A 144,179-nucleotide genomic window follows, 5' to 3' on the forward strand; every position below is an offset into this window, starting at 1 on the left:
GAAACTAACTTGAAATCAAGAGTTAAAAAGAAGTTGGGAAATTTTGAAGTGTCCTCACAAAAGTCTTAATTAGTCTCGTAATAAAGGTTGCTACTTTTTGAATGATTCTGAGACAGACGAGCAAAATATGGAATTTGACAGATGGTATTTATGACTGTGACTCTGGCTGCCTGCTCATTGCATTGTGATATTTCTCTTACACAATAAAAGACAAAGCCAGATCAGCCAGGAACTGAGTGAGATGCATTGTGAGATGGCTCATCTGTCTTCATACAGTTCAAATATTTATAACTACCTCCTGAACTAAGATTTACCAGCCGTTGGTGAATCAGAATTCTCAAAAATTTCCTTTACATGGCCAAACTGTACCTTTGTGAAACCTAAGAGGGGATTGTCATTCAGATCCCAATGACTGCCATGTTACTGTCTCTGTCTCAGCAACACAAGCTTCAGTCGTTGAAGAAGGATAGATACACTCAGTGAGATATGTATTTTTTTTGTTGTTTGAAATTTGTTTCAGCATCAGCACACCAATGAATAAATAAATCAGCGCACGCGCACACACACACACACACAGAGTTACATAGACCCCAATATTTGTGGGAGCTGATGCAGTTATCCCCAGTGATGATGAGGAGCTGAAAACGAGCAGAACAGTTGGAGGGCTAATGAGGATGAGGATGGGAAGAGATTCAGTGGCATGATACGGTACAAATGCAATGTTCATCACAAAGTGTCAGTGATAAATGGTCTCCATTTGTGATTATCTCTTATTTTTATAAGTGGAGCTGTTTGTATTCCGAGTATGTTCAGGGTTTACTGGTTTGATGACAGACTCATGTCTTAATAAAATTAACATGGTTGTGATGCTTTACTTCCAATTAATATGAAACTTTTAACTTGACTACAAAGCTTGTTGACAGCATTCAACAGGGGGATTGCTTTACAAATAAATTCAAATTATCTCACTATTGTTTTTGTGGTTTGTTTGTTTTGTGTGTGTGTGTGTGTTTTAAGTTTTACTGGTTAACTTATGCTATTCCCATGGCATCATATTAGCCTCTACTTTTCTTTTATGTAATGAGAACAACAAGATACTTAATAAATCAAATTTTCTAATTTTCATCACATCTATACCCCAGATTAATGAAAGTCAAATTCATTTTAAGTGATATCTAATTGTGACCACAAGTTAATACTTAATTAATTACTACAGTCTTGTTCTTGATCTCTATAGATCTCACATGGCATATCAGAACAGTTTTTCTCCGAGTCTCTATAACCCAGTTGTGTGTGTGTGTGAGTGTGTGTGTGTGATGTGTGTGGTTCTTGTTTGGGAAATGAAGTTTGATAACCAAAATTAATGCTTTGTCTGCCAGTCCTTAATTCAGAGTTTATTATAAGCACATGCAGAAAGCAAAGATTCTCCAGTTCAGGGACAATAGAAAAAAAATGTTAGTCAGTGATCTTTGAACAGCTTTGTTTGTCCTTGGGCTGTGCCTGACCAAGGACACTGGCAGATATCCCCACGGTCAAACAGCCGGCAATGTTTCATAGCCAAGGCAGACATCGAACTTCTTTCTCATGGGAGCTGTGTTCAGAGCTGAGGGCAGGTTCTTATTTTTAACATAATCCGTGCACTGTTCTTTGCAGTATTTACACTGGTATCTGTGGAGCATCTCTAAAGCGATTGTAATCAATAGGGTATGTTCACATTTTGAAATGCAGAGATTTGAAAGTGCTCCTACATAGAAACCACTATGGTCTCTATGGCTTTCTCAATTTTCTTTTAATTGTTGATAATTCATACCATCAAGTGAGGAGATAATTAAGAGGTATTCATGACTCTGTCCAATGCCTGAAATTTACTATTATTATTAGTTTATCTCAGTTGATGACTTTAAGGATTAATTTCCCATTTACACACAATTATACACACACATACACACAAGTAATATCCATCCATGTGGGATGACTCATCCCTAGCTGGCTTGAGGCCCAGCCAAGTAAAAAAGATACTTTCTGAGAGCCAACCTGGCTCTGCTTAAGAGTCTTAGCAACAGCAGCTGAAACATGAACTGGAGATGATCTGGACCAATGAGAGGCAGCCATGTCACACCAGCAGATGCATATTCATCAGACCTCACCCCAGGGTCGGGTGGAGGGTATATAAGGCTTGCCTCTAACTGAATAAACTGAGCTTGTTGTTTCAACATTCTCCTGGAGTCTGTGTGCCATTGATTCTGTGCCTACTTGCCCCCACCCCCAAATGGAACAACAGCAAGGACCCTGCTATATACATCCACATATATAAATATGTATGCACTATACATACATTTAAGCATACTACACACACATAAATACATACCACACAAATACGAATATAAAGCCAATGGCCTCCTGCATGTTAGGCAAAACTGCCTCTGAGCAGCCCTGTACACATACATAAATCTTGGGTATAGAGTGCTGCTCTATATTACATATTTTTATGGAACTTATGATTCTCCTGTTCCATTCTCTTCATGCTGAGATTATAGATATTCACCACCACACTATGCAGCAGTTATACAAAGGTAAACCAAAGATGGGAAACAAGTACTCAAAATGTTTTAGAGAGAGAATTCTGGGAAGTAGGAAAACTAAAAAGAGGTAAGTATCTGTTTTCTCTGTAGATGTAACCAACCGTCTTATTAAATAAGAAACACAGAACCAATGCAAAGAAGAAAGCCAAGAGGTCAGAGCTAAGAGCTAAAAACCTTACCCTTCCTCTCACGGTGGTCCTACCTCTCCGAAAGAGACCTACTTCCTGTGTGTCTGTCTTTATAAAGATTTTCTGTTCTGCCTTCTCATTGGTTGTAAACCCAACCACATGACCGCCTTGTCACTGCCTGTCTGTACAGACCTCCAGTTCTTCTATGGTTGGTATTGAGATTAAAGGCATGTGTCTCCAAAGCTGGCTATATCCTTGAACACACAGAGATCTACCTAGTTATGCCTACCAAGTGCTGGGATTAAAGGTGTGCACCACCACCACCCAGCTTTCCTATGTCTTGCTAATAGCTCTGACCCCCAGGCAACCTTATTTATTAACATACAAATAATATTTTAGTACAAATAAAATATCACCATACTTCTCACCTAACATTTGCATAGGAGACTCAGTTCCATGAAACTATTCTGGAATATAGGTTTCTATTGAAGGCAGGTGACAATGCATGGAAAGATCCCATTAAATGGCAGCTCATTTAAATCAACTTCAGCACTTAGGCTCCAAACCTGTGACAGGCAGCTCCACATGTGATCCTGGAATTTCTTTGCACACACCTTGCAGAAACCTCAGAGGGCATTAAGGACCTTGCCTTCCAAGTATCTGGAGGATTGTGTTCTGATTGCTAACTGCTACTTCTGCTCAAAGAGGTGTACACAAATGGTCTTGGCCATTTCTGTATATCTTCCGCAGTACTGAAAGGTCTTTTCCCTCCCATTAAAATAGTCATGCTGATTCCCTGGAACAAAATTGGAGACAATGAAAGGCCATTCTTAACATACCATATTTTCTGCAAATACTTTTTTCCAGAAGAAATACCTTCAATCTCACCAGGTTCTAAATTATATATAACATACTTTGATAGCTAAAATGAAAATGTCTTGGTCTATTAGTATTTTCAAGGTTGTAACATCAACACTTATCCACTGCTATGAGGTTTACAAAATTGAACAACTACTAGGCAGTTGACTTTCCACTTCCCAAAACAAAAGCTATTCCACACATTCACAGAAGAGGAATGGTAACCCATAACTCTGTGATCTGGTAAAATACATTAGCTATATTTGTAAGACTGAAAACTGGAGACCAATCACATTCCCATCAAGATATGAATGGATATATAAGCTACAATAGAGCCTGATAAAAGAATATAATTTAGTGAATGATAAAAAGAATGGGTTGATAATATATGTAGTAATGTGGCTAAATTTGAAAACCATCGTGTCTGGTGTCTGGTGGTTTGAAAAAGAATGGCCACCATAGACTCATATATTTGAATACTTAGGCATCAGAGAGTAGCACTCCTTGAGAAGGATTAGGAGGTGTGGCCTTGTTGAGCTAGTTGTGGCCTTGTTAGAAGAAATGTGTTACTGAGGATGGGCTTTGAGATTTCAAAAGCCCAAGCCAAGCCATGTGGCTTTCTTTTCCTGCTGTTTGTGGATCTGGATGTAGAACTCTCACATACTTCTCCAGTACCATGTCTTCATGCATGTTGCCATGTTTCTTTCCCCCTATGATCACAATATACTAAACCTCTGAAACTGTAAGTCAACTCCAATGAAATGTTTTCCTTAACAAGAGGTACCCTGGTCATGTCTCTTCACATTAATAGAACACAGATTAAGACAGTAACATACATGTTTAAAGTCAGATGAAACATGTTGTTCTGGCAGCAGAAAGAAAAATAGCTTCTGACACTGTGTTAGTTAGGGCTACTATTGCTGTGATAAAAACAACATGACCAAAACCAAGTTGGGAATAAAACATAAACTGATGCAGATGCTATGGCAGGCTGCTCCTTACTGGCTTGTTCCTCATACCTTGTTCAGACTGATTTCTTATAGAATCCAGAACCACAACCCCAGGGACAGCACCACCCACAATGGGCTGGGCCCTGTCCTATCATTTTCTAATTAAGTAAATGCCTTACAGTCTTACCTACAGCCCAGCAATTTGGAGGCATTTTCCTTCTTCAGGTGCTCTTGTCTCTGATGGCTTTAGCTTGTGTCAACATGACATAAAACTGTCCATCACAGACACCATTCATAAAGGATGCTTTGAATGGATTTATCTATCAATATTAACCCAACTCCATTACTCTGCAAGAAAGCTTTGATCTTTTTCATATGTCTGCGTAGCTGCATGAACAGGAGAACAATGAATTACATGCCTTCCTCATGTCACCAATCTGCCATATTGCCATTGTAGAAATGGTAAGCAAAGATCTGAAGGGTGCTTAAGGTACAATGGGTCTGACTTGCTCTAGAGCAAGATGCCTGCCATCCTACAATTCACAGCTTCTGAAAAATCTGGCAAGAATGTTCTCATGTCCACTCTCTGTTTGTAGTTTGCTAAAATGGGCTGTTATGCAAATTCTTCTCAGCTGTGAGAAGTAAACAGAAACATCACTGCACTTAACTCTTCCTGTGTTGTGGACACTCACCAGCACTTGGAAGGTAGAAGGGTGAGAGCTGAAATATGGGATTATAGACACTTAAACATTCTTTTCCCGAAAGTGTTGAAGTACATGATATGTATCTCAAAACTTGGTATAGAATAAACCAAATGCACCAATACTCTGAGCACTTCAGAGTTTGTTCAGAGGTTTTTTTTTTTTTTTTTTTTTTTTTTTTTTTTTTTTTTTTTTTTTTTTTTTTTTTTTTTGTGTGTGTGTGTGTGTGTGTATGTACACGCTGCTTTGTTTTTAAAAAGGATATCAAAAGTTGTATGGGAGAGGTATTGATAGCAGAAAGATACAGGGGCTAGAGATGGGGCAGCAGTTCAGAGTCCTTTCAGGCCTCCAGAGAAGTAAAGTTTGCTTCTCAGAACCCATTTCTTGGCAGCTGACAACTGCTTGTAACTCTAGCTCCAGAGAACCAGACGTCCTATGTGAGCATATGCACACATGTGGCATATACCCACACAGATAGATACATATGCACATTAATATAAACAACTGTAAGGAAAAAAAATAAGAATAAATTAAAACGAAAGCATACCACCAAAGCCTGTCACAGGGCAAAATCACACCAGCTCTACAGACTTTTCCAGACATGTACCCCCTTTCAAGATATCTGCCTCTCTTGTTTAAACTTTCAAAAGTATGACTTATTTATTTTGTTTTTTTCTTGTTGTTGCTATTCTTTATTTTTTTTGTTACCTATAAAGAATGTTTCAGAAATACTAACCTAAGAAGTAAATTTAAAAATCAAATTTTCTTAAATAATCCAACCCTTTTAGTCATGAGTGAGAAGCTCCACCCCTAACTGTCATGGCATCATTGCCCTTTGCCAGCAAACAACAGTAAACAATTTATGTGATGTTACTCCCGGTGCATGAATATAGCAGTTCCCAGTATTTCAGTGAACTGAAACCCTGAAGAGAGTGTGCATGCAAAGTGATTTGGATAATTTTTCTTGTTTCTTATGTCATGGAAGAGGAAGCAGCCATGTTTGTGAAAGTCCAGAGATGACAATTTGTTTAAACCTAACTGTAATGCTTCTTAGAACCCTATAGCCGTTATTTGTTCAAGCATAGGTGGACATTATGCAACCCATGTTGACCATAGAAGCAGGGAGGGGGGATCAGTGACATTATACAGCAAAAGGAACAACTGTATAGACCATTCCTTTTCCAGTCTCAGCTACTGCCCTTTACCCTTACTCTCTCTCCTATGTGTTTGCTTCATGTTCTAGATGTTTCCATTGCAGGCAGACTTCTCTACCACTTAATTTAAGTTACATTTCCTTTAGCAATAAATTGTGCAACATTTATCTTTCCAAAATCTGGAAATCCATTTTCCACTGCAGGCTTGCCTATCCCTGTTATTTATAGATTTATTTTCTCTTTTTTATTACCATTTTAATGACATTTTAGGAAGGAAGGTGAACGGTTCATGTGTTAGATGCAATGCCTTTGAACGTAAGCTCCAGCAAATGTTTGTGAAATGAGATATGCTTTAACACAACTAGCTACAACTGTGAAATGGAATAATATTAAAATCGTACAGAATACATTTAATGTTGTTACATTTTATTATAAAGTTGTACATTCCAGTTTACTTGTAAACAAGTAAAGAATTTTCATGCAAAATGGATAAGAAGAAGATGCTGCATTTTCTCATTCCATTTTTATCTATTAAAATATTTCATATATCATGTCCATGAAAATTTCTATGATTAATAAAAGATAATATCACCCTTTCACAAATGAATCCAGTATTCTGACTAAAATGTTTTGTGGTTAGAGTGAGTTGGAAAGAAGAAAATAATAAAGGCAACCTTTGAGCTGAAACAAACAGCAATATTTTCTGGCTCCTAAAATATAATCCTTTTAAAAAATGTATGTTGCTAGTATAATTTAAAATACAACTATAAGGAACTAACTACTGGGGTAAAATAATTTAGAATCCCACAATGCATATAATTTTTATAAATTTCAGAGTCTTTACAAAAAAGACACCCCAGCATTATTTGTTTAATTTGTTGAATTTAGAATACTCATTCTCTAATCTATAATGTTTCAAGAATGAAATCATTTTTTACATACTTTTATGTGCACTAAGCATTTTAAAGCACCTCACAGTTGAGAATCTTCTATTATTATGAGAAACAGGAAGGGAAACCCACTAGAGATGCTCCTGTGTAGTACCAATTTTGAGAATACAGCAAGGAAGTAAATGTAGCCTTCCTGAGGCTATTATTTTGTAGATAACAAGTGCCTTCCAGTCCCAACATGTTTTTCATAATAGTTTAGAATTTTAAAAGCACGAGAGTGGGATGTTTGAAGACTGAAGATTTATCTGCTCTCTTCTGAGTGCATATGGGATTTGGCATTTAGTTTTCATTCAGTCTCTTTAACCTGTTCTTGTTTACTGAGAGTCTATCATTATGTTCTGCTTTGAGATTTTTCTTTTATGAATGGCTTTTATGTGTTGCGTGGCATGTTATTCAGTCCCACTAAATAATAAAAGCTCATTAAAGAAGGCATTAAATATAGAAAGACAAAGAATTGTTATTCCAAAACTCCATTCTGCCAGCAACCATTATGTCTGCATACCTGGAACTACTTTTTCAAAGCTCATACCTAACAGGCTCACTGCTCGTTCACAGAATTACTTTATTTATAGTTGCATAATACATCAACTCCCTTTTTCCATTTTCTTTTTCATTTCCAATTTAGCAAGCAAAAGGAAAACTAGCTATAGTCCAGGATAATGGCTTTTTAAAATTAACACCTAACTTTCCAGTCTCTGCTCATTCTCCTATACACACAGAAGCACAACAACAAAACACAGAGGTCCTTCTGTACAGGGGTAGTGAAATAATTATAGATATGTACTAGCTATATTTTCTTTCTCTGAGATAAAGTATTCAGATAAAAGGATCTTAAAGGGAGAATGATTCCCAGTAGCTCCCAGTTCAAGGGTATAGTTCATCATGGCAGAGAAATCAAGGCATACAGAGCTATCATGAGCTGGTCACACTGTGCCTGTAGTCATGAAGAAGAGAAGAATGAATGTTTATGCTCATAAAGATTTGTCATAGGACCTCAGCCCATGTCATTTTCCTTTTCATGTTTAGGGTGGGTTTTCCTATTAGGTAGCTAGTGAGATATTTTCAGGCTTGGATGCCATTAAAGATAGACCTTCCCTACTTACTGTTTCTCTGGTAACATTAGAAAGGGGAGTGTCCCATTTCAGATTTAAATAGCTATGATATTTCCATGAAAATGTGGAATTATGTGGGCTTTATTGAAGCCTATTAAGACAAAGCTACTTGGTAAAAAGAATGGTATTTATGGCTCTACCTCTAGCCCTGGGTGAAGAACTATCATCCCAAGCTACTCTAAATATTAGACACAATAGTCTCAATCTTTTAAGCATTAATTCAGGTAGGCTACTCAATCACAGTTCTAATTTTCCCACCTCCACCCAAGGCAAGCTGATTCACCTGTAGACATGCTAAGGAGAGGGAATTACTTGTCCCCTTATGAGATAATATGCTTATACTCCATGGAATGTATACTGCATACCACAATGATACTGGTAGTTGTCAAGGGGTTGTCAAGTTCCTTCCCCGGCTGGAACAAAGCACTGAACATCCAGCAAAGACAGACCGAACCACAGAATAAGGGAAAGTAACAGCTTTTACATCTTTTCAGTATGGGAGAGTCCTAAGACTGGAAGTGCTCTCCATGAACTCTGACTTGGGCATTTTATAGAGTCCTAGCATCCTTGCTTTCCCCTCTGTTTGTCCTGTTTAGGTACTTGGGTCTGGGTCTTCTTGACTTTTTTAATGTCTTCTAGGAACAAGAAGCTGCCTTCCAGGGTCCCCACTTTCAATTTCATGGTGTACATATGTTCCTCTCATTATCCTTTACAGAGGCTCTTCCATGATGCAGTCACTTTCTGTCAGAGAGCACTGTGACTGATGATTGTTTTTCCAGAGTTAACTCAGAAAAGCACTTCTCCATTTTCTTCTTTCTATCTTTTCTCCTTTGGAATGTTGACTGAAATCTGGGCATGCTTTTTCTGACCCTCTGACATACTTACTCTCTGAAGTCCCCAGCCCCTCTCAGCATGCTACTGAATTCTGACCTCTTTTACTGAACCTGAATCTGAACTCGCCAACTTTCTAGGATCCCAACGTAAAATTCAGTCTTCGCTTTTCCTCTTCTCCATCCTTTTTCTTCTGCGCAGCTCCTGAGACTTACAGCATCCATGCCCTGTTGACATTCTATAAAATTGTTCTAGAGTTTTCTTCTGGAAATGGAACCTTTGGTTCTATCTATAAATTCTTTTATTAATGTGACTAAGAATCGCCCCCCCCCCCACACAAAAAAAAACAACTCTGATTTCCATGGAAACATGTGGCAAACTAAAAGGATCCCAGATTTCACTGGTAACATGCCCACCTCAATGAAGCTAACCAAGATACTCCCTTTATAGGCATTCCCAGAGCCTGGTCTAATATAAATAACCCTCAAGAATGTACCTGGGGGCTTGTCTCCTAAGCGATTCTAGATACTCTAAAGATGACTGCCAACACTGACCAACCTAAGGTGAGTGATGTTAGATGTAAGACTGTTTACTGATCTCTGTCACCACCCAGACAAAGGCAACTGTAATTCAAGTCTCCCACAAGAAAACTACGAAGGAAGAACATGGGAGTATACTGGAGTATAAAGAGCCGTGAAGACTTCCTGCTTTTAAAGAGTAATTGTTTTTGTTAAAGCCTGAAAAGTAAAAAGAAAAACACAAAGTTTCAGCATGAACAAATCAACTAGCTTAGAAAAAGAGACAGAGTCAAAAAATGCCACATTGGGTGAAAAAACTCTCTACAAGGTCCAAAGGTCCCCTCATGGTCATATAAACAGCAAGAATTACCATGGAAAAGGGACTCCATTCTGGCCAGGCTATATATAGGAGAAGAGGGAACTACACCGAGACAACTTTTGTGTGTTTTCATTCTTGCCAGCTGTGATGGCCATTCTTGGTTGTAAACCTGACTGCATCTGAAATTAAATAAACACCTGTAAGAGAATTTTCTTAAATCATTTGAAGTGGGAAGATGACTTTAAATCAGGATCTTTTGAGGTTTGGAAGAACCACCTTCAATCTGCACCACACCTTTTTGATGGCAGCCTGCATAAAGGACATGCAAGAAGGAAATTTGCTTTCTTTTCTTGATTGTTTTAATTCTTGCTGGCAAGTTCGTTCCTTCACTGGCATTGGACCTACTTCTTTTGTATTTCATTGTACAGTGGAGATTCACTGCAACATCTAGTCTCCTGACCTAAACAGCTCCTAAATTCATGGGTCTTCTATTGGTAGACAGCCATTGTAGACTAAGAAGACCACAGCCTGTAAGGCATTCTAATAATTCCCATATAAATATTCATTCTATATGAATTCTGGTAGTTCTTTTCCTCTAAAGAACGCTGACTAATATACTAGGCTTGGTATTCTGGTGGTACAGTATCCCTTGAATATTCTGTACTCCTCTAAGAAAGCCCCTCACACATGCTCCATAAGTAACAGCAGTGAAGTCACTGATTTATTAAGAATAACTTACGCTGAATTGTTTCTTTCAGATGTCACTTGTGTTGTTTTTGGGGTGAAGAGATGTCTGCTCACGTCTCCCTAGGAAATGCTATGCAGTATACAGGGAAGTATCACTTTCGGGTTTTAATATTTAAGTTGTAGTATTAACATTATTTCAAAAATTGACTAACTAAAAATGAAAAATAAAGCAAAGGTGTGTGAAAACAAAATATGTGAAATTATTAGTATTGTAATTCAGTGACCTATTGATCTATTGCAGAAGTGTTTCCAAAACAACACAACACTTAAATGTCTTATCATGAATAAAAATTATAATTTTTTTTTTACAAAAACTGTAAGCCAATACAATAAGAGATGATTTGATGAACCTGGAAAAGTATTGTCATGATTAATATTGTTAATAATATTCGGTATAAGCTACACAAATCCCATCTACTATCAGATGATGTGAGTACTAAATATTTGTTGTAAACAAACAGAGGAGGATGAACTTGCTGGTGGCTAGAACCTCCCTAGATCTCACTAGATCTTGACAAGGCTGAGACATCATAACAACAGAAATATTGCCTGTTGAGAGTGACAGAGAAAGATAAGGGATAGAAATAAGTAACTATGATGCTGAGGGGAGATCATGAATGCAAATGCTGGGATATTAGCATGTCCTTGAATTAAGGACAAATTTACCACAAGAAGTACAGAGGATAGTCAGATTGTTCCTGCCCAGAATGTACCTAAATTTCACTATTCAGACTTAGGTAAAGGAAAAGAATCTTTCACTAGTAAGATCGTCCAAAAGAATTTGATAATGGTTTTCCTGTGGATAGCAGGAGCTTTAGTCTTCAAAGCCATCATGAAATATAATACAGCCTTAGCCAGGAGGGGTGGTGTGCAAGCGCTTGATAGCAGCACTCTTGGGGCAGAGGCAGGTGGACCTCTAAGGTCAAGGCCAGCCTGGTTTATGGAATGAGTTCCAAGAGAGTCAGCCACACAGAAAACCCTGTCTTGGGGAAAAATCCACCATTATGTATATGTATATGTATATGTGTATGTGTATGTGTATGTGTATGTGTATGTGTATGTGTATGTGTATGTATAAAACTATAATATTTTTCTTTAAAAAGTAAGATAGTATATGATGCATATTATCTATAATATGATAAAATATAAATTGAACATTAATTTTTTAATGTTTATTTTTCTTTGTTTCAGTTTCATTTGTTAGAATAAAATTATTTTCATTGTTCATTGAGTAAAATACGTTTTTTTCATAAAGGATATGTTACTATTGGATGCATCTTCTGTGTGTAGAGAAGGTCCATTAGAGTATTAGTGTGGAGAAAGCAGTGACCTTATACAAAATACCTAATTTCTGGATTTATTGCTGCCTCTTCAATACTTGGACCTCAGACAATCTGCTTACCCTCTCTCAGGCTATATCCTATTCTACATTCTTCACCGTATAGTTTTAAAACTGAAATTAGGTTATTTGGGGAAGGTTCCATAATGTTCAGTAAAAATTCAGGATTCATTGTTGCATGAACATTTTCTTTTAGTCTCTGTATACAAATAATATGAATTTTAATTAAATGGGTGTTTCGTAGTTTAAAAACTATTACCTCTGTATAAAATATATTTATATTGGGTGATAACACAGTGGCTCATTTATGGATCACTCTGTGAAACATGCAACTGCCTATTAATATTTGCGGGTAAATGAACCCATGTATTATAAAGTCTTTCAATACTTTATTTTAATATAACAAATAGATTGCTGAAAAGATTGGAAGAAAAATGCTGTTACGTTTTAATCAAATTAATTGTTCAAGTTTCTTTCTTTGCTGTTTATGTGCAACTGTAAAGATACATTTTATAGTGTTGGTTTTTCGATTACAGACTTGCATTTTTGAAAAGGACATTTCACAATCATCTTGTACCATGTGAAGAATAAGTTTTCATAGCTGTAACAAAGACAATTTCAAGCATCCTGTATCAAAGGTTCCTGCAGACTCATAGTGAAGAAGATGGAGGGGATTCCAGATTCTTTGATATCTATGTGAACTTACTGTCTCTCCATCATGATCTGTATACACAGACCTACAGACACATTTTCTGCTCAGAATTTGTGTTCAGCATGTGTATTCGTCATTCAGAGATACTAGATAAATTCTGGAAAAAATATTATGGCATCTATGAAGGTAAAAACTGGAAGCACAAACTCTTGTGTGTAAATGTACATAGGTGGGACTATACATGTAAATGTTCACGTGTATGTGCAGGTACACATACATGTGTGTGTCCTGTGGAGGCCAGAGGTGAACACTGGTTACTTTTTAGATCATTTTCTAATTTAGCTATTTGAGGCAGTATTGCTCACTGAACTTGGAAATCCCTGATTGGCTAGATTGGTTGGCTAATGAGGCCCAGGAGTCCTCTTGGCCGCTGTCTACCAGGAAGTGAGATTACAGGCTTGTGAAATCCAACAATTGTTTTTAAATATTTATTTTATTCTGTGTGTATCTATATTTTGCCTAAATGTATGCATGTATACCACATGGGTGCCTGGTGCTCAGTGAGGCTTGAATGGGGCCTCATATCCCCAAGAACTAGAGTTATAGTGGCTGTGAGCATCCATGAGTGTGCTGAGAATTGAACCCATAATTTCTGGGAAGAGCAGTCAGTACTCAACTACTGAGGCCTCTTTTCACCTCCACTTCCCATCACATACTTTTTTTTTGTTCTTATCCTGTTCTGTTCAGTAGTCTGTCCTGAATTCTTATTAAAAACAACCTTTGCCACATTTTCAAAATTCTGAAACAAGACTATAGTAACACCATCTTGAAATTTGTGCAGTTTGAATTTTCTTCAAATATGCCAAAAATCACATAAAATACAAAGTAATTAAATTTAAAATGAGTTACTGTCAAAGTGATGAACAATTACATTTGTCCTCAACAAATCATGCTGAAATATTCTAGCCTATAGAATTGTTTTTATGTGACTTATGATATTGCGTGGATTTAAAATAAGTAATTCAAATTTGTAAAGAGAAGGTTTCTTGTTGCTAAATTTTGTTGATGAAATGATTGAAAAAAATGCTCCTGACTATAACTGCATTTCTATTATTTTTCTGTTTAATTATAAAACTACATGGGTTGAAAGAAATCTTTCTTGTTTTCCACATTTGTGTCACAGTTCAGTTTTCTTTCATAAAAAACATCTGTATAACAATACATCCTCTCTACATTGTTTAAAAACCCAATGACCTTGCACATATCTTTCCTCCCCAAAAGTAATGTTTTTACATATGCTTTGTGGAAATGGATATTCTTCATTACTAAAATCAATCACAAAAGTGCATTAATACAATAACAAACTTGACCTGATTTTTTAGAAATATGAGATACCTCAGCAAATGTCCCAAGAAATGGGAGTCAATTGGACATGTTCACCTTCTTGGCAGTATTTTAATAAGACAATTTTCTCCTTTTTCCATTCAAAGCTCTACTTCTCGTGCTATTAAATTATACTTGGATCACTGAAGTGTTTATGAATCAGCATTACTTTAAGTGGGTCTATCCTCACTAGCATTACTTTTTAATATAGGAGAGTTTCAGTGTGGAGAAAGATAATAGCTGAATTTGAGTCAAACGCTGCAGCTCTGAGTGATTAACCCTGTTTCTTTTACACTCTACTGCCCCTCCTCTTCAGTTCCTTATGGCTTCACTCATGATAAAGTACTTGCATATCTAAGTGTACTAGCTTAGAATAAGTGCTACATTTCTTTGGGTTTTCTTAATGTATAATGGATTAAGACCGAACACATAATTCTTGATTTTTGGGTGTTCAAATGTGGAGTGACTAGTTTTGAAGAGGGACACACATTTTCAAAGTAAGGAGAAATGTAGCCGTGTCTAAATAACAACTGGACATGTATGTGTTGATACTATAAGCGAATACAAATATTATCTTCTACTTTGAGAAAATGTAGTATTTTATCACAATTTTACAGGAAGGGAATTGAATTCCTAGATTAATTAAATATTAGGACAGTAAAGATTATTAAACATTTCACTAGTCTTATAGAATGCTGATAAGCCAGTCAAGTGATTTAAGCTGATAATAATAGATAATAATTGTGTATTTCAAAAGAGCTAAGGGATTAAACAATTAAAGTCTCCTTATTAAAACAATGACAATTAACTAGATTAAAGAATAAGTGACATTCCTTTTAATACTCAGGCCACAGTTTGAGCACCTATAATAAAGAAATCTTATTGTACCTCATAAGTACAGAAATTATAATTTATCATATGTAATGTTATCTATAAAAATATTTTGCTTTTTAAAACTTCCTTATTATAATCTTGATAATGTATGCTCTAATTAACTAGTCTTTTGGACATAATAATGCCAGTAAATAGAATAGGAGCTGCGAGGGTAGATTAGTGGTAGTATGCTTACCTAGCATGAAGAAAGAATTGGGCTTAAGTTTTTGAACCCCCTCAACAAAATAAAACAGCTTGGTACAACAAATAAAGTTGAGGCCAGCAAGATGGTTCAGTGGTAAAGCTGACATGAGTCTGACAACATGTGGTCAATCCCCCAAACCAACATGGTCACCGGAAAGAATTGACTCTGTCAAGTTATATTATGTACATTGTGGCACACCCACACCTACATGTTGGGCCCCATAAGGCCCTGGTGTGAGGCCCAGTGTAACTTCCCCAGCCTAGCTCGAGTTTCAAAACCTATCCTTGGACATGACTTCCAAATATGAGTGACTCAGCACTACCTGACCGCATCTGCCTAGTAACTGCTGAGATAGCATCAATTCATTGGCCCACTGTCCTCACCCCATCCTCCCCATTACCCCAGCCTATATAAGTCCACTCCTGATGCAATAAAGCGAGTTCCTGCTTTGATAAGGCTCCTGTGGAATGTGAAAGGCAGGGGGTCTGGGCTGTCTACACTCACCATCCCGCTCAGCCCCAGGGAGAGACCAGCTGGACCCGTCCTGCCTCCACCCTACCTGTCAGTAAGACTGACACCTACAAACAAATAAATAAATGTGATAAAAAAATTAAAATTCTGGTAGAGTAATGGAGATACAGTATTCATATATGAACTCCTGGGGGAGGACTATTTAAAACAAAACATACAAACAAAATCCAGAAAATGAAGTTGTATTGATATTCTGCTTCTTCAGAAGAGAATTTCTTTTGAAATGATTTAAGTTCCATTAGCACAAAACCACACTGTTATGTTCAATGATTGAATTATATCCAGGATAATTTATTAAAACTGTATCATACTCACAGTGATAGTGGTAAGCTTCCCAACTGTAACATAATGTCCCATTTCAGTTCTTTATGTGAGTGAGAATAAGGAGCAGAAAAGCACAAAAGGCTCAATGATATATCTATTATTAATTTTATTCTTTATTTAATTCAATTTCCCTTCACCTTTTGCTATTGACTTTTTTTCATTTTAGTTCCTGCTAATTTATTCTTTTTGTCATGAACTGGTTTTTTATTTTATATTCCCTGTTAATTACATGTTGACCTGTTTATTGATATTTTATGGACTGTTTCTTACATCCTCTATTGTTTCCAAAGATTTCTGTTTTTCTTATTGAATAGATTTAATAAATATTTAGTGATAATCTCTAGAGACAATACTGTATTAGTCTTACATTCAGATATAAATTTATTTTCATTTTAGATTGTCAATAGAAATCTATAGAGAAAGTACTATTTGCTCAGGAAATACAATACTCTCCTGAATTATGTTTGTGCTTAGAAGAAATTTGTCGCTAATCTAATTGTTATTCCAAGGCATCTGGTGAATTTCCCCCTCTTGCCACCATTGAAATTGCATTCTTTGCATTTCTGTAGTCTGACATTTGATTCTGAGCAGTCTGAAAGTGGAACCAGTTTTTTTTTTTTTTTTTCTCATTCAATGTTTGTGCTTTCAATATAAGAACTTACTTGTTTTCTGTATCATTTTCCCCCTTTGTCTTTTTCTGTAGGTTTTCTTTCCTTTGCAGTCCTCCATGTACCCATATTTTCTTCCTTACAATACTGGACATTGAGCTGAAATCCTCACAAATGTTAGGCAAGTCATATATTGCTGAGCTACATTCCAGACCTCATTTTTTATCTTTTTTTCCTGTTCTTGCTGAAGTTACCAATTTTTTAAACTCAGATTAACTGTTCTATTTCCCCTTTCCCAAGGAGATCCATGTATCATGGGACACTTGAGTCCTTCTTGTTACTTAGTCTTTCTTGGTCTGTGGCATGATTATCTTTTACTTAATAGCTGATGTCCACTTATAAATGAGTACATATATTTTTGTCTTCCTAGATCTGGGTGGCCTCATTCAGGGTAATCGTTCCTAGTCCCATCAATTTGCCTGCAAATTTCATGATGGCATTGTTTTTAACAGCTAAGTAATACTCCACTGTATAAATTTACCACATTTCCTTTATCTTTTCTTTGGTTGAGGGACATCTAGGTTGTTTCCAGTTTCTGAATATTATGGATAAAGCTGCAATGAACATGGTTGAACTAGTATACCTGTGATATGATTGAACATCCTTTGGATATATGTCCAAGTGTTGTATAGCTGTGTCTTGAGGTAGCTCTATTCCCAATTTTCTGAGAAACTGCCACACTGATTTGTGCAGTGGCTGTATAAATTTTCAGTCCCACCAGCAACGGAGGAGTGTTCCCCTTGCTTCACATTCTCGTCAGCATGAGCTGTCATATGTGTTTTTGATCTTATCCCTTCTGAAAAGTGTAAGATGGAATCTCAAAATGTTTTCATTTATATTTTCCTAGTGGCCAAGGATGTTGATCATTTCTTTAAGTGTTTCTCAGCCATTTGAGATTCTTGGGGGAAAGTGGGGATGGGAACAGGAGAGATCAGAAGGGAGGTGAGAGGCACTGAGGGAGAGAGTACTCAGGGAGGTGAACAGAATTGGGATGCAATGTAGAAACCTAGTGCAGTGGAAATTCCCTGGAATCTATGAAAGTGACCCTAGCAAAGTCTCCTAGTAATGGGAAGGAAACAGAGCCTGAACTGACTATCTTCTGTAATCAGTCAAGTCTCCTAGGACATCATCCCAGCCACAATACCTTCAACTTACAATTGGTCCTGCATGCTGGATGTGCTGAAGCAATGGTGGTGAAGAACTTGAGGGAGTAGAAAGTCCAGGACTGGTCCAAATTAAGGCTGATGCCACAAAGAGGGAGCCCATGACTCACACTGCCTGGATGCCCAGGAACCTGAGCCAGGGCAGTCTAGACACCCAGGATAGAATCAAATTCCACTGGCAAAATTTCAAAAAAATGAAAGTCAACAAAATGACTCATAATGATATTTTGCTATACTCATTTATCAGTACCTAGGCCAATTGTCATAAGAGGAGTGTCATCCAGCAACTGATGGGAGCAGATGCAGAGACCCACAAGGAAACATTAAGCAGAGCCAGGGGAATCCCACAGAAGAGGAAAGATTGTAGGACCCAGAGGGGTCAGGGACACCACACACACACACACAAAAAAAAGCTATAGAACCAACCAATCTTGTCTCATAGAGCCTCATAGAGACTGAAGTGGCAAATATGGACCTTCATGAGTCTGAGATACATCTTCTGTATATACTTTATGACTGTGTAGCTTAGAGTTATTGGGGGAAGTCCAACAATGGAAGTAGGAGTGTATCTGACTCCATTGCCTGTGCTTGGGACCCCTTTCTTCCTACTAGGTTGCCTAGTCCAGCCTTGATATGAGGGCTTGTGTCCACTCTTATTGTGCCTTGTTAGGCCATGTTTGGTGGACATCCCTGGGAGGCCTGCTCATTTATTTTTTTAAGGGAGAAGGAATTTGAGTTGATCTGAGGGAGAGGGGAGAGGAGGGGAGGGACTGGGAGTGGAGGGAGGGGAAACTAATCAGGATGTAATGTATGACAGAAAAATAAAAGTTAAAACAAATATCATTTTGACTGTAATAGTTTGCAAGTGGACTTAAATTCTAAACTCACTGATGTATTTTTCTGTTTAGATAATTAAATTATTATTTACATAATTCATTGTTTTCAGTGATGGTTAGTGTGCATATTAGAAATGAATAAATAATTGTTCATATATAAAAATATTCTTAATATAAATGGCTAGGTATGACATCTGATTTTTTAAAAAAAATAATATTTTTAAGCTTAATTAGGTAATATGTCCATTGATATTGTCGTCTGGTCTTTTTTTCTGCAGCCATTTCTAGGTGAGATTTCCACCATAAACTTCTTGGTATTCTGACCCGTAGAATCTTTCTCCTTCTCCCAGCAGGATTCTGTGCCTAGACAAAACACTATAGGCAATTAATAATTTCTGGGAGAAGGAGAATTAGGCTCTTCCAGAGATGCTCCACATTATTGGTTGTCCAACATAGAGTGGTCACTCTTGAAACTATATACACAAAGGCAACAACAACAACAAAAATTCAGCAGATTGTATCCACAGATTTGTGCACATATATACATGAATGTTTATGTGTATACCATTCAAAGAAAAATAGTCAAAGAAAAGCCATCAGCTTGAAATTGGAATGGGGGCATGGGAATGGTTTGGAAGAGGATAGAGATAAGAAAGAGAAGGGATAAAATCATGGAATTCTAATTCATTTAAAATATATTGAAAAGTTATTGTTATCTAATACTATTGAGGCTCATCTCTCTTTCATCTATACTGTCATTAAAACCATCAGAATTAAATAAATTCATTAATTTTTGGTTGGTTTATGGTTTGACTCTATGCATTATCATGATATTTAGTTTTGCAAGAATTTTTTTTGTTTGTTTTAAAAATGAATAATTCACCGGGCGGTGGTGGCGCATGCCTTTAATCCCAGCACTCGCACTCGGGAGGCAGAGGCCGGCAGATCTCTGTGAGTTCGAGGCCAGCCTGGGCTACCAAGTGAGTTCCAGGAGAGGCGCAAAGCTACACAGAGAAACCCTGTCTTGAAAAACCAAAAAAAAGAAAAAAAGAAAAATTCATTTTGAGTAAAACATTTTGTTTCTATGATATTCAATAACTTATTTCACACTGTGTTTAGTTGTACTTAATTCCTACAATTTTACATACAATATTTATATATTTTTTATGATATCATTGGTCTAGTGGAAGATCTACCGGAACTCCCCTCCCCCATCTCTTTCCCCAAACCTGCCCCTTCAAAACCTGCCAAACACAGCTCCTCCCCCAGAAGGGCTCAAGACCTCTCCCACAGGGTATATAAGCTTCATCCCAGAAAACAGACATGGGGTTTTCTGGTCTCTCATCCCCAACTCCTTTCGGAGTAGCTTGAGAATCACCGATGAATGCTTTACCCATTGGATCGGGACCTTTACTAATTTGGTCTGATTTGGACTGCTGCATCGGCAATGAAGTTTATCAGTGTGCAAAAAAACTTATCAGTCATTACCTATTTTTGTCACTGTAGTTTAATTTTTGTTAACTCTGGATTTTTTTTTGTTCTCACAGTTTTTCTTACTTTTTACAAATACAGGTAATTTGTTACTAACGTTGTATCAGAGATCACTTTGTAAAATAACAAGGATGATACAAAATGAAAGAACTAGTAAGTACAGAATAAATATTATTGTGTAAACTAATATGCCCTTGTGAATTAAAAATTACAGCAATAATTATGTAAGAGAGATTTTCTTGCTTATTTGTGTTTTATTCACAGTTCCATGGTCAGTTAACTGTGCAGAAAATTAGAGGAAATCTTATCACTGGTGAGCATGGAGTTCATTAATTCAACTACATATGATATGTATGTGATCTCACTAGAATGTGATATGGACTAGTGCTGCTCTCACAGAAGTAGAAATGACAGTTACTGCAGACAGGGAAAGCAGGACTGGGAAGATGCTTGTCAACTGATACAAGCATCATTTTAGCCGATAGAATAAGTAAGGTCAATAGAGCCATTGTATAGCATGATTAATGCTTCTTACCAAAATTTATATTTATGTGTAATGTAATGCATATACTAATTGGATGTAGCTATCCCAAAATACAAATGTATAAATATATTTCAAAACTGTATTTGCAGCTGAAAACACACACACACATTATGTCAATTAATGAATATAATTTGAAACTAAATTAATCTCGTTTCAAATTGCTACTTTCCTAAACATTAATATCCCAGATTCATCTGTGTATGTTTATACAACACAGTGATTTATTTCTATATTTTATCATTAATGCTCTTTATTAGTATATAGAAAGCATGTAATGAGATCCTAGGCACAGAAACACAAATGAGATTTCTTCTATATTTGGTCATTTCAAATTGTTTCCGTGTGTGTGTGTGTGTGTGTGTGTGTGTGTGTGTGTGTGTGTGTTATTTTTATAAACAAGCTCACACTGGATATTCTTGTGCTTGATATTTGTAGTGTATGGACAAAAAGTATCTCTTTAGTCTTTGAATATGTTAGGCACCTAATCAACTTTAACAAATCATATCACACTGTGAAAGTGTAAAAACTAATTTATACTCTCAGCAGTCAGTGTTCAAAAGTAATTGACACATAAGGCTCTTAAATTTGTATCAATTAAATGAAGGTAAAATTATTCCTCAATGTAATTTTGGATTACCCTAATAGCTAATAAAATTAGTCATCTAGAGGCTGAGAAGATGGGACAGGGAAAGTGTGAGGAATTGAGACTGGATCCTCAGCACTCCCTTTAGAAAATGGACATGATATTGCCCTTTAACCCTAGCAAAGCTGTACTCTGAGGCAAGTGAATCTTGAGGCCACATGACTGACCAGCCTGTTCAGTATAAACTGGCAAGATCGTGGTCCAGTCAGAGACCTTGTCTCTAAAAATGAGGTGAAAAAGTGAAGAAGGAAGATTCCTGACATAGATCTCAGGGATCCATAAGCTTACACAAGGGTAGGGACAGCTACAAACATATGTGAACTTACACATACACACACACCACAGAGATACACATCACACACACAAGGACATACACACTCAACAATCATCTATGTTTTAAATAGCTTCTATTATAGTTTGCTTTTTTGCTGCATTTTTCCTATTTCAAGTGTTTTGTAGCTTTATTTATGGTACATTGTATTACTATTACCTTGATTCATAAATTTTTGAGAGTTATGATAATTTTTTTTTATCTATTTGTACTAGGTCAGAAACCAATGAAAGACAAGAGAAATGACCTCATCTCAATGTAGTATGACAAACAATGACTTTCTGGGGTTACTTACAAGAGTCTCTCCCTCATGAATTTAAACTGTTTCTACTTAACCAGTGGGGGACACAGGCTTTGCACCACTTCATGAGCCCTATCACGCTTCTCTAGTGAATCTAGTAGGTAGGGTATTGTAAAGGTCTTCCTCAGCTATTCACTATGGCTCTGTTTGCAAGACACTAATGGCCATGGTTATAGTACTAAGCCATGTACTTATTTACTCTGTCTGTGGCTTTTCTTGGATTTCTTTACAAAAGAATCACTTAATAATTATAATTTTGATACAGTGAAGTATAATTATTTCTATGAATTGTTAAATACTTTCTGCATATGATGTAAGAAACATATTGGGAGCACCTGGAAACTGTGTTCTTCATGAATTTTAAGTAGATGGACATGACTAAATTATCACACACAAGAACATACATGTATTTAAAGTTCATCTTTCAAATATGATCTTTAGTCTTTTTGGAACTGATATTATATGTAGTGACATGTAGATTTAGTTTTAGAATGGCTGTTTCCTTGTTGTTGACATGGATTAAGTTAATATTAAAACTCTGCTAGCTCTTCCTAAGGCCTCTATTTTCCCTTATTTTTTCAATAACAAGTCTGAGATGATAGTTTTCTTATCTGTGTAGATCCATGGCTTTCTGCTGTTTCACTCACCAATATTGCCCAGGTTTTCAAGTCCCACACACTTAGTTATAACTTAACATTATTCTTGTCAGATTTAAAAAATTTTTTTGAGATTTTGAGTTTCTGGAATATTAATAGTCACTTTTTAAAATAAAAGATGAATGTTTATATTTCAGAGAAGAAAAAATTTTATTAGACTAATATTCTTAAATATACTGATAATCTTTAAAAGAATTAATATATTTTCTAAAGAGCTAATCTTTCCATCTATGATCTTCTTTAAAGCATTTGATCAAGGTTATAATCATATATTCTATATTATTGTATATTAAATATAAATTATAATATATAATATAATATAGAATATAATCGTATATTATAGTATGTCATATATAATTAATTATTATAATTATATTCTCATCTATTCCAAAATTAACCTGCATATTGTCTAAGTGCATTTTGAAAAACATTATTATTTCTTTGTGTTCCTTTTAGGACTTCTGCTTTTTAGGTTGCTATATACAGAATTTTGTATGAGAGGAGGATATATCTACTGAAATATAGTGCATTTTAAAAGCCCTTTCTAATCTAACTTTTTATACCTATTTAGAACTACCTTTTAATGAGAAAAATATGAATTATTTAGGGCATACCAACAGATCCTTTTTGACCCTAAGACAACATATACTTAGGGAGAATAAGAGGAAAAGATGTAATACAGTCCAGTGGATGGATGTCACCATACTCTTCTGATAGCCAGTCTGTGTGTAACAGTATTCTAGAACCTTATCAGTATTTTGGAAGGCAAAAATAATATCTCCACACAAGTAATTTTCCACCTGAGCACAGGCTAGTCTGACAACCTCATTGGTTAAAAATCACTTGGGTTTATTAGTCAAATGAAGACTTTTCTTGTTCTGAGTTCACCCAACCATAATATGCTAGTAAGATTTCCTCCAAGATGTGGCCTGTACTCTAAAATGAGGCTTATATGGGTTGTAATATTTCATCATGCTCTATGATTTTCATAGATATTTTACTAGGGAAAATCAAAAGGCAGCCCCAAAGGCTGAATTTCTACTTTTTAAATCCCTATATCTTGACATATTAAAAAACTTTCAATACTACTATGTGCTGATGCTGCCAGGCTATTCTGTGTTGAAGACTTTGTCCTTTGACTATGGGTGATTCATAAGCACTCTAAAAATAGTATGCTAAAGAGAATTGCAATTCCCCACTCAATTTATGTACATTTTAGAAATAATTTTAAATAGTAATGATTACTGTAATTTTATGATAATGATGATTATTCTAATATTTCTTTAAAATAAACCAGGCACTGCATTTTTTTTTTCTATGCAAAGTACAGACTTAGAGTAATGACAGCTGGAGAAAAACCAGATCTACCTCAAACCATATGAGTAATTTATTAAGATATAAGTGCCAACAGCTTGTTTCTCTTGAAAACACCATTGCTTGTCAGCTTGTTGGGTTATCAGTTTTATCTTTCCTGTATTCACTGCATGATTTGCCACTGGCAAATCCTCAACTAACTGCCTTTCTTCTTTCTACCTATGAGTTCTTTAACTTTTTCACTGAAAGAGTTTTGTACTAGAGGAAATAATACAATGACTATTACTACTTTTAGATGCCAAATATTAAGTTTCAATAAAATTGATTGGTAGTTTTCATCCAGATTGTGCAATGCATGAGTTACATTGGTTGGAAATCGTAGAAGTTTATGAGTGAGGTAGATACTAATTAAATATAACTCAGTGTGTAGATGGGGGTTCATGCACCAAATGGACAAAGAAACAACAGCAATCACAGATCCACAAACAGAAGTTACTGATTTCAATGTTTTTCAGTCTTTTGCAAAATGGCAAACTATGGATAAAGCAAATGAGTTAAGGGAAAATTCAGTGTCTGATTTACACTTCATTTTTTGTGAGTTATTATGTATTTTGTAGAATGTTCTTTTTTTAATGTCTCAATTTTCCTCTTTAATGAAGAAAACTTACCTTGATGATTTTAAAAACCCTTTTTGTACTTTTCTGTTGAGTCTCTGTCATAGAAATCCTCAAGAACTGGAGAATTTAATGTGAATTTCAGACTTGATTAATTTTTGTGCTAATAAATAGAAAGTTGTTTCCCTTAAGAGACTCCATAGGATTGCTTGTGAACATTCCAACTCAAATGATAAAAAGATGTGAGTAAAAAAAAATGCATTGTTTATATATAATGATATCCATTAAAAGGGGAAAAATATAGAGATTATCAAGCACATTAGTTAAAGTCTTCAATAAAGGTGGTTTTTGCTGTTTAATTCATCTACTCTAAGAAAATATATTGCCTAGATCATGGTAGATTGTCAATGGTTACTAATTGCCACCCACAATTTGAAAAGTATTTGTATATTTAAACATAATAAATGCTAAAGTATTGCAATGAAAATTTAGAGGAAAGAAGTAATAATAAACTCACAATTTAAAATTAAACATGAGGTCAGGCAGTGGTGGTGGTGCATGCCCTTAATCCCAGCACTCAGGAGGGAGAGGCAGGTGGATCTCTGTGAGTTCGAGGCCAGCCTGAAGTTCCAGGCCTACAGAGTGAGTTCCAGGAAAGGCTCCAAAGCTACACAGAGAAACCCTGTCTCAAAAAAAAAAAAAAAAAAAAAAAAAAAAAAAAAAAAAAAATTAAACATGAAAAAGCAGAGTCACATTCAAAGCCAAATGAAATAGTCAGAAGGGCACTTGCTGAGCTCATCTGGGCAGTGAGAGAAGCACGAACAGACAGAGGAAATGGCTTTCGAGACCTGCTGCTGTCTGACACAGGAGTTATCTTAGTGGTTAAAATTGCAAAGTTCCCTATGCCGAGCTGATACGAAAGTTATAGGCATTTAATTCACTGATTTAAGTTTTCACCTTTATTTTAATCAAATTCAAAAGGATATTAAAATCCCAATCCTAAGTTTCCCCATCAAAACCTGCAAATTACCCTTTCAGGTCTTTAACTGCATGGAGATAGAGGACCTAACAGGTTATGAAATGAAACATAATTATGGGCCAAGGGCATTTTTCTTTCAAAAGCTTTATAACATTAAACTTTAAAATGTTTTATGACTCTTCTAAGTAGCAATGAAACTTTTTTGAGAGCAAAGTACTTTTTACGAATTATTTTAGAATTTCTAAATTGGTAAAACTGATGATGGACTCCTTTGTATTCAAAAACCGTTATCACAGACTATTTAATCTATATTTTTTAAATTCTAACTTCACTTTTACTTCTGATTGAGATTTCCATTATTTTTCTTTATAACAGGTTTATGGATGACAGAAAATACACAGAAAAAATAGACAAATATAGATAAATATAATGATATGAAAACTTAATTTGTGCTTTTCCCTTTGTGCAATGGGAACTTTCATTGTCAGTGATTTTTATGTTTCCATATTTAATGCAGTCAGTATCTGTTAAGTTTCTAGAAGGATTAGGACACCTATAGATCAGTATGTTTGACACAAGAAATGGAATTGAGTATGGAATTAACTATGTGGAATTCCAGCAACAGGTAATATTGGGACTCATGTTTTAAGTAAGATCTCTTTAGTAGCTGGATTTGACCAAATCTTTCATTTCAGCATTAAAGAGTCAGAAGTAGATGAATCTCTAGATCTAGATCAATGTGGTCTACAAAGCGAGTTTCAGATGAGCTATGGCTACATAGTGAACCCTGCCTCCAAAAAAGAAAAAGAAAAAGAAAACTTTCTACTCAAATTTAGCTTTTATATTTTTGTAGAAATATACTAAACATGTTTCCTTCAAAGGAAACATATAGTTAGTGTATCACATTCCTGTAATCCCCAAAGTAGGCATCTTGAGACAGGGCCTGTGTCTGACCTATATGTAAGATTCCATATTATGAAATAAAACATTAAGGAAACAAATGCTGGGTAGGATATAGAAAAAAGAACCCTAGTATCCTGATGTTATGAATATAAATTAGTCCAACAACTACAAAATTTCGTATGGAGGTTTTCTATTTACCACATGATTCATTTATACATTGCTTAGCATCTATCCAAAGGACTCCAAGTCATCACATGACAGAAAAACCTGCATACAATTATTATTTAGCAGTGTTCAAAATAGTTAATTTTGAAATAATTGACCTAAAGTCAGCTTATATGTCAATCGGGAAATCATCAAATAAAGAAAACGTGATATATATTTTTCAGACATAATGAAAATAAAAAAAAAATCTGTTGATTGCAGGAAATGAATAGAACTGGAGACAATCATGTTAAGTGAATTAAGACATTAAGCTAGCCTGAGAAAAACAAATACCATGTCTTATCATACTTGTAGTTCTTACGTTTATATAGATCAATTAAATTGTGTGTGTATGCATATGGATGTGAAATTATAAAAAAAAAAAGACAATCTGGCTGGTAAGTGTACTACTTGAAGATGAAGGCAGAGTATGGGAAGGCATGGGGGTGAAATGAGCTCAGCATTCAGTATATATTCGTAAGGAAACATTGCTATTATAACACTCCGGTAAAATAAATGTGGACAATCAAAAATTTAAAAAGTAATTGTTTCAATCAGAAAAGATGTTTTGAAGGAGCACCCATAAATAAAATAAAAACCCCAAATTGTGTCCAAAATCAAAAACCTCCCAAATATCTTTGTGACATATCAGAATTAACTCTCCTTTTCTATGAAATACACTTTAATGTGTTTGTCCATGAACATGTATGTGTGTGTGTGTGCATGTGTATGAGTATGTGTGTATGCATTTGAGTGTGTATATTTATGTGGATGCATGTGTGTGTGTATGTGCATGTGTGTATGTATGTGTGTGTGTATGTACATGTGTATATGTGTGTGTGTATGTGCATGTGTGTATGTATGTGTGTGTATGTGTATGTGCATGTGTATGAGTATGTGTGTATGCATTTGAGTGTATATATTCATGTGGATGCATGTGTGTGAGTGTGTGCTTTCTTAAATATTTCGTTCATGTATACAATGTGTTTTAATAAAATCATATCTTATTTCTCAACATAAGCTGCTGTTGTAAAACCTCTTTTTCTCTCCTCTCTCCTTCTCAATTTACATTCACAAGACTTGTGAATGAATCTAGCATTATCTTCCAAATAATCACTTCTGCTTTGTTTGAGACTGAAAAGCTGCCCAAGCTCTTTAAACTTGTATCCTGTTATGCTGCTGTGACTAGGGAAAGAATCAGGAACTACCTGGGGCTGGCTTTTCCCAGGGACACAGGGAAAACACAAGGATGCTGTGCCTTTACATATTTTCTGATGCTATCTTTCTCTGCTATGTGGCGTGGTGTAAATGGGTGTGGGGGAATCTCCACTGCCTGTAATGTAATGTGTTATCATATGGAAACATCCTCTTCTACTGGATTTTACCTATGGATTATTATGAAGATGATTTCTTCCTAAACTGTGCTGTCTAATTGATAATAATAATGCTAGTTTAAATTGCGTTTTGATGATAAAAACTGCAAACAAGGAAGTGTCAAACAGCTAGAACACATGAGTTTCTATTGAGGAGCCATATAAACTATGGCGATTAAGAAAACCAATTGAGTCCCGGTAGCCCAGCTAGCTTAAATTCTTTTAACCTTAATGGTGAAAGATGCAGTCACAGGTTTCAGTGTTATCATTAGCTAAAACAAAGTCTTATACTAGCTTCAGTTCAGATCAGATATTTTGATAATGGCTTGAGATGAGAAACCTAAGAAGACAATCTAAAATTTTAGAAAGGCACATAGTTGAGTGAGGAACTCTTTAAGGTCAGGGAACAAGAACAAAGGACCCCACTTATTACTTTGCACTTTTCTTGCTATGATTGGTTGGTGACCAAAGGTGATGATTAATTCTTTATATACACTTCTGCCTTCAATCTCCTGATATAAAAACCTATTGATGAGTGTGTATGAACCCTAAAGATTTAAAGTAGAGCTGATTCTTTTTCATTTACAAAAGTTTCAGTTTGTGATTCCTTTAAGATTCCTTATAAAATTACCTTTCAAGATAAGTAATAAAGTGAGTTGTGCAGCCTGTGAGTAAAAAACCTGACTGAGAAAAATAGCTTGATTGCCTACATGTTTAATTTATAACAAGTTGCTTAGGTATGAATGTATGTGGATTCTTGGGATAATTTGTTTTTCACCTGTAATATATAAAATGTTAAATCTTGTATGGGGTATCAAAAACATGCTGATTTTTTACTTGCACTCATTCACTTGAAAAACAGAATGTAACAACATTGTAATTTTTATATTGCTGGAAATATTTCACTAGGATATATAAGCTGTAAAGGAAAGAATAGAGGTAGAATTGGAGAGAGAGAGTTAGAAAGAGTTAAAATGGGCCAAAAGAAAAACATCAAGAATACGAGAGTTAGAAGGAATTAGAAGGAAAGCATCAAGAATGAGAGAATTAGAAGAACATTGAGAGAGTTAGAAGAAGAAGGTAAACATCCAGAGAGACAGAAAAGACATTTCTGCATAGAGATAAGAAAAGAGAATATAGAACACAGAATGAAGAATACAGAAGAAGGAAACTATTATGAAAGTGTGTGTGTGTGTGTGTGTGTGTGTGTGTGTGTGTGTGTTCTCTCCTACCCCCTTCAGATAGAAAAGTCTAGTATGCATTGACTCTGTGGCTTCCCTTTGAGCCCTGTGGTCCTGGAGCATGGTTCCCCCGAGGCAGTAGTAAGCAGGTGGCTTCTGAGACATAGGGAAAAGTGAATAGTTTAAATCATCGTAAATATGTGTTTTGATATTTGTATTGCAGCATGACATAAACAGGACAAGCAATATTTAAAACACATGTTGACTGCCTGGGGTGATTATACAATATCCTGGGTACATGTGACAGGATGATGAGTGGTGTCTTCCATCTGTATGAAACAATCTTTTCTCTTCAACCATCTTCTCTACTAGTCTTGTGGCTTTAGATAAAATATGCTATTTTTAACAGCAGCTGAATTTTTTTGCTATGATATGCTCAGGAAAGAAAAGAAGGTTTCAAACCAAGTGGCTTAATCAAAGGGGTTTAGATTTATGGAAGACAGAATCTCAAGGTCTGATGTCCAGGCAGAGTATTTCTTGACTCAAATCCATGAAGAGTCCAGAAAAACATTTTCTTTATAAAGTAAAAGCAAGTACACTGCTCACTGAAGGGAAAAGCATTACTATGAAATTAATTTAATGGAAACAGAGCACAAGGGCAGAGGCAGGAGAGTGATGAGCTTTTTCACATTTGGTTTACCTCTGTGTGGAGCTGACTTGGTAAAGTTATATACTACCTCAGGGTCGTAGACCAGGTATAATCATTGAGAAGGGAAAGATTATAGAAGATAGCCAGTTGATAAGTTGCTATAGAAAATCTATTGTCTTAAGAAAAAAAGGAAGACTAAATAAATTCTATTGTTCAAATACACAGATTAGTTGGTATTCATAAAACTCAATGCAAAGAAAGTTGAAATGTTATCAATAGAAGAACATAATAAACTAGGAAAGTCCAACTCATCCAGATGCTTTCCTTCTTATATCATTGCTCAAGAGCCTCTTCAATTTTCCTCCCTCCTTCCCTTCTTCCCCCTCCCCCATTCCTCCTTCATTCTCTCCTTTCCTTCCTACCCTCCTTTCTTCTTTTCTCGTTGCTAATTCTTGCCATTTTAAAAAATGGCTTTTAAACTTGTTCCTTTAAAATCTTTTTCCAAGACTTGCATCTTGCTGCTATCTCACTGGTCACAAAGAAATCTCATGACTAGCTATAGCTGAAGAGATAGCTGGAAGCCAAATCCTCTAGGTTTTACATCCTCAGTAAGAGAGAAAGTAAGAAAATAGAAGCTGTGAATTGATTTTGTAATGCTAATGCACACTGTAGGTTAAAAGCTGACTCGATCAAAATAATCTCCTAATGGGCAAAGTTATTAATTCATCGGGAAGTAGCCCATTGGCCTGAACCACATCCTTAGGCATGGGGCTTCTATCTGTGTGTATCACTTCACTGAACTTCATGATAACTCTGTTTAGTACATATTAGTATTATTCCCTTTATAGATCAGAGAAGTAATGATAATTAACTTGCCTAAGGACATAGGCTAATAAGCATCAGAGATGGGATTTAGAACCCAGAATTGTTTTACTCTAATGGCTGTGTTATTGTCATTATATAAATATATTTTTGCAAATATAAGGATGCAGCATTCAACTGTAATAAGCATATCAATTTGACATGTTATCTATTATAAATAATATATTATCCAAAAATATGGTGATAATCAGAAAATTCCTATATTGAAATAATAAATAAAACCTTTCTAAGTATATAAATATATTTTATATAATAAAACTTGCTTAAAAACATTTATATGGAATAGTATTGAAGCACTGATTTTTCATGTATTGGATGCAATGAAATGTAATTCATGCACATATGCTTTGGTTGGCATCTGTTATCATCCAAGGACATATATTTATAATAATTTAATAGGTACATCTTGTAACTTGTAGAAAAAACTCATCTCAAACCAGGCAGCATGAACTTTTGCAATTCTCAAATGGTGTACCCTTAACTGACAATTTTAAATAACACTCTCAGTGGAATTAAGAGTTTAGTAAAATCATTTTTTCCCACCGTGCTGCAGAATTCTGTCATGTTTACATTATAAAATCTGCTGATTGAAAATTAGTGAGACCATGTTGCCTGATACTTTTCTGGGGTTGTTATGAAAACATAATTTGTCAACTTCAAAAAACAGTTAAATCAAACTCTAGTCATCTAACAGTAACAAAATATCTATTACAGGGAGTGCCTTGCAGAATTTATATTAACAGTTTACAATTCAGATTTCTGATTGCTTCACAAGTTAGGGGTCTGACCAATTCCAGTGAACTTTGGAGGTGAGTAAATAGCATGGGAATATAAACCTCCACTTATACTAGACAATAAACTAACACTAGGTGGCACGGTTACTCTCCCACTAACTGAACTTTTATTTGTTTATTTTTGTTGTGTGTCAATAGAGCTCAAAGTTGTTGGCATAAGATATAACATGAAAGACAGACAGATATCAAGACAGCAGCAAAGACAAAAACAAAACTAACAACAAAAATGTCACAAAATACTAAATTACCTCAATGATTATAATTCCTGGATGCTTTCTTAATATGGGTTCTGCAATGTTTGGATATTTCTGCAAACAACAATAGGCTCCAAAGCATAATGTGTTATGACATGAGCTATTTGCTGGTTGTACCTGTGCTTTCTGATGATCCTTTAAATGCTAAATAAAGACTATGGAAGATTAAAGACAAAGCCAACGAGTTTGTGGTCATGCCATTACAAGTAGCGCTTGAAGATCGTACTAGAGTGAGCGAATCAAGGGATGCATTGGCGTGGAAGGAAATCCGCCACATCACTGAGAAAGTTTGAGCATGCCAGCAACATGTAACAGAAGCTATATCCTTTCCCACTATTGTTGAAACATCTGAATAATATCTAATGAAAAATGCCCCCCCAAGGTGCTGTATTTCCAGAATGCTCAATAAAACATTCATATATGAAGAGTGAATTATTTCACATGTTTTATTTCTAAAATGCAATCCTGCTTTTTTTTTTTTTTTGAGCTTTTTTTGTGCATCTCCCTTGCTCTCACTAGGTGGTTCTTTAAAACATTCTTTCTAAAGGACATTATCTGGGCTCAAGTAAAGTGAGAGTGTACTTATTATCCTGGCGATGGAAGGTAGTGCTACATAGGAATGAAGAACAAGGTAGTGAGAAGCAGCTGTGGACTCAGGGTTCTGCCAACGGGAAATGGTGGCACCGCCTCAGAGCCCGGAGAGCGTCATCATTTCCAGGGACACAGAATGGAACTGTTTCAACAAAGAAGGATCTGAAACGGTGTTTTGACACTGAGTTGTGAGAAACACGTCGGTCAAATGCATAGGTAACTAATGGTGGCAGGGGTCTCCCTCTTTTAAAAAAAAAAGGTCATGAAATGGAATAAACAACTGGAATTGTCCCTGTGATGTTCAATTTGAATTAAAGGAACCGATATCAAACAGTGGGCTTGAGCAGTGGGCGCTGAGTGAAAAAATGGAAATTTCATAAACATATCAAATAGGGAGAAATGTGTTCCTCAGCCACCTTGTAAAAACCGGAGAGGCTAACAATTATAGTAAGTCTTTCACCGTGTCTTTAAGCAAGGCTTCCATTTGCATCCTAAACATCCTTAGACACTAAATTATTAGAGATCTTTGAAGAAATTACTGATTGTACCACTGAGAAAGAAAAGAGGAGCCTAGAATTTTTCACCAAACTAAGAAGTAAAGTTTTAAATACATATTATATTTGTGTTGTATCAAAAATTACGATATAGCAAACCCAATGCATGGGTGAAAGACTATTACCCTGAGTAATCTGAGCAGCAAAGAAAAGTGATATGGTAGCAATGGATTAATAATGTAGGGACCAATGGTTTTTATTAAGTGAATGAATTCTTTTCTTAAAGTAGATGTCAATGAAGAAGTAAAGAAGGAATGAGCAATTAAGTAGTCACCGCGTGGCAACCATCACAGTAATACTTCATATAAGAAGTGAAGCAGAAGAAAATGGTGAAAACTTGATGAAGACTGGAGCACTCTTGAAGGATATGTCTGCACTCTCCTTGCAAAGGGAAAAATAGTGAACAGGTATTAGGGAAACTTCACTGAGAGCCTTATAAAGTGTTATATCACATGGGTTAGGGAGACTGAAATTATATATCCACTAAACAAATGGAATCCAAATGAATGAATGTAATATCACTAATTCTTTGTAAGAATATATAATTTAAGTTCAAAAATAAGAATACATCCGGGGGGCTAGAGGGATGGCTCAGAGGTTAAGAGCACTGACTGCTCTTCCAGAGGTCCTGAGTTCAATTCCCAGCAACCACATGGTGGCTCACAGACATCTGTAATGAGGTCTGATGCCCTCTTCTGGCCTGCAGTCATACATGCTGTATATATAATAAATAAATAAACCTTAAAAAGAAAAATAAAAAAAAACCCAACTTATTAAAAAAAAGAATATATCCAGAAAATGCATTATGAGATGATATATACTCTTGTAATATTGAAGTATTTAAAGACAAGACATTTGCTCTTGAATGAAGCAAAACTAAAAGAGAACCTAAAATTTCACTGTAAAAAAAGTGAAAGCTAATATTGTTCTGGATCATTTTTACTACAGAGAGCATTCATGAGAAAGCTCATATAACCTAAATGGAGTTTTCTATGAGATGGTAAAGTATATTGGTGCTAATTATCTGACTCAATTTCTACTTCTTTGGCCGTTCAGGAAAATTTTCTTATATAATGCATCTATTCACAATTCTGGTGCAGAAGACATCATCACCAAGAGAGCTAACTTCACACCTTCCATGACAAAAGGCTCTCTGGGATGGTTTGTAATAGCAAAACATGTGGATGTTATCAAAATTAAAAGAAATTTTTTTGAGTGTTACTGTTCATAGATTGCTTGCATCAATGCTTTAATTTTCAAAAGTATATTTATTTTCCACAAAGCATCTGTCAGAAGTAAAGCAAAGCTGTACAAAAGTGATTGTGTACTTGTGTCTGGATGAAGGAAAGCATAGATTCGGGAGTTTTTGGAGGCATTTTTATTTTAAATTGTGTATCTAAATTAATATTATATCTAATGATTATTAGTACTTATTCCTTTATAGTTTCTAAAATGAATTTATTTTTCCATTATTTGTTTTCTTATCTTGTCAGAAATTCATTTTTATTTTCTCTTTGGGCTGCTTAAAGAGAAGTGTAGTTCAATAGACTCAGATTATTTCTCTGCCATCTCATGGGATAATTTTAAGAGAATAAATTTACTTATACAAATATCAGTGTGATTAGCAGTTAAGACTGTAGCAAAAATATTTAAAATGTAATGCAATCACTTGAGCTAAAATTGATGTAAGCTATACATAATTAAAAATGATTAAAAAATAATTTAAAATAGTTTATGATAAATTGTAGCCGATCTTCATATTATCATCAATCTGACCTTGAATATTCAGGATTGGATCAAAAATGCCTTAGATCTCTTGGTAGAAACATGTTAAATGTCTTCCTACTACAGTTGGGTTGCTTTAAAATGTGTTTTTGAAGTGGAGTGCTGTTTTGTGCAAATTGAAAATTAAAATATTTTACCTTGCCATCAATCATGCCTGCCTCCTGAGAAGTGTATGACTAACGTATTGTAAACTCCTTTGGAGTGAACTAACAGCTAGCAGTTTGCTCGATTGTATCAAATGACTTATTTTGTGTGCACCATGACAAACACATGATTAATTCTCTTTCTGTATAAAAACTTTGCTGCTTGTGTAGCTGTGATGGGAAAGGTGCCTTTGAGGATGAATGAGGAGAATTCCATGGAGACAAATAGTCTTGAGGGCAACAGGTTAACCCACTCAATCTGGACTGAGTGGAGCTTCCCTGGAGATGGTCCAGGAATCAAAGAATCAGAAATAGAGAAGGTTTTAATTTTATGCTCAAACCGAGAAAAGGCCAGTGTTAACTTTTTGTCATAGTTTCAGATGTTAGTGACCTGAAAAAGGAATCACATTCTTAATGCATCATGTAATGCATCATGTGCACATTATAAATTTAACATGAAAATTTTACAACCACTTAGGGATACTGTTTTCTCACACTCACTTAAAATAATGCTGTACCTCACAGTTTGCCTTCTGAGTGTTAGAGCATGATTATAGGGGGAAAAACTCCATAGCTCCATTAGCTAAACTTCGTCAAGGTCTTTTCCAATAAGCCATATCTATCACAGAATTTACTAGTAAAACACGAAGATGATACTAGTTAAATACATTATCATTATTATTTATGCAATATGCTTCTTGTGTCAAAATTTAAAAGCTAGCCTGGGATTTCCATTGGGAAGGTACTTAACTGTTAAAAAAAAAGAAAAAGACAGTGAAGATTTTATAACTGAAGGACCTGGATTCACTGTGTGTAGTCAGAATGTACATTTTGAAAGCAGATGCATCCTCGTTGCTAAATAATGTTACCTATGGCAATAAACCTGAAGTTTCTTGATTCTAAGCCAGTAAGTCCCAGAAATACAATATCAGCATTCTACAGGAGGAAATGTATGCTGTATCTCAAGTTCTTGTTTAGAATTATACATGTTTCTCTTTCTCTATGTGATTGATATTTCAGTACCAAATGAAAGAAGAGCTGCCTTGGAAAGGGTCCATACTTTCCATCATCTCACTTCTCCAATGGGAAGAACACTGCTCTTATGCCTTAGCTCTTTTAGAAAAGACATTCTATATTTTTTGACAACTTACTTAATTTCAGTTTGATCAGTTCTAAAATGGGAAGGTTTGTGTTAGAATTTTAAATTAGATAAAAACAAACATTTTTCATTTTGAAAATTCTAACAGTTAATTTATAGTTACAGTTCTTTTAGTCTGCAATCATGTGTATGTGTGGGGGGTATGTATATTTGTGTGTAAGTGCCAGGCCTGTCAGAAAAGGGTACCCTGGAGCTAGAGTTATAGGCAATTATAAACCACCCAATGTGATTTATAAACCAAACCCAAGCCCTGTGCAAGACCAATATGTGCTCGTAAACACTGTGCTCCGATCCCTACATACTCTATTTTTATGTTTTAGTTGAAAGCTTCACTGTGAATTTTACTAAATAGTACTATAATCTGTGTCCCTGCTTAAACTAAGTGTCTTAGTTAGAGTTTTTATTGCTGTGAAGAGACACCATAAACATGGAAACTTTTATAAAGAAAACGTTTAATTGGCTAGCTCACTTACAGTTTCGGGGGTCCAGGCCATTACCAGAAGAGGGAGTATGTCAGCATGCAGGCAGATTGGTGCTGCGTGAGTGTCCTACATCTTGACCAGAAGGCAGCAGAAAGTCAACTGATTCAAATCCTGATTATAGGAAATCGTGAAGCTCCCACAGTGACACGCTTCTTCCAACAAGCCCATACCCACTCCATCAAAGCCAAGCCTCCTAGTACCACTGCATAAGAGATTATGGGGACCAACTACATTCAAACTAAAACAGTAAGCATATCTTTTGGGTTGGAGGCAAGGAAAACTCTCTAAAATGCATTTTTCAAACATTTGTGATTAAGTTGGAAGAATTAGCTCTCCTTAAAATTTGGATTGAGAATGTCTCTTTTCTATGCCTGTAATTAACATGTTCTCTATGAAAACAACACTTTTCTCCATGCATAATTAGAGTACATTCTGCCATCGTTGAAAAATGTTTTAATTTTTCCTTCCATTTACCCTAGATTTTCTAAATGTCTTTTACCTCTTGGGACAGGCCAACTTCTCCAAATTATGATGACATTCCAGACACACATAATGAAGAATTCTAAGAGCCAACATTATTTAAAGTGAAGTAAGCTAGAGATAGAAAACAAACACTGCATGTTCTCAATCTTGTATGCAAAAAGTGATTTCACAAAGCAGGAAGAACACTGTTCTCAAGTTCATGAAGAATAGATGGGAAAGGCTGCAATCCCTGGAGTTCAGTATTATTTCCTATTATAAGGAAATGATAAGTGTTTAAAGAGATTGGAAATTAATTTACCCTTATCTTGTCATTGTACAATGTCTAAGTGTACTGATTCATCATAATGCATGTATAATCATTATTATTCATCAATTTAAATAATGGAAATAGTTGTGTAATAGTTAATAATTCAAACAATGATCCCTGATAATGAAATTTACTATAAATTACATACTTCTTATTACTAGAGAATTATTTTGCCATCAGTTATCCCTTTTGTACAATGTAAAATACAGTGTCACATACCTTGGGAAATAATCTGGCAAGTTCCTGCAGACATCCAAAGATCTTAGAGTTTCCTCCTTTCATCTCTTAGACTCTTGCAACTATGACACTATGCAATACTATTCTATCATGCAGGTATGTGAGGACCACTACAGAATTGTAAGTGCCTAAGCTCACCCAGTTCTGCTTACTCTCCAAAGGTAGGTGATATCTTTTAAATTATAAAATGTTAATATAACATCTATTTACAGTCATTTGACTAAGACACAAGACTAAGTCTGAGGAGATAAGCCAAATTCCACCCTGCAAACCCATAGAGTCATGAGAGAACATATGTACCTAACCTTAGTATACAGTTCTTATGGTGTGGTTTTTATTAGTAATGGATAGAAGCAAACAGTTTTTGAAAAATGGAACAGGAGAAGAGTTATTAATTTTTGCTCTCATCCACTATGTGAGTCTTGGCACTTGTAAATGTATTTTTTTTTCTTTCTCATCAATGGTCAATTGTTGCATACTGCAATTTTATTACAATCCTTAGGAAGAAACTATATTATTTGTGCTTGAAATTGTTGGTTCATTCCTTTTCTTTATCTAATTCTGACACAATATTGAACAACTTACAATCATTTCTTCAGAGACGACTACCTCAAATCTTTGTAAAAAATTCTTTTCCATACTGTACCACATGCATGTCAGTATGACTCTATATGGACCCCTTGCCTGGTACTTTCTGACAGTGTAAGGGTATGCCATCAACAATATACATACATATATGTATGTATATATTCACATATATATTAAATATATATATATATATAACAAGATACAGAATATTCATTTCTGTGACTATTTTTAAAGATTTAAGTGTATGCATGTATTACTTGCATGTATGTACATTCAGCACATGGTATTTGTGCCATGGAGTGTTAGGGAGAAGAGGGCATGGGATATCGTGGAACTGAAGTTAGAAATGTGGTGATGAGAATTAAAACCATGTCCTCTGGAAAAGCAGCAGGTACATGCCAAGCCACCTCCCTAGCCCTGTGAGAATACTTTTAATGTAGTTAAGGTAATATTACTTGTAGCACAAATCATAAAATATCTTAATAAAAACAAACCTGGAGCTGGGTGTTAGGGTGAATGCTGGAAGATCAGAGAAGCAGAACAGGCCACAGTCACCTCACCTTGCCAATTCCTCAGCTGATCCTGTTTCCTCAGACTGAAAGCTGCTGAGTCCTCATCCAGAAAGAATCTCAGCTGAACTGCTGCTCAAAAGCCTAAAAGCTTAACCAGCTCTAGTTCCTGGTTTTCACGCCTTATATAACTTTTTTGCTTTTTGCCATCATTTCCTGAGATTAAAGGCTCCTGTTACCACACCTGGCTGTTTCCAGTGTGGCTTCGAACTCACAGAGATCCAGATGGATTTCTGCCTTTGGAATGTTAGGATTAAAGGCGTGTGTTACCACTGCCTAAACTCTATGTTTAATATTATGGCTGTTCTGCTGTGGATATCACTCTATATAAATAAAACATGATGGCAGTGACAGGCAGGAAGTATAGTGGACAAAGAGAGAGGAGAATTGGGGAACGGAAGAAGGAGGGGGAGACACTGCAGCCACCGCCAGGACAAGCAGCATGTAAAGACTCTGGTAAGCCACCAGCCACGTGGTAAGGTATAGATTTATAAAAATGGGTTAATTTAAGATAAAAGAACAGTTAGCAAGAAGCCTGCACGGCATACAGTTTATAAGTGATATAAGTGTCTGATGATTATTTTATAAGTGGATTGTGGGATGGCGGGGCTTGGTGGAGCCTGGAGAGAAGCTCTCCAGCAACACTGTTCTGTTCTCTGACCCCAGATAAGTTTATTAGGGAGTGCTGTGGGATGTTATGTATGGCAAATGTGTTGCTCTGATTGGTTAGTAAATGAAACACTGATTGGCCAGTAGTCAGGCAGGAGGAAGTATAGGCGGGACAAGGAGGAGAAGAATTCTGGGAAGTGGAAGGCTGAGTCAGAGACACTGCCAGCCGCCACCATGACAAGCCGCATGTGAAGATGCCGGTAAGCCACGAGCCACATGGCAAGGTATAGATTTATAGAAATGGGTTAACTTAAGATATTAGAACAGTTTAGCAAGAAGCCTGCCACGACCATTCAGTTTGTAAGCAATATAAGTCTCTGTGTTTACTTGGTGGGTCTGAGGGGCTGTGGGACTGGCGGGTGAGAGAGATTTGTCCTAACTGTGGGCCAGGCAGGAAAACTCTAGGTACAAGGGTGTATAATATTTTTGGAGAACACAATACCACCACAATTATGTCTAGGTTTTACATACACAAGCAGGTCTAACTGCTATGCTTCATAATATTCTAACAATATAAAAGGTAACTTTAGTCACCAGTTTTTGTTTTGTAAAGAACTTATAGCTGTTTTTACATTCTTATTCACTATGCAAGTTTGTTGTTGTTGTTGTTGTTTAGAACGATTCCACTTTGGTTACTCTAAATAAATGAAGAACTTGAAGAAGCAAACTGTGGTGAAACTAGTTATACTTGAACATAAAACATGTTGAGTGTGTTCATCTCTTTTAATTGGTAAGCTGAAAAGAAGTATCTGAGTTTTCTTGCCGTGAATTTGAAAGGCGAATGCATTACTATAAATGGACCTTGGATGACAAAATGGCAAACATGCTCAACTTGCAGTCAAGAAAAAACAGTGACAAATTCTCCACACTGCTTCTTTTAATGTTCTTCAATTTAATGATTCTGTCATGGCCATAGCTCACAGTAGCTGAGATGATCCTGTGGGGATTTTTTAATTGCCCAACTTAATCCAAAAATAGATTTAAAGGACAACTAATGAGTGTATGGACAGAATGCCCTTCGGGCTATGCTCCATAAATATTTTCCTTACATTGGCTTTTTTAAAAATTGAGAAATAGTGAAGCGTTATTTTTTAGTATGTTCCCCTACTGACATGCACTTGGGTTCTTGACATGTTTTTTTTTTTTTTTTTTTTCCCCAATGAAGTCCAGGCTATTGAAAGCAGCAATTTTAGGACATATATTCAAAAATGAGTGGGTTGTGTTGTAAGATATGTCAATAATGAGAAAGGGTCAGAAAATCTTCAAAAAAAATGAAGAAACTGCAACATAATGGATAAAAGAAATCAAACAGAAGTTATGACAAAATTGTGGTACATGTACCTGCGAAGGAAAAGCCTAACATTTTAACTCCAACTTACAAGACATCTTATTTCTCTTGAAAAAGTAAACTGTAAATGTTAAATTATGCAAATATTGTAAAGAAAATTCCAAAGTACTTCAATGGCATACAAACTTCAGCCTTCAAAAAAATTGATTTTATTAAAAGAAACTTTACCAGATACATTAAATGGGATGCTTTTCATCAATGTTGGCCATTTATATTTATCTTATTTTTATTTTTAAGATGCCCCACATTTAAATTTATAACAATGCAAAATTTGATGACATCTAGTTCACGACATTCTACTTTAGCTTAAAGTTTAAAAACTCCACAGTAGATTATATGGAGAAGAGACATAAGGAAAGTCCAGCAAATAGTAAATGAAAGTATAGATCATAGATTCCTATAATGCAGATATTTATAACATGAAACCCAATTTAGCTAGTGGATTTAATAATGTACTTTTGTGTACTCTGATTTCACCTATGTTTTTCAAATCATTGCAAACATTTCTCCACTATTTCATACCATCTCACTGTTTTGGACTTAATAGACTCCAGAATCCTTACCATAAATTTCATACTCTGTGGGAGGGAAACAAAGCACTGTAAATGGAATCAGAAATTTTAAACTTGAAAATAACTTTCACAACTTCAGAAGGCATTTATACTTCATATTATCAAAAGCAAAGATACAATTGTGTCATAATATGTGTGTGCTTAACTGCTTCCTGCAGCTAATATTAATTAAGGCAGAGAGTTAACAGCATAAAGCCATGTGGATATCCAACAGGTAGCCATTAAAACATTGCCATTTACAATAAATAATATCATGTTCGTAAGGTACCCAGAGACTGCCTGATAATGATGCAGTTTTACTGTCACTCTATTGCTTTCCATATTTAATTTGTGATTGTTTTCAGATGACATTTGTTCTTCCTGTAGCTGTTTGCTATTTCAATTTAACAAAACAAAATAATCCAAACACATAGTTTATTAATTTTATAGTCAATTGTATTGCTTCTTAGTTTAAGAATTTGATCAAGGAAGATATTTACATATTCATAATAAGTGTTAAGACTGACATATACTCATATTTAGTCTAACAGAGAGATGAAAGAATAGGGAGTTCAGTTAATATCCATTGGCCTATCAACAAGAACGCATTGCTGCTATTTATACAATAGAACTTTGATAAATGTCTTCAGAATCATACATCTTAGAAGAAGCAAAATATAAAGAATGCATATTGCTGCCCTCTCTCTCCTCTCCCCAAATATTATAGATTTTCAAAAGCATTACTCTTTATCTGAATATGCTTATAACCTTGGACTGTTTCTCCCCTTAATGCTCTAAGCAGCTACTAGCAATCTACAAGAATTGGCACTGGAGTTCATTACAATCAGATTTTCTATTTCTTTTTTCAACCAGTCATAAATAGCTGGAAGTTGACCCTGAAATACTAGCACGAATGTGGGAGATGGCTAAAAGCTTGGCTGATATTTTCTGTAAACTAAAGTAAATGACTTACTGAGTCCTAAGACTACCCAATAGCCCAAAGTGTATCTAATACATGGAGATGAAAACATCCTTTTAGTTATCTTGGTCTACTCAAAACCCATTGTTCAATACATTTAGAAAGTCCATGTCATTTATAACCAATACAAACTAAATGTTATCTAGATCCCAGGAGCTCAAAGTTTTCTTTTTTCAGTCTGGAAGACATTAAACAACCCTTAAACAAATAAATGAAAACGCTTTAAGAGGAAAAAGGGAAGTCAATACTAATATCAAAGGATAGTAAAAAAAGAGTACGCAGAATCATGACATTCCTTTTGAAAGCCTAATAGCTGAGAAAAGGGAAGAATTGAGGATAAAATCTATTTATTGATGCCAAAGTTTTTGTCATGCTGCTGAGAACCCTATTTTCAACCACTTGCTAATATAGATAATGTTAATAATAGGGAGTAAATTCTTTCATTGAAAGCAGGAGACAGAGGGAATTTGTGGAAATGAAAAGAGTATGTGGAGAAGTCCTGGATCATAAATGGTACAGGGAATAGTCTTATATGTTAATTATCAATGATAATCATTAATCAAAAGTTTCAATCATCTACAACTTCTTTGAAGTATTGGCTCAGAAGAAATTGCTGGCCATGTAGATTGGTATCTACTATGCTGTTGTTCATTTTCCTCAACGTAACTGGGTTGGATCGGTCTGCCAACTTGACACAAGCTAAAGTTCTCTGAGAGGAGGGAACCTCACTTAAGAAAATGCCTCAATGAGATCAGGTTTTCAGAGAGTCTGTAGGTCATTTTCTTAGTGACTGGTTAGGGAGGGACCATGCCATTGTTGATGGTGATACCCTGGGCTGGTGTACCTGGGTTCTATAAGAAAGCAAATGGAGCAAGTCAGAGGGAAAAATCCAGATAGCAGCAGGTATCCATGACCTTTGCATCACCTTGTGCCTCTAGGTTCCTCTCCTGTTTGAGTTCCTATCCTGACTTCTTTTGATAATGAACAGTGATGTGAAAATGTAATCTCTATCAATATTTTTCTCCCAAAGTTGCTTTGGTTGTGGTGTTTCACCACAGCAATGACAACCCAGACTAGGACAGTAAGCTAGTCAAATGATTAGAGAAGTAGGTATTCACTCATCAATAAAATCTAGTCCTTCATTTATTCTCCATTATTAGTATCTCCACATGTATTGAAAAAAAAACATTATTCTGTTGGTTGATAATTTCTCAGATTGGTTCAAAGTTATTGAATACCAAATAATTTTATTATAATTTCAGTGAATATTTAAGAAAAAGACATTGTCAAAATCATAATTTGCATCATGTTCTAAAGCATTAGCCAACAAAGTCAGACACACAGGCCAATTCTGGCCAGCTGCCTGCTCTGATACCTATAGTCTATTTGGAACACTGCCAAATTCTTATATTTCAACATTGGCTAGAACTACATTTTTGCTGTAACAAAACTCACATGTCCTGCAAGACTAATAGTCCACTCTCTGATGCTTTACAGAGATAGCTCCCAAGCACCTTATTCAAAGAATATCAAGGAAGCTGAAGGACAATTAAAATGCCAGCGTGTTCCATCAGAGTCTTCAGTAATCACACAGTTCTTGAATCATGCTCACCCTTAATTTAATCTATTCTCATCCTAAAATTTCATTGGAGCTAATTAAATTCACCTGTTTAACTTGCACACAAATGAGCCCTTTGAAGTTTTATTTTTCTGTAAAAAAGAATATTTACTTCATTTCATATGCTAATGTGCTAGTGGCATTTTTTTTTAACCTAGTATGATTTCTTGCCTACTTTTTTTTTTTTAGTTTTTGTATAGTATATGGGAATGGCATTCATTTATATGGTATAGCTGTGATATATTTCTTTAGGTTTACTTGTAGAGTGAGTATATAATGTAATTAATGTATTCACTATTTCATGTTTGTTATCATTTACATGTTGATAACATTTAAAATCTACCGTTTCCATAATTTTAAAGCAGACTATATGTAATTATTAACCATGGCTGCCATCTTCCTTGATATGTCAAAACAATTATAGTTCTCATCTGAGTTTGGAACTACTCTTACAGGGATTATTTCTCTTCATCTATTCTCTGGAATGCTTTTAGAAATGTTTTTTACTTGATACACTACAATGTTTCTGAAGGTAAATTTTGATCACAAACATAGAAGAAAAGCCTTGGCTTAGTGAAAAATGCAGTTTTTTCCCCAGCCAAAAGCTAGAAATCTTCTCAAATTAAGTAGAACCCATCTATGATCAGAAATCATGCTGTAGTGATCTATTTACAATTTTTAACTGGCTTGTTTCAACACATACTTTCTGGAAAAAAAAAAAAAAAGCTAATGTGGATCCTGTTCATGTGTCACTGTAAGGGTTCAACTTTGGTAAGACTGATAGTAGGAGACAGTTTTCAGGTCTAGGCTTGACTTTCTGATTTGTCCCTGTACTTCAATTCACTATTAAATATGTTTTAACACTCCAGAAGCAGTATACTAGAGTCAGAAGTCCTTTACCTTTATAACATTCACAAACCAAATTATTTTTTCAAATAATTTATTTTAAAAACTACTTCCATTCCTACTTGTGCAATCATTGAAGTCACTTTCTGTGTTACCTTAACAAATTAATGCAAAGATGAGGTCTTATGATATGAAAAACTGTTCTGTAGCCAAGGAAATAGCATACCAATACATAGGGCAGTGTATCACTTAGGAACATTGGGAGGCTCTGAGAAATCCATCATTAGGCAATCTTGTCATTGTGTGGACATTGTTGAGAGTACTCACAGGAACGAATTCACACATAATCTAATTCACACCGAGGCTATGTCCTATAGCATGTTCCTGCTAACAAATAGATATGACATGTTACTATTCTAAACAGATTAGGCAAGTGTTCTAAACATAGAAAAGGAACAGTAATATCTTTTTTTTTTTTTTTTTTAAAGAAAACTTGGTTCTTTTGCCTGAGTCACTTACTATGACTCAGGTTTGTGGGACTGTAAGTAGCTATGTTATGTTGGACAGTGACACTAGACATTTAGGGTGCACTAAGTTTATTTTAAAAATACTTCTTTTTTCTTTTTTTTAATAATTTAATTTAATTTTACATATCAGCCATGGATTCCCTTGTTCTCCCCCTCCCCCCCGGGCTTCCCCCCATCCCACCCCCCCATTCCCATCTCTTCCAGGGCAAAGACTCCCCTGAGGATTGAGTTCTGCCTGGTAGATTCAGTCCAGGCAGGTCCAGTCCCCTCCTCCCAGGCTGAGGCAAGTGTCCCTGTATAAGCCCCAGGTTCCAAACAGCCAACTCATGCACTGAGTACAGGACCTGATCCTACTGCCTGGATGCCCCCCAAACAGATCAAGCTAATCAACGTCTCACCTATTCAGATGGCCTGATCCAATTGGGGACCCCTCAGCTATTGGTTAATAGTTCATATGTTTCCATTTGTTTGGCTATTTGTCCCTGTGCTTTATCCAACCTTAGTCTCAACAATTCTCGCTCATACAAACCTTCCTCTTTCTCACCAATTGGACTCCTAGAGCTCCACCTGGGGCCTGGCCATGGATCTCTGCATCCGGTTCCCTCAGTCATTGGATGGGGTTTCTAGCATGACAATTAGGGTGTTTGGCCATCCTATCACCAGAGTAGGTCAGTTCGGGCTTTCTCTCGACCATTGCCTGGGGGTATCTTTGTGGATTTCTGAGGGCCTCTCTAGCACTTTGTTTCTTCCTATTCTCATGTGGTCTTCATTTACCATGGTCTCCTATTCCTTGTTCTCCCCCTCTGTTCTTGATCCAGCTGGGATCTCCCACTCCCATAAGCTCTCTTTCCCTCGACCCTTGCCCTTCATTACCCCCACTCACGTCCATGTTGTTTATGTAGATCTCATCCATTTCTCTGTCAATGGGCGATCCCTGTGTCTTTCTTGGGGTCCTGTTTTCTAGGTAGCCTCCCTGGAGTTGTGAGTAGCAGTCTAGTCATCTTTGTTTTACATCTAGTATCCTCCTATGAGTGAGTACATACTATGTTTGTCTTTCTGAGTCTGGGTTACCTCACTTAGGATCATTTCTTTCTAGATCCATCCATTTACCTGCAAACCTCATGATGTCATTGTTTTTCTCTGCTGAGAAGTATTGCATTATGTATATGTACCACATTTTATTTATTTATTCTTCAGTTGAAGGGCATCTAGGTTGTTTCCAGGTTCTGGCTATTACAAACAATGCTGATATGAACATAGCTGAGCAAGTGCTCTTGTGGTATGATTGAGCATTCCTTGGTATGTCCTCAAGAGTGGTATAGCTGGATCTTGGGGGAGATTGATTCCCAATTTTCTAAGAAATCGCAATATTGATTTCCAAAGTGGTTGTACAAGCTTGCATTCCCACCAGCAGTGGAGGAGAGTTTCCCGAGTTCCACATCCTCTCCAGTATAAAGTGTCCTCAATGTTTTTGATCTTAGCCATTCTGACAGTCGTAAGGTAGTATCTCAGAGTCGTTTTGATTTTCATTTCCCTGATAATTAGGGATGTTGAGCAATTCCTTAAATGTCTTTCAGCCATTTGCGTTTCCTCTGTTGAGAATTCTCTGTTTAGTTCTATAGCCCATTTCTTAATTGGACTGTTAGACATTTTGGTGTCTAATTTCTTGAGTTCTTTATATATTCTGGATATCAGTCCTCTGTCAGATGTGGGGTTGGTAAAGACCTTTTCCCATTCTGTAGGCTGTCACGTTGCCTTGTTGACCATATCCTTTGCTCTACAAAAGCTTCTTAGTTTCAAGAGGTCCCATTGATTGATTGTTTGTCTCAGTGTCTGTGCTACTGGTGTTATATTTAGGAAGAGATCTCCTATGCCAATGCATTCAAGACTACTTCCTTCTTTATCTTCTATCAGTTTCAGAGTAGTTGGATTTATGTTGAGGTCCTTGATCCACTTGGACTTAAGTTTTGTTCAAGGTGACAGATATGCATCTATTTGTAGACTTTTACACATTGATATCCAGTTATGCTAGCACCATTTAAAAATTCTTCAAATGTAGATTAATACTAGTCTACCATATTCTGTAGACTTTTATTTTAATGTATTGACTCAAGCTCAAAGCTAACATATTATATGACCATTCAGAATCTTCTTCATATCTTTATGCCTTATCATTATTTTAATTAAAAATAATTATTTACTTTATTTAATTTATTTGTTATGAGAAAACCAATATGCAAACACACACACACACACACACACACACACACACGTTAATCTAGAAACACAAGTTCTTCATTATCATTTTTTCAAACAAATTTCTGTTTTGTCCACTGGACAGTTCTAGAGCAGTTATCTCCTATAGTGGTAGCACCTCCTTTTGCAGTACCTACAGAAGGACCTGCCTGAGGTTCTGCTTGAGAAAACATCACTATTTTCAGAAATATGTTCACATTATTAGATTCTTTTATTTGTTCATCATAGATTTTGTTTTAAGCAGATAATGTACCATTGTCTAGTGAAAAACTTACAGTATTGGGATTCCTATTGCAAACTTCTAAGTAGCTTATTGCAAGCTGTGAAAACTATGGAATTTTTCACTGTGAATTTTGGGGGTCTTATGATTCTTTTCCATGGTTTATTTTATTTTTCCTTTTTTTTCAGCTATAAATTCCTTCACCAGTTTCAATCTTTCCAATTGTGTAACTCCTCAAGAGTCACCCTTGGTAACTCCTGAATATTACCAACATCCACCAAGTACTTAAAGTTGTCATTTTGCCCATAGACTTATTGGGATTTCCAATGCCATCTTTGAAAAATCTTTTAAAGTTACGAACAAACTTGTTTCCTACTAGGTATGATTCATATATTCCTAGATGGCATTACTCTAAGTTTATGTAGATTTCTCGATGCATGAAACCTTTTAGAATTGCAACATCCTCTTCCTCTGTTACAACACCAGCCTTTGCATACATTCTTTTTTTTTTTTTTTTTTTTTTTGAGAATTTGAAAGTTGTTGTATCTCCTTGAACCACTGCTTAGAACAAAGAGATTTTGATGAAAGAAGGTGTTAGGATAATGGTATTAATAAAAACACAATGCATAAGAGTATTACAAAAACTTAGAACAAAAGGCATGTTTTTATTCAAATGGCATTTGTTAATTCCTTGTCCGTAGCAATATAGGTGGCATCTTAGAAAGGAGCTGGATCATTCATGACCACTGACTGCAGTGATTCTCAGCCTTCCTAACGTCATATCCTTTTAATACAGTTCCTCACATTGTGGTGACCCCCAACCTTAAAACTATTTTCATTGCTACTTCATAACTATAATTTTGCTAGTTATGAATCATAATGCAAATATATGTGTTTTTCGATGGTCTTAGTCAACCCCTGTGAAAGGGCTGTTCAACTTCCAAAAGGGTTGTGACTCACAGGTGGAGAACCGCTGACCTATTGCTTCTGAGGTACAGGGATAGGATGGTGCTTACAGATACATGCTTGAAGGTCCTCACACTATGCTAAGTCACAGTGTTTCAATTTGTAGCTGCAACACCTTCTCCAAGCAGAATTTTCAAACTTGTACTTCACATCTTTGTATCAGGCTTGTAATGAGTCTCCTGATAGGTAGCTCTTCTTTCAGGCACCACTTTGTGAAATGGAGATACACCATGCATCATGAGGATTTGATCTAGCAAGTATTTTCCTCCATCATTTGTTTGAAGTGTGGAAAAATTCTTCAGAAGCCTTCAGATAAGGATTTGCAGATTCACTACCCATTTCAACACTAAATAATGAATAAAAGTCTCAAATAATTTAAAACAATCAGAAAACAGCACATTTAACACCATACTTGTGTACAGTATTTTTTTCCAATGTTGCAAAATAACACTTTTTTTTTCTTTAGTTGTAAAGTATCTGGTGCCTACAGAGATGTATTTCTGATTTTTAGTAATCAGTCAAGATCATTAGAAAACATTGTGTATCTAATATATATTTTCTTCAAATATTTGTTATCATGGCTTTTAATAAAGCAGATTCTTTAGCAAATTTCTTGACTCGTTCTTCAAAGAAATCACTATGGTGACATGGGAGAAATCTGACTGATGTGAAAAACCATCTGTGAAATTCCACTTTCCTTGTGTCCTTAATTATTATAATTCTATTTCCAGGTCAATCACTCAATGTATTTTTTTTATGGCCCTGCCTTTCCTTAATCAGAAATGATAATGAGACAAAGAAATGGACTAGACAAGTAGTACTCAGAAGCATCTCAAGATCTTTTTCAAATACTGTAAATAAAATGAGTAATATGATAGTATTGAGACTGATGGTAAGCATCAAAGTTTAGATTTTGGTTGTTTAAGGAAGGTACTGAGAATATAGCATTTAGCACTAAAAATTTAATGATAAATTAACTCAGCTGTGATAAAGAGGAAGAACATGTGGAAGAAGCACTCCAAATAAACCATAATTAGCCTGGATTGGTAATTAACAAAGAAATAAGCAAATACCAAAGGAAATTGTAGAAGTTGGACAATAAAAGAAAGCTACATTAGATGTTATGAGAAATGTTGCCAAAATCTGATCATGCCAGCTCTTGTGTGCCACAGCAGAAGACTTGAATTGTATTTTTTTTAAATTTTATTTATTTATTTATTTATTTTCTATACAGAAGAGGGTGCCAGATCTCATCACAGATGGTTGTGAGCCACCATGTGGGTGCTGGGAATTGAACTCAGGACCTCTGGAAGAGCAGTCGGTGCTCTTAACCTCTGAGCCATCTCTCCAGCCCCCTTGAATTGTATTTTAAATGGAATAATAACCTACTAGAAAATTTCAAGTGTGGGATTGACAAACTGAGTTTCTAGTGTTAAAGGATTTTTCCAGTTACCTTAGCTAGGAAGGACTTGAGGAGCACCAAAGAAAAACAACCACTTAGGAAAACCTTGTATTTGTCCTGTGAGTAAAGAAGATTACTTGAGGTTCATACATGACTGTGGAATGTGGTTATACTGTAGATGGAGAGTTCACAGGACCTGATTATGAAATGTCAAAAAGTGAAGGGAAATGGGAGAATTTAAAAGCTGAGGGTTTTATTCAAGAAAAAAAAGGATGCTAATTCAGATTACTGAGAAACAAGAGACAGAAAAGAGAAGGCATAGATGGGTACACATCATAGTATCTGGCTGTTTGCTTCACTTAATTTGACCTGCTACAGAATACACCATAATGAGCCTAGACTGGTTTTCAGATAACCAAGAAATAAGCAAATAAAAAAAGAAATTGTAGAAGTTGGACTTCATAACCTATGAACACACACACACACACACACACACACACACACACACACACACATACACACACACACACCACTAACATCACTACCTCAACTGTTCATTGATATTTATAACTTTGAACTCTGCATCTGTAATTTCCTTAAGTGGTGCGATCTTAATCAATATTCAAGTTTTGAAAACTCAAATTACAGTATGGTACCTCATTCCATTAATTCCTTTGGGTTAAGAATGTTATATATTCTTTTTATTGAAGAGAAATAGATTTATTTGGTAATTACTGCTGTTTCAAAATAAGCATTGCTCATCAATGTTTCTAGTAAAAAGCACCTCTTCAACTTTGATAGATTCCCTATAATTTCTACTTACAAGATAAATCATAATAGTTTTGATATATTGTCCTCTAAAAAGTAATCTGGAGCATCTGAAAAATGATAGCATAATGTTACTAATTCTTTGCTTCCCATTAATATTAAAAGCTATCTGATTCTACATAATGATTGTGGGATGAAATCTCTAGGTTGCAATTTATAAATGGATCTAGCATCATTGTGAAGTATGCTTCCCCATTTGTGCTAATTGAATGTAGATATAAAAGCATGCCAATTATCTGGTTTTATTTTTGAGATATTCATATGCCATGAAATTATTTTAAGCACAAACTGAATTATTAAAATTTGGAATATTCAAAAAAATGTACAGGTCCATTTTGTATTTTAGCCTCAATAAAAACATGTCAAAACTATTTAAATAAAAAGCAAAGGCTTAACGGCCTGAGATTATAGCCCTTACCCTGTGCCCCCCAGCTCCAAAGAAGATATAGAAGGCATATGAACTTTAGTCAATAGAAAGCAGCTGTATTATACTCAGTACAATCAGAAGCTCAATTAACATCATTGCCTCTACTCTCAAACTTTAAATTGAACTATCATAATAGAGAAATGGAAAAATACTCTAAAATATTATCTCATTCGACAACAAATATTATCTCTACTACCAAAGAGACAAAAGATCAGAGAACTTTCTTGTAAGAAAATTAAAATCTTTACATTGTATATCACTTGGAATGTGACACTGGGTTCCCAAAGAGGTACAGGAAATTTCTGTTGGTATAGTCATTAGCTTGACTACTGGCAGCCCATTTGTTTACTATCATATGGAAAACATAAATGTATCCAGGGAAAATGGAAGCAAATAGACTCAACCAATGCTGTACTCAATTCCCTTCTTCCAATGCAGAATGGGGAAATTTCAGAGGATCTATAGGATTTATAACTGCTGAGAGAGAATTAATTCATCTCTCCCTGGGTAAGCTCCCTAATTGCTTATCTAATACAAAGTAGGAAGCCATGATCTCATATACACACAAACAACACCAAATGGACTCAGCAGATTGTATATACAACTATCAAATGAAAAGAGACCATCAGTTTGAGAAGATATGGGAAGGATCATTGGGAATGGACACAGGATGGGAGGGATAAAGGAAAGAGAAAGTGGGAAGTGATGTAATTAGAGTTTAATTAAAATTTTAATGGGTAGAAAAAGACTCTGGGATCCTCTGATCCTTGCATGATATTTAATAAATGTATTTTTTATTCTGACACCATCCTAATTGCCTAATTTTTAAGTGAGAACTTTGTTTAACATTAACAGGAGCCTATAAGAAAAATAAAATAACTTCATAATTCACCTTGAATAAAGGGATATTCAAAAGATTACAAGGTAAAATGAGCTATCAGGGCATAGTTCACCAAGGTATGATTTTGGGGAATTGTAAGTGACTCATTTCCATTCACTGGCTCTGAAGGGAGTGCCAACAGTGTAGTGATCTAGCACATTTTTCAGTTCACCTTACAAGTGCATGGAACTATATATATCTTGAATACTTGTTGAATATTGTTCTTCTCTTCCAGACAGTATACCTGAGATTACATCTGAAGACAAGACTTCTTATATAGTCTTCAAAGTTGAAGTCTCCCCAGTTGTTTTTATGTAAAAGTGATCTAAGCACACCTTTACTTTCTTTTGTAAAGAAATCAGTGGACATACCCAGTTCCCTGTGGTGCCCTGTCTGTTGTTATTTCAAGGATTTGAACTACTGTTGTACTTTTCCGTTCAGAACTGCTTTAGCAAACACTTGGGAATCATTTACAAATATTTGAAGATTCTGTGGGAGCAAGATATAAAAACCTGAGCTTTGTCATGATAGTTGCCTTCATCCTCACATTTGGTGAATATAATCCAGTAAGAATAAAATGTGAAGTTATACTTTTTTTTTCTTTTGGTTTTTCGAGACAGGGTTTTCTCTGTGGTGAAGTTATGCTTTTAATGTTTTTGATTTCTTATTGTCTATTATAAGCATGGTGTTCATTTTATTAAATTGAGAAAAATTTATTATAGTAAGTTTAGAAATAATACACAATCAAAAATAAAACTTACTAACCATGTCCTAACTACTTAAAGATATGGACTATGTGTAACACTGTTTACTATATTTCTAAGGTATCTGTTATATATATGGACATAAAAACACAAAATATATGCTGTACTTGTATCTGTTATATAGGTTTTATAATTCAGCTCAGAACTGAGAGAACTGAACCATGTTTCATTTCATTAAATTTTGTCTCATGAAACACTATAACATTCTTCAAAAAACACTCATCTAGCCAGAATTTATAGCAAAATTTACTTCAATTAATATTGATTTGCATATAAACATCAATTTTGATAAAAGCATTAGTCTTCACTAGGGATTTTTTTCTTATACTATTTTATTTCATCACTAGGTAAAAGTTTTCTTCTTTCTTACAACAATATAACTCAATGAACATTCATTTATATAACTAATTACTTAGATTTTAATTATTTTCTTAGTTTAAATATCTAAAGTGTGTCTATCAAGGGATCTGTAAGTTACAAGAAATCCCAATAAATGTTGAAAGATTACCCTGGGCAGACAGTGTTTTATTTTACCTTGCTAACACTCAGTAATAAAACCTGACATTTTATTATACCTTTGTGAACACAACATGTTATCTCTAAAACATTTTCTCCATTTGAAAAGATAAATATGCCATTTGAGATGAGTTATAACTTATGAGAAAGCCATTTTATGTAAATTATAATGTGTTTTGATTAATGACAATTTCTCTTCTGGTTCTATGCTTTTGGCTATTGCTGTGTCTCCCTTCTGGTTTCTTTGGTCATTAACTTTACCATAGGTAAATTGGAATGTTATCATTGTTTAACAGAGTTATTTAGGACCTTAGAGTCTCTCATGGTCATAGATCATGCTTTATCAATTTGACATTCACGTTTTAAAATTTTATTTTTATAAGGCTTGATATACAGAATTCAGTGAAATATAAGTCATTTTTTTTTGGTGACATTTTTAACTCTTTGGTGTATTAAAGAATCACCATATTCCTGGAACTAAAGAGATGACTTAAGGCTCAAGGGCACTCACTGCTCTTGCAGAAGAACCAGGACCAGTTCCCAACACCCCATGGTGGCTTACAACTGTCCTTAATTCCAGTTCTCAGAGATCGGAATCCTTCTACACTCTGGGAACCAGAAAGTCATGTGATACATATACATACAGTCAGGCAAAATGCTCATGTGGAAAACAAATAAATATTAAGAAAAAAAACTGTTATACTCCTGAGATTAACACATTTTCCTATTCATTCACACTGTTTTGTCCTATGCTCAAGCAAAGAACCCTGAGGCCTTTCTCTCCTCTCTCCCTCTCCCTCTCCCTCTCCCTCTCCCTCTCCCTCTCCCTCTCCCTCTCCCTCTCCCTCTCCCCTCCCCTCCCTCTCCCTCTCCCCTCTCCCTCTCCCTCTCTCTCTCTCTCTCTCTCTCTCCCTCTCTCTCTCTCTGTGTGTGTGTGTGTGTGTGTGTGTGTGTGTAGTTTTCCTTTTTCTCTGGTCAACTTTGGAATTTTATCTGTTTTTATATAATTTGTAATGTTTGAAGCTTCTTTATAATACTTCTTGGATCTTAAGGAACTCTTTATATTAGGGTATTTGTTTTTACAGAATTTGCCATTAACCTGAGATCTAGCATCTTACATAAGAAAGATAAGGTTTTTAAAATTATTTTAAAGTAAGTTTTCATTACTTTTTCTTAATTGTCAAAAAAGTCCATTATCATTCTTCTGTAATATAACATAATATTAAATATTTTTGTAATCTTCTTACAATAATGCTTACTAAAATGAAAGAAGTTGCAGTGTGTTATGAAAAAACACTTTTTAATATAGTTTTTTTATTATACAAAATTGAGAATTCTTTTAAATTCATCTTTGTTTCTTTAAATGTTTTGGCATTTTAATTTTAATTTGTTTCATATCATTTTGTTGTTTCCATCATAATAGAGTCAAAAATAATTTAGGTTAATGATTATTTATTGTATACAGTTGATAATAATTGATAGTGCAATATGAGTGTTATTCTAGTAACCCTTTTCACAGTCCTAATCATATTCTTTGCTTTTCAGTACTGTTAATAGTTAGCTGTTGTTAGGGGTAGAAAATTCACACACAGGACATCATTAGCTATTAACACTAATAGTAAGGGTTGTGATATAGCTTAGTAGCAAAGCATCTATCTAGCAAAGCTCTGGGCTCAAGCTTTGCTTCTGGATGAAAACAGCAACACATGCCTAGTAGCATTACCAATATCAGTGAACCTTAAAAATACAGGCACCACAGACAATACACCAACATACACATAACCCATTTTTTCATCTATTTTCCTTTCATGTTGCTAATATATTTGCTTAAAATTGAAAGAATAGCTAAGAGTAATTTTCCTTGTATCACTGATATTTTTTTTTGGGGGGGGGAGGTCTGGGTGTCATTTATTGACAGCAGCTTACATTGTCTTTTTCTTCCCTTGATTGCTTCCTTTGGAGCCCCTAGCCCTCGGAAGGAAGGGCAATCTTTTAGTGAGGGAGCAGGAAGGCAGATACACAAGTCCTTGGCAGGTGTGCTCAGCCCTGTCAGGGTGCAGTCCTTCAAGTTGGAATCCCATTGGGTATCTGAGAGGACCGATGTGGGGAGTGGAAAGGAAGTCTCCAACAGGACTCACATCTCAGTCCAGGCCTCTTGTACTATTCCAAATCCATCCCAGTTTTTGGACTCTGGTGGGGGCGGCAAAATCAGGCTCACCGACCTTGATGGGCAAATTCTTCACTCCATGCCCTGTTCGCACACACCTGCTTCCACTGGTCACAGTTGGGGGAATGGGCCTTACGGTTAAGATAGACCACTTCCTCTGGCCCTCCCCAGCTATATCTGTGTTCAAATGGCTGGAAAAATTGTGGGCTTGCCTTTTTGGTTCAACTGTGTGTGTGTCACTGTCCTCAAATCTTCAATATACGACAGGATGGAGACTATGGGGATAATTAATATTACTATAGAATTTCCTTTCTCTTCATTGGTGATTTAAAGAAAGTAATTAACTTCTTGTATCCCCTGGGTTTCTGGTATTTTGTCATTGTTTTTAAAATCTTTTATTAGTTTTTTTTTTTTTTTTGAGAATTTCAACATAGTAATACTGCTGCAAATATTGGCAACTTTATTTCCTCTTTCTCTGCATGGACAGGTTTTGCTTTGCTTTGTGTTATTACATTAAACGGATGAGCAGACAATGTGGGACAGGCATGGAGAACAACATCATAAGCCAACTGTGAGTCCTAGCTTTGCTATTGGCTTGTGAATGAAATTAAAGGAATTTCTCTATTTTTGACTAATTAAGTTTTTATCATGAAAGAGACCTCAGATATTTAATGCTTTTTTAATCAAATGTGATTGTCATATATTTTTATGTTAATATTTATTATATGGGTTAATTTTTTTGATACTAAACCATTATTGCATAAATAGAAATAAAATACATTGGCCATCATTATTTCAAATATGTCTTAACATCCACTACTTTTTTTTTTTTTGTTCCCATCAGGTAGGTGATGTATGATTGTTTGTGTTCTGACAAATAAAGCTTGCCTAGAGACCAGAGGGTGTAGCTAGCCACTAGTTAACCATAGAGTTCTGGAGGTCTGTACAGCGAAGAGACAGGAAGTGAAAGGGTGGGGCAGAGACAGGAAGTGATAAGGCAAGGCAGAGACAAGATCTTGGCCTTTTTGGTTGGAGGGTCGAAGAGGTAAGAAGTCACTGGTGGCTGCACCTCTACTTCTCCGATCTTTTAGGTTTTACCCTGATATCTGAGTCCTGTTTTGTTTTTTGTTTTTGTTGTTGTTATTTATTTATTTTGGTTTTTCGAGACAGGGTTTCTCTGCATAGTTTTGGTGCCTGTCCTGGATCTTGCTCTGTAGATCCAGGACAGGCTAGCCTTGAACTCACAGAGATCCACCTGGTTCTTCCTCCTGAGTGCTGGTATGACTCCTGTGTTTTTTTTGTTTTGTTTTTTTTTTTTTTTTTTTTTTTTTTTTTTTTTTTTTTTGGGGGGGGGGTTTGGTTTTTGGAGACAGGGTTTCTCTGTGTAGCTTTGCGCCTTTCCTGGAACTCACTTGGTAGCCAGGCTGGCCTTGAACTCACAGAGATCCGCCTGGCTCTGCCTCCCGAGTGCTGGGATTAAAGGCGTGCGCCACCACCGCCCGCCGACTCCTGTTTTTAATTGATAAGATTAATTGGGTTTACACTTCAGGAAGGTTTGAAATTATCTCACAAGTTTTAGGTGTTCTGTTTATTTTATTTTATTCTTTTAAGATTTTGTTTTGACTTGAAATTTAATTGTGTATGTGTTGCATAGAGGATACACACGCATGAAGATGGTCCCAAGGGGTGTTAGAAAAGGCTGTTAGTTCCTCGGGAGCAGGAATTACAGGAAGTTGTAAACTGGCTAAAGTGGATGGTGTCAACCAAACTTGGATTCTCTGGAAGATAAGGAAACACTGAAGTGCTATACCATGTCTCCACCACCAACCACTCACCTGTTGTTTTTATCTAAGTTGTTCTATTTACCAATAAAGACTTAAGAGTAAGATGTTGAGGTGAAAACCTGTTAGATCAAAGAAGCTGAAAAGCAACCAGCTGACCTCTATATTTGGCCAAAAACCCAGCAAGAGAACATCTCTCCACAAAATCCCAAACCAAAGTTGCCTGTTTGTCTCTAAGTCTCTCTCATCTCCTTTCAGTGACCCTTTCTATCCATTTTCCCAGGTCGTCCATATTCTATGGCCAATTCTTGTCAACTAGTCACTGGCTCCAACCCCTGATCCAAGGTTAATTTTAGTACCACAGCCTTGGAGTTTCATAGTACAATCAAATATCCTGCAACACTAACCCCCAATCCCCAATTCAGATTTTTATTTGCAACTTATTTTCAAAAGTCTCTATTCCTCTATCTTCAAACTAGAGAGGAGTCTATGTTTTTGTTACAACGACTCCATATCTACTGTTTTATTTTTCCTTATTTCTTTCACATATCATCTATCTCTCTGCTTACATCAACCACTTTTTCTTCAATATTCTTTACCCTGAGTGTCCACAAAGGACATACCTGCATGCCCATAGACTGAGAAGAACTTTAGTGATAGTCCAGATGTTGGAATATTGTAACCCCAGAACCTAATTACAAATTACCTTTGTCTTTTCAGTAGCCAATGTCCTCCTCTGTGTGTGAGCTTATATTCTCCTGACTGTCTTTTTGGATTGTCATAACAGACCACCATCTCTCACCCAGCAGAAGCTTAGAATGTCCCCAGATACTATCTGAGACCCACAACAGAGGATTCCCCTCTTTGCTGCAACCTTGGCACCCAATGTAAATATGCTCACCAGTGCATTTGGAAATTGTCTTGGTTTATGAATTATTTTGTTCTTTTACAATAAAACATCATGAAACTACTAGTATTTGGAACATAAAATTTGAAATAATGTAGGTCTGTGTTCTGGGTCTATGGGGAACTCATAATAAGTTCCATAATAAACTATCCCATAGACCCTTTCAAGATGAGAGTTGTGTTTTACATTGACAATATTTACTTTTAATCTTTATTTAAATTTTCCATGTAATATATTTTGATCAGATACTTTGCCCTCCCCCAAGTGCTCACAGATTCTATATATGTTCCTACCCACTCAAATTCTTCCTCTCTTTCTCTGTCTTTATCTGTCTCTGACTGTCTCTCTCTACCTCTCCCTTCCTCCCTCCTTCTCTCTCTCAATAATCACATAAACAAACACACACATAAAGAGAAAATATGCTCAAAAATGCTCAAAAATGAGAATCAAATCAAAGTTTTAAAAAAAAATCAGTAAGGCAAAACATATGACAAGAAAACAAAACTCATAAATATAACTATGAAGTCTCGCTTTTGTTGGCCAACAGGCCTGGGTCCTGTCCTGAAGGCAAAAGATGGTAAGAGCAGAGGTTGTGGATCGCTGCAGGGAAACAGCATCCTCTGTATACATCAAGACTGTCACAGAGACTCTGACAGCCCACACAAGGCCCACAGGTTCAAGCCAGATGAATCCCAGCACCGAGAAGAGCAAGTGGACACCAAGTCCCAGCCCAAATCTAGAAGTTACTAGCAATTGGTATCTGCTGAGAAACAGAAAAATCTGTTTTCTCCAATGGAGTGTCTCTAGATGTGTCCATCACACCCCAGGGGGTTGATAACAGCATCACAGTTAGACTGAGTGCTCTAAAGTCCATCACACTCTACACATGATCGTGTTTTGAATCTCTGAATTAATTACCAAGAGGGAGCTTCTCTGATAAGGATGGAGCAAGGCTCTGTCTGATCTGTGGATATAGCAATATGCTATTATGAGTCATTCTGACAATACTTCTTTTGACAATTCTCAATCACATGAAACTATGTTCTCAGGTTTGCTTTGTCTCCTCAAGATTTATTTTTCTTGCTTTTCAAATAGTTTATTATGTTTGATTGCAAATATATTAGTTGACATGCTCTGAGATACTTTAGTTAGGGATCAGTAGCAGTCAAGTACCATTATTTATTTTAGGTATTAAATTTTCAATAAATTTTTTCTTTGCTAATATAAAATTATAAAATTGTTTTTTTGCTATTTTGAAAAATTAAAAATAACAATAATTTGGAAAATATTTAACCTAGATAGAACAACTACAGAAAATTTAGAAATAAGTTCTTATAAATAGTTTTAATTGGGAGTTCACTGGGTAAAACGAAATTATGAGAGGGTATATCTGTTGTGTTTGAGACATTAAATGTGTAAGAAAAAAAAAGGTTAAGCAACTTCTCATTTTGATCCATGTGGCAAAGCATTTAGCAGATGTTAGAAAGCTTGCAATTTCCAATTAGAGTTTTTTCAGCACATAAAGAGGATAACAAGTTTTGTTTTTAATTAGTTTGAAAGCCATTATTTTGGTTGAGTTGGTTTGCTTTGTATAACTTTAAAGGCAAGCCATCCTGTGCAGCTTGCTCAAGTGTCTTTTCCTCCATTAGCAGTTCTGTTTCAAATTTAATGATAGAAAGAGATATTTTTTGAACAGACACGTTTTACTGGGTTTCTCATATCTCTTTGTAGTGCCTCACCTATTTAAAAACTATCTTTATTCAACCCCCATTCACCAGGAAACAAATGCTACTTGGCTTTGGGCCATTGTCTATTTATTTCATATATCCGGTGCATTAAAATACTGGTCTCATTTCCATAAATACTTTTGTTCTGCCTAATCCTGCCCAATTCCTACCTCTCCTTAGCTTCAGGGAAGTAGCTCTCCTGCAGAAGAGAAACATTAGTTTCCAGTGGTTGCTTATGAATGCATTTGTTTGTATGAGATGCAAGGGTCTTCCAAAGTACAGAGTTACTTTGAAAAGATTCAGTTGTGTTACCCAACTTAACGATCTATTTTCACCAAGTAAAGGGATGTATTTCTCAAACCATGAAGAAACTGGTATTACTTTATTTTTTAAAATTGTTTTCTTTATTCTTTTTTCCCAAATAGACTGGTATTTGCTACTTTTTAAAGTTCAGAAGAATTTGGTTCTTTGCAAACAAAATCCAGATAACTGCATTTGATTAACCTAAGTTAAATACAGGGAGATTGTGTGTGCTTTCTTGAAAGGAGAAATATGCTCAGCTTACTACTGACCAATTTCTTATTGCCATACTTAGGTTTAACCTAATGAATAATACTACAACTTCTGAGTTCTCATATGTGAAATGTAATTATTTATTATTATTATTATTATTATTATTATTATTATTATTATTAAAGATAGATTGTTCAAAATTCCTTACTTTTTAATTCTCATTTCTGTAATATTAAATATTTTTTTGAATTAATATTGAAAAAGCAAATTATGATATATACCTCTCTGTTTAAAAATTTAAGAAAATGTTCTTAGTGGTCTTAGATTGACTTACATGATCTTAGATTGACTTAATGTATCCAGCTAGTGAGAAATTCCATCATCATTATCAGTATAAGTTCAGATCAAACATGAAGGCAAATATTTACCCATTTATAAGAAATCTCCAGGGGACTCATCCTTATGTCCCTTCCTAAAGACTTTACTTTCAATAGGCTGTAAATTCTATCTCTACCCTTTAATATGCATAAGACTTCTTAAAGTTAAATGATTATTTTTTTCCAGAGAAACCAAACTTTGAAAATCAGCCATCCAAGAAGATAGCTATGTTACCTCTAGTCACTATAGACTTAGGAGCTTAAATTTGGCAAGAACCTCACTCTAGTAGTCTTTCATGGTAAAATATGGAAAAATAATTTTTTATTTTAATTTAGTTTACCTAGAAAATTAATCCTATTGTCAATTTAATCCAGGATGAACTGTGCCTGAAAGTATCACTGTCAAGTTGACAGTTAGTCATTGCTTACCAGGAGAGGATGTATGAAGTGGATTGTGTCTACTGGATTCTATAAAGAGGGGAAATTCATTTTTTCTCTTTTCAATTATGGGATTGTGAGAAACATCATATTCCAGATTAAGAGATGTTTCAAGTGTAAACCTTGAGATTCTCTAAGAGTCCTGAAGTGTTTTTCCAGCAGAACTTAAAATCAATACCCTTAAGGTAAATCTTTATTTGAGCCTTGAACTTCCAAAATAAGCAAAGTTGGTAAGAAATGTTTGCATACTTTGCCATTCCTGGGCTGGCTGATAGAGAACCATAGTGTACTGTGTGTAGAAACAAGTTTGATTCCATTCTTCTTCATGATTTATGCCACCCACAGATAAAATCTGAAACTGTCCTTATATAACCCAATGGCCTCTTCATGTACCCACACATTCTTAGATAATTAGAGATGTTGGCATTATAATGTGCCAAGTGGAATCATCTCTTTAATGATTCAGTGTTTTATACTTAGCAATAGTAATCTTTTCACCTATATAGTTTACTTTACTTTTTTTTTATTTCATGTATTCAATAAATTTGTTGATGATGTAAGCTAGAATGAAGTGTGAATTCTGGGGATCTCAACAGACCACTTCTGATCACTATCCTCAAACTAACTGAGAAAAAGTAACAATGAAAAGAAAGAAATTTATTCACCGTAGCATAGCTATCCTGATAAGTGGGGAAGGGGGAGGGAGGGAGAGCTTGCATTCGGCGCCCTGTCTTCTGGGAGACACTGAGAAGAAATTCAGGTTTAAGTTGGTAAGAAAAAGAATTTGGCCAGGGCATATCCATAGCTAAGTAGTCTTGCTCTCTGGTGGTTTTGGTCATTATCACAGGTCTGCTTCTGTGAACTACAAGTCCCTGCTGCTTCTCAGCTACACTGGAGGGGTCAATTGGGTTCTCATCATGAAACAATTGCTCCTGTGTAGGGGGCAGCCTCATTACACACCACTGGATATGTGGTCGTACTGGGAGCCATTCCTGTCATGAGGTAATCTACCTATGAGGTTCTCTCTTCTTGAAATTCTGAATATATCTTAGTTCATCTTATCTTGTGGTCTACACCTTAAAATGAGAATGGTTATCAAATTCAGTGAATGCTTTCTAAACCAATAACATGTTTATACAGAATTGAACAGGAATTTGACAAAAAACTTTGAGATAGCAAAGAAGAAAGATAACACCATGATGACCCGGATGACAGATTTTACTCTGATTTCAGTTACTCTATAGGCACCTGCCATCTGGGGGTTAGCAGCAGCACTTTTTATTGAGAGTAAAATTCCTGTTCTAATTTTTCACCTTCTATTATTGGATTTTATAGCAGCTTGCAGGCTTTTTTTTTCCTTTATAATTATCTTAGTTGACTATTAGATGTATGTGAGTGGAAATAATCACACAGTATGTAGCCAAACCTTAAATTTCCCTGTCATTACTCTTTTCTGATTTCTACGAGTTGTAGACATAACCAAAAGCCACTCAGATAAGGACAAATAAAGGCTACCTTTTCAGACTGGTGACAATCGAAATACCATCATTTGTACTGACAGAATCCAAAGCGGTTAGAGCAACAAGACCAAAAAAAAAAAAAAAAAAAAAAAAAAGAGGATTCTGTGTTCCTTGCTAGGGACTATTATGGTGGGAAGGATGGAGAAAAGCTAACTAGAAGGGGATTATCCTATATGATCCTTTCAGAGGTTGTATAATATTTCAGTTAATTCTAATCTGAGTGAACCACCAGTATCCTGTCAACCTTCCATGATCCATGTGTACCATGTGTGACATATTGACAAGTGGATATATATATATATATATATATATTATATTTATATAGAAAGAGAAGTCTGTCTGTATATATATGTATGTATGTATATGCATATACTGCTATTAAACATATAATGTTTAAATTTAATGAATCCTCCTTCATCCATCACAGCATCTCTTTTCTGATGGCATGGTTTTCAGTTCTGTCAACAGAAGTTTGCTATATTCATGGAACATTAAATTAATAAATGACATTTATTAAATGAACACTGCCAAGGAAAATGAATTAAATTACAATATCTCATTTACTTTTTCCCTTTTCTAGTCATGTGCAAGGCTTTTTATTGCTGAATCATATGTGTAATTCATGTGAACTTCTAATTTTTGAAATAATGATGCTTTTTCTTCTAATTTCTCTGTAATTTGCTGACAGCTATATTTTTAGAAATAAATAGTTCTAACTATATAAAACATTTTTCCAAATAGTCCAGCAATAATTATGAGCCAATAATTACAGTGATGCCTTGCAGTGATTCTATTCCATTTCTGGGATTCTTGGAGCCAGAGGTGACTGCTCTCAGGCATTTCTCCACAGCTTCCTGTCAGTCATCCCAAGGCCACTATTGAGAGCTGAGAGTCTTGCTGCTGCTGTATCAAAGTAAGGGCAGCTGCCATGCTGACTGTACTCAGAAGCACCCCAGGAGCAGTGCCCTCACCCTAGCAAGGTTCCATTTAACAAATTACTCTGGAAGTGAACTTAGTCTCATCACAATGTCCTCAGTCTTGAAAAATAAATTCAAAATGCACCTGTAAAATGTTTGTTACAAACAGGTGGTTGCTTAGCTTACTCACCCATTTAAAAAGCTTACAATATTTTGCCTTGTATTTTGGCAAAATAATTCAAAATTCAGTTTTGCTTTTTTGATACACGATCTGTCTATACTGCATTTCAGCTTCTGCCTCTGTGCTGGGGCATGTACCACTGTTCATTGCGTCCAGCATTATTGACAATTTATATACCAATATTGTTTTTGCTGAATAAGAATAAAAATTTGTGCAAATGAACCTGGGGGGAAAATATATGCTGAAATAATTGCTTGTCATTTCCTTATAAATTGGAAAAGAAGTATGATTTCTACCTAAAAATACCAAGGAGAAAAAGACCCCATATCTAGAGGTGAAGACACTGACATCTGTCCTTTCACAAGACTATCAGAGGACATATCAGCTATCCAATGTGACCCAGGTGAACTGAAAAGTGTGAATGTGGTAGGAGATGAGTCCAGTAAATCAGTATTTATGAAATAGTACAATGCTTATGTGAGGGAACCCCAGCCTCCAATGTGAGGATCACCACTGAGGTACCACAATCAAAACAAGGTAGAAATTAATTGCTGCTTTTTATTTAGGGTAAATGCACTTAGAGTCATCTCTCCAGTTCCAGACATTTTACTTAGTATAATATATAACAGATTAGCTCTAAATAGTTCTATGTTTAATCTGGTAAATTGATCATATCTGTGATTAGCTCATTATAGCAATGTCCATGAGACTTTTCAGTCTGGCAAGACATAAAAATTCCAAAGAAAACGTGATTACAATAATGGTACCTGCTCCAAGCTCTCCTGTGATGATACCTTTGTGTCAACAAGCTATTATCTAGGTTCTCCTTTGAGTTTGAACTCTTTGCAATTCCATTTTAAAATCCACCCTGTTGTTGACTGTTCTTTTCAATGAAAAGAAGCCAAATACAGATAAAGAAGAAATATTCAGGTCAAAATTAGCGGTGTCATTTAACTTTCATTACTTTGTAAAATAATGTCTTCAAAATGCTTTTCTCGGTGCAAAACATTGGAACCTGAAGCCTGGGACGATGATGGAGAACTTATGTCAGTCTGAACGCCATAATCATGGTCCAAGCTTTTGGTGTTGAAAAAGAGAGTGAAAAGGCAGAAATAAAATATCGGCTTCTATTGAACACAGATGTGGGTTCTGCTGCTGCTGTTTAATCCTTGGTGTCACTTGACTGGATTTAGTAGAGCATGGAAGGCATGCTTTTGAGAGTTTCTGTGAGGATGATTCAGACTGGTTTAACTGAGGAGGGGCGGCACCAACTTATGGGGTGCGGTCCCCAAATTTATTCAAGGTAATGGTAGAAAGGAGAAAGCAAACCTAACATTAGCATTGGCCTCTGTCAGCTTCCTGGCTGTGGATGAAATGTGATCGGGCTGCCTCATGCTCCTGCTGTTAAGACAAATTGCTAAATGGTCTTATTAATAAAACATCCAGAGCCAGATGTTGGGGTGAAAACTGAGAGATCAGAGGAATAGGACAAGCCATAGCCAAACTCACATCACCAACTCCTCAGCTTCCAAAAAGTCAGACTTCCTGTATACCCACACCTTTATGCCTTTCTGTTCTTGCCATCTCACTTTCTCTCTCTGCCCAGCTACATCACTTCCTCTTTCTGTCCAGCTCTGTCACTTCCTGTCTGTCTGTACAGACCTCCAGACCTTTATGTTTAACTAGTGTTGGAATTTAAAGGTGTGTGCCACCATGCCTGGCTCTGTTACAAATGTGGCCTTGAACTCACAGAGATCAGGATGAACCTGAATGCTAGGATTAAAGGAGTGTGCTACCACTGCCTGACCTCTATGTTTAATATAGTGGCTGACTTCGTCCTCTGATCCCCAGGCAAGCTGTATTTGTTAGAGAACAAATAAGACATCATTTTATAATAATCCTTAAGAATTCCTCCTGTTAGAAATATAAGCATATTTAATTAATCAGTGAATAATTTTGTTATAGATTCCTACATTTGTCCATAGGATGGTTATTTGCAAGCTATGGTTTAAAAACAATGCCATTAAGTACAAATATTTTATATATTTACTATATTGAGTAATATTCAAGTGATTTTCTAATCAGTGAAAGATACACAAGCCTGAATTTAAATTTACTCTAAAGAGGTAGTTTTCACTGTTAATATTATATAAAACTATTGTTTATATGGTGGTAATGCATATAAACCATTTATGATATCCAAAAGAAGATGTCTGTGTTCCACAATAAGATGGTTACTAAAACTAAGCCACATATTTTCTGACAGAAAAACTCTGTTCATAGTTTCAAACTCAATATATATTTTACTCTATTTATACACAAAGACATACACACACAAACACACACAATACAGTTTATTACTCTTGTTCATTTGATAAATGCAAGTAAAAACTACTAAATGAAAATGAGGAGATTCCAAATCATGTAAACAAAAACATGTTGTTTTTAATATTTTGTTCTACAAACACAAACACTGTTGAGTCAGGTTTTTCTCTAATTTTGAGACTATAATATGGAATAAAATAACATATGATCATATTTATCCCCCACTTCCTCATTCTTATTTGTTAAGGTTTCCCATTAGTATTTTGTAGGCATTTTAATGCACATAGAATATATAGCATAAAATAGTAATTTCATAAAATTATTTTCTCAAGACTCAATATTCAGTTTGTTTTCAGACATGCTTTCACTGTGCTGCCCAGACTAGCCTTGATTCTTCCATCTCTAACCTATTCAGTGCAACTTCCTGTCACAGATTATTGTTTTTCAATTGCCCCAAAATGCTCACATTTTGGGCATAAGATGATGTGCTGCCAGTTTGCTGAAAGTGTTTAATTCAGACTAAGTTCCAAACATTTTACAGTGCCATTACCCACATTCTAAGAAACTGAAAATACTCAAATTTTACTCGTAATTTTATTTTAAAAAGAATGTGAATTTTTTTTATAATTTTGAAATGTAAAAAAGGAGATAAATGAATGGGTATTTCGTTATCTTTAAAATTTTGTACTACTTTTAAATACTTTAGCTTGAGATTCGTAGATTTGAAGAAGTGAATCAAACATTGTGAGGGAAGTAGAGTAATCAATCTCTCCTGACATGGAGTATGAAACCTAAGATGAAGAAAATATATTCTGAAAACTATCTCTAAGCAGCTAATATAGTCTTTTTACTTAGAAATTGTACTCAATTACATGTAGATATTATGATAAACAGCACCTTCTATTCCATTTCACGTTTCCCAGTGACACATACCATTTTTCTTCTCATTTGCTAGTACTTCAGTCTAAGAACATAGTGGTATTTATATGCTTTAATCACATCAGATTCATATCTGAATTGCACTGTCAGGCAGTTCATATGTTTCAAATTCAAAATTCTCCACAACTACTAATTTTCTCTCAATGTTGTATGAGAGTGACTCTTTTATACTGTTTTTAATTGAAATAGAACTGAACCACACTCCCCACTCCCTCCCCTCCCTCTAGCCCTTTCCAGGTATTCTCTAGTTGACCCTTCTACATTCCTGCTCCACTCTCACATTGATAGCCTATTTTTTTTTTATTAACACCAGCCTACTCATAATTCTCAGTAGACTCTAAGCATAATAATTGTGGAGGGGTCAAAGCTATTCCTTCACTCTTTAACCGTTCTCCATTATGAGATGCTTTATACTCCCAGATCAGTTTTCCCAAAGCCATTCCTTATGGAAATGCAATGGTAAAGAAAATGCACTTTTTTACTTTATTTATGTGCATGATTATTTTGCCTACGTGTACATCTGTGCACCACCTGAGTATCTGTGCTCTCAGAGTTCAGAAGAGAGTATTGGATCTCCTATAAGTAGAGTTACAGACAGTTCTTAGCTGCCTTGTTGGTTCTAGAAACTGAAACCCAGTGCTCTGCAAGAACAGGAAGTACTCTTATGTCATAGACATCTCCCCAAGCCTGTCCTGCATTTTCTGAGAAAAACAAATATGTGAAATTTATCATTCCTGGTGAGAGAAAATATTCTTCACCAGAGAAGATTCCGCCAATTGGTTATCCATCACCAAGTAGTTGAGCCCTGAAATTGTATCTATAAAAACCAGTAACAATATATGGACTTTACAGATTATATCTACATAGTTATGTTTGCAAAACAAAACTTAAACAAAAAATAAGCCATAGACCATTAATTTGAGAGAGAGAAAGGGGACATGTATAGGAGGACCTGTGCAGAGGAAAAAGTGATATAATTATAATTTAAAAAATTAGTATTATAATTTACTTAGTTCCTATGTACTTGCTATATACTTGGTTTTAATGACTCCCAAAGAGTAGTGTCTTTAACATCATCATCTTGGAGTTAGTTTTAAAATGGACTCAATAAGCATATTAAAAATATGAACATTTTGTCAAATTATCTTTCTTTTTTTTTTTTACTTAATGACTTTTGTAACATTCCTTTATTTATGTATGGGGGCTTGAATATGACCTGGTGTGTGTGTGTGTGTGTGTGTGTGTGTGTGTGTGTGTGTGTGTGTGTGTGCGCGCGCGCATGCATGCGCACTTGCATAAAGGACAGAAAAACACATGAAAGCTTAAGTTCTGTCTTTGAAGCATGGGAGTTCTAGGGGCAAATTCAGGTGGTCAGCTTGGTGACCGGTGCTTTTACTCAATGTTTCATTTAGAAGGCCCTTGAACAATGTTTAATTGCCTCAGTTCTCATAGGATAAAACCAGAATAAATGCTTATTATGTCTTGGATGTGATCTGATTGTTGAAACCCTTGAATTTAGAAATATAATTATACTATAACCAGGCATATAAGAATCCCTAATCGATTTAATTATTATGAACTAATGCCATGTATCCACAATATTTTCTTTTCCCTTAATCTTTTCAAATAAATTCTAAACTACTTATAAATTCTTTATTCTCTAGTCTTTCTATTCTCCACATGCAGATGCACTATCACTTTAATTGTCAACTTCAGAAACTTATTTTTTCTCCTAATTATATCTCATCTCATCTTACTCATATTACATTCTATCAATTTTGAGTCTTATCAAGTCCAAGATATATCTAAAACATATCTCCTTTTCCAGTAGTCATTATTCTTTCAGTACTACAAATTACACTTATCTTTTAAGTACTTCAATAACGTGTCTACCCACTTATGTTTTATGTGAAAGCCTATTCTTACCCCAGTAGAGCGAATCTACACTTAAATGCATTAATCAGCAGTAATAGATAAGATAGAACAAGAATAACACAGTCTTCTCTCTCAGTGAATGCTATTACAAAACTTGGGGCAAATGTAATAGGCAGATTCTTGAAGATTCTAGAAAAGAAGCAGAAACAACCTAGTTCTGTGAAGGAGACAATGTCATAGATGATTCTGTGATGCTGAAGCATCTTCTCTGTACATAAATGATCTGAACCTGAGAAGTGGACATCAGTGTGTCAACAGAAGGAAATAGGAATGTAGTCTCTTCTCCATAATAGCGATGGCATCAAGGTCCTATAGAAGCATGAAATGCAAAGGAAGAGACCTTCCTCACTCAGTGCAGGTAGAGTAGTCCAAAGCTGTAGTTTGACATCCTGCAACAGGGTCTGGAAAGGAATTCAATAACCAGAAGTAAATGCCAGAGCAGGTTAAAATAATCCTTGAGCTTTTTAGGAAAAAAAAAGAGGGGGTGAGAGATCCTTCAGGAAATAAAATACTGAGATTGTGAAGGAAGCATAGTTTGCTCAGTGATGGTGAATTTGCTCACAAACTTCTGGGCTCCTCTCCAGCATCAAGTAGTGTATACTAAAAATATTACAAAGAATTTTAGATACAGGTTTAAAATAGGTGTCATTTCCCAGGGCCTTTGCTGGATGTTGTGTATTTGAACCCACACAATATACAACACACACACACACACACACACACACACACACACACACACACACACACACACACACACACACACGCGCACTTCCAGAATAGGATTATAGTTACTTGAAACACGAAAATTTGTAATTTCAACACTATTAATATTTGGCAACTCCAGTAAACATGGATTCTAGAAATGCATGACAAAGATTTGAAAAGCAACTACAGTACTCCCTAAAATCAGAGTTTGTGGATTCCTCATTTTTAACAAAAGCGATGTATGTTGGATACAATATACAGTACTTGCATATGGTTTCCAGAAGCCCTCTCCCATTCTTCAGAGGACCTAAATATTTTTAAACTTGTATTATTGAGGGAATAAATGACATAATTTTTGCAAGTTTATGTTTAATATACATGAATTTTTACTGTATCTTAAATATTCTCAAACAAAAGTGAATTTAAGCATTAAGAAAACCCTGTTTATATGAGTTCAATAGTTATTTGGAAATGGAGGAGGGAATGAATGTGAAGACAGTAGGAATTATCTAGCTGAAACAGCTAGATAAACATAAACAATTCTAGAGAGATGCATGATGACAGCAACATTTCATTGGAGTCCTTTCAAGACAAGGAAAACTGTGTAGGGTAAAGTGAAGAAATAATGACTGAAAATTCTCAGATTTAGTGAAACATCTAAGAAACTCAGAGAACTTCTGGACAAGGGAACCTTATGGAAACCCAGCTCCAAACACTTGTAATCAAAGAGTAGAAAATTCAGGGCAAAGGAGTCTCAATGGGCATCAGTGACCTTGTGGAGTAATGAGTGTCTAATGACTGCTAATCCCTCATTATAGAAACTAAGGAAGACAGAGCAAAAGATGGATAACATTAGTGAGATTATAAAAGAACATGTCAAATTGGAAACATATAAAAGAGAGTTATTCTTCAACAATAAACATGAAATCAAGACCTCTCAAATGAAAGCAAAGTAAACACTTTGGAAGTGGGAGTACTCTTAAAAATTTACTAAAGGGTGTCTTTAGACAAAAAACAATGACTGCTGAAGGAAACCAGGATCACTGGCCATTAATAGCAACAATAGAAATGTAAGGAGATATTCTCCTTTTGGTTTCTTTAGGGATGTTTAAATGTTTGAAAGACAGAATTGCAACATTGTTTGATGAGAGGTATTTGCTGCTTTGTTTTTGTTTTCTTGTTATTTGGTTGATATATATATATATATATATATATATATATATATATATATATATATATATGCTGAGGGATGGTCTGTATGTCAAATTGCTCTGATTGTTCAATAAATAAAACACTGATTGGCCAGTGGCCAGGCAGGAAGTATAGGCGAGACTAACAGAGCTGACATGACAAGCAGCATGTGAAGATGCTGGTAAGCCATGAGCCACGTGGCAAGGTATAGATTTATGGAAATGGATTAATTTAAGCTATAAGAACAGTTAGCAAGAAGCCTTCCACGGCCATACAGTTTGTAAGCAATATAAGTCTCTGTGTTTACTTGGTTGGGTCTGAGCAGCTGTGGGACTGGTGGGTGACAGAGATTTGTCCTGACTGTGGGCAAGGCAGGAAAACTCTAGCTACAGATATATGTATGTATGTATATATATACACATCCCTGGCTGGCCTTTAACTCACTCTGTAATCCAGGCTACCACTGAACATTTGCCAGTCTTCCTGCCTCAGTTTACCAAATGCTAGATGATGCCCCCATAGCATGAGCCCCCATAGCAGCTTGGTGAGGTTTGAAACACACATGTTACACAAAAGGCAACTGTAACCCAGAGTAGGGAGAATGTACCTATGTGGTGATATAATTTCTATATTCTGCTTGAAGTAGCATATTGATGTTTAAGTAAACTTTAGAAAAGTCATATATTTGATTGTAATCATTACAATGAACATTACAAGTAAAACTGTATAAATAACAATAAAATATGTTGACTAAGTAAAAAAGAAGATATTGAAATAGCCTCAACAAAGAAAGCAAGAAAGCCAAAAAAAAAAAAAAAAAAAAAAAAAAAAAAAAAGCATTCCAAATACCCAAAACTAAAGTAATAGAATCAAAACATCCAAACACCCAGAGGGATAAAAAGAGAAATCAATAACAAAGGAGACACTCTTAGCATAGTAATTATATGTTGAAATACAACTGCAGTACACATAAAACACATCAAATAAAAATGGATCATCAGGAGAGATAAAAATTCTAACTATATGTTGCTTGTAAAGAACTTACTTTTAATATAAGGATGTTTGTAGGTTAAAAGTAAATGCATAAAAATAATTGCATATATCATGCAAATGGTATTCAGAAGAATGAAGTGATAGCTGTATCAATGTCAGACAAAGTCAACATTGGAACATAGCATGGACATTAATTACATCAAATTACTTCCTTCCTGCAATCATTAAATAGTTTCTAATCACTCATAGAACAACACAATGTTTCATTTTGTCCTAATAAAATCTAAGTGCTATATCTCTCTGCCACCCAGGTTTCCTTCATCTACTTAAGAATAACTTCATTTATCTCCCTAAACTATCAAACAGCCCTATGTGTTATTTGTTTTTCCCTACTATGACAAAAGTTTCAAAGCAGTGTCCCTGATTCTCTTCTTCACTCTGGTGTCCTTCATGTCTACAAAGAGTGTCTGATTTATAATATATAATTCGTTAATAACATTTGCCTACAGACACACAATTTCTTTCTCTGCATTCTCCTATAAATTGCATTTTGTCAAAATACGATAATTTCAAAGGATCGAAGTTACCCACAAAAATAATTGTTATGGCACTTCTGGATTTGGAACTCATTAAGAGTTCTGTTTCCCAAGCATCTTCTGTAATCAAGTACTTCTTGCCTGACCTTCAAAAGAATCTGTATGAAGAACTGGAAAGATGCCACAGTAGGTAAGGCCTATTACTGCTCTTTCAGAGGGCCCAGGTCACAGTCCTTCAAATGATATGGCAGGTTACAACTCCTTGTCACCAGTGCTTAATTGGTATCCAAAGACCTTTTCTGGCACTGTATGTACATACAGACAAAGTATGCATTATACACATCAAACAAAAATTTAAAAGAGAGAATGTCTATGGACAAAGCTAGTATACTTGTATCTTGATTTTCCCCCTCTGGCAAGTTCTTCACATTATTTGAGTCTGAATTTCCAGCAGATTCATCAGGAAACATCAAACAAGATTTCCTTCTCCTTAATATCATAATGCATGCCAAATTTTATTAATTGGTAAATTCCAAGAAAATGCACTCCAACTGGTCCAGAGTGATTAAATAAAGAGAGAGAGACAAAAAGAGGACAAAGAGTCAAATAAGAAACAGAGGACAAAAATAAATTGAAGTGACTTTTTCCAGGCATCTGGACAAGTGTACCGTCTGGCATGGACAGGAGCTTAAAGATCAATATTAACTTTATCCAGTTGAAGTCAATTCAGTAAATACACAAAAATATGGTTTAAGACCAAAAGCCTTGAACAATTAAAGATAATGATTATCACGGGGCTGTTCATCAAAGAATGAGCATGCAGATCAAGCTGGCGTCCAGAGCAGGTGGCACACAAGTGCGTCAGATGGAACCGTGTGTACCATCCGGTAAATATTTGCACAATGGATGAAAAGTGAACTACAGACCTTCTGAAGGCCATTACACCATGCACCCAGCACTGATGCTTTTCTTCTTTCCTTATAAAGGTATTCTTGCAGTTATCTTAGCTAAATGCAAGGCCAAGGGCAGGCCAATGATAATTATCTACTTCAAATGTGCACTGTGCCTTCCCCAGGGAGGACTGCATACTCCACATTCATCAAGTCAAGAATTTGCAACAAAAGTGTTTCATTTTGTGCTTGAACAGGAAAATTCTGTAAGCTGTTTTGATTTTGTGGTTGCTGTTGTTTATACACAAATGTTGAAACTTTGACTTCTCCATTACAGGCTGGTCATCAGAGAACAAGCATGGAGTTTACAAACAAACTAAAGGTCTGCATGCTGAATGACCCATTTTCACAATTCCCTTTTTTTTTTTCATTTTGAAAAAAAAAACACTATAACACATGTAACTGAGGAGCCCCATGTCCTCTTACACTGGGAGATAGAATAAGATTCACTGTAATATGCCCATTAGTGTGTATGTCTTGTTCTGACTATATCCATAAATCCTCTGTTTTATCCCTATCCCATTTTCTTTTCCACTGTCCCTGACTATTCCTCCAGACCCTGATATCTGATTATCTCAATCAGATAATCAGATTTTTTGTTTGTTTGTTTCATGCATAAAAGAAAATGATACCTTTTTGTTTGTTTGTTTCATGCATAAAAGAAAATGATACTGGATGTACATGTTTCCTCTGCTTTATTTGTTTAACTGTTCTGTCGTGATATTTTATTTGTGCTTTAATAAATAAAGCTTGTCTGGAGATCAGAGGGAGTAGCAAGCTATTTTAAGTAAGCAAAGAAGTCAGGCAGTGGTAGCACACACCCTTAATCCTATCACTTATCAGGCAGGATCTCTATGTGTTCAAGGCCACACTGGGAAACAGAGGCAAATGTGATGACACACAACGTTTAATCCCATTACCAACCATAGAGGTCTGGAAGTCTGTACAGACATAAAGAAAGTGATAGAGCTGTGTAGGAAGAGGAAGTGATGTGGCTGGGCTAAGAGAGCCAATGAGAGAACAGAACAGAAAAGGCATATTAACGTGAGTATACAGGAAGAAGCTCTCCTTGGAATCTGAGGAGCTGGTGAGGTGAGGCTAGCACATGGTTTGTCCTCTTCCTCTGATCTTTCTCTCGGACTTTAACACAAATTTCTGGCTCTGTGCTTTTTATGTTAAGACCATTTAGAAATTTGTCTACATGGTTTCCTCTATTTTCTTTTGACAGGAGTTCAATAATTTCAATAGCCTAATAAGACTCCATTTTCATATATGCCATATTTTAAAATCCATTTTTGTTGATTTATACTTTTATAGTTATTTTAAAAATGTCAACTTGCCACAAATTATAACCACCATAGTAGGAGCCTCACCTGAGGAACTGTGATGGCATCTTCCTTTTCTCTTTTTTTTTCCTTTAATTAAAAATAAACTCTTTTCTCATATATGTGGTGATATAATATTCCCCAAAATATTGTACACCCTAATAAACTTATCTGGGGTTAGAGAACAGAACAGCCACTAGATACAGAGGCCAGAAAATGGTGGCACTCACACCTTTAATCCTAGCATTCCAGAACCAGAGATCTGCCTAGATCTCTGTGAGCTCAAAGCCACACTGGAAACAGCCAAGCAGGGTGACTCACACCTTTAATCCCAGAAACTGATGGCAGAAAGGTATTTAAGGCGTGAGGATGAGGAACTAGATGCTGGTTAAGCTTTTAGGCTTTTGAGCAACAGTTCTGCTGAGATCTATTTGGATGAGGACTCAGAGGCTTCCAATCTGAGGAAATGGGATCAGCTGAGAAATGGCGAGGTGAGGAGGCTGTGGCTTGTTCTGCTTCTCTGGTCTTCCAGCATTCACCCCAATACCTGGCTCCAGGTTTGTTTTTTATTAATAAGACTTTTTAAGATTCATGCTACACATGACAAACTAAAATAGAAAAACTATCATATGAAAGTAGGACATGGCAACCCAACAGGAGGAAAAGAGTCCCAAGATTAGGCACAAGAGTCAGAAACCCACTCTTTCTCAAAATTAGGAGTCCCACAAAAATATTAAGCCAAAAGCTATAGGGCATGGATAGGGAATCTGGTGCAGACCCATGTAAACCTTGTGTTTGTTGCTTCAGTCTCTGTGAGCTCATATGCACCTTGCTTAGTAGATTCAGAGGGCCTTGTTCTCCTGCTGCCTCCCGTCCCCTCTGACTCTTACACTCTTTCAACCTCCTCTTCCATGGGATTCCCTGTGCTCTCAGAGAGAGATTTGATGGAGACATCCTGTTTAAACACTCTCAGCATAATGTCTGGCTGTGGGTCTCTTCATCTGTCCCCATCTGCTGGCAGAGAGAGTCTCTCTGATGATGACTGGATAAGGCACTGATCTATGAGTATAGCAGAATACCAGTAGGAGTCATTTTATTGATATTTAAAAAATTTTGATTTGTTTAGACCAGTAGTGTTTTTTTTTTGGTTTTTTTGAGATAGGGTTTCTCTGCTGTGTAGTTTTGGTTCCTGTCCTGGATCTCATTCTGTAGACCAGGCTGCCCATAAACTCACAGAGATATGCCTGGCTCTCCCTCCCTAATGCTGCCACCACCGCTGGGCCATACCATATTTGAATCTTGTACCGCCACCCTATGTTCCCACATAGCAAATGGAGGAAAATGCAGTGTGGCTGCAATCTCAGGGATAGGAGAAATTTTAAAGAAAAAAAAAAAAAAAACCCACAAGCCGGGAGTTACATATGTTCTTTATTAAGCAGCACAATTTTATTTATTAAGCAGCACTATTTACCATATGAGAGAAACCATGAGGCACAACAAAGACCACTATAAGAGCTTATTAAGGGAAGGGAATAAAAGGGGTGTGCATAGGCCTATAGAATTATCATGCAGGAAGCAGGGGAGGCATAGGTGTTCCCCACTACCACCACCACCACCTCCCCCCACCCCTGCACACACACATATATGGGGCTTATGTAACTATGTCATGCATGTGCATAGATTTCGTGATCACACTGTGTACAAATTATGTGATCACACAGTGCACAAATGATGTAGCATGTAAGGCCCTGGGATGACTAAGCATCTTACCTGGCTAATGGATAATGAACTCATGGTCATGTGGCTGGTGGAGTGGCTAGGAATTCTAACAACATGCCTTAGCGTTTTGGGATTGGGTAAAGGGATATGGAGCAAGGTGATTTTTTGAAACTGCTGGTTAAGTTTTCAGTGCAAAACCACAACTTGCTTACAGGATATCTGGATATCTGCAAGGGCCATAACCAGCCAACAGGATGTCTATATAGAAACATCTGGATCTCGTTAAATTTTATTGCACTGTTTCTTAATTGGCTGCTACTAGGGTATCTGTTTGAATTTTGTTATCATGGCACATTCCTGAGGTTCTTCCTAGAACTGAGTACGGCCCCAGTCAGCAGATGGTCTAACATGGTGGCCTTCCCTAAGACAGAGTCTGTAAGTCAAGTCTAGGCCTTCATACTGCCTTCACATTCCATCTGGTCAGCCTAAAGTTATGATTTTTATTAATGTTTTCCTATAAGTACCTCTTAATTCAGAAAAAAAGCCCTGCATAATTGTTTTAAATAGTGATTGGTATTTTACCAATGTTCAGCTGGAATCTCTATCTCAGCCCCATTTCTCTCTCTCTCTCAAACCCTGTCCTCTCAGAAAAACCACCAAAAAGCTCAGTTCCACATTCTTAGTGATGGTTCCTCCCCTGAGGCTGCCAGATGCCCAATCATCGCCTGAAGTGTTATAATTGAGCACAAACCCAGCTTATGGAAGACAGGTCATCATCCTGCACCTTCAGGGTGTTCAAGCTCCCTCCTTTAGATCAGCCATGTGATTTTCTCCTGCCCCTTTCTTCCATCTTGATCTCTGGGGGCTGGAGGGTTGGTCCCCAGGGATTTGCATTGCCCAAATAAATCTGGTCTTTTACTTTTTAATTTGGCTTGATTTGGTTTACTGCTTCGGTGGAGAAATCTATTATCAGGGTACAGAAAACCTATTAACCAATATTAACTATATACTTATAGTTGTCTATACTGTTCTTAAATCAATCTTTGAGTATTTGAAGTCAAAGACAAATTTGAATACCAAGGGAAAAAATCAAATTTTCTTTTTTTTAACATTACTTTACATTTATAGATTTAAAGAATACCTCATCTTCTATTTCTGTATCTGACCTAACATTCTTTGGCTATCAGAACATTTGGCATGCAATAGCTTAGCAAACCATTAGTTTCCTCCAACCCCAAATGCAAGAATGTCATCAAACAACATCTCAAATTTGCAACCAAGATCCCTAACCTTCACTGTAGCCTTCTGTGATCACAAGCATGCTGGACAAATGCACTGTTTTTTGAGTGTCCTTTGTTCTGTGACTATGAAAATTCATGTAACCAGTTCCATGTCAGAACACATCATTCACCACAAACGGGATGCATGTTTCTTTGCAATGATCAGATCTATTTAGCTCAGAAACTGTTTCATTTCGAATGAGATGTATCTCATACAAAACCTCCTTTAATTAAGCAGGAAGGGTAGTTTACTTTTTGTTAATTCTTGTGGTTTGACATCATTTGTTTGTGCACTTTAGGTTACTCTATCTTTCAACAATGCAACTACATCTAATTTAGAAATTTCTAACTTTCTTCATCTTGAATGCATCAAGATTTACATTTTCATGGCAGCTTCTTTAGAGGCAGTGTTTTTGAAGTGCTAGATGTTATGATTATAGATGGGTTTTGTACTAACCCCTGTAAAGCTTTTATGTTCTGTCTCTCTCCACTTTATTTTGAGAAATCCTTACTCTGTGTACTTCAAGAAGCTGCTATGGTAGTAGAAATACATTTATTTTTTAGTGTAATGGTGAAGTAAGAACAAATTTCCAGTTGATAATATTTGAAGACTTTTACTTTTGATTGACACTTTTTCCTTAAAGATTTCATAGGGGTCAGGATGTACTGCCTTGAAACTTTATGTCTGGTGCCCTAAGGCATGTGTATTAACACAATGCTAATTTTAACAGAGTGTGTGAGTGTGTGTGTTTGTGACTGCATTTGTTAGGGTCCAGGAATCTCAGAATAGTCTACAGGAAGACCAGGTTCAAGTAAATAGAAAATTTATTGAAAAAGACTGATATTATCAGGGAGGCAACTGGTGACAGGATCTGAGCTGCATTCCCAGAGGTAGAGGAGAGCAAGCATTTTAAAGGAAAACACACACACACACACACACACACACACACACACACACACACAAAACCAAACCAAAACAACAACAACAACAAAAAGGGGGGGCAAAGCTACAACTTCAACCAATCATAACAGAACATGGGGAGAAACAGTTAGGAACTTTCCAGGGTGGTGGATGCCCAGAGTGTTAGGGAGCCTTTGGAGTTTGTGGTTCCTCCCCAGCTTAGTTCCAATCAAGTAAGGGTGGAACTTTTGTGGTTAGGTTGTTTCCTGGGATTTGGGGTCAGACCATTTCCTAGACATCTGAGGTGAAATAGATTTTAGGAGGAATAGTCATCTCCCTCTATTGAAATTGCAGTCTAAGTAAAGATGAAGCCCCTGTTGCTAAATTGGACTCAACACATTGAGTAGCTAGAGGTTGACTGTGGGTTTCTTCCTCATTCACTTCCACCTTATTTTTAAAGACAGGGTCTGTTACTGAATCTGAAATTCACTCATTTGGTTAAACTGCCTATCATTGAACCTTAGGCATCCTCCTTTCTCGGCCTCTCCACAGCCATGCCTGGTCCTTAATTTGAGTGCTAGATGTCGTATTTCAGAGTCCTGTGCAGCCCCGGCAAACACTTTCCCAACTGCTGCACCATCCCAGCTCATCTGATCATTTTAAAATTGCCACTATAACCAGCCAAAAAATCTTTCCGACTCTGTATAATTTTCCAAAATGAATGGATGTTAAAAGACGTCTTGTGCACTCATGTAGCTGGTAACAGTTATTATGCACCACAATCACTTGAATATTTATCCAGTGCTATTGTTTGGATCAAATAGTCTGATGCCCTCAGCCAAGCATCTCATTGCCAAGAGGATTATCCAAACTCATTTTCTGCTTCTCAAAATACATTACCTTTAAATTCTCAATGGTATTTCTACAATATGTAGTGTACAGGTATTAGGTAAATAGAGTGTTTTATATTATTGATCTCTCAAACAGGAGGCAGATGCCTGTGATTTATTACACTCTGACTTTTTTTTTTTTCAATAGACATACACATATTGAAATAGGAACTATTACTTTTGCCTATATATAGCTAAAGAACCAAAAGCCTAACCAGGGCAAATCACTAAAACAGTTTTGTACACTTTGATCACCACATGAGAAAGTAGGCTCGGTGTGCTCTGCAGTTTGTTGTAGAAATTGCACATCTGACTATTGACAGCAGGTTCTTATAAGTCTTATGTTCAGCAGTATCCTGGTGTCATATGGACACAAAGCTCTCTAGATGTAGGATCAGGTTCAACAGAATGCCAAGAATAAATGAAAGTGATATACATGTTACTGGTTTGAAGTAATTATGGAGGTTGCATGAACAAGTTGCATGTATGTTCTTGACCAAACAGCATATGTGTTCTTGACCTAACTAATATTTACTATTTTGCTCTAGACTTGTACCTGTGGATCATGGTAATGTTCCTTTACTGGAATCCCTGAGGAAGAAAGAAATAACAAACAAGTGTGTTTGGCCTGTTTTTATACAAGTATTCTGACAAGTCTTTCTCTCTGTGTGATGGGGGTTTGGCATGTGTGAATTGCAGGTGTCTGTTTGTAGATATGCTTACATGTGGGGACTACAAGAAAATCCTGGAAGTCATATCCACTCTTTTTGTGTGTTTCTTATTTATTTATTAGTTAGTTAGTTATTTGGTTTGATAGTGTTTCTCCCTGATTGGGAACTCACCTGAGTTCAATGAGGCTAGGCTGGCCAGTATGACCTGGCTAATGGTCTGTCTTTGCCTCTTTAGTGTTTATATTACACTAGGGGGCCATCATACTGGGCATTTTCTAAAAGTAGGTTCTTGGAATGTAATTCAGGTCCTACCTCTTACAAGCTAATAAATCACTTTATAGATATCCATCCCCATGCTTGTATTTCATGAAAGAAGTTAAGTGTGTTATTATATGCCTTGTCATGGTGGCTCCCAAATGCCAAGGTAAGAGATTTGAGTAAACCACCTTGATGTTCCTTGTGCTTGCAAGGCACACTCGAGGAAAAAAAAAAAAGGATTTATACTTAGTGGTAACAGCAACTATTATTTTAGGTGATAAAAAAAGTCATTAAAAATTAATAGAGATTAGGAATGTCTAAAGAAGAGATGCATGTATATTTGTCTGAATGGACAGAGTAGGAAACAACTTTGGAGTCATAGGAATGCTCAGTGGAGAGGAAATAAAGAAGAGTAAACTCTTAACATTCATGGGGAGTGGCTGAAACATGCTGTGACTATCACCTTATCTGTTCCTTGTTGTATGAACTCATGAACAGAGTAATGTGATACTGGCCTTGGAAGTTTTGCATGAATTAATAAACATCACTAAGCTCTTCTCAAACTGCCAACGGCCCCCAAGATGGCATCGTTCCACATGAAATTTGGAGAAAGGCATCCAAGGGAGGAGTAATGGAGTAGACTCTCTGAATACAGATTTGCCTTTCCTATTAGTCATGCTTTTGCACAAATCACCATCTGTGATACTTACTCATTATCATGTTACTTCATATCATATTGCATTTTAGTGAGTGATTTGTGTTAGAACAAATCATGTGTGGAAATTGATTCACAGTGATGGATCTGAGTAATCTTACCACTTCCCATTCTTGCCTAAAAAAAGAATGGTATGACTTTTTATTAAAGTGTTTGATTTTACTGCAGCTCAGTGGCAGTACCTTGAGAGACTGTGGTAATGTCCTCCTGACTCATGGAAAAATTATGAGTTCAAACTCAAGGTCAGTTATATGATATAAGTTCATTCATTGACAGGACTCAGGTAAGGAATCAAAGTGTTCCCACCTTCAGTGGTTAATACTGGTAAGTATTTCATCCCTTTCACCCATGTGAATTTTTTTCCTTCCTATTTACAAATCTTGGTATTATTGATTTAGGAGTTTTAGTTTTTAAGAAGAATGTTTCAGTCAGGATCCAATCTTGAGATATAAATTTGAAGGAAAAAAATTAAAGAAAGGAAAAAATAGATCTCAGAAGAAACGAAAAATAACTAAAATAAAAACAAGAAACAGAGAAGAGAAGGGAGGAGACTGGGATGAAAGGAGGGAAGAGGGAAACTTTAGTTAAGTGCAGCAGATCTTGTCTTACTGGATTAGGTTCAGACACAGGACTGTTTGTGTGTTTGTGGTTTTTCAGGATTACTTCATATGACCAGGCTAGGGGCCTTTGCTGAAGACATTCACCATGTTCCCACTCCTACCACAGAGCAAGTATGGTAACAACTTTGGAGTCATAATGCAAAATTTTCATGATGCAAAATCTAGATCAGTTCACATTTGCCTAAATAATTTGAAGTTTTCCCAGAAAAGTATATGGTTAGAAATTGTTGCATTTTCTTAATTGGCTGTTAATTAACAGTCTGTCACTAGTTTCTGCTAACCCTCTCCCCAAAGTGCCATTAACTACTTCTATCCCTGCATGAGGCTTACTTATTTAACTTTTATTTGAGTTCCATAAAAAAAAAAAATCATGGGTATGTTTCACTAAATTCACCTTTGTCATTGTTTGATGGAGATTACTTATAATAAAGACAAATATTGTCCACAGAATTTAGAAACATGGACATTATCACAATCCATGAGAAAATGGGGCTTAGCTTTTTCCATGAGATGTGAACCACAGATAGCAGAATTGGAGAGTGATTCTCATTTGGAAAATTGACTTAGAAGATTCACGTGAACTTTGAAGATAATCTGGTTTCATGAGAAGTTCAATTCTTCATTTTTTTCCAAGGGAAAACATTGTGTTAAGTTTTTTTATGTTAATGCTTACTTTTATTAATTAATTTTGAATCATGAATCTCACAAGTTTAAAACAAAACTAAAGGTATTTATAAACATACACAGCTCCAGTTATTATTTATGAATCAAACACATTTTAACATTTACTATTAAGGGGCTCTAGATAGAGCTAGTTCCAATTTTATATTTAAACCAAAAGACTGAATTCATTTAATAGGGCTGTACTGGGTTTGGCATTCATTTATACTGAGGAAGTTGCTTTTTATTTCCATGAGCCTAAGCCTTGGCCACTGTGTTGCTGGATTGACCAGCCTTCTAGAAATGTTCAAGGTCAGCTCACTACCACACTGTAGAACACAGTCCCTCAATTCTTTGCTCCTGCTTGGTTGAAGAAGCTGAGAAATGGAGGATATGAAGGCAATAACATTGAAAACTAATAAGTGGGACCTCCTGAAACTGAGAAGCTTTTGTAGGACTAAGGACATGGTCAATAAGACAAAACTCAAAACTAGACAAAACTCAAGAAACTAGATGTAAAAAACAAAATGATCCAATTTAAAAGTGGGATAAAGATCCTCACAGAGAATTCTTAAGAGAAGAATCTCAAATGGGTGAAATGCACTTAAAGAAATGTTCATCATCCTTAGCCACCAGAGAAATGTAAATCAAAGGACTCTGAAAATCCATCTTATATCTGTCAGAATGTCTAAGATTGAAAACACAAGTGACCCTTCATGCTGGCAAGGAAGTGTCAGATGTAGAGCAAGGAAAATACTCCCTTTGTGGAATATTATTTTAACTAGGCAAATATGTGTTACATTTGCTTATGCTGTGGAATATTACTTGAACTGTGTAAAGGTATCTTACATTTATTTCTGCTGCTTTTGTTAATGATATAAAGATGTGTTACTTTTGTTTATGCTGCATTTGTTTAATGATGTAAAGATGCATTGCATTTGCTTCACCTTGCCTGTATAATGCACCAGATTGGTCTAATGAAAAACTGAATGGTCAATAGCTAGGCAGGAGAGGGATAGGCAGGACCGGCATGCAGAGAGAACAAATATGTGGATGAATCTAGAGAGAAGAAAAAACAAGAGGAATGAGGCAAGAAGGAAAAGGAGAGAATGAGGGATGTACCTGGGGTCAGAAGCCAGGTAGCCGCCAGCCAGAAGACACAAGAAATAATGAAAATAAGACATACAGAAAGAAAGAAAAGTAAAAATCCCTGAGGCAAAAGGTAAATGAAGAGAATCTGGTTAATTTAAGTTAAAAGAGGTAGCCAGAAATGAGTCTAATCAAGGCCAAGCATTCAAAGCTAACAATAAGTCTCTGGGTCATGATTTGGAAACTGGTTGGCTGCAAAAAAGTAAAAGCATGGTACACACTCCTTCACAGCTTGTGGGAGTACAAACTTGTACAGCCACTTTGGAAATCAATATCTCAGATTTTCAGAAAATTGGGAATCAATCTACCTCAAGACTCAGCTATACCACTTTGGAACACATATCCAAAGGACGTTCTATCCTACCACAAAGACTCTTGCTCATTCATATTCATTGTGCCTACTTAATAGCCAGAACCTGGAAACAACCTAGATGCCCCTAAATCCAGAATGGATAAAGAAAATTGATCTAGGCAGTGGTGGCACACACCTTTAATCCCAGCACTGGGAGGCAGAGCCAGGCAGAACTCTGTGAGTTCCAGGTCAGCCTGGTCTACAGAGCAAGATCTAGTACAGGTACCCAAACTACACAGAGAAATCTGTCTCAAAAAACAAAAAGAAAGAAAGAAAGAAAGAAAGAAAGAAGGAAGGAAGGAAGGAAGGAAGGAAGGAGAGAGAGAGAGAGAGAAAGAAAGAAAGAAAGAGAGAGAGAAAAAGAAAGAAAGAAAATGTGTACATTTATACAATGAAGCATTACTTAGCGGCTAAAAACAATGAAATTTGAAGGCAAATGAATGGAACTAGCAAAAAGCATCCTGAGTGAGGTAATTCAGTCCCAGAAAGACAAACATGGTATATACTCAACTATAAGTGGATATTAGCTATAAAGTAAAGGATAACCATGCTATAATCCACAGATGCAGAGTCTGAGTAACAAGGAGGGCGCAAGGGGAGAAACACATGCATCTCCTGGGTAAAGAGAAATAGAAGAGATCATATGGGTGGGCTGAGGTCAGGTGGATTTGGGAACAAAAGGGATCAGGTTGGGGGTGGATAGAAGGGGAGAGTATTGAAAGAGATGACTGGGAAGGGGGCAGGATTTCAGGGTCAGGTAGAAATGGGGTACAAAGGAAACTCCCAGGAATCTAAAAGGGTGACCCCAGCTAAGACTCCTAGCAATGAAGGATGTGTAGCCTGAACTGGCCATCTCATGTGACTTGGTAGGACTTCTGGTGGAGGGATTGGGATGCTGGCCAAGCCACACAACATTTTTTTTTAACTTTATACTCCATTGTTTATTATTCCAAACAGGCAGCTATTGATAGTCAACTATGAGGTGCTACTTAAATCTATTTAGGCAGGAACATACACAGCTATTACGATATGGCTGGGGAGATAGCTCAGCCTGCAAAGTGCTTGGCAAGTGGCACTCGTGCCAAGCATGAGAGCCTGAGCTAGACCCACAACCCAGCCTAACTGCCCTGCTTCAGAACAATGACGGATATTGGCTTAAAAAAAAAAAAAAAAACCAGCCGGGCGGTGGTGGCGCATGCCTTTAATCCCAGCACTCGGGAGGCAGAGCCAGGCTGATCTCTGTGAGTTCGAGGCCAGCCTGGGCTACCAAGTGAGTCCCAGGAAAGGCGCAAAGCTACACAGAGAAACCCTGTCTCGAAAAACCAAAAAAAAAAAAAAAAAAAAAAAAACCCTAACTAAAACCAAAAGAACTCCTCACTCACACACATGCACACATATACATTCTTATGATCTTGCACATGCACATTTCCCCATATACACATACACATGTGACTGCAGAAATATGGCCATACAACTTTTGGCCTACAGTCTGTCCTGCCTATGGGATTTTTTTGCGGTGTGGAGAGGTATGGGTGGTGCACAGATTGTGGAAGTGGTCAACCTGTGAATGCTCTAGCCTCGGACACATACCACAAGAGTGAACCCACCCCTGACACTGTATGAAGTGCCAGGACCCAGAGGCTGGATGGCCCAAAGACCTAGGATAGAACCAATCATGATTGATTAGAGAAATAAAAATGGCAACAGAATGATGCGTAACAGTATTCTGCTATACTCATACATTGGTGACTACCCTAGGTGCCATCAGAGAGCCTTCATCCAGTAGCGGATGGAAACAGATGCAGAGATCCACAGCCAAGCATTGGGCTGAGCTCAGGGAATGCTGCTGAAGAGAGGGAGAAAGGATTATATGGCAGGGGAGGAGTCATAAGGATATAACAAGGGAACCCACAGAAACAATTAACCTGGGCTTATAGGAGCTCACAGAGTCTGGAACAATAGCCAGGGAGGCTGCATGGGATGACATAGAACCTCTACATCTGTATGGCCGTTGTGTAGCTTGGTCTATTTGTGGGACTCCCTAGCTGTGGGAGGAGGGGCTATCCCTATAGCTCAAATTCTAATTGGTCTTAATAATAAAAGCCTGGAGTCAGATATAGGGGTAAATGCTGAAAGATCATAGAGACAAAGGAGCAAGCCATAGGCACCATCTCTTGCCTCGCCAACTCCTCAGCCTGACAGAGATTGAACTCCTGTCTCCTCCTACCTTATATTCCTCTCTCTGCCCAGCCATATTACTTACTTAGTGTCTCTACCTCCTTAGTGCTAGATGGAGGGTAGAATTAGCCACTAGTAACCATAATGGCCAGGTAGTGGTGGCACACACCTTTAATCCTAGCATTGTAAGGAGGAAGCAGGAAGAGTTCAAGGCCACCCTGGGCTACACAATATTGATCCAGTCTAAAAGAGAAACAGAGCTAGGCAGTACTGGCACACACACCTTTTATCCATCTCTTGGGATCTAATGCCTTTAATCCCAGCACTAGGGAGGTGGAGACAGGAAGTGTTATGACTGTGCAGAGAGAGAAATATAAGGCAGGAGGAGATAGGAGCTCAATCTCTTTCAGACTGTGGCGGGGACAAGGTAAGAAGTCTCTCTAGTGGCTGATTCCTTTACTGATCTTTTAGCATTTACCCCTATATCTGGCTCTGGGTTTTTATTATTAATACCAACTAGGATTTGTGCTACATGTCCCTAACATTTTAGCTGGCTCTTGGGAACCTAGTCCTCATACTGGATTGCCTTGCTCAGCACTGATATAAAGGGCTGACCTTAGTCCTAGAGTGACTTGATAGATCATGTTTTGTTGATACCCATGGGAGTCCTGTCCCTTTTTGAACAAAACAGAAGAGATGTTGACAGAGGTAGGGAAGGAGGGAATGAGAAGAGAAGAGAAGAGAAGAGAAGAGAAGAGAAGAGAAGAGAAGAAATCTGCCATCAGGATATTAAATAAATGTATAAATTTAATAATAGAAACACCTGCATAAACAGAACTTATAAATAACCAGCATCTGAGGCAATAAACATTGTGCTATAGGACACAGAAGCCTGAGGATTAATTATTCTTTCCAGTTCCCACATGGACTAGTCATAGTCAGGTCAAATACCTTTAAATTCTAAATATTTCCTGTTGTCTATTGGCTCTTTTTTGCGGGGGAGGAGGCCCACCATGCAGCTCCCAAATAAATCATAAATCACACACAGAGGCTTATACTTAATTATGAATGCCTGGCCTTAACTTGGCTTTGTTTCTAGCCAGTTTTCCTTAACTTAAATTGCCCTGACTATCTTATTCCTCTGGGCTTTTCCCATTCTCTTACTTCTGTAAAACTTAGTCTTACTCCGTGGCTTGCTGTGTAGCTGGGTGGCTGGCCCCTTGAGTCGTCCTCCTCCTCTCTGGCTCCTAGATCTTAGAACCCTCTTCTCAGATTTCCTTCTATTTACACTCTGCCTGCTAGCCCCACCTATCCTTTCTCCTGCCTTGCTATTGAACAGTTCTTTATTTAACCAAAGGTGTTTTACACAGTCACAGAGTTCACAGAGTTAAACAAATGTGGCATGAGCAAAAGTAGCACACCTTAAAATAATATTCTACTACAATTTTCTGTTTCATAGATTCTACCAGCTAGAGGCTAATTAGAAGCATTTCAAAAGAAAATTGTGTCTGTAATGAACATATATACACATTTTTATATGTCCTTAGTTGTCTAAACAATACAGCATAACAACTTTTTATTTTTTAATTTTTGATCCTTTTTTATTGAAAATAGACTCTTCTCTCATACAGTACATCCCAACCACAGTCTCCCCTCCCTCCACTTGTTCCAGCCCCCCACATCTTCACTCTCCCCTAGATAAATTCCCATTCCATTACCTTCATAAAAGAGCAGACCTCACAGAAACAACAAGCAAACACACACACACACACACACACACACACACACACACACACACACACACACAAAGATACAATAAGACAAGGCAAAAGCCCTCATTTTGAGGCTAGGCAATAGAAGGAAGAGTCTAAAAAGCAAGCAAAAGAGTGAGAGATACACCTGTTCCCACTTGTAGGAGTTCCACAAAAACTACCAAGCTAACAGTCATAACATACATGCCGAGGACCTGGTGTAGACCCTGGAAGGCCCTGTGCTTGTCTTCTCAGTGTCCGTGAGTCCATAGGAGCCCTGCTTAGTTGGTTTAGTCGTCTGTGTTCTGGTGTTCTCTATTTCCTCTCCTACAATCTTTCCTTTCCTCTTCCATAGGGTTCTCTAGAGCTACAAAAAGAGGGACTTGATGGACACCTCGAATTTAGACTCTCTCTATAAAGTCTGGCTGTGGATCTCTGAACCTACTCCCATCCCCTGCCAAAATAAGCCTCTCTGTTGATAACTGGACAAGACATGGATCTATGTTATTCTATAGCACAATAACATTAGGAGTTCTTTCATTGGTTTGGATTATTTTTCTTTTTAATCCTTCATTTGTTCTTCTTTCTTTTTCTTTTTTGACCAGCTGGGTTTGGTCTCTGGGCTATCCAGTTTCTAATACCTGGCCATCTAGGCAGTGTAGGGCATGGACTCCCAGTCATGGTATGAGCCTCAAGTTAAACCAGACTTTAGTGGCCACACCCACAAGTTATGATCCACCATTGCCCCAGCACATTCTTGCTGGCATTTCGGATTGTAGGTCCATTGTTTTGCGGCTGAGTTGGTCCAGATTTCTCTTTGTAGCCTGGAGAGTACCTTCCTGCACCAAAAAGACTAGAACATAGGGATGAAGGCTCCGTGGAAGCACTAGCTCAACCTCTATATTCAGTGACCTGTTTGGACGTTGTCCCAGGCAATGGGGCCTAGCTGTCAGTTTTTAGAAAGCAACCCTTTGTCCTAGCATCAGCTTGAGTTGGTTAGGGATTACAAAGGAAACCCCTTGGCCAACAATTTAAACAAATGTCCCTTATTCTCATCACTGGAAGCCTTGCCTGGTTACAGAAGATGGGCAATTCAGACTCAGTATCCTCTGTTACTAGGAGTCCTCACTAGGGTCACCCTCGAAGATTCTAGGAAGTTTCTACTGCACTAGTTTTTTCACACCACCCCAAAGGGTCCCCCAGTTCCAGGTGTCTCTCCCCACATTCTCTGCCTCCTTCATTTCTCTATCACCTGATCCCTCCTGCCCCTGCCCTCCTGCACACACCCTCAGTCTACCTGTAAAATCTATTCTATATCCCTTCTCATGGAGATCCATGTGTGTTCCCTAGAGCCCCCTGTAACACGAATCTTAAAATGGTCTTTCAGTAAAAAAAAAAAAAAAAAAACCCACAGCCAGATATTGGAATACATGCTGAAAGCTCAGAGAGACAAAGGAACAAGCCAATGCCACATCTCACCTCTTCAACTCCTCAGCCTGAAATGGCCTCAGCCAATAGGCCTTTCACTGAAAGAGCTTCCTCAACCAAAAAGTGTTCAGCCAAAAAAGCCTCTAGCCGAAAGGGACACTTCTGCTGAAAAGGCTTTAGTTTCTGTCTTCTCACACCTTATATACCTTTCTCCACCCAGCCATCACTTCCTGGGAGTAAAGGCATGTGTGCTTCCCAGTACTGGGATTAAAGGTGTGTGCCACCACTGCCTGGCTCTGTTTCCTCTCCTAGACTGAGTCCATCTCATGTAGTCCAGGATGGCTTTGAACTCACAGAGGTCCAGACAAATCTCTGCTTCCTGAGTGCTAGGATTAAAGGTGTATGCCACCACTGCCTGGCCTCTATGTTTAATTTAGTGTCTTGTTCTGTTCTCTGATCTTCAGGCAAATTTTATTTCATATCACCTCCCCCCCACTTTATCTAACCTCTCTGTGTCTGTGGATTGTAGTTTGAATATCATTTACTTAGCAGATAATATACACTTATAAGTTAATACATAGAACTTTTCTGTGTCTGGGTGACATCACCCTGGAAGATTTTTTTCTGTTTGCATCTAATTACTTCAGATTTCATGATGTCATTTTTTTCTAACAGCTGAATAATATTGCATTGCATAAATGTACCACATTTTTTTATCCATTCTTTGGTTTAGTGACATCTAGGGTTTTTTTTTTTTTTCCAGCTCATGGCTATTATGAATAAAGTCCCATAAACATAGTTGAGTAAGTGTCCTTGTGGTAAGATGGAGCATTCTTAGGGTAAAAAATATGCTCAAGAGTGGGATAGCTGGATCTTGATATAAATTGATGCCCACTTTTCTAAGGAACCACCATATTGATTTCTATACTGTACAAGTTTGCACTCCCACTAGCAATAGAGGGCCATTTACCTTACTCCATACCAAAAAGCTTTAGGCAAAGACACTGTCAACTGGACAAAGCAGCAGCTGACAGAACAGGACCATTCTATATGACCTCATTTAGCAAGTTAAAACAATTGTCATTATTTTTCTCTTCTCCCTATCTCTGTTCTTTTCTTCTCTTTCTTCTTCTTCAATATCAGTGGTATGCAGGGTAGTTTGAATGTAGTTGGCCCCCATAAACTCATAGGGAGCAGTACTATTAGGAGGCATGGCTCTTTTCCAATAGGTAGACCTTGTTGGGGGAAGTGTGTCATTGTGAGGGTGGGCTTTGAGGTCATATATGCTCAAGCCACGCTCAATGAGACATACCACTTCCTGTTGCCTACAGATCAAGATGTGTTAACTCAGCTCCTTCTCTAGCACAATGTCTGCCTGCAAACCACCACGTTGCACCAAAATGATTACAGACTAAACCTCTGAAGATGTAAGCTCCCCCAATTAGATGTTTTTCCTTTATAAGATCATGGTGTCTTTCCTTAGCAATAGAAACTCTAACTAAGAGTGCTGAGTCAGTTTAGTGTTGCTTATATGTGCATAACTTCATGTCTGACCTTTTGGTATTGTATAAACAATTAGAGGACTCACCCCTGAGGAAGAATACCTTTCTACTAACTTTCTACTCAGTAGTCAGTTGTCTGTATCTCTTTCCCTAGGGGTGGTTTCCTTGAGATTTCCAGTTCCCAAGTTAACATGTCGATTGGTATTGGCATTATTCTGATCACATTGTCACAATCATATTGTTGCAATATTGTGGGAGTAGTTTCTTTGATATTTCTGAAAGACAAAGTCACACAGCCAACTTCCCAGTCCCATAGTTCTTAAAGTCTTCCCATCCCCTCTCCTGAGATGTTCCCTGAGACATAGGTGTAAGAGTTGTGTTCTTGATATAGCCCCTGGGGCTGGAACCTCCACAGTTGTTCTCTGTAGTTTGAGCAGATGTGTTTTTCTGGGGTGGTCTCCATATGCTTCAAGGAGAAATTTCTTAAGGAGGGAAGAGAGCTACAGTTATCTTTGGGTATAGCAATATGTTTTAGAATATAGTAAGAAACTATGCTGGTTAAGTAAAGCAGTGGTGGTAAGTTATCCTGTAAGATCCATGGCCCTAAGTAGTTGGCTAGATTTCTAGTACCAAACATGATTTCCTTCCCGTTGAGTCTAATTAGAGAGCTAGTTGTAACTACCAAGACATAAGTGCCACTATTGCATCTTTAGGGATACCTTGCAGAGTTTATCATTGTTGTTCAGAGGTATCACAATTGGATAGGATTATTGATTGCTTCCGTGTTTTGGATCTTTCATAGCACCTTCTGCTACTAAAAAGCTAAATTTCTGGAAAGGGCTTTCATGTCAGATCAGATCCAGCTATAATCTTCCAAGTCCTATGTCCATAGTAAAAGGTGTTTTCAGCAATAGGGACTTACCCACACTGATTTATTTCTCCATCTAATCAATATTCATATGCTTATTATATTTTTCTGAGCATATAATTTATATAGCCACTAGAAAAATCACTTTTACCATCACACTTTGGAGAATATCACCTGTATAATGTTACTTTTGTATTTTTTTCCATTTGAACATGGAAAGTTTCTTTAAAACTGCTTTGCACCGGGTGGTGGTGGTGGTGGTGGTGGTGGTGGTGGTGGTGGTGGTGGTAGAGCACACCTTTAATCCCAGCACTTGGAAGGCAGAGCCAGGAGCATCTCTGTGAGTTCAAGGCCAGCCTGGTCTACAGAGTGAGATCCAGGACAGGCACCAAAACTACACAGAGAAACCATGTCTCGAAAAAAAAAAAAAACTGCTTTGCATAATGAATATTTTAAATTTATTCTGTGACAATTTTATATGCGTCTGCAATGTATCCTGATCACATCCATTCTCCAACTCCTTTTCCCACCCCTAGTTACCCCAAAACATCCATGTCCCTCCTTCATGGCCTCTTTATTCCATAGCTTACTAAATTCAGTCATTGGTGCCAACATGCCCATGAGTATGGGACAATCTACTGGAATATGAGTAAACTACCAGAAGCCATACCAGTAAAGAAAAATGACTCCCTCTCCTCCAATAGACATCAACCAAAAATAGCTCTCAAGCTAAGGGTGTGATTTCATAGACTCTTCTCCATTAGTGCTAAGATTTTGTCAGACTTGTATTTGTGTAGTTCTTATATAGATAACCATAACTGTGGCTTTATTACTGCAATGGTTGTGGCATATCTAGAAGACAGAATTTTTCAGCACTTCTCTCTACCTCTGAATCTCGCATTCTTTCTACACTGTTTTCTAGAATGTTCCCTGAGCCTTGGGGACTGGACATGAATGTATGGTTTAAGACTGTGTACTCAACAGTTACTATTCTCAGCACACTGAACAGTTATGAGTCTCTACACTAATTGTTGGCCATTGGGGAAAGAAAAAGTTAACTAGATCAAGGTAGAGAACATCACTGATTTATAGGTATTAACATAAATAGTAGTAGCTTGAAAACATGTTTATATAGCAGAATAACACAAGTAACCTCCTCAGCAATGGACCTTTGACTAAGGTTACTATACCAGGCATGAATTCTTTCTCATACAACACATGTTCAATTCAATCAGAGTGGATGGTTACCTCATAAAAATCATACCTGTGTTGCATTAGGAGTAACATATTGCCTGGAAGGTCATGATTATAGAATACAAAGTCTACCACTGAGTAAAACTATTAATGACTTTTCTCCTCCATGAGTTTGTGCAGCATATTTCAACACCACTGAATCTAGTCCTCAGGGAAGAAGTGTCAAGGCTAGTTCTAGTTTGAGATCTCAATGTCCTGAAAGCTGTGTTTGCTGTGAAGACTTTTGATGACTGAGTGAAAGATTGAGTCTGACATGTAGCACTGTTCAGATTGCCCAAATTTATAACACAATAAATTTTTGTAAAGTAGAAATATAGCCACATAGTCTGTGAATCTTTGTATCACATAGATTTAGTATTTTTCTACTCATCCATGATATTACAAATTCAAGAATAGTGTATTTTTTGTAGCTTCAGATTTTTCTAGGCTTTCCTTTTAGTTCAAGGACTGTTTACTGTAATGAAAATCACATTCGTTCCATTATTTATTAGAGGTTCATGCAGCGGGCAATATTCTTTTATTCGTCACAGGCAATGCCATTAGTAGTTCTCTACTTCACTTCTATTTGATCTTGTGGGTGTTATTCTTATCCATTATATCCAAAAATATCAATGAGATATATCAGTATGTTAATGTAGAATATTCACTTTAGTAATAGCTGAACTGAGATAATAGAAAATATCATTCTAGACACTCATCTACCCACAAATAGTTAATGGATATATGTGGTGTTGAATGCTTGGGTTAACTTGTCCCGAAACTTAACCAATAATATGATAAGGGTCTTTTTCTAGGGTGAGCTCAGAATAAAAACTTGTGTAATGTATAACAGAACAAATTCATAGAGCATCAAGGTCCGTCTATGGTATTGTAGATTACAGAGGATAGTGAATAAGTGCCATGCCTCCATAGAGAAACAAGTGCTGTAAGCTTTCAGCATTTCACCGAAAAAAGCTTGAACTAGCTCTTCAGCATATAGCTACTCATGTTGATCTCTTTAGGTGTCTTGTCTGAGTGGATTATATATAGCATTAGAATGATATTGTTCATCTTCGCATTCGATTTCACATACTCTTCTATCCTGTGATACTATCATGGAAGAAATCATCACGCGTCTTCGGACGTGTATGTGGCATTACCTCTATGCGTTCCTCACGTAACAAGAACATTAGATTTAATAGCAAAAAAGGTATTAGTAATTGACTCTTGGTTTGTATGACTTAATATGCCTATGGCGCCTTGGAGCAGCGATATTGAGGCTAGTTCCTAGAACATCTCACACAATAGATGTATAGCTAGTATAGAATTGATATATATGGCTATTGGCAAGACTTCTTTGTTCATTTTCTCTATTCGTCACTGTCATCTAACAAATGCGCTCCTTCACTGCTAGACATCACCGATTGTCATAGCCGCATATCACACGAGAGAGTGTCTGGAAATCTAATAATGTTCCATTTCCACTTCCCGGACAAAAGGGTATATACTTGGAACTGTTTATTGGCGACTATAGTGCAAGTGGTTGACGTATCAATTCCACATACTTAACTCAATGAGCTAATCAACATAGAGTATCGGAAAGAGAGATTACAGACAACGTTTCCTATGCTATAGTGGGCGTTAATGTTACCTACAAGCATGATGGCACACGGCGACAAAAGTTATCTATGACTGGCTTGACTGCTGCGTAATATTAATAAGCCAAAGAGTGAGTCATTAATTGGCTACAGTCAGATCCAAAGGGACATCGGTATTGGGTACTGGAATTGAATGTGTCTCTTCCTATATGCCTATCACTGGAATATGTGTAATTTAAGGTACTAGAGTTACAATGCAGTTTCACGTTAAAGCAGTCTAGCCTTATAAATGATAATTGTATCCACATGACTAGACTCTAAGTATTTAACAACTCTAGCTCGAATCATTTCTGATCTAGAACCTCTGGAAATAGTAGATGCACTCTGCTTAACCAACTAAAGTATATGCATGGTCACATTGCTGAGGATGTTTCACAACTGTCCGTTCTTGGATTATATAACATGTTGTCTCTGTAGAAGTTGTAACAAAGAACACAATATATACATAGTATCGGAGTTGATCACTCGGCCACTAACTTTAGATCTGCTAGTGTGTCTTGAGTGACCGTAGTAGAGAGGATTCTAAAACTGAAATGGTCTTTCTGGCATCTGGCCATTGTGTGCGTATGAGCACGTCAGGTAAATTTCAAGTGTGGTACTACAGCTCGCACGAAACTATCTGAGAAACTGCGATTCCATAGCGCCAAATGTGTGGGCATGAGAATGGAGGGTATAGCGTGAAGATAACAGCTGAGTAGAAGTATGTTAATAGTAATCATGGACATCTAAGTAGCAGTAATAAATCTGCTAAGGGGTATCTTATATAGACAGCAGTATTGTTTACTCACACATATTATTTATTTCGGACTCGCCACTGTCTCTGTCTGGGGTATCTGGTCCTCCAATAAGTCCGTCTCGAGTGCTGAGGAACCATAGGGTTTCTCTAGGAACCTGATTTCTTGAGATGTGTCAGGAGAGTATAGAGTATAATAGGCAGACAGCATGTTCTAAATGTGCCACGTCTGTTGATGAGTAAGCCACGCTTGAAACAAGTAACTTGGGGTAGAAATGGTCACCACCTATGTTAAATAATGTCCGAGTTAAAACATTTGCGATAATAATTAAAAGAGACAGAGCAACTCAAGTGGATCTATGGAGTAAAGTGTAACACTGCTGCTATTATATTACTCATAATGTGCTGATACCAATTATGAATAGATGCAATTTGACTATGGTGAACAGACACATGAAGTATTAGATGAGGCAGGTAATGCATCACCGGCTAGTATTTATAGCCTATTGAAGCTATGACTTCATTTTCCTTATGAGCGATGTTCTATTGTATAGGATCTGTCTATGGAAGAGAGTGCACCACGCCAGAAGGTGAGGAGTTGTTATATATATATTTAATACGAGATACTATCTTGAGGACATCTTATTGACTCTCATATGGCATAGATGTCCCAGATCTGATCGCACATGGTGCATGTTATGTGCATCCAATCGTGAGAGCATGTTGAGTATCCTATTTGAGTTTAAGCTAGGCTTGTAATGCGAAATTAAATCAATTACAATCGCAGAGAACCCAGAATATTAGATATAAATTTAGTAGTGACAGCTGACCTAGTAAGAGCATAAGTATGTTCCACTGACATAGAGGAAGATAAGTGACTATGGTGATGACGAAAAACAAGCAGAGATACTGTTGGCAAATGGAACTAGGGTATCTTTTGTGTATTTTCATTGCAGACAAAGCACAACTAACACATGTTGCTGTCAATCAGAGATGTTCATAAATAAGATAAAGGGAAGATGATTCTTCTATTTTACTGAGAGAGCTAAGCAGGTAAGTATACTTTGTTTGTAAATATGTGCTAGTCTTTCATCCAGTGATTGACCTATTGCTCTGTCTGATCTACGTGTGTTGATAGTATTATTGGGGCTTAGTTTCCATGAAAATTATTGTGTTGTATCGCATTATTTTTTCTGAGACTTGATTCTTACATCTTGTGAATCATCATCTAACGTGAGAGCAATAGTTAGAGCATGAACCCAGGCAAAGAGTGCCCTATTAGAACTATATTCTAAGCAGTATAGTAACATTGCTTCCACGGGGGCTCGCCTTCTGACACGAGAGTGACTAAGGGATGTAAGCAGCTAATAGCTTAGTGCCTGACTCTACCACCACTACCGGTATCGACGAGCTCACCACCCACAATCCAAACTGACTAACAACTCACAATACTCTCACGAGTGACACACTAGTATACACTTCTCGAGACCATATCTTTTCTCAACGATATAAGTGTAGTTTCACAATGAGATATATAAGTAGATGATTATATTAAACAATTATTATTCTTCACAGGTGTTCAGTATTTCATAGAAGATGAATATACTTATAAGTCATCTAGAATGGTATTTTTATGAGTTTATAATTTCTCCATCTGGACATTAACTATATATTAATATCAAGTATAGAATTCTACAGTTGAGTTAAGTTATATTAATCTGACTCTGTATTATATTTTTTGGATCGAATTAATATACCTTTGTAAAACTCATGTAATTAATTGATTCAAGTATTTGTTTGAAGAAGATACCTAAGATGCAGTAGTGATGAGTAGTCAAATACAATAGCTTGAGACACTTATCCATAATAGTGAAAAACATCTCCCTCTTCCTATGTACAATAGAGACAATTTGTGGTATGAGGTTACATTTTCAACTTGAAGAAGCACTGAGACCAGAAAATATTGATGCTCGTGTAACATCAATGAGTTAGAACAGAGACATGTAAGCTGATGTATATTCATTCAGTGGCTCCTGAGTCTAATAATAGCAATGAGCAAACTTTTGATGGCATGTTTACCATGTGAATAAGAGTAATACCTACCTACGGTAGAAATCACATATCTAAGAGAAAAGGAAAGAAGTATCTAACCTAGATCACGGGAGTTCAAATTCATAAAATACAAGTGAGTGTTCGCATTACACTCCCCACTTTCCTGGTGTTTGGCCAATCACATAAAATTGGAGATATAAACATACTCCTCAATTTTGATAGCTTAAATGCGCAGATCCATCATTAGAACCACCAGAATATTAATTGCAGGCCAATGGTCGGCTTAAAATTGAAATTCAATCTGGTCAATAGTTTAATAATCATTTATACTAGCTGAGCATTTAATCAATATATTATGTGACATTATGAGTCTAGTTGTAATAAAGAATGTTATTATATATATATAGAGTATTAAATGTGAGTTTTAAATCTGAGGTATGTGAATATCTTAGCACACGGTACATAACATTGATAGTGCGACCCAAGGACAATATGTTACAGGCCAGAAACATTGATCTTACTCATAAACGATGGGAGAGAGAATCCAAAATTATACCGCTCTTAGAGAGGGAGTTTAGGGTTCTATAAAGGGTCATTCCTATCACATAAATCAATCATGACATATAATATATATATATAGATAATCTCACACGATAAAGCATAACCTGTAGCTACATGCAATATCCCTGTATTAACAAAACAATTTGCTGTAACTTCTCTATATGCTCCACAGTTACATTCGAGAACGACTATCTCTATCACGAATATCCAGGACTCTGTACTAACTTCTTCCAACACATTAACACGTATAGCTGAGATCAATCTGCTGCAATTGTCTCATCCTCGACTCTCTCAAGTTCAAGTCAGACCTGCACAATTTGTATGACGTAGGCCTAGAAATCACAATCTTCCACACGACTTCTTAGCGCACTTTATGGATCTGAGTGACACAGAAGAAAGCATACATACGACGCCAGGGAGAGGACCCATGACACGCTATGTAGCACCACCATGTCAGTCGTTTCAGAGGATGGAAAACAGTGTAAATAGGGATCTCAACTAGCACTGAAAAGAGCAAGGTAAGTTCATGAAAATGGTACGTGGTGCTGGAGATAACTCAATCAAAATCAGTGATCACGAAATATGAAGTCTGTAAAGCAAGATATCACAATGCGCAACGCTCATTTTTAATAGGAATCTCTAGAACTAGAGACACTATGACAACAGATGAATGGAAGTCCGAGCATATGAATCGAGGATCATCTACACTAAGCGGTGACAACGTATTATTTGGGGCACATGTGCTAAACAAATATACTGGCCTTCTCGATGTAAATTATCCTCTCTTAGAAGTGTAAACCTCTATATCCTGAGAGGCGTTCGAAATATGTCATGATTACTCGCAGTAATACGATTACTGCATCTTAACATGAGATGAATAACTTAGTAGTGGAATTCGGATCCTCATTCTGGGCTTTTCTTCTTAGTGAAGGCATAGAGTTCCTCAATAGATATTTCTAATCGTCTCATGCACAAAGCCTGCCTCATTACTCACATTCGCATAGTACTGTACTATTCTGCATTTGCATATTTCAATATAGCTTAAGCACATAGACTCCTATACATTAAGATATTAATGCTTAGTACGTTTTCATGGTCATTGCTTCACACGCGAGCTACAGACATTCCATAACAAGATACTTTATGACATATTCGCTGAAATAAGCACAATACTCTATTCACATGGAGAGTTGTAAGCTTTTCACACTAAATCCTCTTCATTCGTGTAGGAACTTTTATAGCTGTACACCTGGGTCGATGAGATCAAGTATAACGGGTAAGTTTTAATTACGCCATCCCTGGCCGACTAGATCTCCAGTTCCTTCTAGCCGCACGACTAAACTGATGTTCTTATCATCTAATTATCAAGAATCTCCTGCTTCTCTACAGCGTACAAGAGGAGATTGGGAAGATGTAGAGCGGTGTTGCATTGATGGAAGTTGCACGGTGATGAGAAGAGAGAGAGAGAAAGAGAGAGAGAGAGAGAGAGAGAGAGAGAGAGAGAGAGAGAGAGAGAGAGAGAGAGAGAGAACAGGTGTCCTGGGGTTACCACCAAACAAGGTGTAATAAGATACATAAATACTAGACATAAACGATCATATCAAGGCTGGAAAAGTCAACCCAGTAGGAAGTGAAAGGACCCAACCATAGGCAAAAGAGTCAGAGACACCCCCACTCCCATTGTTGGGAGTCCTACAAGAAAACCAAGCTACAGGACCATAAGAGATATGCAGAGGATCTAGCCCAGACCCATACAGAGTCTGTGTTTGTTGCTTTAGTCTTTGTGAGCATTTATGAGCCCTGCTTAGTGGATACTGGTCGGTAATTCTTAATGTTACTTCATATCTGAAATTTTGTTTCAGTTGATCTGTAACCCTAAAATATCTGAAACTTTGAATCCACAGACATCCAAACGTTCCCATGTTTCTTATTCTACCGGTTTTTGGAGTCTCAAAGTTATAATTCTATTCTTGCTAAAGATTGTCCAAAAATACTAAATTATTTGAAATCCTCTTCTTATGGTGTCCATATCTAGAAATTAATTATTTTCTTATTACTAATTTTAATCCCTAGAACAGCTGTAAGAGTTCTTTCAAGTTTAAGGCAATATAGTTTATTTCATATTGTTTCTTACTGATGTCACAGTCATTCTCACAAGAGATTCATCCTATCATTATGTGCACATATCGATATTTGGAATGTATACAATAGTTTCATGCCTCCCTACACTCCTTTAATTAGAATTGACTCTGAATAACAGGATTTTGCCCTCTGTGAAACTGCCTTGAACTCACTTCACTCACAGGGATTCTATAGTTTGGATGCCAGGCAACCATATCAGATCACTACTTTTTCTTTCATTGGGAAAGAGTTCACCATCTCACAGGGTCACTTTGCATATTTTAAAGCACAAACACTTTCTATACTTACTCCTTCAAGGAAATTGTATTCCTAGTCCTGTGTTCTTGATGATTATGTTCTGTGAACAATTTGTAATCTATATATTGTAACTTTGACTTTTCTGTATTATCAACTTCAGAACCCCTCTTTTAAATCCAATTTACTTCTCAGTTGAGCAGAAAGGTAGTTGTTTATTTATGTAACAACAAAAAAAATCAACTGTATTACTCTTAGAAGTTAAAGTAGGAAAACAATAAAAAAATTCAGGAAAATATTCACCATTTTACAGTTACTATTTATGTGACTAAATATATAGAAATAACCAAAATAGAAGGTAGGTTTTATGAAATGTAAAAATTATTTTCATTCTAGCAGAGAAGGATGTGTGTGTGTGTGTGTGTGTGTGTGTGTGTGTGAGAGAGAGAGAGAGAGAGAGAGAGAGAGAGAGAGCTAGCTAGTTTCAATAAATTTTAAGCAAAAGAGATCCATATTTCCATATTTATAGAACGTAGCTCATATTGTTTGATTGTACTTTTAAAAACAAACAAAGATTATGGATATAGTATTAGAAAACCTTGGGAAGTGAATGGGTTGATGTTAAGCTTAAGCATTACCAGTTTCACTACATATCAACATTTGCATTGAAGCTACTTCTAAAATCTAGCACAGGGCTGTAGAGCTTGATGTAGCTAAGGAGTTGCTCCTTCCCACAGTGTGTATAGCTAAAGAAAGCCTCAATAAAAGCACTCTATTTACATAACTATTTGAGAGGACTATTGATATGGCTGCTAAATGGCTACAGTTGAATGAATAGAACTAAGAAGTAGAAGACTGAACTGGAAAGAAAAGATAGGAATGATAGTTTATTTAAACTAGCAATTATAGGTAAGAAGAATGTTGATAATAAAGAAGAGAGTGTTCTGTGGGGGAGAACCACTGAAGTAATAGAAGGATGTGACTGTTAGGTGAATGAGAATCAATGAGCTCTATAACAAAATTATTAAGTAAACAGTTCATGGGTTTCCACTAGTGTGGCCAGTCATCTCTGCACATCCTCCCATCGTGATCTCAATATCCCTCGCTTGCAGTATCCCTCCTCTCTTTCATCAACTGGATTCCTGGAGCTCAGCCTGGTGCCTGGTTGTTGATCTCTGCATCTGCCTCCATCAGTCACTGGACAAAGACTCTATGATGACAGATTATTCACTTGACTGGTCACCAGAGTAGACCAGTCTAGGCATCCTCTTAACTACTGCCAGCAGTCCAAGGTGGGGTCATCCTTGTGAATTCCTGAGAACCTCCCCTATAGCTAGAGTTTTCCTGCCTTATCCACAGTCAGGATAAATCTTTGTTACCCGCCAGTCCCACAGCCACTCAGACCCATCCAAGTAAACACAGAGACTTATATTGCTTACAAACTATATGGCTGTGTCAGGCTTCTTCTTCTTCTTCTTCTTCTTTTTTTTTTTTTTTTGGCTTTTCGAGACAGAGTTTCTCTGCATAGCCACCACCGCCCGGCCGGCAGGCTTCTTGCTAACTGTTCTTATAGTTTAAATTAATCCATTTCCATAAATATGTACCTTGCCATGTGGCTCGTGGCTTACTGGTGTCTTCACATGCTTCTTGTCATGGTGGCGGCTGGCAGTGACTCCCTCTGCCTTCCTGTTCTCTCAATTCTCCTTTCTGGTAGTCCCACCTATACTTTCTGCCAGGCCACTGGCCAATCAGTGTTTTATTTATTGACCAATCAGAGCAACAGATTTGATATACAGACCATCCCACAGCACTTCCCGGCACTCTGCCCCTTCCTATTCCTATGATGTCCTCATCTATCATGATATCTCCCTCCCTGCTCTCCCACTCTGTCCCTGTTCCAGCTTGATCCTCTCATTTCCCTATGTTCTCATCCCCCACTCCTCACCCTCTGCCACTGCCCCCCACTCCCAGTTCACTCTTGTAGATCTCATCCACTTCTCTTTTGCTGGGCCATCCAAATGTCCCTCCTAGTGTCTTTCCCTGTTAGCTAGCCTCTCTGGAGCTGCAGGTTGCAGTCTGGCCATCCCTTCCCTCACATCTAGTATCCACTTAAGAGTGAGTACATACTATGTTTGTCCTTCTGAGTCTGGGTTACCTCACTCAGGATGATATTTTCTAGTTCCATCCATTTGCCTGCAAATTTCATGATATCATTTTTTTTTTTTTACTGCTGAGTGGTACTCCATTGTGTACATGTGCCACATTTTCTTTATCCATTCTTCAGTTGAGGGACATCTAGGTTGTTTCCAGGTTCTTGCTATTAGGAATAATACTGATATGAACATAGTTGAGCATGTGTCCTTGTAGAAAGATTGAGCATTCCTTGATGCCCAAGAGTGGTATAGCTGGGTCTTGAGGAAGACTTATTCCCAACCTTCTGAGAAACCGCCATACTGATTTCCAGAGTGACCATACAAGTTTGCATTTCCACCAACATTGTGCAGCCCCCATGGGATGGGCCTAGGCCCTCTGGATACAGAAGACAGTTGTTTGGCTCAAAATGTTTTGGGGGCACCAATCGGGATCCATCCCTGGTGCATGGGCAGGCTTTTGTGAGCCCGGTGCCTGTGGGGTGACTTGCCCAGCCTTGGTACAGTAGGAAGGGGCTTGTACCTGCCTAGGCTCATGGTGTCAGGCTCTGCTGACTCCCCATGAGAGATCTTGATTTGGGGATCTGGGGATGTGGGGTGCCTTTGAGGGAGGTCCGGTGGGTGGGAGGAGGGAGGAGGTGGGATCTGTGGGTGGTATGTAGAGTGAGTAGAAAATTTCTTAATAAAGAAAAATTTTAAAAAAGAAAAAAATTATTAAGTAAAGTACTTGCACGATATTTAGGTAATTATGATCAAAGGCAACATTAATGTTAGATTAAAGGAAACATAGCCAGGTACTAAATTTTGTATGAATGATGCATTATGAGTCTACATGATGGTGGTACAATTGAAACTATATTGACAGAGGTCTCCCAAGGATATGCAGTTATACACACACACACACACACACACACACACACACACACACACACTGTCATTTGATTCTTTGTGCATGTTAGCCAAAAGGATTTATAGTGAGTGTATACTCTGCTGTCCAAGTTTATATTTGAGGTCATTTAACTAATAGGGCTAAAAAATATTATGAAACAAAGAGTGAATACCAAGAATGTTAGAAACTCAAATGCAGAATCCTTCATGAGCAGGTCACTCGGAACAAAGCAATAGTCACCTTAGGGGACTATAAGGAAAGTAGCATTCTCCACAGGAAATAGAGCTTTCAATTAAACCAACAAACAGCTAGGAGGAATGTCCTAAGAAGATATTTAGACTATAATGTGGCTGTAGATAAATACATAGGACTCCCTGAAGATGTCTACAACCATTTCAAAAGTTGGATAGCACCTAAAGAATAAAGAGCACAGATCCTTTGAGTTGAATGCCTCTAAGATAATGAGGGATACGGGACTCCATGTATACTGGAATATGTCAGAATATGTTAGAATCAGAGAAAGATTTGTCCTAATGCTGCCAAAGAAGATTAAGAGATATGTAAAGATGTATATTTGCTATGTCTGTATAAATATCATACACAGACATACCTATATATTCACAGTCACAAAGCTTATGCAAGTAGTCAAAGAATACTGTCAACCAAACTTATACACTGTGTAATCAAGATGATATACTTATGTTAACAAATATATGTTAATTGCAACATTGCCTTTTTTCCAGTTTTCAATAAATGTTCTTCCAATGAGTCATCTCTTGCAAAAAGACATATGAGACCTAAATTTTGGACAACTAATGCATATGCAAAATCCCTTTATCCCTGGAAGATCACAACAGAATGCATCATACTTCTGCATTGATACACTGCACGCCGAAATTGAAGTGTGTGTCTGACAATTAAATTTTTCTTTTAAATGACATTCTAAGCATAAACAGAAATAATAGGACATTAAAAAAAAGAAGAAAATTCAACACAGAACACACTTACAATGACAAAGTTACCTAATGAGTTCTGCCCACATGTGAATCTCATTTTATTGAACAAACACTGAATCAGTGTTCTTCAGATTCAACTGTTTCAAAGAAAAAGAACCATTCCATAAAAGAATCATGTACTCCTTAATTAAATTATAAATTTCAGTGTAAGCTCATTGTATGACTCATTGGCCTTTATCTCTCTGCTTCTCTAATTTAAATTGAATTCACATAAGAATTCCTAAAAACTCATACTGGTGATTTGTTTGTAAAATGTACTTTACAAAAGGACTTTGTGAATGTTTTCATATCACTTGAAACAAGAAGTAATCCAAGTATTTAGAAAAATTTAGAATAACTGTCAGTTTCAATAACTACTTTTCATTCATGGACTTCAGTGAAAACTTATTTTATTTCAGGAAAGTAAGAATGTTACAGAGTTGGCACTTTGTAAAAACTTTTAAAGGCTATTGAATTGTCAGTGTTAAAATTCTGAATAGAGGAAGATAGGCCAGAAGGATCACGGTGCACTCAAGTGTGGATTAAAAAACCGCAGGGCATGATGGCATTGAAACTTCACTGTGGTTTTATTTTTGACTAAATTTTCCCCAAAAAATGCTTTCCTAGGTCTACAGGGTGAGGAAGTATTTTTATGATTTTGTTGAATTGTTTCATGTCTTCAGGTAATCTAGATAATAATTTATGTTCCTAAGGATTAGAGCTACCACCTGAAAGAACAAAACCGTTCTAATTGGTAATTAGAGCTCTGACTTTGGAAGAAAGTAGTAGAAAAGGCTTTGTGTTCTGGACTTGCTGTATCAAAAGGAGCAGGGTTCAGGAGACAGAGGTAGAGATGTGTGTTGGAATCTGAGGGATGACAGGCAAAGGTCCTCTTTCTGAGTGAAGCATTATACATCTCGCCAGTTTGATCTAAAAAGGCAGCAAGCCCAGGAGATGAGAAAAAGTTCTCAGCTAACAATCATATCTAAGTTGTGAAGGTCCATGGGGAATGGAAAATTTCAGCTCAGCACTTCTTTTGGAGTTGATATTGAACATTTTTTTTTGGTGGAGTTTTCTCGGTTTTGTTATTGGTAACTATCATCAGCAATCTTTATATTATCCCCAAATGAGGATCCTAATAGTAACTTTGTGTCTTTTAGTTAACTATCAAGAGTCAAAACCCTGGTTACCAAACGGGATGTCTCCCTGCTTTCCACTGGGAGATAGTTCTTCTTATGGTTTTGAAATGGATTGGAGAGCAGGTTCTGAACAGCATCCTGGTGCTAGGCTAGAAAAACTGAGTTTAGCAGAGTTGGGAACCAAAGGAAGCAAACAAAATTCATGGAGGTCTGCTATTTACATTCCCACTGCCTGTATCAGTTGGAACTACCAAATGACATGTTGCACATGAAAAAAAAGTCAATGGCAATATTTAATCACCAAGGTATATATAAAGCAGAATACTTATATTACCTTAGCTTGTTAAAATTCTTCCTTGACTAATAGAGAAGTGTTTACAGATGTAGACACTCAGTATCTCATGGACCAAGAAAGATGGGAACCTATTTATGACTGCAGGAAAATGAGAGCTTGAACATTTAACCACAGTATGATTCTAAATGAAACTTATCATGGAAAAATGCTTCTTACATCCCAAAAATACTGATAGGAACCCAATGAAAAACAGACTTTTAGCCTCTTTTCCACTTCCCTGCATATGGGAGAGTCACATCCTTCTGATGAAACAAGATTTACAGATTCCTCTGTATATGCAGAAGTCTTTTCAAACAAGTGTAGATTTTAATCCCTGTCTTTATTGCTCCTGGGCTGTGTCATAGTAAAGGCCGTTATATATTGTCCATGTCTGTGCATTATAATGATTATCCTCAGGAAAGGCCTTGGATCATTTTTACCAAAATTAAACAAGAAGAGGAAACAGGCAAGACATGTGACTCTGTAGATTTCTTTTGCACTACAGAGGAAGGTGACAGTGTAGAGTGACACCACCTCATAGGGGGAAATATTATTATAACTTCCATTCATTTTATAAATCTCAATGGCTCAGACTCAAACAAGACAGATAACAACAAGCCAAATGACAGAAAATTGCCAAGACTTATGATTCAAAAATTCTAGAATAACAGTATAAACTTGGCCAGATTCTATTGAGATGAGATGGAAAGAATTTGTTTTCTCATTCACATACGTCAGAGACTGGAGAGAGGTGACTGTGATTGCTAAGGGCTCAAAAAAGTATGTGAAGTGTCTGGACATCTTGCGATTCCAATGAATGGAATAACCAAAATTATTAAGAGAACAACCATAAAATCCCACAATTCACCAGAACTGTAGATTTAAAATCTGAAGATGTTCATAAAAATTCAAAAGAATTTTAACTCCTTTTAGGCAAGATGATATGCTGGAAGTTGCTTGCATGTGGCCGAGTAAGGAAGTAAGTCGGAATAAGAAAAAACAAACTCTGGTTCAAATCACTAGCAAAAGGAAAAGTTGGAAATTTACAGAGTTAAAGAGTACCCAATAGGGCTGTGCAAACAAGACAATGAACTAGGAAGCAAGCCATGGGCTGCAGGAAAGCAGCCGTCAGAGGCTGCCTCCAGGGTCCCAGTCGCTGTGCTGCTGGCATTGAGAAGGGGACAACAGTAGCGGCCTGCAAGGTTCTGTCCCTTCTGAAGATGGGCTCTATAAGACCAAAAAGTTGGAGAGACCCAGAATGAGTGTCAGATTTGCAAATGAGCAAGATCCTCCATGGAAGAAGAGTTGTCGCCTGCGCCCAAATTCTCAGAGCATCCTAGAGTACAGTCTTGGAATGATCTATAATGGTCACCATTGCCTGGATATGCAACAGCAGGAAAATGGAAGGAGCGGGTGGGTTTTGAAAGTCTCTGCTGCTAGGAGTGAATATACTCAGATAAGAAAAACAAGCAAATGAACACACAGATAAATAAACATGACAGCAAGTAGGCTAAAAGTCACTCATTTCCAGTCATGAAGAGAACTCCCAATAATAGAAGTCAAACAAGAACAAGTGGATCTTCTACTTCCCCAGAGCGTCAGTCATGGAAGATTATGCAGAAAGTAAAATCCTAGCACAGCAGACATTAAGGTGCATTTTACCTGCTTAGGCAGAGTGTCTCAGCCTCAGGAATTTCTGAAGAAAGTGAAGACCAAGTCACAAATTCCTGTCAGCCAAAAATCATCAGTCAACTTTATTTATTTGAATCACTTAGTCAGGCAAACATCCCGTTACCTACATATAGTAAAAGAAAAACAAAACTACAACAGCAAATAAATAAATAAATAAATAAATAAATAAATAAATAAATAAATAAAATAAAAAACAAGACCCAGACTCATGATGAAGAGAAAAATGCTATGTATGTATAATAACAATTAATAAAATAATAAGCCATGAATTAGAAGGAGAGAGAAAGGGTATATTAGAGAGTTTAAAAAGAGGAAAGAGAAGGAAGGAATATAATTAAGCTATATTCTCAAAATTTAAAAAAGATGCTTTAAAAAGAGAAATATGCTAAGATATGTACACAATTAAAAACAAATTAGAACACCAAAAAAAATCTCAGTTTATGTAAAATAATTTGTAAGTGATAAAATTAAAGATCAGTGAAGCCAAAAAAGAGAATATGCAATGTAGCATAAAGAGGAAAATTACAGGATAAAATATTATATATAAGAGTTAAGGAGATGGTCCATACGGGAGGCAAGTTTGTAACTAGTCATTTACATTTTATCTACAAGGGCCGCCAATATTTGACTACCACAAAATGGAGCCACACCTTTTTTGGCTTGCCCCAGACAGCTTTGATGAGAATTGGGCTGAGTTCCTGCCATTGTTCTGTCTGTACAAATTTAGCAATGTAGCAAGTATGGGGGCAATGCTCATAAACTGCCCCTTTCACAGCATCTTTGGACCACTCTATTAGATGCTTCTTTTGCCACAGGACATCAGCAAGTTTGTACACTGGTATAGAATATATCCCAGATGTTGCAGTGTTTCCTATCAAATACCTCTTAGACTCTGTTCTGAGACTATGGAAAGCAGCCCCAAAAAAGCGATCTGAACTGGGGGTGTGGTAAGAAATAAATAGATGCTGTGAGAGTCTGTGTGCCCTGGCCATATGAACAGATATCCGAAACTCCAATGGTATTCATATTACTCATATTGCTCATACGAAACTCATCTCTGCCTTCCTAGTGGCAGTCAAAAACCTCTGTTCTCAAATGGACACAAGCTCCACTTCCCTCCTCAGTGCATCCTACAATTCCCACTCTGTGGACCTTTTGTCTGCAGGTCACAAACTGAAAATCAGGGGAGTATTTTGAGTCTTCAAGGTAAAAAATCTCATTCAATATCTGAAAACTTTGTAAGATGTTTCTTTTTTAAAATTTACAATTTTCTTAGAATTTCATACATAAGAATTCTATCTTCACAATCTACACCTCTTCCTCTTCTCTCTTCAACTCCTCATATATCCTCACTCCCTCGCAAATTTATGCCCCCTTTTTGATTATTATTATTTTATACACAGAAACACATGTATACACCTATCTATATAGACACTAATCCTTCTGCGTTTACTGAGGTTTTGTCTGTGTCGTTCTGCTGTTGTTCACAGGAGACTCCATTTCACAGCTGACCTCCTAGTTTTTGACTCTTACAGTCTTCCTGACACACCTTCCATGCTGTTCTCTGAGTCTTAAATGCAGGGACCGGACTGCAGATGCAACAGCTAGGGTTTTACACCCTAGAGTGGCTTTTGCGGAAACACAAAGAGAGAGAGAGAGAGAGAGAGAGAGAGAGAGAGAGAGAGAGAGAGAGAGAGAGAGAGAGAGAGAGAGAGAGAGAGAGAGAATTTAAAGAATTGTTAACCTTTTGAAATATTGTTTATTTGATACAAATAATCATAAGGAAGACTAACTATTTCTAAGAAGTTTTTGGAAACGTATTTTCTTTATTGAAACATACACTGGAGAAAAATTTTTCTCTTTAGATTATCAAATATAGTACAAGCAAAAACCACTTATTATTTTTATAAGTACATAATATTGTTTTAGTAGAAATATATCTGCATGTTTATGTATAAACTAACAAACTGCTCCCTTCTCTTAGAACTTATTTCAATATTGCTTATAAAATTCAAAACATAGACTAATATGTGAATTACTATTGTTTTAACAGATGTACAGCAAAAACTAATTTAAAATTAATAGTGAACATTATATGGCAATATTCAAATTAGCAATGTTAATTTAATTTCAACAATAATGTCTTGCTGATACGTAATTGCAACAACCATCTGTGTTAGACCTAGTTCAATTTTTAATTCAGCACACCCATAGATTTGTGTCTTATGATAACTAAATGTTCTCATTGAAATTTCTGTTCAAATATTGGTATTAGTTTTACTGATTAAAATCATTATTGATAATGTTTATATTGACTTGGTGCTGTTTTTGCTTCAGTGACTCTCAAGATGAAACTATATGGAATAAAAATATCTTTAAGCAAATGGAATGGTCTGTCTTCAATGTCATTGTTCGGGGTAAATCATAACAATAAAAAGTGTTACATCAATCTTTAATAGTATATCTATTTTATTTTAATACTATTTATTCATAGTCTACTTTGATCCAGAGATTCAAATGTGAACTTATCCAACCTTCACAGTCTCACAAAAATTTGCATTCTAATGTAGTGAAATATTTTAATCTAACTTTATTTCTCTATGTATAACTCTACTTGTATATGTGTAGATTCTACGTTTTTAAAAAAAAGTATGGTAAAGAATTCTCCTTTCCTGCAATATCAGCTAAAAACTAGAACCCTGTGGTGCTTTTGCTCTTATACTTACATATAAATAAATACAGCACTATTGTTTACCATATCATTATTCTTTTAACAGAAAATATAATTATACTAAAGATTGATAACCTTAAAACTAGTCAGATAAATATCAATAAAATATAATATAACACATCCGTTATTACAAAGGTGAATCTGTTCTTCAAAAAACAAAATTGAAAACCTGTGTGGTACTTCACGAGGCAAATCTGCAATAGAAAATTAAGCTGTCCTCAGGACAGCCTATTTAAGAGCTGTAGCTGCCCTTTCAAACAACCTGAATTTGGTTCCTAACACTCATGTTAGCCTGCTCAAAACTGCTTGGGACTCTAGTTCCTAGAGGTTGGATACACTCTTCTGGTCTCTGTAGCACAAAAACACAAATAGCATACCCATGCACAGACACATAAATAAGCATAAATAAAAAGTAAATCTATAAAACTTAGATAAAGGCTAGCTAGGTTGTTCAGAGGGCAAGCATTCTTGTTACCCAACTTGATGAGGTAGGTTTGATTCAACGAGGAAGAAAGAACTGATCTCTGAAGTTATTCTCTGAACTCATTATGTAACAATGGTATCGGCACACATACACACACACACACACACACACACACACACACACACACCTTAATGTGCACCCATATGTACACACACAGCAACAAAAACAACAAGTAATAATACAATTTAGGAAAAATAAGATAAAAACAGGAGTTCATTCCCCAAAGTGGGATGCTCGATATAAAAACTTCTTAAAATTTTTTTTTGTCTTACATATGTGGTCAAATTTAATTATTTTTTGTAATTACACATAATATTTTAATATTGAAATTTTAATATTTCTTTTTTCCCTTTTATTTTATTTTACAATACCATTCAGTTCTACATATCAGCCATGGATTCCCTTGTTCTCCCCCCTCCTGCCTCCCTCCCCTTTCCCCCAGCCCACCCTCCATTCCCACCTCCTCCAAGGCAAAGCCTCCCCTGAGGACTGAGATCCACCTGATAGACTCAGTCCAGGCAGGTCCAGTCCCCTCCTCCCAGACTGAGCCAAGCATCCCTGCATAAGCCTGAGGTTTCAAACAGCCAACTCATGCAATGAGCACAGGACCCGGTACCTCTGCCTAGATGCCTACCAAACAGATCAAGCCAATCAACTGTCTCACCTAATCAGAGGGCCTGATCCAGTTGGTGGCCCCTCAGCCTTTTCTCTTCAGATCGTATAAATCTTTTGCCTTTTACTTCTTAAAATTTTTGAAATGGCTTCAGAATCAAGCAGGGAGTAGGTCGGTAGATAATGGAGGAATTTTCAATATAGTTTCATAGAAAATTATGGGTTAACTGGAAATGACTATAGGTAGAAAAGTGAATTTAAGGACAACGTTGGTGAGGACTCTGCACTAAATAAGGAACTCCTGAAGAAATCATAAGCTGACTTTGAGGCAGGTTAATTATCAAGGAAATAGATTATGAAATTTGGACTTTAAGAAGCCTGTTATGAAGGAAGGAATGCCAGGTCTCTATAGTGGCAAATAGTTTTTCTGCTCACACCATATGAATACCTGGGCTCTAATTCAGGGCTTCAGGCTCGGCAGAAAGCACTCTGAGCCATCCTGCTGACCTAGTAGGAGAATCTTAGTAACACTGTGCCCTCTAACGATGTGCAAGGCCAATCTTGAAAGTAATGTCTCCAGATATTTATGAAAAGAAATTTCTGGGCAGGATTTCTTCACCTGGTTTCGACAGGAAATAGATAAATAGACACGATAGGTCTGGATGAGAGAAAAAGTCCAAAGACCAAAGATAATATTTTGAAAAGTATCAGCACTTTTAGATGGCAAGGAAACTAAAAGTTAGAAATGGATTCTGAAGGTTTTCAAGGAGAAAAACATATGTGACTGGATAATCATTTCCTGAAACCATCAGCAGATAGAGAGGTTGAAATCCACAGTTTTGTCTGTGGCATCACCAGTGTTCTTTAAAAGACTCAACTAAACAAGAGCAGTGTTGAGATGAGGTAATGGTTAAAGTTCCCGATCTTAAGCAAGGGAATAATTCAGGAAGAGGTCAATATGCATCTCTGGTTTAATGGACTGAATCAGGGAGATGAATGAAGTTCCTGAGAGATTTAGATGTGGAGAAACATTGTCAGGGAGATGAAACAGGGCAGAAAGCATGAGCTCAACAAAGGTCTAAATGACACCCTCAGTTCTCCAGACCGCAAACAGCTGATAAAACCACTCTGCTACAGATTTGTGCACCATTCAGAACTAAACAAAGACTTGCTATGAGGAGCAGATATCCACTGGCTGCAGCACAGTGCAATGAAGGTAAGTTTGAGCCTTTTAAGTTCTATCAGGGAAATACTGATGGTACTTATCTGGATACATTTTTTTCAGAACAAATATTTTATTTATATATTTTAAATGTCTGTGGCAAATGGAAACTGTATTATACAAAGAAAAACACATGGCAAAGTAAATGTTATTCAGAAACTAATGGCTTTTAAAAGAAAGATTAATGTGTTCCGTTACCAGAGCATCATAAACAGGGTGACTTCTGGCTTTGTTCATTTTAGCTAAATGTTAGTCAACATTATTTAAAGAAAATTAAAATTAATACAAAGCTAAAGAAAAATGAAGTCCATTAAAAATACATGTTGAGCTGGGCAGCGGTGGTGCATGCCTATAATCCCAACACTCAGTAGGCAGAGTCAGGCGGATCTCTCTGAGTTCGAGGCCAGCCTAGTCTGCAGAGCGAGATCCAGGACAGGCACCAAAACTACACAGAGAAACCCTGTCTCAAAAAACCAATAGATAGATAGATAGATAGATAGATAGATAGATAGATAGATAGGTAGGTAGGTAGGTAGGTAGGTAGGTAGGTAGGTAGGTAGATAGATAGATAGATAGATAGATAGATAGATAGATAGATAGATAAAAATAAAAAAAAAATACATGTTGTCCATGTCCCTGCTGATAGAATACACTTTGCCATGACCTCCTATCCATGCACATCCTTGGAAAATGAACTAGTTGACGAGACTAGCAATGGATAAGTACTTGCCTAAAATCAACTGTGAAGGATGAGTTTTCTTCTGGAATATTTTTCAGTTTGTTGAATTATGTTGTATAATACAAAATATATCTTCTTAGTACTTTTAATATCAAAATCTAGGTTTTCAATTATATATATGTATATGTATATATATATATATATATATATATATATATATATATATATATATATGAGTTACATGAAAGTTCTGTAGTGAAAAGCATAATCTCTAGAAGATATTTAAAATTTAAAGCAAAGCTTAAAGTGGCAGAAAAGTTCCTGTCATTGTGGATAGATGAATGTAAATTTTCAGTCTGATGAATATGAAGAAAAAGGAATGGTGCATAAACCAAAATAGTATCTGAGCCATTAGAGGATGAGCTCTAGTAACACAGAGTCATGCTCTCAAAAGGGAGCTAACTAAGAAGACTGTAGAAACAACTGTAGAAATAGTTACACAGACTCCATGGATCGGCTAGAACACTTTGAGTACTGTAACAGATGTGAGAAGACACACATCCTTCAGGTTTCACAATAAAAGCACAGACAACACAGAAGACACAAGCAAAGCACCAGATGTGAATTTCACCAACTAAACAGCTGCATATGATCACTAAACGCTAAAGGGATTCAATAGGTTGTACTTACTAACTCCTTTATGAGTGTGTACACATATATATGTATATGTTTACACATGTCTGGGTATAACAACAGCAATTAAGAAACAGAGGCCTTAGATTTGAGAGGGAGGCAGGTGGACAAGCAAAGAATTGGATGGAAAAAAGGGGGAGGGTAAAAGGATACAAATATAATACACATATATAAATTCTTTAAAATACAAAAATACAAATAAAATAAGGAAACACAAATGTACATATGCCAATGCAACTAGGAAAAAATTATGTTTAAATGGATAGATTTAAATTGATACACAGTATATAAATGTATAAAAAATCACACTATATCCCACACATTTGTGAAATTATTCTGTGTCAAATAAACAATATATTTGTGGTAGTTTGAATAAGAATAGGCCCCCATAGCCTCATGCATTTGAATGCTTTTTTAGGCATTAGCACTAGGGAGTAACACTATTTGTTGGAGTTGATATGTCCTTGTTGGAGGAAGGTTCTAAAGCCCAAGCCAAGCCAGTGGTTTTCACTCTTCCTGCTGCCTGTGGATCAGGTATATAGAACTCTCAGCTAACTTTTTAATACCATGTCTGTCTGTGTGCCACCATGCTTCCTGCCATAAGGATAATGAACTAAACCTCTAAAATTTAAGTAAGCCCTAGTTAAATGCCTTTAAAAAAAAACTTAGAGTTGCTGTAGTCACTGTGTCTCTTCAAGGAAATAGAACATTGAGTAGGACAAGATTTTCAAAGAAAATGAATGCTTGGGTAATGCATCTTGAAAATTGATTTTATTTTCCTCCTGTGAGAATATTTTAGCTACTTTTTTGATTGTTCCTTTAGTAATTTACTGAGTTTAACTCCGTGTCTTTTCCTTTCCTGATAGAATTTAAATACATATGTCACTAATTAATCCTTTCTAATCTTGTCATTTTATGCTTCTGTTTATACTGGGACTGCAATGTCACCATAGACTAGTATTGACTTACTGTTCCTCACACATGAAATTGAACACTGCAAATTAGTAAGCCTCCTGATGATTTATCTCGATCTGGTGTTGGTAGAGTATAAAACAAATTGGATTTTACACCTGATTTCTGATTTCCTAGAGGTGTTCTTCCATCTTCTTTGTCTATGTATGTGGCTTCACAGTTCACACATGGAAGCATGGATATCGTTAACCTCCTCTCTTATGCAGGGTTGCTCAATAATGAATAATTCCAAGACCTGCATGAAATTAGATGAATAAGGTTAAGTGAGAAATAAAAGAAAATAAACATTGGAGTATACAGATTGGAATTAAAGTAAAATAAATTATTGAATTTAGAAGGCAAATATTTGTACATATATCTATTCTACATCTATATAAAAATTGCAATGCATTTTTTATGACTTTAGACATTTTATCTACATATTTTTAAGATGCTTTAAAATATGCATTAACATAAACAAGTCAATAGATTATAGTCAGTGAGATTGTAGCATTTTATATAGGCATGAAAATCATCTCAGTTCAACTTTAGAATTATCATAATATCTAGTTTTATGCTCTTCAAGAAATAAGCCTGGATGTTTCATTATGAAAAATAGGTCAATAGTTTTATAATCAATGTAAAACAAACAAAATTATTTGATAAAATTATAAAAATAAACAATATTAAGCAATTCATGTGACGTGCAGAGATCTAAGACAAATAAATGATGTAATGAAACAAACATTAGTTAAATATTTATTATTTTCAAGGCATAAGCTGAAAAAGAGAGAGCAGTGTGAAAAGGCCATGGCTAATGGAATATTTAGTGTAGCCAATTGAAAAAGAGACTGCTCAGCCTGTGCTTATAACGCAAAGATGGGGAGTAGTTTGAAGTTTATATAAGTGTAAGCCAGACATATGAAGAGCCATTCTATCCCAGTGATGAATACTGGGCTGACAATTATAAATATCAACTAATAAGCTGTTACAAGTCATTCATTATTAACAATACTAATAATCAGTACTAAGAATATCATTTTATAAATTAACAGCAGTTATAAGCTTAAAAGTGCCACCACAACCGGCACAAATTATATTACACAAAACAGAAGAAATGATGTTTTTGCCCAGAAAATAAAGAAATAGCATTGTGCAGGAAGGAGCCCTGGATTGACAGTGAAACCATACTGGAGTGATGTCAGCTGTAGACAGAAGAAATGGACAGGCATATTCTGGGGTTCCTTCCAATTCCCCGTCTGTATTGGGTAGCCATTCCAGCTTGGATCTGGAAGTTCCAACCCCCATTGAGACTCTGGCAACTGTCACGCTACGAGGCGGGGCGAGGGAGGCGCCGGACGAGAGCTGGATGGCCAGCGCTCGCTCTGGCGCTCTCTCGTGCAGGACGCTGACCATGCAGATTGACTGTGTAGAGCTCCAGAGAACACCGCTGACTGCATTACACCTTCCCCAGACCCTGCGACCTACCCATTACTTAATTTGTGAGTTTCGCCATTAAATAAATATCCTTTTAACTACGTGGAGTGGCCAAAATAATTTCTCCAATACCCGTCTTAGGTCAAGGTTCCCTCTTTATCTAATACTCTTAAGGGACATCATACTTTGAAGTAAGTTTCTGTACAGTGATATATTTCTGTGTGTCCTTCCTCTTCCCTCTGACAATGTTCTGAAAACCCTTTGACTATCATAAGACCTTTGTCTGTCCCATTCTTTACTCCCCAATGATGCTAAAATACACTGGATATCAAACTGTCAGCCTATTAAAAAGATACCGTGGCTTATGGGTATTGCTGTCTTGTTCTTGGTATGTTCCTGTACTGATTGCCCCTTGGTCTGAAGAACCTGCTCACTGTAAGCCTGAGACTAGATGATTACCCTTCCCAACTGACTGTTTTTCTTTCCTTCTGCTTGTTGTAAGAATCCAATGAAATAATGTATGTAAAAGCACCTTGGAAACTATAAGCTTTCGGTGTATGATGTAAGGTGTGTTGTTATTTCATTAATTACTTCTCTGTTTAGAGTGGAATTTCCTATGCACTACTATAGCTACGAAATGCTGAAAATGTGTTTTTTAATTCATCAGTAACCGCAAAATTAAAGTTATCTTCAAAGAAAAAAATAAGTTTAAAAGCACCAAGTTCTCAATGATATTAGATTTTGGGATACTTTCATATAATATTACAAATTATTTACATCATGCTAATACATAAAGAGTGTAAAAATAATTTTAAAATGAGTGTGTTTCTTAGTCAATATAATATCTGTTTTTCTGTACAATAAGAGCAATGAAGAATGAAGTCACATAGGTTGAACAAATTGATGACAGGTAAACAGACTTGGCCAAAGTAAGCAGCCCTTATATAGATGTATCATATCTCAGATTTATTTTCATCCTTGTATGCATTATCATATCTCAATGAGGTACTTTATATGGATGTTTTGAAAATGCTTATTTTTATATTTTATTTGAATATTTAAGAAATTTTAACATAGCCATCTATGTTAAATATGAGTCAGAAAATGGAAAAGTAGGCCTTTCTCTTAGTTTCTACTTATTGGTATAAGATTAACAAGCACCCTTGTACCCTTCCTTGGCTCATAATAATAGGACATAATAATGATAGGAAATTGTGCTTTGTCTCAGTCAATGTGAATCTTCTGAAAAGCAGGAACTTTAGGCTTCATCACTGAAAATGAAACATAAATAAAACGCCAGCATTTCTTATAAAATTAAAAAAAAAATTGAATGATACCCTCCTCTTCCATTGTTGCATCAAAATGTATTGAGATACTCTAAATCCTATAAAAGACATTTTTGTTTAATGGTAGTTTTTTTTTTTTTTTTTAATATAAGCTGAAACTCCTGACAATTTGCAGGATTTGTGTGCAAGGGTGTCTGCATGTCTTTAAGGGCCCCTCTTTTAAACATTTTAAGTGTGCATGCACCTGGATGTATACATTGATATGTACTGAGTAGATTCAATGCTATCACATAAATTATCTTATTTCTTGTCACTTTTACACACTTGTCAAAACAACTGCGAAAACATTTATTGGTTCCCCTCTGCTTGGCCATTTTCTTTGTAGTTGACATTTACTAACTGGCTATTAGTCATTTATTTTTATCTCTAGAAAGGCCTCCAAATCCAAAGCAATTTACCCTGATCATTTTCCCCAGTGCTAAATTATTTTGAACTTCTGAAGCCCTTTCATGTGAGTTTAGAGAGATAAAATACATCAGACAGAACTGTTTAATAAAACTTCAGTGAAGTGATAAATCAGAGGATTATGGCAAACAGTGTGCTGGTAGCACCAAATGATGCAAGAGTCAGATGCAGTATGATGGAGCTCTTTGAAAACCAAACGGGTCTCATTCTGTTTAATTCATAAAAACAAACAAACAAATAAACCAAAAACCCTGATCTTTTAAACTTTATTGTTCGAAGCACAACAGTTTGTTTCCTTTAAGTTGTATTTTGCTCCATGTAATTATCAACAATTATTAGGTTTTCAAACATGCTGCATTATCAATTTGAAAATATAGGGTTTTTTGTATTTATAGTTTTTGCTTCATGTGTAATATGCACAAATGAAGCTCCTCAGTGCTTCCTAAATTGTTGACATCATACACATCACATGTCTATCATTCCTAGCTACACCAAATTCTTTAATGACAATGGTTGGTCAAGTAAAGTTATACACACTCAGCTTTCTCAAAGGGTCTTTTTAAAAAAAAAATAGTCATTCATCCCATGGGACTTGTTCAGGCAAAAGGAGGACAATTATTTGAATCAGGAAACCTTTGGAGCAGTAGAACCACACAATTATCCCTTCCCGGGGATGAAACACACTCAGCTGATGTCCTAGGTGTGCTGACCTTCTCTCCTCCTTCTTTCCCATATGTGCCCTGCTAACTGGCTACCATGATTGTGGGAAATCAAGTCCACAGAATTCCAGAGCTCTGACCTGAAAATCTAATCCCTTTACTTGTTTATTATGAGGATTTACAACAAAACATGGGAAACACATGTTTTCAGTTGCAACAGACTTTATCTATGCTTTTAGATTTCTTTAGATGATTATAAATACACATCCTTTAAGTAATTGTAATTCATAACTCTAGGGAGGTCTACTAACTTCTCCTTTCATTAATTTTGTTATTCAAAAAGATTTGCTCTATGTCTATAAGCTTCCATTTTGACATAAAAATAGTGTGTGGGCATAAGGGGAGAGTAGAAATGATCAAAATATGTTATATACATGTATCTTAATAATTTTTGTGATTCTAGCAAATAATTATTTTAGTTAAATATCTAAGCATGGTCTCAGGAGTAATTTTCTTGATAATAGTAAAAATCTCAGTAGTAAAGAGTTATGAAAGAGAAAGGAGGAGGAGAAAGAATGAGAGATATTAAAAGAAATCACTCAGGAATTATATTTTTAATTCTGTAAATTTGAATATCTGCACTAAATTTCCATAAATTATTCAACTTTTAGTACTTTCTCAGTATTTCAGAGTCTATTAAATAACACAATGGCCGGGCGTGGTGGCGCACGCCTTTAATCCCAGCACTCGGGAGGCAGAGGCAGGCGAATCTTTGTGAGTTCGAGGCCAGCCTGGGCTACCAAGTGAGCTCCAGGAAAGGCGCAAAGCTACACAAAGAAACCCTGTCTCGAAAAACCAAAAAAAAAAAAAAAAAAAAAAAAAAAACACAATGAATGCAAATTCTGACATCTATTTCTTCAGCCACAGTTTAAACAGGGAATGTAGATTTTTTTTAATTGAGTATTATTTGAGAATTTGATACATGAATACTCTATTTACAGCATTTAGACTCTTCCTACTCCTCATCCCAGCTCCTCTTATCCACCACCACTTGCTATGAAACTGATAACCTCATCTCTTTAATTATTAGTGTAGCATGTAAACATTGTTGCTTCATTGCAAATATGAGGAGTCATTATAATGGCAAAGGGGTTGAGCCAAAAGGAGATTTTTCTTGAATTGTTTATTATCTGAGGATGCATAAATCCCCAGGATGACAAACTCCCAGATTCTTTTATTAAATACTAACATTAGCTATAAACTAACATTATGACTTCTAAAAGTAATATTAAACATTGCAGATATATTAAACTGTATAAATTATGAAAAATCTCATCCTTATAATTACTGGCATTCTCTACCATGCTCACATTCACTACTATGCTTGCCTAATCTGAAATTTCTATTCACAGATTATTCAGTTGAGCTCCAAAGTCTCTTCTTTCATAGCTGTGAATTATCTTAGGATTTAGAAAATCTACATAACCTCTACAGGGTGGCCAAAACTTTAATGCCTTAGTGAGATTTTCTTGCTTGTTTGCTTGCTTTTTTCCTTCCTATCTTTCTTTCTTTCTTTCTTTCTATCTTTCTTTCTTTCTATCTTTCTTTCTTTCTTTCTTTCTTTCTTTCTTTCTTTCTTTCTTTCTTTCTTTCTTTCTTTCTTTCTTTCTCTCTTTTCTTCCTTCCTTCCTTCCTTCCTTCCTTCCTTCCTTCCTTCCTTCCTTCCTTCCTTCCTTCCTTTCTGTGGTGATGTACTGTGTCCCCAATATGTTGTGCACCCTAATAAAGTTTATCTGAGAATCAGAGGAAAAAGCCAACCACTATAGTAAACATAGAAGTCAGGTAATGGTAGCACATGCCATTAATCCTATCTCACAGAAGGCAGAGGTCCATCTGGATCTCTGTGAGTTCAAGGCCACACTGGAAAACAGAGTCAGGTGTGGTGGTACATACCTTAAATTCCAGCACTAATCATAAAGGTCTAGAGGTCTGTACAGACAGACAGGAAGTGACAGAGCTGGGCAGGAAGAGGAAGTGATACAGCTGGGTGGAGTGAGAAAATGAGATGGCAGAACAGAAAGGGATATAGGCATGGGTATACAGGAAGTAGGTCTCTTTGGAGGCTAAGGGCTGGTAAGACCGTGGCTTGGCTTTTTCCTGCTTTTCTAATCTCTTGGTTTTAACCCCAATATCTGGCTCTGGGTTTTTATTAATAAGACCGTTTAGCAATTCATCCTACATCTTTCTTCCTACCTACCTCCCTCCCTCTCTCCCTCTCTCCCTTCCTCCCTCCCTTCCTTATTTCTGTTTCTTTCTGAAAGGAAGGCAACTTGTAATATCGGGTGATCTTAGATTGTTAAAAAAATCACTTTAAAATGATGGCAACCATAAACATAACAACCACCTCTTACATTGATTATTTTGTAAAAAAAAAAATGCTTAAAACATAGAAAGAATACTATACATAGATAACTACATGACAAAGCCATTTGTAAGAATGAAAACCTTTCTAATGTCACCATATTCTCTTCTACCATTTGTAAACGTAGTGTTAGCTTTCCTTCTTACTAACAAGTAGAAATTTTCAATTATCCAGGAACAGTGGATTTGTAAATAGGAAATAATATCAAATTATAATTTAAAAATTAAACTGTTAGCTATAGTTATTTGTAAGTTTGATTTTAAAAATCACCTGCTCATATTTAAGCAAAATAAGAATTTTTATCTCAGTGATATATTCTTGCAGATTTTAAAAAGTAAGATGCTCTAATTGCCACATCAGTATAGATTACATTTCCAGTAACCAAATTTCTTGTTCTTTGTATTTTAAAATGTATTTCTATTTTTAATTATCATACAAATTATTATTAGTAAATATATTCTGATTTTTTATTTATTTTTTATTTTTTTATTTATTTATTTATTTTTCTTCGAGACAGGGTTTCTCTGTGTAGATTTGCGCCTTTCCTGGAACTTGCTCTGTAGACCAGGCTGGCCTCGAACTCACAGAGATCTGCCTGCCTCTGCCTCCTGAGTGCTGGGATTAAAGGCATGCGCCACCACTGCCCGGCATATTCTGATTTTTTAAAAACAAGTATGTATTATTAGTTTCTCATTCTACTCATTTTTCTCTGTTCTCCCTGGCCACTGGGAACCAGCCTGAGCCACAAAGAATGCTTTAAGAACATTTATTCATTGTATTTTATACATAAGTGTTTTGCCTGTATATAAGTGTGTACATATATGCTGCATATTTACCTAATACCTGGAACTGGAGTTAGAGATGATTGTGAGCCACCACGTGGGGGCTGGGAGTTGAATCCAGATCTTCTGCAAGAGCAATAAGTGCTTTTAACTGATGATCCATCTGTCTGAAGAATGCTTTCTTAAGACTATCTCAAATGATGGGTTTGGAGAAGTATTTTAAGATATAATAATTTGAATTTTAAATAACTTATAAAATATATTCCACCTATAAATAATCAAGATATATTCAGTAATACACACATGTATAATAACAGTAGTACACATAGCAATAGTGTAGAATTTGAAAGCTAGAAATTATAAATATTTTCTTTTTTTACAATATGTTTTAATCCTAGGTTCATTTCTCAGCACCCACATGGTGGCTCACAACCTCCTGTAACTCCAGTTCCAGGTGAACCAGATTCCCTGTTCTGACCTCTGTTGGTATCAGGCCTGCACTGGTACACAGACATACATGCAGACTAAACACACATACATATAAAATAACTTTAAAAACTTGTTAAAAAAACACTATTTTTGATCATACTTTCCTTTCCCACAACTTCTTCCAGATCGTCCCTCACCTCTCTACCCATGAAAATAATGTATTATCAACCTATGTCCAATCACAGCATCCAGAAAGACTAGTTCATGGTCAGGTTTTTCACTGTTTTTTCAAATGATATTATGTTTATTGTCATAGATGACATTTCAATCTTATGAAGTATTTTATAATATCTCTGCATATGGATGTCTATCAATGTTTACCATAAACTACAAATATATTTTCTGTATCAGTTACTCTGAATATCATACAATAAACATATTCTGAATCTTAAAAAGCAAATCTTTTTTCTGAATTTGAGAATTTCTTTTTTTTTTTCCCCCGAGACAGGGTTTCTCTGTGTGGCTTTGTGCCTTTCCTGGATCTCACTTGGTAGCCCAGGTTGACCTCGAACTCAAAGAGATCCACCTGTCTCTGCCTCCCGAGTGCTGGGATTAAAGGTGTGCGTCAACACTGCCTGGCTGAGAATTTCTTATAAGTATACTCATAGCACAATAAATAGCTTGCTCAATGACACAGGTCACTCAACTGATTCTGTCTGGATAAGCCTCAGCTGATTCATCTTTGGCACCATAACATAACAAGGCTGCTAATTACTTGTATTTGAGATAACCTTCTGTGATCCTGATACCTGAAATTATTGTTGGTACAAAGTGAACTTATAAATTATGATATAATGGGTATGAACTTTAATGATTCCTTTAGGTTTGTAAGTGTGTCATCATTTTCTGCCACTCCATCATGGTGGAAAAGTTTCCTATCTGCTAATTTATTCCAAGCTGTATGACTGTGAGGAGGGCTGGAGTTTTAAGTTCCTGTCAGCCTTTCTCTATACAGAAGATATCATTGTTCTAGGAACCAAGTTTCCAGAGTTTCTATCAACTACAAATATATCCATTCACATTATCTACTTGGAGAGTAGAGCAAGTACTGTACGTCCATGTGCAGCTAATAAGCCATGTCTGAGCTAGACTTCCATTTATTACTTAGTCCCATATGCATCCAGAACAAAAAGATTTTAGGATAGTATTATTTTCCCAGTATAAATGGCCACTCAAAGTCATTGTCCATTTCTAAAACATCTTTAGATATTTAACTTTCACAAATTATAGGGGATATAGTAAATGACAATGGGTTACTTTGATAAGAAAGCATGTAATTCAGTTTTTATCTAGGGTAGGGTGATGGCTCAGCATTTAAGAGCATGTGTTGCTTTTGCAGAGGACCAAGAAATGGTCTGCAGCACTTACATGGTGACTCAAAACTATTTGAGATTCTACTTACAGGAGACCTGATGCCGTTTTCTGACCTCTCTGGGAAGATATCTCCAGGCAAATGCTCATACACAGAAGAATAAAATAATCTAAAAACTGTTTAAATGTGTTACATCACATTGTGTGTGTGTGTGTGTGTGTGTGTGTGTGTGTGTGTGTGTGTAAGTGCAAACATGTGTATGATGTGCAGGATCAATTCTCATCTTCCACTACATTAAACCTGGGGATTGAAATCAAACTATATTTCTTTGTTGCCAAGTGTCTTCAGCAGCTGAGCAATCTTGTCAGCACACAAACCATAAAATTCTTACCACAGAAACTCAACCCTACTTCATGAGGATCCTACCTTCCCTTGGGTGTAAATTTAGGAATTGCTTTGGTTTTAAGAACAGTGCAAGTAATCACTAATCACTATGTTTCACTTTGAAGCTACATGAGCCCTCTTTTCATATACCCTTAATTTACTTTACTACGTTGAGAAATAGTCCTGCTGTGTGTCACTCTGCCTTGCTTCTGAAAAGCTCTTCTTCAATGATCAACTAGAGATTCCACAGATACATTGTTACCAATTATTGTTGTCATGACAAGTGATAAGCTCTTGGAAATTATATCCCACATAGAAATATGTGCTTCATTCTTCTTAGGAAAGAGGGAGCACTAACCTTTAACAGGATGGATTGGGCTTCTTTTGCAGACCTATGGGCCTCAAAGTATTTTGGAATTTCAAAGTATTCAATGAATTAATTTAGGTACTCACATAGACACAGAAGAATGGACATGGAAGACAGTTTGTTTCTGATCTCATTAAGCTTTTACTAAAACTGATGAACCATGAAAACAACAATGATTATTATGTCAGTAAAACATTTGAGGCTCATTTACAAATATGTCTCTATACATCCTGTTTAGAAAGTAACATGGACAAGACTCAAACTTTTGGTTTTCTTACTTGGTATTTAGCCCTGAGATAGTGAAATTATACCACATCTAGATTCCAGAGAATGATTTTATGCCAGAAAACAAATAACTATTTATGTTATTTATAAAATTGACATAGTATTGACAAATACCTTCCTTTGCAAAGTAGTATTTATTCCTTCCTACCAAAAATCCCTTAAGTATTCTTACTATTTTCCTCTACTCTATTTATTTTGAAGTCTTTTTTAATTTACATTAAAACAATTCAATTATAACTAGTGGATACTTGCCCACTGTCTGTTTTATTTATTTTTTTTAATTTCTCTTTAGTTTGTGAGTTTAAACAATTTTCCTACAGCATTACCTGATGATTAACATACTTACTCTAACTAAATTGTTTTTAGAGGTGTTTGAACCTCATTCACGCTTCCTTTTGTACTGGAAAACAAGAAAAGATTAGAAAACTCAATCCAAATTAATGGAACATTTCTATTCTCCATCTGAATGTCACTCACTGTGTAAACACAGACATTGTCAACTGAAGCAGCAAAGGCAGAATGTCCATAAAGTGCTATTCCCTGCTGAGCACATTCTTAGAAACACTGAAAGTCTTGAAAGAAAAATGAAGGGAGTCTACTTTGAAATAAGCATGATGCTTCATGCTGAGGCAAATCTCACTCACAGGGTAAGTGAACATTGGAAAATAGAATTGCAAACCAGAAACAAGAAGCAATCCCTTGCAAGCTAGAGATTCTGTCTACAAAGGAATAAACACAGAGTTTTAGTGTTTGGATGAGCTTAAAGCAGGAAGTTAAGCAAATACAACAAAATCATCGAAATGTTATATACATGACTCCTTTAAAAAAAACCAAATGAGCTTCTGCATTGACTGTCTTAACAAGTGCACACCGTAAAATGTTAGTGCCAAAGTGTAATGGTTGCAAAGTTAATTTGATGAAACAGATGTGAACATGGTGAAAGTCATTTTAGCGAAAAAGCAGATTAAGCAAGCTGGCTTTTAACACCTCTAATTTCCTCTTTCTAAAGTGTGTCAAAATTCACTGTATTTGCTATAAAACATGTAATTCCCATTCCTTTCGAACATTTTTGTTCATGTTTTTTTGCTTTCGGTTTTATATATTTAAGTGATATGAGTTTCATAGAATATAATCTTCCCGGAATTTAATGGAAGGACGTAGGAAATGCACATTTTTCTATGTGGGATATAATTTCTAAGAGCTTATCACTTGTCATGACAACAATAATTGGTAACAATGTATCTGTGGAATCTCTAGTTGATCATTGAAGAAGAGCTTTTCAGAAGCAAGACAGAGCGACACACAGCAGGACTATTTCTCAATTTATATATATTTGGATGTAAATAAATGCATATATAGTGCACCTATGAAACCCACATAAAATATAAGTGTTTCTTAATAACTTGAAAACTTATCAATAAATAAATATATTCCACATTGTAATCAAAATTGAAAATAAATGGGAATATGACATTTGTCTTCATAAAGCTTCTTATATGTAGTAAAGTTGATACTAATACTACTAATACTGCAACTAAATGAGCTAAAAGTTAATAAAGTCTGAACACGTGTTCAAATACTTTCCTATGACAATAAATCTGTGGAGTATTCATTTTAATATTGTGATTTAAATGACAAATTATAGTAGTCTTTCTCAGAATGGTTTATTAAAACTACTCAACCTACAGTAAACAAAAATAAAAATAAAAACTGTGGGATACAAACATAATTATGGCTTATATTCAAGTAGGATCCTTTATTCTTCAGTTGAAACATAGCATGTTATTGTTATAGCAATTTGAGAACAAAGTGACCAATAGTAAGGTGAAAAAGAATATATTTCTGTTACTAGAAGAGTATAAAGAATGTTTGTATATTATTAGAGTGATAGTAAGGGTGGTACCACCAACATAATTAAATTCTATAAGCATAAATTAAAATAATAAACCTTGCAAAGGAAACAATTTGCTACTATGATATTTGCTGATAATTGGAGCTTGCTTATTAGTCTAACCTTGATGGAATTTATATTAATTGTAGAAAATATATATAAGGTTCTTAATTATTTTTAAAGTACTTACTATAAGAATGACAGAACTTAAAACCCTCTAAATACTATATAATGCTTCATGGGTGAGTGTATGCTATATTCAAACTATAAATCATTTGGAAAACCAGTGGGGTAATTTAAAGTCAATTTGTAAAGATCATGATGAACAGCATTTCCAAAAATAAAATGCAGCCAACACAATAGATGTACTAGAACACAAAGAGACATCAAAAGCATGATGAATCTAAGGAGGAGAAAATGAAGCTACCACAGACCTGAGTATCACATGCCTAAAAAGCAGAAGACAGCTGCTTTGGAAGTATCGAAAACATGAAGGTAGCTAGGCGGCAGTGGCACACACCTTTAATTCTAGAACTTGGGAGGCAGATTTCTGTGAGTTCTAGGCTAGTCTGATTTACAGAGCAAGTTCCAGGACAGTCAAGGCTACAAAGAAAAACCCTGACTTGAAGAAGGAGGAGGAGGAGGAAGAGGAGGAGAGAGGAAGAAGAGGAAGAAGAGAGGAAGAAGAGAAAGAAGAGGAAGAAAGAAGAAAAGAAATGAAGGTTAGTAGGAAAGCTTCTGAAATTATAATTCATGCTCTCAAACTTGATTTTCTACATATCAGCTGCCTGACATTGATAGTTCATTATTTCATTTATAATCTTCAAGGTTCATCTTCCGTGCTTGAAATAAGAGCAATGGTAATTTGTAATTCATGGAAATGTTATAATGCTTACATGAGTTTATACTGTTCTTTTTCCATTGTTTGGTGTTGAGTAAGATATGTGTTGTCATAATTATCCAACATTCTATAATAAATGCTTAAAACAAAGTGTTTGGGGAGACAAAACTTCATTTAATGGTTGTAGGATGTCTTCTTGAAGTTTTACTTACTTCATATTATAACAAATAGTTGAGTTATCAAATTCAGCTTTTTCATAACTCTAAAATTTAGCTAAACACTTCCAAGTCTTTTAAAAGTTATTTATTTAAGAAACATCTCTGAACAACAGCACAAATTTGTATCTTAATCTGGAATCCTGCCACACCCTCTCCTTGGTTCTGTGGAATCCCTGAAATCCTGCAGCGTCATGAACAAAACAACTGAAAAACTAGCAGCAGTTTAAGAAGCACTGATAAGTGTGGATGCATTTGGAGTTGTCCTAGCTATTCTATCTCCTCACCTTTCTGCTTTCAACAAACACCTTCTTCTTCCTTACCATCATGCCTATATTCTGTGTGTGTGTGTGTGCATCTAATTAAAGTTGATAGTCTGCACACACACACACACACACACACACACACACACACACACACGAGAGATATTTACTTGGGCAAGTGCAATTAAGCACTGTCTTCAACACTGAGGAATAAGAGCCCCCCCAACCCAGAGAAATGTCAACTGCCAAAAGCTCCTTAAGGAAAAGTGGAGTCATATGAGACTCTATGGATGACAGCTTTCCTGGGCAGATATCCTACACACACACACATACACATATACACACCCAGGCTTATGCATGTGCACATGCAAACACACACACACACACACACACACACACACACACACACTCACACACACCTATTCACCTCTTCAGTCTGGCCTTTCCATTAACCAATCCAACTAATGATTGCACCAAAGCCCAACTGATCAATGAATCAGTGTCTTTTTATTGGGGTTTCTAATCGATTTTAGGTGTGCAGTTCCTTACAGGAGCAAGGATGACTCAAAAATGCAGCTGCATCTCTGAAAAGCATACCCCAACACAGGTGATATCACACAAAATCTCTAACCCCAGAGCTCTCTGCTCAACTTAGAGATAACTTGATAGATCTCAGGACTCAATTTGGTGGCTAGGCAGCTCCTCCAGAAGCTGCTGTTTACTGATTGTGTAAATCTAGGGAGAGACCTCCCATAATTTTGCTAGTGTCCACTTTTCTTCACATGTGACATTTTATTTCCCTCATGAATCTCATGTGCTTCCCCATGTCTCCTGGAAAGTTTCAGTTGGGAAGAAACACCTGTACATCAGCCCCTCCCCCATCCTTGGTCCCTGTAATAGAATGCCGTTGTTTCCTGCTTGCAGAGGGAGGCCTTAAACATCAGTCAAAGTGAAGAACTATCTGTCAGTTTCTTCATATTCAAGGATACATATCTGAAAATATGTTCAGTTTCTATGTTTACTAAAATATGCCTAAGATATTCCCCTTGATAACTGAATTTCTAGCTATTCCTTTTAAAATATTTGACTATAATTTCAAATTACAGAATTGTTATTGTCCCATTAAAAGCAATAGCAGGTTTTTAAAAATTTGGTTTATCATTTTCAACTGTTACTCTAACCGCTGGGATTTTCTTGTTTAACCAGCTCTAAAGTTGGTCAAATAATAACAGTATTTTCACCTTAGTCATGTTCCAGAACTGTGAGACAAATTAAATTCTTCCATGTGAGTGCTCAAAGAAGCATGATTCCAACAGTCAAAAAAAATAGACACAGTTGAATACTTAATAAGTAGGGAAATGTAGAGAAATAGAAAGCAAAACACAAGACACCCTATGTCAGTTAGCAAACTGCTGTTCATAATATGAGCTTCAAGCACATGAAGGGGAAGTAAATACATCAAATATGACATGATATAACATACAAATCTAATTGCATAAAACGTTCAGGAAAGGAAATTGTACAGAAAGTGATTGGTGATTATCTGGGTTAATAGATATGAGGAACTCTATGGGAATCATAATGGTTCGCCCTTCAACAAAGTACACAAATTTACCAAATCCTTTAATAAAAATAGACAACATTTACAGATCACATTTTATTGCTACCAGAGGCTTTTACTAGAAGTAGATGGTTCTGAATGCAATGTTTTCTTCAGACTTTAATAAAAACTAAGGGGACAGAAGTCATTAAGGAAAATATAGGTAGTTTTAGAGGCCAAGAAAGAACTTGTTACCAAGAAAATCCTAACAATTTCACATGAAAGCAGGATAGTGAATCCAGTTATTATATGTTACATAATCAAATCACACAGTTGTCCAAAATCTAGACAGTTGTTCCTATGATATATGAGTTAATATGTGTTAGAAAAATCTAATTACTTCATACATGCTTGTTTGATGAGTACCTACACATACTAACTTTCACAAATTATTTTATACAAGTATCAGACAATGCCTACAATTAATGTGTCTTGACTATGTGGCATTTCTAATCCCTATTTTAAGATAAATGGAAAACAGCAATTGTGATTTTAATATAAAACCCGAAATGAGACAAATATAAAAATGCAATAAGAACTACATATGTTATCTCTGATTCACAGGGAGTAATTCCAAAGCACCCTTTTCCAACTAACTGGAACATGAGTGGTGGATTGAACTAGGCGCCTCACTAATTTGCTTACTGAACACTGAACACGAATGTTCAATCTAGCACTATTCAGCCAAACCTGAGGGGCAGAATGAGGCAGGTGAAAACAGTGAGCTAATTCCAGGAGGACTGTAGGTCCAAGGCCCACATCTCTGCTGATGTCCAGATGTGAAGGAAGCTTCTCTGGAGCAGACAGGAAGAGCTACAATGTTGGGGTGGCTCTAGCACTGCCCACAGGGGAAATTATGGGAAAATAAATATTTCTATTTTTTTAAATGTTAATCTTCTTCATATGTGGGAAGTTACACCGCCAAGTCATCTTTATGAATGAATCATAAATTGCTTTAGCCAGAAGTTACCTTTTGTTTCTAAAGAAGAACTTTAAATGATTCTTTTATTCTTGCAATGGTTTTTGCATGACTACCATACCACCCCAAACTTTCCCATTCTCTAGTAATCACTGTCTCTTTCACTTTTCTACGAAGTTGCTTGTCAGCTTTCCACAAATAACTGGCAACAGGTCATATTAATCTTATTTTATGCAATATAATGATGGACTACCTCCATTCATGTTGTTGCAGATTATAGGTGACCAATTTTTTTTTTTTTTTTTTTCGAGACAGGGTTTCTCTGTGTAGCTTTGCGCCTTTCCTGGAGCTCACTTGGTAGCCCAGGCTGGCCTCGAACTCACAGAGATCTGCCTGGCTCTGCTGGGATTAAAGGCATGCGCCACCACCGCCCGACTAACCAATATTTTTATGACTGAATATAATTTCACTGTATGAATTTACTCCATTTTCTTTAACCATTCACCATTGAAGGGAATCAGTATCTATTATTTATTTTGTCTACTATGAAGAATATTACAATAAAAAGAGATGGCAGGTATTTTCTAATATATGTATTTTGTTACCGGTGGTTAGACACCTACTAGGGATATTGCTGGATCACTTGATATCTTTTTTAAAGAGTATTTCTTTCATCCTTTCTGTCTTTTGTTGATTTTTTTTTCATTTTGGGGGTATTTTTGTTTGCTTTTTGTTTTGTTTTGGTAGTTGGGGTCATATTATGCAGCCTTTGGCTTGTACGTAACTCACAAAGACCCAGCTACCTTCCTTCCCAGTACTGTGTTACAGGCAAACACTATACCTGGCTTTAGGGGTTTTTTTGTTGTTGTTGTTTGTTTGTTTGTTTTATTAATCTCTATGTTAGCTTCTTTTCGAATTGTTGTGTTGTTTATTACTCTTTTGGGGGGAGCTCACCACTAAGCTTCCAAATAAATTACACACAGAGGCTTATTCTTAGTTATGAATGCCAGACCTTAGTTTGGCTTAGTTTCTTGCCAGTGTAACTTAAATTGTACCGTCTGTCTTTTTGCCTCTGAGCTTTCCCTGTTTTCTTACTTCTGTAAATCCTAGTCTTTCACCTTGGCTAGTTGTGTATCTGGGTGGTTGGCCCCTGGAGTCCTTCTCCTTCTCTGGCTCCAAGATCTTAGATCCCTCCTCCCAGTTTTCTCCTTCCATACATACTCTCTGCCTGCCAGCCCCACCTATCCTTTCTATGGCCTTGCTATTGGTAAGTTCTTTATTAGACCATGAGGTGTTTTTCACAGGCACAGTAACACACCTTCATATATGCAATACGCAAAAATGCAATATGAACAAAAGTAACACACCTTAAAATATTCTACTACATTGCTGTAGCAAAATAACCTGAGCAAAACAACAACTTAAGAAATGAAAGATTTGTTTTTGGCTCACAATTTGAGGAGGTGACTGTCTGTCATAGCTAGGAAGTCATGTCAGCTGGTCACATGACATCCACAGTCAGGAAGCAAAGAGTGATGAGTGCAGAATTTTAACTCATGAATTGTGCAGCCCAAATTTAGGTGGACTTCCCCGCATAACTAACCAAAGCTAGAAACACCATTTCAGGTATGACCAGAAGTCTATGTCCCATTTAATTATAGGTCTTGTCAAGTTGACATAATTCAACATCACAGTCTCTATATTACTTACATTCGAACCAACAATAAATTAATTCCTTCCCTTCTGTATCCTTACTAGAATAGGCTACTGTATTATGTATTTGTAGCCATTTTGAGTGTAGTACAATGATATCACATTGTGGTTTTAGCATGACTTGTGTTTCTTTGAATAATTGTTTAGCTTACAAATTTTCATATCATTTAGCCATTTATGTCTTAAGAAGTATTTATTTAGTTATTTAAACAATTCTTTTTTTCTAGTTCCTATGATTATTATCTTTTCTTTTTTTCTTCCAATCACTCTTATATACCCTCTCCTTTTCTTACATTGAAATTTTTGATCACTTTTTTAAAAAATGGTGAATATATATATATATATATCACTAAACATATAAATTCAACCAGTTCAGTCTATATAAGGCAATTTTTATGTATATGCTTTAGCACTGATCACTTGGTATGGACAATCAATTGGTGTGCTCTTCCCTGGGAAGACAATTTCTCCTACTCTCAGCATTTTTTAGCTATTTTTCATTCTTTGAATGAGGTTGAAGCCTCAAAGGCATTCTCTCTTCCATGTTAGCATATCATTGATGTCATATTTGTTCAAGCTAAATGTAGGTCGTCGTGTTTGTGAGGCCTGATTTCTCTGACATTCTCTAATTGTTCCTTTTATGTTCAGTTTTCTCTTCATTATTAATCCCTTGTAGAGGGGTAAATTGGAACAATTTTCATTCTGTTCTTTACACTCTGTCCTAGTTCTGTTGAGTATCTCCTTGGCTGTGCAGATGCATCTTGAGTTGGTATTATCCCTTTCATTTTGTTTTATTTTAAATGTCTGTATCTTTGGAACCATATCTAAAATCTTATTGCCTACAAACCTGTGTAGGATGATTTTACCAATGTTTTGATTGATTCTGTCAGGGTTTCAGTTTTAATTGTTGGACACTGACTGTGCTATATGCTGAATTTTACATGCAGTGAGAGAGAAGCATCTTCATAAATGGTCTGCTAGCGATTTTTATTGAGAAGACTGTGTATTATCCATGATGCCCTCCTGTCACTCATCAAAAACTAGTTGGCTTCATGAGTGTGCATTCGTTTCTGAGTTCTTTAGACTTTTCATTACTTTATTGGTGTGTGTGTGTGTACATCTCCTCAGTCTTATTCAAAATTTTAAGAAAAATTGTAAAGCAATAAAACTAATTAGAATAAAAAAGAATATCTTCAAAAGCAATGCTGAAGTTGTAGTAATATTTTAGCATTCTAAAGCAGCTATACTCACATTGTTAGATTGCAAAATACGTTCTCCATATTGCTGCACTTAAAGTAGAAATTGTTCAAGCTTACTAACAGAAGCCATTTTATAATGGATCATTTTCTAAATTAGAATAGAGAGTATATTTAATTTTAAGGTTTCATATTCATATACTAGGAAAAATGAATATTTTAATTTTAATTATCATAATAACATTATCTACTATTTTATATTGAGTTTTGGTATTTATAAGTCAGTATCACTGAGAAATAATATGTATTAACCTAGTTTACTTTTCTAAACAGCCTTTTGAGGTATGTATTCTTATTCTTATTTCACAAATAAGAAAACAGGCAAAAAACTTTGCTAATAAGTTCAGGAGGCTGAAATCAGACCGTTGTTATTTGGCTGTAAACTTATGCCTGTCCCATCTTGGTTTTCTCAAACTATGGCTGGTTGAACTGATCAAGTGAACAATTGATACAAGAAAAAAAATACTTGGTTGGAAAATTCTTGAGCTACCATTGTCAAAATAAATTTATACCATCATTTTTTAGATATTATATTTGACAACTTGCTGGTGTTCATAAGACCTTAGTTATTACAAATAACAAGAAGGCAAGTATCTTTAGCTTAGGGGTGTGTGTGTGTGTGTGTGTGTGTGTGTGTGTGTGTCCACCTGGGGATCAAACTAGGAGATTCACAGCTGAAAATTTAGTTAGTCTTTTTGTTCTTTTCTTCCTGTCATATAAAAATCACTACTTTTGCATGTGTTTATTCTGTACATTGCCAACCTTTTTTATCATAGAATCTCTCTAAGTTTTATGTTTATAATCCTTTAACAAATGTAATATTTTCATATATCTGTTCATTTTTATGAAGAATATAATTTTGTCATGTGTTGTTTCCTGCTGTTTTTGCAGTATAGGTTAAAACAGCCCAGGGCCAGGAGCTGTACAACTTTTACAACTTAAAAGTACAGATAATTTGATTGTTTTCCCAGTGAAGTGGGCAGGCAGCCAAGCCTCACCACTAAAATTAGTCTCCAATTTAGTGTTTGATGTCATTTCACAAGGACTAGAATGAAAAATGAGACATTGGACATGTTAACTCAGAGGAAAATTATCACTTCACCTTGTATAGGGCGTCTTTATGGAATGAAATCAGAACAGATAAATCATCTTGCCCTGTGACAGATATGCCTGTCATTTGGGGAAAGATGTCCTCCCATGAGAGGGCAGGCACTGTCTGAGTTTCCCTCCTATTATGACTAGATATATTTTGTGTCTGAAAATAATGATAGAAAATTTAAAATAGAAATGGTATATGCAGGACACACTTCTCAAGGCAATTTTTTTCAAGTGATAATTTAAAAGTGTATATATAAATACTAGAGTCACATTGGTGAACTTCACCTAGTCTTGAGGTGGTCACTAATGGGAGAATTTGTCCCTCAGTTTCCATTTAGAAAATAGATAATCATTATTTTTAAATTTAATCTTTTTGTTGCAAATTTTCTATGAATACCACATTTATATCATAGCACCACAAACACCATCAGCAAAATCTATCATATACTTAATTTGAAATTTTCAGTTTTGTGGGGAAAGGCAGATGGCCCAAAATACTATCACATTATACCAAATTTTGGAAAACTTTAAGTGTGATTGTGTAGACATAGTAACTATGGGGATATTATGACTACAGTATTATGCCCTCACATTTGAGTCTTGGTTAAACTTTTTATGCAATTTATAGTAATATTTTAAGGTATTGAGACTTTTTTGAATACAGATGTTCATACATAATCAAAAAATAATCATACTTAACTTTCTATGAATGGATTTTTATGATTTTAGAATAAGATGTTTGATAATAGCACAGTATATAGTAGAGAAAGGTTACATTTCAAATATGTTTCAAAAACAGTCTGTAAAACCTACTCCAAAGCACATCTGATGATGGTGGTAAAGGTAAAATTTGTTAGATACTGTAATATTATTTTCTCCACTAACCAAGCTAAAAGTTAATAGGTGCTAGATTACTCCAAGTGTTACTGTAGACTGGGTAAATTGAAAGTATGAAAATTGCTAGAAACTAAAAATTTGCTCTCACATTATGAAGTTAAAGCGATCCTGTGAAGTATAAATTGTTTACATTTTCTAAAACATTCTTAGTTTGAATTTGAAATCTCAGAAATCATCTTTAAAATAAATCATCTCATATGTTATATGTATAAAAAGTACCTAAAGTGTCACTTAAAAATTAATTAATTCTTTGAGCAAAACTTCATTTAATTAATTACAGTAACAACTTCTCTAATGCTGGTTAGTATGTTTATCACTCAGAGGTTTTAAAAATTCTAAATAAACTGGACTAGGCTCTCTGCAAGGAGAGACAGATGTGTAGCTTCATTTGCTTAGAAGACCCCTGGCAGTAGAAACAGAATCCATCCCTGGTGTATGAGTGGGCTTTGTGGAGCCCACTACCTATGATGGGATACCTCGTGCAGGTTTGAGGCAGGGGAAGAGTTTGGACTTGCCTCTACTAGATGTGCCTCCTTATGGGAGGTCTTGCCTTCTTGTGGGAGGCAGTGGGGGGGTTCAAGGGAGGCTGGGGGTGGGAGGAGGGAAGATGGGAATCTTGGTTGGTGTGTGAAATGAATGAAAAAATTCCTTAATAAAAAAAAAATCTAAGTAAATATTTCATCCACCTTTCCAAGGATATCTTAAGTATTTTATAAACTTCTCAATAAGTTTCATTGAGTTTCATTAATTTTTTTCTTTCAGAGTAGAACAGATCAAACGTATCTTTTTTCCATTTAATTGTTTATTCATTATGCATTTATGTGCACATTCTATTGTCTAGTTCCCATGCTAGACACCTGAGATCATACAGAAAGCAAAACATTCCAGGACCTGAATTCTTGTGGTCACAAATTCAGTTTATAACTGTTTATTGGGACTGTTGGGACTACAATATGATATTTTCATGTGATCTAGACAGAAAGAAGGTAGAATTTGGGACCAGTTAAAACCACAAGAATAAAACAAGTGATGAGAGATACGCCACAGCTTATGCTAGACAGGATATAGACACAGGAAGGACATTGTAATATAAGATATACAGACCTAGTGATTGTGGTTCAGTGTATAGAAGAATTTGACTTACTGTTGAGAATCAAATTCAAAAACTGAGTCATAAATAATCTAGGAGAAAACACATTTACTGGAGAAAATACGTTTACTAGTTCTGTTGTCAGAGAGTGAACATTGTTTATGATTTTACCTATTCCTTCAGTCATTCATTCACTTATTAACTCATCAAAAAGTAAACGCATTCTCTATGTGGCTGGATTTTGTTGACATCATGTGTATAGAATAGTGAAGCATGAAAAAAAAAAGTGCCTGCCCAATATGTTTTGAATTTCATTGAAGACAACAAATATGCCATATATTAAAATATATATGTGGAGGTTGGTTGTACATTAAAGCAATCTTTAGGTACACCTCTTTGAATTTCTTGCCTCTTACCCTTGACAGGAATGTAGAAAACTAGTTTTTTTTCTTTAGAAAAGGAAAGCAGGCTTTGAAATGGTAGAATTTGGAAAGTGTTAGAATGTTTGATAAGTGATTCTGATACCTGAGTCAGATTTCTCCACAGGGGTCTTGGAGATATTTCTTCATGTGTTCCCTGTTACTCAAACACCCTGTTCTCTTCACCCTTCATGCTTCAATTAAGACAGATTATCTACTTGCATATTAAACTAAACTGTGACTATTTTAAGTGGACTGTGTTTCAAAACTTAATTTAACACTCCTGCCTCAATCTTTTTATTGCTCCTTTTCTGTGGGTAATGTTCCCAGTTTTTCCATTATAGTGCTCAACATCCTCAGAAACACATTCTAGAACCACATTATTTTCTTACCATGAGATTGCTCAAACCTTCTTCTCAGTATTGAAGGGAATTAGATTTTAATATTCCAGGAAACACTTATTATTGTGGAATAATTCTTTACACTGCATGAATGTGTGTTGTTAGGGTCCTGGAAAAGTCACACAAAAAGAGTACTATCCATTTATGCAATCTTTGGGAGTATTTATTATTCCAACATGCTGGGGCCATTCATCTTACACAAAGGCAAAATGGTGACGACACTGAGAGGAGATCACAGCTCCTTTTAAGCACAGGTAAGGGGAGTTCCTAGGGTAGTTAGGCCATCTCAGATATGATTGACTTAAGCAAGTGGCAATCATATTAGTACATTTTAATTGTCTATGGCTAGTCAGGGGCTGGTTAAGCCTACAGCTTTTACATTTGGAGGCAGGCCTGGACAAGTCCCAGGCTTTGCCCTTATTTGGTTATTACTTTGAGCTATTGACTGTATGTGCTGACTGTGGGGGCTAGCTCAGGCCTGATACAGACTTGGTACGTGCAGTACCAGGCCTTCTTGTCCTTGTGTTGGAAATCGATTGTCCTTTGTTCATGGCTTTTCCTCAGAAATTGCCTGCTCAGTTTTAAGAAGCAGGAACCAAGGCCTAATTCTTAACTGAGTTATTAAGGAAGGTTGTCATGATGTTTGCTTGGCCCTCTCTGTGTCACTGTGATTGATTTAATAAAAGCTAAATGGTCAATAGCTAGGAAGGATATATAAGCGTGACTTCTGGACAGAGAGAGCTCTGGGAAGAAGAAAGCCAGAGTCACCAGCCAGATGTGGAATAACCAGGATGGGCATAATGGAGATGAGTTGAGTGTGTGAAAGAATGTAGATTTATAAATATGGGTTAATTTAAGGTATAAGAGTTAGTTAGAAACAAGCCTAAGTTAAGTCTGAATTTTCATAATTAAAGTAAGTCTCCAGGTCTTTTTTTTTTTTTTTTTTTGTGATCTGGAGGCCTAAAAAGAAAATTCCATTTATAGATGATGCCAAAGGCCCAGGCACGTATGTCCACATAAGGTCTGAGAAAGTTAAAAAAAAAGAAAAAGGTCAAACCACGAAGTCCAACTAGGCTTTCCTGTGACCAAGGTCTCTCGGGTAGGGTCAGTATAGAGAGACTGCCTGCAGGCTGGAGCCAGCTGCCAGTGCCATGTGCTGAGCTGAGTGGCTCCAGGGGCTGACATGGCAGTTTAAGATTTGTCTCATGGGATCAGACAACCCTACAGATGCTCAGTAAAGAGAGATCTAGACAGAAAAAAAATCTCTAGACAGATTACAATGTGCTTTAAAAAATGTGTGTATGTTTAAAAAAGAAAAGAAAATGGGTATAGATAATCATAGAAAAAATAGTTCATAAGTAATAAGATAAAAAATCTTTAAAGAAAAATAAAATAATATAAGGAGGACAAACTATGTAAAGATGTAAAATACACAGACTGCATCCTGTATGGTGTCTTTATTGACTTTAATTTTTTTAATTGCTGATGAGAAAACAATAACTGCTGAGAGACATTGTATTACAAAAAATACTAAATTAAACCAACCATTTAAAAAATGTCTTAACTTCAAAATGGAAGTAAAATCAATTTTGTTATGGATTTTAACAAATATGCAACAAGTATGTTACATTGGGGAAGAGGTTATGCTTTTGTTTTCCACAGAAAATGAAAGCCTGTGGATTCATTCAAGATTGATAGAGATCAGATTTGATTGGAGAAGACTCCCCTGAAAATCCTGGCTACAGACAAAGAAATAAATCTAGAAAAACTACAAGACATGTGACATATATTTTACCTCATCAAACATAAAACAAACAAAAAAAATCTTTGGCTGGCTTATGTACAACTCACAGTCCATATTTGTGTTAATGTAGATATGTATGTTACCTTTGAAAGAACGGACAACAATGAACATAGGTGGCCCAGGTGGCCCAGCCCCTCAGGGTACAGTTTCCTCAGAGCTCTGCATCCCAAACAGCTTCAAGGCTGCTGCTGAGTTGGTCCAGCCTCACAGACTATTCTAACCAGGACTACAGACAGGACATGCATTTTCCCATTACACAGATACCAAACATCAAGTGTTATGGCTAGCTCTCCCAGGACTTGACATTATCCCAATGTTCTCCACCTCCCCTAAAGATATCATCACCAGACAATAGGAAGCAGTCTAGAGAACATGACGCCACATTCCCAAGAGGTAGGATGGGTGGTCTTTGGTCATTCAGTGGGTTATGGATATTTGCCATCATTTAGGGGAGTTGATTACAAGTTGTTATTGATAATGGTCAACAACAACAACTACAACACAAAAATTAAACACAGAAGATTAGATTCAGGGATCTCTTTCTCAAGGGGAAAAGGGGGACACAGTAAAGAAATGATGGGATAAAAGGGTAGTTTGTTGAGTCTACTTTTAAACAATCACTAGTCTCATATTCTCAAATATTTTACAATGGTATAGATTTTTGTATATTGATACAAATTTTTTATTTTTGTTATACTGTATGTATATTTCTCCTCATTTAAGATATTGTACCTATGTAACTCATTTTAAAATGTAATGCAAAGTTTTAATCCTTGAAAGCCATTTAAGATAATAAAGAAAAACAGGTTAATGGTTAGTCATCTATAACAATCAAACTTAGAGTCATTCTAGGTATGTTTTCAAGGTCATACAAAGATGTATTTTAGATAGGTGATATAATGTTATTCAAACACTTCAAAGACCTACAGAATATGGCACTTGAAATGTTTTAATAGCATAAGGCTTTGCATGACAGTGAGACACATCTGCTCCTGGCAACACCAAAAAAGCATGATGGGCATCAAAGAACCTCCATCTAGAGTTTACTTTCTTGGTAGCAAAAGCTGGACACTGGGCAAAGAAACCATCCTTGCCTCAACGGCTGATAATAAATATGCTGTCCAAATTAGACAAGCAGGACACAAAGGAAAGCGATTGCCAAACTTTGTCAAGACAGGGTAGGACAGTCCTTCAAAATTCCTGCTTCACAGAGAATTCTGTCAAATATTATAGGCCTGTAGGTCACAGACAGATGTCCCCACTTTACAGAGAAACCTTGAGGTGAGTGTCCAGGTAGCCAAATGTCTCTGTCATTTCTACAGTTTTGGAGTTGCATTCTCTGCACTTCCTGCTTATTCAAGTAGTATTTTATCCTTCCTGGGTCTCTCATGGGAATTGAGAACCATATGGTTATAGTTTTCTACTTTTCCCTGTTACAAAATTCAAAAACTAAACTTATGTAAGAGATGTAACGTTTATTAGGTTGAGAAACATAAAAGTTTAAGTTGTTTATCTAAAAGAAGCTTTAAGATCTAAAAAGATATTTTTAGGATGGTAATATGAGTTATGACAAAATGGTTTATATGTAAAACTTTGGACTAAAACAGGCTAGACAATGGATTATTTTCTCTAAACTTGCCAAATGCAAATGGACTGGACATTGTAAATATAATTCTTACCTGGTATTTTTTTTTATTGTATATAGTTTTACTGTGTTATTGTTAAAACTTTTCATTTTATTTAGACAAAAGGGGAAAATGTTAAAGTATATTCTTTTACATTGTGTGAAGATATGTCATTGTGATTGGCTTAATAAAAAGCTAAATAGTCAATAGCTAGGCAGGGAGTATAAGCAGGACTTTTGGACAGAGAGAGTTCTGGGAAGAAGTAATGCAAAGTCACTAGCCAGATGTGGAATAATCAGGAAGGGCATAATGGAGATGAGGTAATGAGCATGTAAAAGAATGTAGATTTAAAATATGGTTTAATTTAAGTTATAAGATCTAGTTAGAAACAAGCCAAACTAAGGCCAAGTTTTCATAATTAATAATAAGTTTCTGTGTCATTGTTCATGAGCTGGTGGCCCAAAAAGAAAAGTCCGTTTACACTTAATTATTGCATAACAGGATCTATTTCTTCCCTTTTTTTCAATATATAAATTTTTCCTTTCAATGTATTTATCACAATTATTTTTTAGAAACAGAATATCTCTTTACAGAAAGCATTTTTATCCCAGAACCTACTTTCAACCAATATTATATTCTCAACACAAAGATAAGAAAGAAAAATTGAGAATTGGTTGTCTCCTTTTATAAAAACAGGAAATTTTTCTTTCTTTTTTTTTTTTTGTTAAGGCATATATAATTGAAGAAAATCTAATCAGTGCAATGAGGTCTTTTGACATATAGCTTTAATAATAAAGTATACCTATAACAGCAAAGCAGTAACTATACTGTGTAAAGAAGCCATTCATGACTACTGTGAGGACAAGTAATAAATAGAAGCTAGCCTTTACAGAGTTTAGCCTGTACTTACAGAATGCTTGAGGAAATGGTTGCTGAGAGCTTCGACAGCGATTTCAGTAAATGACACCAGTGTCAAAAATAATTGTTTTTATAAAGAATGTTTAGCAGCAACCATACCTCTTTCCATCACTCTGTAAGCAATAATTCATTGATGGTTTATCTGCCTGAAGAAACATAGCATCTAATCTGAACCTTACCTATCTGAGTGACTGATTGTTTAATGTACAGATTGAGTCACTACACACAATTTTAAAATACAATTTTTGACACATCTTAATTTCAGGAAAGATAAATGTACACTTGATGCTTTCTAACAGGACACCTAATATGCTTCCTTGCCTTTATTTTCAGTGTTAGAGAAAGGGTTTTTGTTTCTCGTTCCAGTTCTATTATAATTTTATAAATGTAAATTCTTATGTTTTTCATTTTACATAATATAATATTCCTGAAGCACATAGCTTATTCTTCAATTTGTATTAATCCTTTCCCTCACATTAATGTAATACCCACTGGCATTTTACTTCTTTCTGTACATATTATTTGTTGTGTGAGCAACATGCCATTTCCAGATTGGTAAAGACAACAGAAACTCCTTGGTTTTCAATTTTTGTCACAGTTCAATTTCTGGACTGCACTTACACATTACTTGACTGGTTCCATCACTGTTCCATGATATTCTTTCATTTTAATTTGTGGTCTTTGGCCCATATTTATTCTGGACTTAGGTCACATCATCTTCTCCAGAATTTGAGGGACTTGTTGTTTTGTTTGGTTTTGTTTTAATTAATCTGGCCTTAGTTTAGTCTTGAGTTATGAATTTAAAAGTACAAAGCACAAGGAAAATGAGGAATAATCCAACAGTTGTTGGATGCAACTATTTGAATCAAATGCTTATAAACACAGTTCTTACAGCGATGCTGTAATCCTAATATATTATCGTGATCTAAAGAGAACAGGAGAGGAACATTCTGAGAGCAGCCCTGCGTTAGCCACAGAGTAAAACCCTATCTGAAAACTAAACCAAGCAGAAAACAAAATAAAATGGGAAGGAAACTAAAATCTGGTAAGCATACCATAAAACTTACTTCATAATGAGCACAAACATGGAAAATGAGATTATTCCTCAGTTGAATTAGAAATATTCAAATGGTGGATTATCTAGTCCAGTGAATACATTAATAATTTGATGGTCATCTGTGCCTACTAACCATGTTGTTTTCAAAGATATCTGATCAAAGAAAGATTGCATTACTTTTGATAAAACCACAACAGGACAAAAATACCATTCACCTAAAGGGAATCCCAGATAACCCAGGCATTCTGGTATTTTATCCTACTGCAAAATACAACGTGCTTTCCTGGTCAAGTAACCATAGTTGTACAGTTCAATCTAACTCTGTTAGTAATTTACTTTCTCTGTATTTCTTATTGAAATTCAGCTGTCTTACTAGGAGATACAAAGTCCTCCTGTGCTCATGGATAGGAAGAAGTAATATTATGAAGATGGCCATTCTATCAAAAGCTATTTATAACCTCAATCTACCATCAAAACAGAGTCCTGGTCTCTTATAAGTATAATATTAATTAACGATGAAGCAAAGTATGCCAAAGTCTTGTGTTGAATGCACTTAATACACTAGTCTATGATCTCCCACTTATATTTTAATAAGGAATTGCTGTAATTACAGTGATTTAATGATCAAATTACCCCTTGAGTCAGCAATTTCAATTGTGGCATAGGCTTTTGAGTTGTTTGCGATAAAATAAACACAAATTGAATGTATGGGGCCACGATTGACTAATACACACACAAATACCTATGCATACACACATAGCACACATACATGAAAAATATAAGTACACATATGGCTACAACTAAAATATAATTGAATATTTTTATAAATAGTGAGAAAAAATCAAGAGTCATATCTTGTAGGATTACCAGGGAACTGAATATCTGAGTATTGACCTTTGTGCATGCCAAGTTCATTGTTACTTGGGTGATTTTGCCAGGAAGGTAACCGAGCACAGCAACCAGTATAGTAAAGTGCTCAGTATCTCTAGCCACCTGATAGAAGTTAAGTTAAATCAAATACCAAGCTAGGAAATATTAAAATGTCTCCATTAACTTAGCACTGAGTAATTAAGAATATGAATATGCTTAATATAAAAAG

Source organism: Peromyscus leucopus, chromosome 15, assembly GCF_004664715.2.
Source record: "Peromyscus leucopus breed LL Stock chromosome 15, UCI_PerLeu_2.1, whole genome shotgun sequence".
NCBI lineage: Eukaryota > Metazoa > Chordata > Mammalia > Rodentia > Cricetidae > Peromyscus > Peromyscus leucopus.